This window comes from Petromyzon marinus, chromosome 54 (assembly GCF_048934315.1).
Source record: "Petromyzon marinus isolate PM22_M1 ecotype Great Lakes invasive population chromosome 54, UKy_Petmar_22M1.pri1.0, whole genome shotgun sequence".
Lineage (NCBI taxonomy): Eukaryota > Metazoa > Chordata > Hyperoartia > Petromyzontiformes > Petromyzontidae > Petromyzon > Petromyzon marinus.
In genome coordinates this window covers 7,425,865-7,555,309 of record NC_133720.1, presented here as the reverse complement: position 1 = coordinate 7,555,309, position 129,445 = coordinate 7,425,865, and the positions used below count along the sequence as shown (strand labels likewise).

At 52.8% G+C, this 129,445-nt stretch overlaps 1 protein-coding gene and 1 long non-coding RNA gene across 3 annotated transcripts; one reads left to right on the top strand and one right to left on the bottom strand.

Moving 5' to 3' along the window:
- Window positions 1-39,923: 39,923 nt before the first annotated feature.
- On the bottom strand, window positions 39,924-46,134 carry LOC142905438 (uncharacterized). The gene is made up of 2 exons (XR_012929616.1): window positions 45,945-46,134; window positions 39,924-40,451 (listed from the first exon to the last, which is right to left on the bottom strand). It is a non-coding gene; the product is annotated as an uncharacterized LOC142905438 (long non-coding RNA).
- Window positions 40,968-125,304, top strand: LOC116954074 (protein CBFA2T1-like). Of its 2 annotated transcripts, XM_076052149.1 has the most exons (12): window positions 40,968-41,256; window positions 65,273-65,356; window positions 92,346-92,549; window positions 98,969-99,384; window positions 103,176-103,265; window positions 110,670-110,887; window positions 112,940-113,454; window positions 113,847-113,932; window positions 115,261-115,396; window positions 118,679-118,750; window positions 123,681-123,871; window positions 124,611-125,304. In XM_076052149.1, the coding sequence occupies exons 2-12, from the start codon at window positions 65,347-65,349 to the stop codon at window positions 124,956-124,958; spliced, it is 2,286 nt and encodes a 761-aa protein (XP_075908264.1). In that variant the 5' UTR covers window positions 40,968-41,256; window positions 65,273-65,346; the 3' UTR covers window positions 124,959-125,304. The 2 variants fall into 2 exon arrangements, with proteins under 2 accessions (XP_075908264.1, XP_075908265.1); XM_076052150.1 differs by lacking the exon at window positions 118,679-118,750.
- The last annotated feature ends 4,141 nt before the right edge of the window (window positions 125,305-129,445 follow it).

Below are 129,445 nucleotides of genomic sequence, written 5' to 3'. Positions count from 1 at the left end.
TGCAGGCGCTGTACGCATATTTTTAGCGTTTTCTTTTGTAAAATAAAGTCGTTACCATTTATAATAGACGATCCATCGCCGCCGAAATTCCGTGGCGCACGAAACATTAAAATGTGTTCTCATTTAATCGCATTTTTATAACTATTAACCGTTATTTAATTTCACATCGTTTCTTTTATCTCTTCAATGCCATGAAGCGCGGCAGGCTCTGTCGCGACGAGTTGCCAGGATTTTGCGCGTCGGCTAAGCCCTCCCCGCTGTCTTTGGCACCGCTCCCGCGACTGCTTTGGAACGCGCGACCGCTGCCGGCGTCGCCACCGTCGCCCTTCGATCAACGTGACCCCTGCCACCATAACCGCTACCACCGTCCACTCTTACCACGGTCACCCCTATCAACGTCACCGCTACCACCGTCGCCGCTATCAACGTCACCGCTACCACCGTCCACTCTTACCACCATCACCGCTACCACCGTCGCCCATATTAACGCCGCCGCCGCCTACCGCCATCGCCCCGATCACCGTCACCGCTACCACCGTCGCCCCTATCAACGTCACCACCTACTACCACCGTCGCCCCTATCAACGTCACCACCTACTACCACAGTCGCCGCTATCAACGTCACCGCTACCACCGTCGCCCCTATCAACGTCGCCACCTACTACCACCGTCGCCGCTATCAACGTCACCGCTACTACCGCTGTCGCCGTCACAACCATCTTTTGCCGCTGTCACCACCAGCACAATCTGCCACCACTCCCATCACTGCTATGATCACCACCAGATCGTGCACTCCGAAGTAGCACTATCATGCGGCAAAGATGACAAAAGGCTTGCACCACCAATCACCCCACCAATCATCGCAGGCGCATCGCACGTTCAATAAAAGCCCGCCACTTGCTATTCACAACCGTGTGCCGAAACAAACGGAAAATCGCCCGCGCGAACCGGCGCTTTAATTGACCAATTAAGCCAAGCCAAGACGTGGAATCGCAGAACAAACGTTTGCAAAACTTTTCAAAACAAATCGGGGAAATTTAATGGGGGGGGGGGGTGGGGGGGGGTGGGATAGAGGTGGGAGGGGGGGGGGATGCGATTGGGACAAGGTCGGAAAAAAGCTTCGTTGTGACGCCGTTGTGACTCTGCTCACGTGCCCGCTTTGCACCGGCACCGTGGCAGCACAGCCTCCCTGTGCCTCCTCCGTGCTTCGTCGAGTCCTCTTGTCACCAACTTGCCCTCGTTTTTTTGTACAAATATAGCCGAGTACTACGAGACAGTAATCAACCAAAGCTGAACGTTTTAGGCGCTCGCCCTCTCCGGACGACAAGTTTCTAGGGTTGAATGTTGCCCGTTACGGCGCCCCCACAACCCCCCCTTCGCCCGTCACTTTGTTCCCACCGGCCTTGCGCTCTGTCCTCCGCACCATTGTACCACGTCGCTCGAGCGGTTTACTGGTCGGCGCATCGATTACCTCCACCCGTCATCGTCCCATCGCCATGTGCTGCTTCAGAGCCGACCGCAACTCAATCTCACCACTCCACCTGCCACTCATCACACCACTACCACCGTCTGGACGTCTGTGAAGAAGAGCTTTATGGGTTACCAACTCGCCTTCGTTTTAAAAAGTCAAGATTTTGAGCTTCATAGCTCGTCGGATTTCTCCAGGATAAATAAAGATTCCGATTCTCATCTCCAACCCCAACACACTTGTCCATCTCACCACCTATCAACTCACCAGCCAGCCCTTGCACCACACCCGCTGCTCAGCACATCACCCCCGCTCTTGCACTCCCCACCCATCACACCACATCACACCACCACCCTACAACCGCAACCTTTCCATCTACCACCTCGCCAGCCCCCCCTCCACCACACCCACCGCTCACCACATCACCTCCACACCCACCACACACCGCTACCTACAACCCTCCCATCTATCATATTTACCACCTACCAAATCACCTGCCCCCCCCCACCCACCCTCCTTGCAGGACACTCCATCCACCACGTCGCCACACCCATCAAGGCCACCCCTTCCATCTCATCATCTCGCCACCGAGGGCCCCACTGATCGCCATTCTTGCCGAAGGTGGAGAGGGGGGGTGGTGGAGGTGATAGGGGTGTTGTACGGAATGATAAACTTGTTTTATTGTTGTCGCTGCTGCTGCTGTTGTTGCTTTTCAATCGCGGCAGCCACCAAGCGCCACAACCGCACAACTTTGGATGTCGCCACCACCAGCTTCCCCCTTGGGGAAAAAAAAATCCGAAAACCTTGCGAGCGGTGACCTCCGTTCCTGCATAACACACACACACTTACCTTTCTGTCACGTGGTTTGTTTAGTTTGTATTATTAACATCTTACTGTATCTCCGTTCATTATTATTATATTATTATATATAATTCGTTAGGAATTATTTGAACGAATTCCACTGGAAGTTATGTTATTATAAATACTGTCTTGCTTCACAGTTTTTGTACATGTTACAAAAGTGAATACATTTGTCATTGTTAAATCTTGCACGTCTTTAGGCTGTTGTCTGCCCGGTGGTGATGGTGATGGTGGATCTGGTGGTCGTGATAACTGGCGGTGGTGATGAGGTTTTTGATGATAGTGGTGGAGGTTTGCCGGGTGAATATTGGTGATGATGGATGTGATAGTAATAAGTACGGTGGGGGTGAGGTTTTTGATGATGATGATGGAGGTAGTGATGATATTAGTGGCTGGTTATGATGATGAGATGGTGTGATAGTGGAGGTGGTGGTAAAATTGTTGGTTTCGATAGAGGTGACGTGTGGTGGTGGATGATGGTGACGATAAAGGTGATGGTTGCGGTAATTGTGGTGGTGGAGGTACTCATCATGATGGTGATAATTGTGCTGTGTGTTGTGCGTGTGGTAATGATGATGGTGGTGTAATGCTGATGTCTGTGCAGACGGTGGGGTTATCTGTGAAGGTGTTGGCGATGGTGACCGTGATGGTGGTGGATGCGACAGTGAAGGAGGTGACGATGTCGACGGCGGTGGTTGATGATGATCGTGATGGCGGTGTGTGACGAAGAGCTCCAAGCACGCGTGGAACTCGCTCCTTGCAAGGGATGGATCAGTCTGACCGTCCAGACTTGCGTGACGCCACCAATTAACGTATTGGGCCACCAAACGCCAGTAAAATCAGAGATCACATTGCGCTGGGCATGCCGCTGCGGGTGTAATGGTCACACGACCGGACGGCAGAGGTCGCCCGTTCGACTCAATCTTTTGGCGCGGCAGCTGCAACAATGGGCAACTTTATTCAATCACCGCCGTCTCTGTCCACTCGGCCGTATCAGCATTATAAATGGGTTTCGTCGACAGTTTATGATTGACGGTGGGTCGCGTGTGCTTGGTTAAAGTGTGGGTACACCCTACACATTCTTTCGAGACGTCTTGGCCAACGTGGCAGAGGTAGGCTAGGCTCGAGTTTAGTTGGGGTCCTCTAGAGAGAGCCCCATCTACAGAGGGACTCCCATAGAGGGAGGCTAGGCTAGAGTTTAGTTGGGACCCTCTATCTCGAGAGAGCCCCGTCTACAGAGGGACTCCCACAGAGGGAGGCTAGGCTAGAGTTTAGTTGGGGCCCTATCTAGAGAGAGCCCCGTCTACAGAGGGACTCCCACAGAGAGAGGCTAGGCTACAGTTTAGTTGGGGCCCTCTATCTAGAGAGAGCCCCGTCTACAGAGGGACTCCCACAGAGGGAGGCTAGGCTAGAGTTTAGATGGGGGGCTTTCTATCTAGAGAGCTCCAGCTACAGAGGGGCTCCCACAGAGGGAGGCTCTCTCAGCGGTGGGGTGAACCGGCAATTCCGAATCAGAATACTTACACTGGAGGAATCCGATGAGCTATAAAGCTTTTTCACGCATGTCCAGTATCTCACAGATGTCCGGTAAATTGCAGAGGGCTGCCCCCTTTACCCACCTCTCGCACAACAGTGCGGGCAGGGAGGAGAAATGCACGGGATGAAAAATACAAAAAACTTATAGAAAATCCCGTCAACACCGTGGTCTTAAAAGAAAACAAACTATCGGCGACGTTTTGGGTAATGGCCCTTCATCATTGCACGTACGCTACGAAGAAGGGCCATCACCCAAAACGTCGCCGATATATGTATCGATATGCTTTGAAGGCAACAGTGTTGAGTTTTTTTGTTGATTGTGCACCACTGCCAACGCAAAAGCAGCCGCAGTAGCACCAAATAATTTGTTTTAAAAACACATTCCTGCGGAGGGAGCTGGTAGGAACGTTGGGTTGCTCGGTCAATGGCCAGGGTCAACAGCGGCGTGGTGTTTTCCGCAAATATGCCCCACTGAGGGCGGTCACAAGCTGGCGTGAGTAGGTTAAACGTTGAGTTTTATAAGGGCACCACGGGGTAACCAGCCCCTCCACACCCAGCCCCACCCCTCCCGCCCCCACCCAGCCCCTCCCCACCCTCCCCTCTCCATCCAGCCCCATCCCTCCCATTTTTGGATGCACGACAGACGGACGGACAATAATCCCCTGTGGGCTGGTGTAACCAGGAGGTTCCTACCAGTATAAACCAGACTGCCTAAGACAGACTCCACGCAATGTGGGGGCGGGGGGGGACGACTCTTAAGAAAATCTTGTCACGACACGATGTCATGTGTCACCAGTGCCGGATTAAGTTAGTGCGGGAGGCCTGTAGCATATGTTATAAGGGGGCCCTCATTTTTTTTTAAACATTAATACACAACTTTTTTACTTGCATAGCAAAGTAATTGTATTTTTTCATTTGCTATACAGTCAGATAATACGACAAATCGCTAACCCTAAACACCCAGTCGTTCGTAAATGTTGAAGGCGGTATAGTACTATAGTAATAGAGCAAGTGCAGAATCACTGAACCGGAATTGATCGCTTGAAAGCGTTTAGCGCGGGGCCCTTGAAAGTGCGGGGCCCGTAGCTACTACTACATATGTAGTAGTAGCTACTACATATGTAGTACTACTACATATGTAGTAGCTACTACACGTGTGGTAGTAGCTACTACAACACGGTAGGAGCTACTACAACACGTAGCTACTACAGCACGTGTAGTAGCTATGAGGATAATCGAGTGTCACGATTCTACGATTGTCGCGATATCGGTGTCACAATTCTGACTGCAACGTCGCACCGCTTCTCGGTTCTCAAGAAAGCCAATGACCGAGAAGTCTTCGTCAACTGCAGTTCACTCAAGAATAAACGAAAAAAAATTCCCCCACGCGTAGCGACCCACGGAATCGAACAGGCCTCATCAGGCAATGGCCCCACGCACTCTGCTGCCCTATGGGCCAGTCCGGGGCTTTGATGAGAAGGGTGGTGATGATGATGATCAGAATATCAGAATATTCATATTGGAGGGATACGATGAGCTGTGTGGCTCTGTTTATTCACAGGTGTCCGCTCAACATTGTGCCCGCCGTAGGAATGTAAACGCTTGCAAGCGATCGCGATTCTACAACGCGCGCGTTCTGTCTGCCGCGAAAGAAACAGCGCAACTGCCCAGTGGACTCCCGCGAGAGGGACGAGGCCATAGACGTAACCGTAACGCGAACCCAATTCGGGTAACTCCAAACACGCATTTCGCAATTGGTCTCGCTCAGTAAGCATGGGAGCGTCGGGGACCATCCCACGTTGCGCCAACCGAGAGGTTCAAACCACGCGTCAAATGTGAAGTTCCCACGTTTCCATCCACACGAGCGACAATGTTGGCCGGTTTTTTTTGTTGTTGTTTGTCGGCAAGGAATACAATGACATTCCGTGAGCAACGGTGATCGCGATGTGGCGATATTTTCCCTAGCGGTACGATTATCGCCGACTTCATGGGCGCGCGATTCATCATCGTTCTAAGCAAGTCTACTTGCCGCCACGTAGCAGCGATACAGAGTCCACAATAGAGGTTTTGTTTGTGGGTTCGATCGCGTAAATATGTAAACGTGTCGCTAAGCCCGCCACGCAGCCAATTAGTAAGGTTTGTCACGTGAACAAAACGTGCTGAACAGTTTGGTTCTTTCGGTAAAGTCACGTGGGTAGAAAAATAAAAGATCACGTGACGTTTCGATCGCAACACACAAGCAATCGTCATCAGGTGGGACAACCACAGCAAGAAAAAAACCAGAGTATGGATTCCTGCAGTCACGAAAGCTTCAAATCTCGATTAAAACGTGCCAATTAGTTACTAATTAGTTACCGTCCATAATGACGTCACGCACCTGGGGGGGGGGGGTCAGGCATTTGTGACGAGGGGGGGGGTTGAGAAATGTGACGTCACATCAAAATGAGCAACTTTAAATAAATATAGACAACACGTTCTAACTTAATTAAATAGACGTTTTAATAAATGTTTTCTCCTAGAACATCAGAGTGCAGTGGCACATTAAATACGCACTACAATGATAATAGTTTAAAGCGATTTGAAGCATGTTTTATTTTTTTTGGGGGGGGGCAAAGCTTTGTAACGTCATATTTGAGGGGGGGGGGGGTCTGACTTTTTGTGACGCCGTGTGACGAGGAGGAGGGGGGGGGTAAAAAATCGTCCTAATTCGCGTGACGTCATTTATGGACGGTCCCCGGGTTCAGCACACACCGATTGTGTGATGGAGACTAAAACCCACCACAACATTTACAACTCGAGTACCGGTGACGTTTCGCCAGTGATTACAACAACAACAACAACCGGCATCACGAGGCGATAGCCACAGAGTTACGGAGAGATCCTCCCCCTGTTTCGGTCTTAAATCACAGTTCCGCTTACAATGACGGCCATAGAAATACAGCTGTAGCCGCCGTGACCGCCCAGTACCGACTATCATTATTATTGGGATTTATAGTACGCCCATAAATAACTGATGGCGATGTGAGTTATCATCATAATATGGTAATCTAACCCCATAACCGCTATTATGGACAATATTGGTCGCGAAAGCCAACGTGTTAAACCAGCGATACAGAACTCTATAAAGAGCTAAAGGAGCAGCCCTGCAATTTCTCGCTCACGCCACTGCTGTCGGAAGAGACCCCACGACGGACGTAGCTCGAGAAAAGTCAGACCCCCCCTCAAATATGACGTCACAAAGCTCTGCCCCCCCCCCCCCAAAATATAAAACATGCTTCAAATCGCTTTAAACTATTTACATTGTAGTGCGTATTTAATGTGGCGCTGCACTCTGATGTTGTAGGAGAAAACATTTATGAAAAAGTAGAACGTGTTGTCTATATTTATTTAAAGTTGCCCATTTTGATGTGACGTCACATTTCTCAACCCCCCCCCTCCCGTCACAAATCGTCACAAATGTCTGACCCTCCCCCCTAGGTGCGTGACGTCATTTATGAACAGCCCCGAAGGAGGGGGGGGTACCGACACTTTACCCCACCAACTTGCCGTGCCACACGGACCCATTTCAACAGCTTGGGGAGTTAAATAAATCTAAACTCGCCCGCCATTACAAATGCCGCGGCGTACTCGGGGGCCGTCCATAAATGACGTCACGCACCTAGGGAGGGGGGCGGGGGTTGATAAATGTGACGTCACTTCAAGATGCACAACAATTAATAAATATAGACAACACGTTCTAACTTAATTAAATAGACTTTTTAATAAATGTTTTCGCCTACAACATCAGAGTGCAGCGCCACATTAAATACGCACTACTACAATGACAATAGTTTAAAGCGATTTGAAGAATGTTTTATTTTTTTGGGGGGGGGGTGTGAGCAGAGCTTTGTGACGTCATATTTGAGGGGGGGTCTGACTTTTTGTAACGCCGTGTGACGAGAGGGGGGGGGGGGGTCAAAAATCATCCAAAATCGCGTGACGTCATTTATGGACGGCCCCTAGGCGCACGATTTAAGATGTTGAAGACAGTACAAAAAAACCCGCTGAGGTTCATCAATGGAGGGGGAGGGGGAGCTTAAGCGATGGTAATGGGGGTAGGGGGGGGGTGGGGGTATCTCGTAACGCATACGGTGACCCCTTAAACACGACGGGCTCATTAATGAGGGGGTCTAATGAGGCGCGCGATCGGGTCACGTGCGTGAGCTGCTTAATTAAGCAGGGGTAGGGGCGGGGTTACCCGTGCCTCTGCCGCTTAATTGGTTTCGACTCTTAAGATGTAAATTGGCAAGAGCAGGTGACCGGGTGTTCGCATTAATAATAATATAATAATAATATTATTAATGCGAACACCATCATGGCTTGTTACCGCATGAACGATCGTCATCTCCAGCAACATCATCACCACCACCATCATCATAATTCAATAACATCGTGCGGTCACGTAACGTTTATGTTACGTTCTGCACCACCTCTTATCAACATCATCACCACCACCATCATCATAATTCAATAACATCGTGCGGTCACGTGACATGTCACTTTACGCACCACTATCACGACCATCTCGAACATCTTCTCTAGAACTTATCACCAAAGACAAAGGTTCCCCGCCATATAGCCTCAACAGACTGTTGGAGCAAGTGCTGTCAGCGAGGTTGGGTGGACAGCAACCACGCGTGGTCAACCTTGATGCTGACACACCGCGCCAGTTACTCATTTGAGGCCGGGTCGACCTAGGGGAGGCCCACGACCGGTTCAGACATAATCGTCGGGTTCGGAGCTAACCACGACGCCACCGCTGCCCGCACCACCCACACCAAAGCTCCCCCGTGTAGCCTTCGCAGATTCTCGGAGCAAGTGCTGTTAGCGAGCACCCATGAAGGTCGGCACGGCACACGAGATGGGAGGTGGGTGGCGGGCAACCACGCCCGGCCGCCTTTGTCTCTCCCTGGTGGCGATGTTTACTGCACACCGCACCAGGTACTCGTTTGAGGCCGAGTCGATCTAGGGGAGGCCCAGGACCGGTTCAGATAATCGTCGTTGATGTTGGTGGCTGCGGAGCGAGGAATCGAACTGGAGTTTGCGAGTTCGCGGCTTCGCGGCGTGCTAGCCACTAGCGCCACCGCTCCCCACACCATACCACCACCACTTCCTATGAGCAATCACAACCACGGCTGCCCTCCCCCACCACCCATCCACCCACCATGCGTTCCGCCACCCCCCCACTCATCCTTTGGCTTCCTGGCGAGGTTGGTGGGGGGGGGTGACAGATGGACGTGGGGGGAAGACGGAGCTGCCAATCACGGGGGGGGGATCGAGGCGCAGCTGCTGCTCTGAATCACAGCCGACGCCCCCGCCCCACTCAAGGAACGCGTTTCGGGTTTTTTTTAAATCAAATCGGTTGGTGATGAGATTCGCCCGCACCTCCTTTTCGTCGCAGGCTCCTGGCGCTGCGTTCCCCGGCCACAGGGCGGCGCTATAACCACCAAAAAAGCCCCCACACATTGCCTGGAAACTGACTTTATACTTTTTGATTTAAAGCTTTCGTGACTGCAGTAATTCATATTCTTAGTTTTTTCGGTAAAGTCACGTTGAAGAGAAACAACAAAATAATAAAATATATAAAAACATATAAAACAATAAAAAACAATTATTTTTATTGTTTTATATATATTTTATTATTTTGTTGTTTCTCTTCAACGTGACTTTACCGAAAAAACTAAGAATATGACTTTATACTCTTGCGTTCTTTCGGTAAAGTCACGTAGGTATAAAAAAATAAAAAAAATAACGACGTTTCGGGCGCAGCACAAGCGTCCGTCATCAGGTGGGACAACCACAGCAAGAAACAATCGCTGAACTTCAAATCTAGATGGAAACAGATTTGTTGGGGCATGTGCTGTTAGCGAGCGCCTGTTAAGACCGGCACGGCAACACGAGGGGGTGGGTGGACAGCACCACGCCCGACCGCCTTTGTCTCCCCAAGTGAAACATTTTTACACACCGCACCAGGTCCACATTTGAGGCTGAGTCGACCTAGCGGAGGCCCAGCAATGGTTCAGATAATCGTCACCGGTGTTGGCCGTGAGCGGCAATCGAAGTCGGGTCGCCGGGTTCGTAGCGCGGCGCGCTCACCGCTCCCCACAAACGCTCCCCACCACCGCTCCCCACCACCGCTCCCCACCACCGCTCCCCACCACCGCTACCACCACCGCTGCACCACCGCTGCACCACCGCTCCCCACCACCGCTACCACCACCGCTACCACCACCGCTGCACCACTGCTACCACCACTGCTACCACCACCGCTGTCCACCACCGCCCCCCACCACCGCTACCACCACCACTCCAGCAGCACCGCCACTGTGGTCACTCAAAGCCCCCTTTGTGGTCACGCATGCCCTTTTGGACCCTTGCGCTTAACTTTAAACAATGCGAATTGAACCCCGGTGGAGCTTGGAGGGCTGAGCGCGAGTTCAAAAGAACTCACAAACACCTTGCCGTGAATGACCCAACGCAGAAGATCCCTGGGGTTTGACCTTCCACAGAGCTCACGGTCCACCCTCAACCACACCCCCCCGCACAAACCATGGCGAATTCGGTTGACCTGATGCACAAATGGAAAATTAAAAACTCTCCAGGAGCGTGCGACCTTTGACATCCAGAACAGACCGCACAACGTATCACGATCCGATAGCCGACCCACAAATGCGAAGGAGACACCGCGGCTGTGACACGCTGCGCCGTTCATGACGCGGTTGTCTGGCTTGATCCACCTGAACGTGAAATTGTAGTTGATGCTCTGCGTCTACATCAGACCACACATCATCACTCATACTCAGACGTACGACACAAGAAGACTCAGAACACACCGCTGGACGTACAACGAACAACTCAATTCCCCCCCCCATTGACAAATACGGAGGAGGAGGAATGATCTTGGCGATTCACCGCTCCACTTATCCGGACGCAATCAGCTCGCTCTTCCAGCTCCATGTAGTATTACAGTTGTTACTATCCAACAACGTCTGCCATACGAAGATAGATACCTATCGCTTCACACTGAGATCGACTGAGAACCAGACTCACATGGAGATCTATATGGAGGAGGCATCATAACAGTGAATCGCCACACCACACATATATATAAAAAATCACCACCAATGCCACCACTATAATCAGGTCCTTGCAGGGTGGGCTGGTAGGAACATTGGCATTTTTTTTACACCCAACAGCACGAGATTTCACTTCGTTAAAGTATTGAAAGGGGACGGACGGACGGACGCATTAATCTATTGCAGGCTGGTACACTCAGTTTACAACTTCGTTCCTACCAGTATGACCAATACTATCATTACCAGCACCACCAATACTACAACACTACAACCACCATCAGTATTCTATTACTACCGCCGCGATCATCACTGCTACTACAGCGGCAGGGTGGCCTCACAACAAGAACACTGCCTGGGTTGGATTCCCAACTCGGGCGCCTTTCTGTATTGGTTCTCCCCCTGTTCTGCACGAGTTTCTCTCGGATTCTCTGGTTTTTCCCCCATAGCTAAACACACACACACGCCTACAATGTCATCGGTGCTGGTCAAACATCCCAATGTAGCAGGACCCTCCTGAAAATCAGTCTGCAGTCTCAGTGTGGCCTTATAATTCTCTAACACCACAACCAGTAACACACTACCACAAACACCACCACCAAGTTACATACAACTACCACGGCATAACCATCATCACTACCAATACATACCACACCATATACCATTACGAATACCATCACTATCAATACACCATATGCCATCACTGCTTCTACCAATACCAGAGTGTACACCACTATCAATACCACACCATTCGGCCACCACTACCAATATCAAAGCGTATACCATCACCACCACCACCACTGCCAATGCAGCAGCATATACCATCACTGCTACTACCAATAACCACACATCATCACTCATACTACCACCACCACTACAAATACCACACCATATATACCATCACGACCAAAACAGCCCCTCACTTAATTTGTCAACGCAAACATTCCCAACGTGCTGTATTAGACCGCCCTCTGCTGTCCAATAGAGTTATACAAATACTGTTATTGTAAAACAACAAACCCCACCACACCACCACAACAACATTCACACATTAGTGTGTTTCTTGTTGTTGTTGTAACGCTTTTCAAAAAGGCGCTGTTTATTTCTCGACAATAACGTTTAAAACAACACTCGGCTGTAAGGTGATGGTGTAAGGGCCTAGGCCGCGGGGAGACGACGGGCCTCGGATAGTTGGCCCTGCGGGAGACGACGCGCCTCGGCCCGGTATGGCAGAGAGTGGTGGGGGGGGGGGTTACACGGGGCTCCTACTCGGTTTCCTAGAAATGTTTGGGAAAAACATTTTTGTTTTGCAATCGATGTTGTTGCCGTTTTATTTTTTAAATCTAAATCTAAATGATAGCCGCCGGAATAGCAACGCAAACGTCGTTGCGACGTTTCCATGGTATCGGGACACATTCACCCACCCGGACCTTTCCCCCGCCACCTCTGTTACAGACGGACAGAGCTGATGCCTAAGAAAACACAACTTTAAACCTTGTTATGGCCTTAAATAATGACGATCATGATGAACAAACATATAAGAATAGGCCTTTCTGGCAATAAAACAGGTGTCAAGATATTCAAACACCAAACAGAGACACCTTTTATTGGCCAGGCATCCGGTCTGCATTAACCACATAGTATTTTTTGGCAAAATATTTTTTTAAAAACCATGCTCTGTTTAACAAGTAGGAGGCTTTCGCGACCACTATCATCCATAAATACGAGTTTTTTTGTGTGTGTGTTGGGTTCACAAGCGATGCCGTCACATCTACGCCTCGACTTAAGGAACGAAACTGGAGGACTTCTCCACAAATATCTGGCCGTCGCCTGATGAAGCCGGTTGTAATTACCGGCGAAACGTCGTACTCGGATTGTAAATGTTGTGGCTTGGCTCTCATTAACACACCGGTGTGCTGAATGAGTACACTACATTATACACTACACTATACACTACACTACTATACACTACACTACTATACACTACACACTAGTGCTGTACTAGTGACGAATTGGCCACGTTCTGTTTACGTGACAAACCCTTACTAATTGGCTGTGTCGGGTGGTGGCGGGTTTAACGACACAACATTTATATGTTTACTCGATCTAACCCAAAAACCCGTATTATGGATGATGTTGGTCGCAAAAGCCTACGTGTTAAACTAAGAGCACGTGTTTTATATGCTCCAGTTTAAAGTTTATTTTTTTGCTCAGCCAGGTGGGAAGCCGAGAGAGACTAGTCTCATTTGCAAGAGTAAGGGGCCGTCCATAAATGACGTCACGCGATTTTGGATGATTTTTGACCCCCCCCCCTTCGTCACACGGCGTCACAAAAAAGTCAGACCCCCCTCAAATATGACGTCACAACGCTCTGCCCCCCCCCCAAAAAAAAACCACATGCTTCAAATCGCTTTAAACGATTGTCATTGTAGTGCGTATTTAATGTGGCGCTGCACTCTGATGTTGTAGGAGAAAACATGTATTAAAAAGTCTATTTAATTTAGTAGAACGTGTTGTCTATATTTATTTAAAGTTGCGCATTTTGATGTGACGTCACATTTCCCAACCCCCCCCCCCCCATCGTCACACATCGTCACAAATGTCTGACCAACCCCCCCCCCCAACCTAGTTGCGTGACGTCATTTATGGACGGGCCCTTACCTAATACAGGTAGTGAATCATTTTAAAAAATCCTACCGGGCTATCTCAAGACAAAATCAACAGTCTCCTTCGCACGCATCTATCCAACCACGTACAACCATTAAAGTATGTTTGTTTGTTTTTTACACATCCCATCAGCTACACGCGGCCTTCTGGGAGTAATGCCGTGGTTTCCTCAGCAGCATTTGGTTTCGACCTACAATGTCTCATCAGCAGTCATGCTCGCTCGAACCAACTCTGGTGAACTTGCCAGATGTTTATGGACAAGGACCCCCAGCCTCTGTTAGATATGGGTCCGAGTCATAGTTCGACACAATATCCATCTCCATATATATAAAAGGCAAAGTTGTGCATATGTGTGTCTTATTCTTTGTTTTTTTCGGTAAAGTCACGTAAAAATAATTAAATAACATAATAGTGTACGACGTTTCGATTGCGACACAAGCAATCATCATCAGGTACAGAAGAGCTAAATTTACGAGAGAGAGGAGACACATAACCGCAGATATATATACAGACACAGATACAACAGGGGACACAGAGAGAGAGACACGTGGGAGCACACTAAATCATACAGGTTTTCGCAAGATTTGGAAACTATATAACGCAACACAGACGGTCGGTCAAAACACAATTAACGCAAGGTCAGGTTGATTACGTTATTTCAAAGATTGATAAATTGTAAGTTAGCAACTTACAATTTAAGTAAGTGAACATCGCCACTGGGGAGACAAAGGCGGCCAGGCGTGGTGAATTCAAGTCCCGGGCCAAGCCGGGTAGTAACGTTGGTATGATATATAGTATACAGTACAACATTACATTAGTTGGGGATTGCTGCTGCTGGGTTGGTAGCAACAAGCACAATGAACACAGCACTGCGGCCTTTACTTTCATGCAACACATTCGTCAAATGATAACACCGCTCTGTGGCCTAATGGGCGACGTTTCGGGCAATGGCCCTTATTCATAGCGCCACTGAGGAAGGGCACATGAAGGGTCATGGCGCGAAACGTCGACTGATTTGTGCTTTATACAAAGACGGTTGCTGCCATTGTGTGTCTTGGTCGGGGTCTGCAATGTTCACCACAGACAAAAGATGCCCCGTGTAGCCTCGACGGGCTTTTGGGGCAAGTGCTGTTCTTGTTTAAGCGAGTGGCGCCTACGAACAGCGCGGGTGGGCAGCCTGCAGCCTGCAGCAGCAGCAGTTCCAGTTTCATTTATTTGGTATAGCCCTGTGAGCCATTCGGCTCTTGAATCGGGTGCAACCGCAACAAACAAAAAAACAAAAACATGAACAAGAAAACATCTTAAAGTGACTATGTCACTGTGCAAACAGAAAATCCAGGAAAAAAACAGCAAAATATTCCTGAAAAAGCACCGTACACCAACGCTGTGTGCAAAAATCCCAGTGGGATGCAAGTCAAACAACAACAGCCTGCAGCCTACAGCAGCCTGCAACAGCAGCAGCAGAAGTCAGCAGCAGCAGCAACCTGCAGCAGCAGCAGCAGTCGCCACCTCCTCCGGCCGTCTTTAGTGTTCTCCCGAGTGGCGATGTTTGCACGTCGCACCGGGCAATTGAGTCGTGGCCGAATCCACCTCGGGGATTGTCCGCGTTGGGTTTTGTCGCTGGGTCTCGGAGCCACCAAACAGCAGGGGGCGAACCGGCACTGCGTTTCAGAGGCCCTGCGTGGAATTCAAAATCGGTCAAACGGTGCAGGTGCGACAGCACAAACAGCAGCAGCAGCCGGCCTCAAAACGTTCGTCAATAGCTGTGGCTTTTAAGAGGTAGGGGAGGGGGGGGAAGTATGTAATATGCGACGTTTCGGGCAATGGCCCTTCTCCGTTGCACGTGCGAGCATCGCTCAATCTCGCCGGGTTCGTCGCGCGATGCGCGGGCTACCCACGGCGTTCAGCCGTGCAGCCCTGCACGGCTGAACGGACTCGTCGGTCGTGAAGCAACGTCGGGTTCCAAGGCGAACCAGCGAACGCCAACAGATTCCGTCACGCGGAGCAGAGCCTCCGTTGCGTTTTAGTTTTTACTCGTGGGGGGCCGTCCATAAATGACGTCACGCGATTTTGGACGATTTTTGACCCCCCCCCCCCATCGTCACACGACGTCACAAATAGTCAGACCCCCCTCAAATGTGACGTCACAAAGCTCTCCCCCCCCCCATAAAAAACATGCTTCAAATCGCTTTAAACTATTGTCATTGTAGTGCGTATTTAATGTGGCGTTGCACTCTGATGTTGTAGGAGAAAACATTTATTAAAAAGTCTATTTAATTAAGTTAGAACGTGTTGTCTATATTTATTTAAAGTTGCGCATTTTGATGTGACGTCACATTTCTCAAACCACCCCCCACCCCCCCTTCGTCACACATCGTCACAGATGTCTGACCCCCCCCCCCTAGGTGCGTGACGTCATTTATGGACGGCCCCTTACGACACATTTATACCTCGGCGATCTCACCCAAAACGCCTTGGCCATGAATAAAATGTTGATGTTCATTATTCGTACATTTATTTCTCACATCCATGTTGGGTCAGCCAAGCGGGGGGAGGGTAGGGGGTACAATCGATTTAAACAAAATTCAACAATAGAGGTGGGAACAGAAGTCAACAAAGTCAACGAAAGAGTGAGAACCACTTGTCTTAGTGGGTCCCGCGCCAGTACAGCTTTAATAGGTGCTCGCTAACAATGCTTGCCCCATGTCGTCGTTCAGGCGACGGTGGTGACCCGTCGGCTCCGTCCTTGTTGTGTATCACGGGGAGCGGTAACGTCGTGGTCAGCACACTGCGCCACGATCACAACCACGAGTTCGATTCCCGCCACACGATCAATGTCGGTGGTGAATATCTGAACCGGTTATGGGCTTCGCGTAGGTCGACTCGGCCTTGAAATGATCCCCCGGTAGCGGTGTGTTAAAAAAATAAACCACATCAACACCTGGGGAAACAGGTGGCAGCCGGACGTGGAACTTGCCGCACGATACTCTTGTGCGCCGTGCCTTGCCTTCTTCATTGGTGCTGCTCGCGAACAGCGATCGCCCCACCAGGTCTATTAAGGGCTATGTGGAGGATATTTTATCTCCTGTTGTCCTAAGCAAGTTCCATGCCCCCTCCTAAATATAACGCTCACCGAGGATCACTGGTTCCGGATAGAGGGGATTTTTTTTCGTGCCCAATACACAGAGGGGAACTTGATTTAAAGCTTTCGTGGCTGCAGGAATTCATATTCTTTGGGTCTTTCGGTAAAGTCACGTTGAGAGGTTCAAAGAAAATAGCAAAAAAAAAACAAAAATCCATCTACGTGACTTTACCGAAAGACCCAAAGAATAGAGCGGAGCTTATTTGCAATCTCCGCTATCGCTGGCGCACACGTGGAGGATGCGGGGTGGGTGAGGAGCTTGATGGTTGGTGGCCGCCTGCCACGGGTGAGTGGGGGATAAATTGTGGGGGGGGGGGGGGCAGGGTGGAGCTGGTGGTGGGGGGGGCTAGTGAATGGATGAGGGTCATATTGGAGGAGACGAAGAGGTTGATGACTTGGAAGGGCTGCGGTTGTGAGAAGTGCTGGCGAATGGGGGAATGCAACAGAGGCGAAGCAAATGGTGGCGAAACGACACAGTCGACTGAGAATGTAACCGCTGGAATCGGTAACCGTTTTCGGGACCGATTTACCGGTTTTTGGAAAGGCAGGCACGGGTCGTCGATGTTTGTGGACTTTTTTGAAGCGTTATCCACCGATTGTGCACATCCGCGAATGATGAAACGGCACAGAGTACATCACAGATAGGCGCCACTGTAGCGAAATGTTAACTGCCTCGCCTGGTGGTTGTGAGAAGTGCGAAATGTTAACTGCCTCGCCTGGTGTACAGGAGGTCGTGCGTTCCATCGCGACCCTGACGATGCCTGCTGCTGTATATTTGGAGTTTGCGTGTCTCTCTCTCTCATCATCATCACGGTGGCTAGGAGATGTTAGCTACCTCGTCTGGCGTACAGGAGGTCGTGGGTTCCATCGCGACCCTGACGATGCCTGCTGCTGTATATTTGGAGTTTGCGTGTCTCTCTCTCTCATCATCATCACGGTGGCTAGGAGACGTTAGCTACCTCGTCTGGTGTACAGGAGGTCGTGGGTTCCATCGCGACCCTGACGATGCCTGCTGCTGTATATTTGGAGTTTGCGTGTCTCTCTCTCTCATCATCATCACGGTGGCTAGGAGTTGGTTAACTACCTCGCCTGGTATACAGGAGGTCGTGGGTTCGATACCGACCCTGACGCCTGCTGCTGTATATATTGAGTTTGCGGTGTTATCTTTCCCCGTGCGTTTAGACTTTGTGGCAGGCTACTGTCACTTGTTGGCCAGGTCGCTTCAGAAAACAAAGCTACATAGCTCAGTGGGCCTTACCTGGTGAAATAAAAAAATATTGTTTAGTTTAGAGTGGTTACAATTTGCCCTCGTTTCTCAGTCACAAGGTAAAGCTGAAGCCCTGAAATTGCTTGCTCGCTCGCTTGCTCTCTCACGCCACTGCTAGCAGAAGAGCCTTCACTAGACGGCGCTCTTGAGCGGTATATGGTCCGCGCTGATCAAGATGGTCTTGAACGCTGCAAACCGGTAACCGGTTTGTATGCGGTTACGGGAAATGCAAAAATAAACCTGTTTAACAACCCTATTCTACAGTAGGAGAATCAGCTGTTAGCACAAACCCCAAGTCTATCAGTGTTGTAATATTTGTGTGTATATATAAACGTATGCGCGTATGCCCATGCATGCGTGTTTCTGAACCGGTGTATTTTTTTTCCGGTCAGTTCGCGTAAGTAAGATATGTGTCGTGAACCCTCCTCCACCCGACACAGCCAATAAATTAATAACGACATCTAATAACTGACAACTGCCTGATAACGCCGGCTGTAACTACCAGCGAAACGTCCGTGCTGCGCAAACTGTGTTGCCAATTTCTGTCCAACATTCGCGGTGGTTACGCCAAAGCAGTAAGGGGCCGTCCATAAATGACGTCACGCACCTGGGGGGGGGGGGTCAGACATTTGTGACGATGTGTGACGAGGGGGGGGGGGTGGTTTGAGAAATGTGACGTCACACGAAAATGCGCAAAAATAAATAAATAAAAACAACACGTTCTACTTAATTAAATATACTTTTTTTTATAAATGTTTTCTCCATACACCCTAATGACTATACTATTTACTCTGTTTTTGCTACCAGGTAAGGCTCAGCGACCTGGCCATCACAAATGATAGCTCAACGAAGTCGCTTATCACGTGGAAATGCATAGCAGCCAAAGACTCTGAACGCGCGGTGTTGATTCTAAATGTAGAGGGGAAAGCTCAAAGGACCCGGAGAAAAATCCACGCGACTACGGTGAGAGAGAGAGAGAGAATACGCAAACTCCAAATGGACAACAGGCGTCTGTGTCGAACCCACGACCTCCTCCATACCAGGCGAGGGAGTTAACATCTAGCCACAGCGGCACCCCCCCCCCCCCCAACAAACACATAGTGTCCCCGAATTAAACCACACTTTGACCCCCTGTGTGTATATATCTGAATGCGAGGCTGTGTGTGCTGTGCGTGTTGTGTGTAATTCCGAGTGCATTAAAACGTCGAGTATTTCACCACGCACAGTTTTTGCCTTCGGGCGTTTCTCCAGTGCCTCTGGGGGCTGGGATGGAGAGGCGGGGGTGGGGTGGAATCCGTGCGGGCAATTAGGGGAATTAGCTCGCGTCTAAATGAGGATCACGTGGCCAGGTGATACTTCGCCACTCGCTGGGTTAACTCATTAACCCACTGTTTGTCTCGCGTGCTGCTCAAATTAATTAGCGGGCGCATTAATGTTGCATGCAGTGTCTGTAAGCACTGCGGGGCGAGGGTGGGGGGTGGTGACTTTCGGATGTAAACAAAAACTATTTTGGGTTCCGGATTTTCAAGGATAGTGGTCGGATTTGTTTTTAAAAAAGATGTAGGATGAATTGTTAACATTTCGCACCGATTCTGAATGAACGGAGATCTTGATTTGAAGCTTTCGTGACTGCAGTAATCCATACTCTTTTTTGTTCTTTCGGTAAAGTCACGTGGTAGGTAGAAAATTTAAAAAAATCACGACGTTTCGGGCGCAACACAAGCGTCCGTCAGCACCTGATGATTAATTAAAAAAATAAAAAATCACGACGTTTCGGGCGCAACATAAGCGTCCGAAAGAATCAAAGAGAACGGAGATGAGTTGATTTGCTGACGACGGTGTAAAACGTCGCACCAATGCCACGTGGCAAAACCCTAAATATTCAGTGCGGCCGAAAGTATATGGGTGTCTAGGCCTGACTTATCCGATTTCTTCGTATGAATTTGAACATTCGAAAACATTCCTCGTAACTGGTGCATCACTATCGATGCTGCAGAAATGTTACCATATTCTCCGGATTATAAGACGCACTCCCCTCCCCCACCCCTCTCAATTTTTAATCAAAATTTGCTTGCGTGCGTCTTATAATCCGGGAGTTGTGCGCGCGCGTGTGTGTGTGACCAAATCTGTGAAACTTTATTGACACCGGGCAAAAAGTTTGTGGGTGCGTCGTACTTTCGGGAGCGTCTTATAATCCGGACAACAGGGGGTGAGTGAGTGGTGGCACAGTGGTGAGCGGACTGCGCTATGCGTACATCTAGCGCGGGTGGGTGACCACAGTTCGACTCATCGCCGTGGCTAACATGAGCGGTGAGCGATATCCTGAGCCAAGTCGGTGCGTCTCGGCATGTAGGTCGGTGAGTAGGTGGGTGAGGTAGCTAATTAGGTGGGTGGGCAGCTTGGTAGATGGGTAAGTAGGCAAGTGGGTGGGCTGGGAAATCACGAATTCAGACATGCGTGTGAGAAGGTTGATATGGAGGTAGGTACATTGGCAGGTGGAGAGGTATGTGGATAGTTACATTGGCTGGTAGGTAGTTGAGTAAGTAGGTAAGTAACTTGGTAGGCAGGTATAGAAGTAGGTAGTGTATGTAGCTAAACAGGTAGAAAGGTTGAGAGGCAAGTAGCCAGGTACATTGGGGTGCCACGGTGGTGAGATGTTAACTACCTTGCCTTGTGTGCAGGAGGTCGTGGGTTCGATCTTTACCCTGACGCCTGCTGCTGCATATTTGGAGTTTGCATTTCGTTCTCTCTTTTTGTGTGGTCGTGTCGATTTCCCCCCTGGGTCCTCCGGTTTTCCCCTCCACATTTAGAATCAACATCACGCGTTTAGAGTATTTGGCTTCTACACATTTCCACGTGACAAGCCACTTCATTGAGCAATCGATTGTGGCCAAGTGGCTTCTGAAAAAAAGAGCAACACAGTTTAGTGGGCCTTACCTGGTAAAATAACTAAAAAGTGTATCGCTTTAGTTTAGGTTGGTGGATAGGTGAGTTCGTGGATAGTTAGGTGGGTGGGTAGCGTGGTAGATGGGAAAGTCGGTAGGTAGGTGGGTGGGTTAGCAAATCACTCAGCAGACATGCGTGTGAGAAGGTCGGTATGGAGGTAGGTACATCGGCAGGTCGACGCAGGAAACACAGAGAACTAACACACAGAACTAACACACAACACACAGAACTAACACACAGAACTAACACACAGAACTAACACACAACACACAGAACTAACACACAACACACAGAACTAACACACAACACACAGAACTAACACACAACACACAGAACTAACACACAGAACTAACACACAGAACTAACACACAGAACTAACACACAACACACAGAACTAACACACAGAACTAACACACAACACACACAATTAACACAACACACAGAACTAACACACAGAACTAACACACAGAACTAACACAGAACTAACACACAACACACAGAACTAACACACAACACACATAACTAACACACAACACATAGAACTAACACACAACACACAGAACTAACACACAACACAGAACTAACACACAACACAGAACTAACACACAGAACTAACACACAACACACATAACTAACATACAACACACAGAACTAACACACAGAACTAACACACAACACACAGAACTAACACACAACACACAGAACTAACATACAACACACAACTAACACACAACACAGAACTAACACACAACACACCGAACTAACATACAACACAGGGAACTAACACACAGAACTAACACACAACACACGGAACTAACACACAACACTGAGAACTAACACACATAACTAACACACAACACACAGAACTAACACACAACACAGAGAACTAACACACAGAACTAACACACAACACACAGAACTAACACAACACACAGAACTAACACACAACACACAGAACTAAAACACAGAACTAACACACAACACACAGAACTAACACACAACACAGAACTAACACACAACACAGAACTAACACACAGAACTAACACACAACACACATAACTAACATACAACACACAGAACTAACACACAGAACTAACACAGAACACACAGAACTAACACACAACACACAGAACTAACATACAACACACATAACTAACACACAGAACTAACACACAGAACTAACACACAACACACAGAACTAACACACAACACACAACTAACACACAACACAGAACTAACACACAACACACCGAACTAACATACAACACAGAGAACTAACACACAGAACTAACACACAACACACGGAACTAACACACAACACTGAGAACTAACACACAGAACTAACACACAACACACAGAACTAACACACAACACAGAGAACTAACACACAGAACTAACACACAACACACAGAACTAACACACAACACAGAACTAACACACAACACACAGAACTAACACACAACACACAGAACTAAAACACAGAACTAACACACAACACACAGAACTAACACACAACACAGAACTAACACACAACACAGAACTAACACACAGAACTAACACACAACACACATAACTAACATACAACACACAGAACTAACACACAGAACTAACACAGAACACACAGAACTAACACACAACACACAGAACTAACATACAACACACATAACTAACACACAGAACTAACACACAGAACTAACACACAACACAGAACTAACACACAACACACAACTAACACACAACACAGAACTAACACACAACACACCGAACTAACATTCAACACAGAGAACTAACACACAGAACTAACACACAACACACGGAACTAACACACAACACTGAGAACTAACACACAGAACTAACACACAACACACAGAACTAACACACAACACAGAGAACTAACACACAGAACTAACACACAACACACAGAACTAACACACAACACAGAACTAACACACAACACACAGAACTAACACACAACACACAGAACTAAAACACAGAACTAACACACAACACACAGAACTAACACACAACACACAGAACTCACACACAACACACAGAACTAACACACAACACACAGAACTAAAACACAGAACTAACACAACACACAGAACTAACACACAACACAGAACTAACACACAGAACTAACATACAACACACAGAACTAACACACAACACACAGAACTAACACACAACACACATAACTAACACAACACACAGAACTAAAACACAGAACTAACAAACAGAACTAACACACAACACACAGAACTAACACGCAACACACAGAACTAACACACAACACACAGAACTAACACACAACACACAGAACTAACACACAACACACAGAACTAACACACAGAACTAACACACAACACACAGAACTAACACACAGAACTAACACACAACACGCAGAACTAACACACAACACACAGAACTAACACACAGAACTAACACACAGAACTAACACACAACACACAGAACTAACACACAGAACTAACACACAACACGCAGAACTAACACACAACACACAGAACTAACACACAACACACAGAACTAACACACAGAACTAACACACAACACACAGAACTAACACACAGAACTAACACACAACACAGAACTAACACACACAACTAACACACAACACACAGAACTAACACACAACACAGAACTAACACACAACACACAGAACTAACACACAACACAGAACTAACACACAACACACAGAACTAACACACAGAACTAACACACAACACACAGAACTAACACACAGAACTAACACACAGAACTAACACACAACACACAGAACTAACACACAGAACTAACACACAGAACTAACACACAACACACAGAACTAACACACAGAACTAACACACAACACACAGAACTAACACACAGAACTAACACACAGAACTAACACACAACACACAGAACTAACACACAACACACAGAACTAACACACAGAACTAACACACAACGCGCACACACGGTGGTCATGTCGCTCCGCAGCACTGCAGATGGCGTGGACGCGGCAGATGGCCTCGGTCTGTGTGAGGCTGTCGAGGTGTCTGTCCTGCCTCGCACGGTCACCGCCACCACCACCGTCTTCACCACCACCACCACCCATCCACCATCATCATCAACACCACCCACCCACCATCATCATCAACACCACCCACCCACCATCGTCATCACCACCACCCACCCACCATCGTCATCATCACCACCACCACCACCGTCTTCACCACCACCACCCACCCACTATCGTCGTCATCACCACCCACCCACCATCGTCATCATCACCACCCACCATCGTCATCACCACCACCCACCATCGTCATCATCACCACCCACCCACCATCGTCATCATCACCACCCACCATCGTCATCATCACCACCCACCCACCATCGTCACCACCACCCACCATCGTCACCACCCACCCACCATCGTCACCACCACCCACCATCGTCATCACCACCACCGCCACCCACCCACTATCGTCGTCATCACCACCACCACCCATCCACCATCATCATCAACACCCACCCACCATCGTCATCACCACCACCCACCCACCATCGTAACCACCACCCATCCACCATCGTCATCATCACCACCCACCATCGTCATCATCACCACCCACCCACCATCGTCACCACCACCCACCATCGTCACCACCCACCCACCATCGTCACCACCACCCACCATCGTCATCACCACCACCACCACCACCCACCCACTATCGTCGTCATCACCACCACCACCCATCCACCATCATCATCAACACCCACCCACCATCGTCATCACCACCACCCACCATCGTCATCACCACCCACCCACCATCGTCACCACCCACCCACCATCGTCATCACCACCCACCCACCATCGTCACCACCACCCATCCACCATCGTCATCACCACCACCCACCATTAATACCTCACCGCTGCGCCACCGCTCCCCACTCCCCATTCACTCACCCAAAGACAAAGATCCCCCCGTATAGCCTGTAACAGACTGTTGGGGCAAGTGCTGTTAGCGAGTAGCACCTATGAAGGCCGGCACGGCACACGTGGGGGTGGGTGGCCAGCACCACGCCCGGCCGCCTTTGTCTCCCTAGTGAAGAATGTTTACACGCCTCGCCAGGAAGTCGGTTGAAGCCTAGTCGACCTAGTGGAGGCTCAGGACAGGTTCAGATAATCATCGCTGGGTGTTGGCCGTGAGCGGGAGTCGAACTCGGGTAATTCAGCTACGCAGCGTAGCGCTAACCGCTACACCACCGCTAACCGCTACACCACCGCTCTCCACTCACCCACAGACACGCTCGTGTACACACAAACACATATAAGCAGGTTTGGTTAATTGAGCCGTGCACAGCTTAATTGACTTTTGTTAATTCATTAGGCTCTGCAATACATCGCAACAACAACAACAACAGAAGAAGAAGAAGCAGCCGCTGCCGTTCGTCACCAAGTGGCGGTGTCGTCACCACAGCGCTTGTGCCAAGCTGGGTGCACCTTGAGGCTTATCGCTGAGGCCAGGTGTTGTTGGGTTGCCTGCCTAAGATGACTTGGCAGATGCGCCACCAACCAAAGGCAAAGACTTTTCCCCCCCGTATAGCCTTTAACAGACTGTAGGGGCACGTGCTGTGAGCGAGCAGCACCTACGAAGGCCGGCACGGCACACGAGGGGGTGGGTGGCGTACACCACGCCCGGCCGCCTTTGTCTCCCCAGTGGTGACGGTTACACGCCGCATCAGGTACTCATTTGAGGCTGAATCGACCTAGGGGAGGCACGGGACCGGTTCAGGTAACAGTCACCGGTGTTGGCCGTGAGCGTGATATTGAACTCGGGTCACCAGGTTCGTAGCGCAGCGTAGTGCTAACCGCTACACCACCGCTCCCCACACACTCACTCACACGTGCGCGTTTGCGTGTGTCAATGACAATGCCGCATAGCAATTGACGCTGTCTCCTGACAGACCTACGATGCTCTTTTGCAGGCCAGTTGCTGCCTCACCTTCTTCTCTCCCACAGGGACAGCTGCCACTGGGGGGGTCCCTTATTGAAATATGTTGAGATGCGAGGTGTAAGTCACTTTGAGACGATTAGGTCGCTCAATGGGGAAACAACTCACGGCCGTCATTGACACCGTGGCATTCAAGGGAAAAACGTAAAAGCGACAGTTTCAGGCAATTTACCCTACCTCATATCACGTAGAAGCCACAGAGAGAGAGAGGATTGTTCAGGTAGAAGACTTCACACCATGGGGCCCGATGATTATTACAGTTAAAAACATTTCATGATGATTTTTTTTAATCGGCATATGGATCATTAGTGGTGATTTGAGTAACACGCAAACTCTTTAGTAATAAAGTTTAAGCAACTATTACGAAACAAACTCTTATATTAAAAGTAAGAAGTTGCCGGTACATGGTATAAGAATAGTCTGTGTGAGGTCAATACTTAATCCATTTAGCAATGCATTATTTCATCTCTTAATCAGCTGAAGCCTCCTGTAAACCACGTGATCTATGTGTGACTACCCCCACTCTGAACCCCTCCCCTCTCCCAGCCACCGCCCCCTATGAAAACAGACTCCGCTCCGTGCAGCTCACTTCTGCTCGCTCCTTCATTCTCTCTTCTTACTCTTCCCTCCCCTTTCTTCGCCATCATCATCATCATCACCACCCTCTCTCATCCAGGCACGGGATTGGCCATAGGGCAGCAGTCCATGGAGCAAATTCCCAGTGGGCCGGTCCATTCCGAGGGCCGGTGGGCCGGTCTGCGTGGGGAAATTGAAAATGTGATCAGGGTAAAAATAAATAGAGGTTAGTCAGTTTAACACATTGGTTTTCGCGACCAATATCATCCATAATAGAGGTTTTTTGATCTCCAACACACCGGGTGTGGCTGTACTAGTGACGAATTGGCCACGTTCTGTTTACGTGACAACCCTTACTAGTTGGCTGTGTCGGGTGGTGGCGGGTTTAACAACACATTTATATATTTACGCGATCTAACCCCAAAAAAACCCTCTATTATGAAGATAAATAATGATTTAACTATTTTATTAGCTCCAATGTTTACGCTCTCGGTTGCCATTGAGTCCCCACACATTCGGCAGCCCCAAAGATTAATTCCTCACCTGGCCCCTTTTGTTATTTTTGGACCCAGCCTCTCTCCCCTCCCCCCCCCAAAATGGGAGCAGTGAAGATCGCACGGCAATTTGGGCCCCTCTGTTGTGTTTAAAAAATGCCCGGGCCTCACCTATACTCCCAATCCGTCACTTGCTCTCATCCCTAACGACCTGGTCACAGATTATAACCCAACGAAGTGGCTTGTCACGTGGACATTTACCGCAGCCAAATACTCTGAGCGCACTTTGATTCTAAACGTGAAGGGAATAACCGGAAGCTCCGTAGAAAAAATCCACGCGACCACGCTGAGAGAGACACCGCAAACGCCAAACGTACACCAGGCGTCAGGGTCGGGATCGAACCCACGACCTCCTGTATACCAGGCGAGGTCGTTAACATCTCGACACCCGTGGCGCCCACGGTGGCGAGGCTTTAATCCCGGCATCCCTTTCTCTCTCCTTTCCCCATTCATTCTACCCTTGACTCTTACGTGGCCACGTGTACCAACATTTCATTGTCACGAGATTCCACACCAGCTCAACGTTCGTTTGAGCAACGAATCACTTAAGACTTTTTTTGTGTAAGCGGGCGGAGGGGGAAGTGGGGGAGGTGGGGGGAGGTGGGGGGAGGTGGGGGGAGGTGGGGGGAGGTGGGGGTGCGCGCATGTTCCAAACCTTTGAACGCACAAAGTGGCTACACAACAACAACAACAAAAAACGAAACGCGCACTCCTCAAGCCTCGAGCCAAACACTCCGGTGGTGGCTGGGCGGGTGGCAGGGTGAGCACTGCCTTTGTCCTCCTGGTAGGATTTAAGAGCAGCTTTGGAACAAGTGACCTCTCGATTTGTTTTGCAAATGAGCGGAGAGAACAGTCGGGTCCCTCTCCCCAGGAGTAAACATTCCCGCATTGTTGTTTGAAAAGTCTCTCTCCCTTCCCGTCAGGACCGCGTTTTTTTTGCGCAGGCAGGCCGCTGGGTCCACCAAATTCCGGCCGAGGTTCCTCAGCTCTTGGGCAGGACACACACGTCGTGGCTAGAGGGGGACGATGCCGCACGGGCGAGCACAATGATTCGTTCTGTCATTGATTCAAATATGCTCAAAATATCCCCCCCCCCCCCAATATATTGCTATAAAATAGATTTATGTTTATATGATTGTGGTTATGGTTGTACTTTATAAATCCTTAATCTCTGCCATTACATACAATGAAAATGGCAAAAAAGTAAAAACAGAGCAATGTAATACAATACACTTAGACATTATTGTAAAAAAATAATTAAAAAGTCCATCCTATGTGTTAGTGAATTTTTTTTATATTTTAGGCAGGAAATTCGTTTTCAAATTTAGATGTTTTTCTAGGGGGGGGGCCCAGACCCCCTGGAAGATTTGGTCCCCCCCAATGTTGATTCCATGGCTACGGCCTTGGGCTGGGCTACGCCACGTAGTGATCGTGCCAAGTTGAAAGCTGGTTGACTGGCCGAGTGGCTAGGTGGGTGGCTCACTGACTGGCCACATGGCTGGATGGCTGCTGGACCAGTGGCTGGCTGGCTGGGTGCCTCGGTGGGTGGTTGGGAGGCTGACTGGATGGGGTGGTAGGCTGGGTGTTTTTTTGGAAAGGCTGGAATTTGCTTTGTTGGCTAACGCACCTTTGTCATTGTAATGATCTCGAGGTGGTGTGGCCTTTTTCATATGGAACATGCAAATTGCAGCAGATACGTTTTGGTTGCGGTTGAATGCACACGGAGTGCGTACTCGACGCTGAGACCTACAGCCCCGAAGCGCAGTGACAAATTCCGACGAAGATCAAACTAAAACCGAAACGGTGTGCGAAGGAGCATTGGACGAGACGCATGATAGACTGATACGGAGAGAGGGACAGACACAGTCTGTTGAGGCTTTACGGGGGACCTTTGTCTTTATGTCTGTGTTAGGTTCTGGGCCAACACCAGTGACGATTATCTGAACTGGTGCTGGGCCTCCCCTAGGTCGACTCAGCCTCAACCGAGTACCTGGTGAGGCGTGTAAACATTCGCCACTAGGGAGACAAAGGCGGCCGGGCGTGGTGCTGGCCACCCACCCCCTCGTGTGCCGTGCCGGCCTGATGGTGGGTAGGTGGACTTCACAGGGCGCTCGCTAACAGCACTTGCCCCAACAGTCTGTTCAGGCAATACGGGGGGGATCCTTGTCTTTGGGTGAGTGAATGGGGAGTGGGGAGCGGTGGCGCAGCGGTGAGGTATTAATGGTGGGTGGGTGGTGGAGTGGAACTGGGTGGTCGGGTTACAGACGTCGTTCCGAGCGGGGGCATGGGCAGGGACGCGTCCACGACCCGAGGGGACCACGAACGCCTCAGGGTCGACACTGAACAAAAACAATCGACGAGCGGCAGCCAAAGCGGTGGGACGCGAAGCGCAGCGAGAATCGCGGTTCCCGTCGTCGTTGATGGAGGGGTTCAATCGTCTAGTGTAGCAGCTCCTAGGCGTGGATTGTTATCGCATCGCAGGATCGCGAGAGGCGGCGACGGCTTGCGAAGGCCTTCATCCAGCGGTGGATTGACCATGCCTGCTGCTGATGATGATAATGGCGATCAAAATTTCCCGCACCTCCGATTACCACGGTTGGCTGTGTACGGTGCGAGAGAAGTTCAGCAGAGATTTCTGCAGGCTTGATGGGCAATGCGCAACAAAATAGAACAAAACTTTGAATATAGACAGCGATTTAATGAAATGTGTGCTCTGAAATCAACTTGTTCCAGTCCAGGATGTTATCATCATCATCATCATCACCAGCTGTGACCTATACACTTCTGGATGAGAGTCTTTACAGAGCAGCAAAACACTGTGTGTTAGAGAATGACCCACAGAAGCGGATATCACAGAGCTACCCTTGAGATGCCTTCAAACGACCTCTGGTCCACACGACTGGAGGGCGGCACTTGTATGCGAGCCGCGTTCGACACGTGGTTTAAATCCGACATCTAAATTTAGCGCGGCACCAGCTCGCTGCACTTGAGAGCCTGGTTTAATCGCAGGCGGCCGAATCCTGGATTCGAACCCAGGTCATACCAAACGGTACCAGCTCAGCGCTCCGACCTCTGAGCCACCCGGCCTGGCTTCCTCACCGCCGTCTTGGGCCACCACACACATCCCATGTGGTGCTTTCTCTCAACGCCGACTGAACCCGCGACACCGTTACCTCCCAGTCGCGTCTCAACCACAAATCAACGAAGCTGCGTGTTTCGCCATCGCGGTGTCTTTGTTGGCCTTGGGAATAGCGGCCGTGCCCGCGCCGTTCCCGTGCCGTTCCCACGCCGTTCCCGTGCCATTCTCGTGCCGTATCCGTGCCGTGCCCACGCCGTTCTCGTGCCGTGTCCGTGCCCGTGCCGTGCCCACGCCGTTCCCGTGCCGTTCTCGTGCCGTGCCCGTGCCGTGCCCGTGCCGTGGCCACGCCGTTCCCGTGCCGTTCCCGTGCTGTGTCCGTGCCGTGCCCACGCCGTTCCCGTGCCATGTCCGTGCCATTCCCGTGCCGTGTCCGTGCCGTGCCCACGCCGTTCCCGTGCCATGTCCGTGCCGTGCCTACGCCGTGGCCCCGCCGTTCCCGTGCCATTCCCGTACCGTCTCCGCGCGTTGCGAACAGAAGCGCCGCTCTCGCGGAGGGGGGGGGGAGATGGGATGGAGGCTCCGCGGGGTGGCGAGGGGAGCTGCTGCTGCTGCTGGCGGCGTTTCTGACGTGGGACCTCCCTGCAGCAGGCAGGGCTGACACCGCTAATTCATTGATTTATGAACCCGCCACTGAGATTATTTACGCTGCAATTGGCAGCTGACTGCAGAGGATTTTTGTAATTGTATTATAAACATGTTTCCCTCGCTCTACGCGGGCTAGGTTTGTGCGATCCCTGTCACGCTGTATATGGGCCTTACCTATTTCAACCCAAAATTCGCTCTATTACGAAGTTTGAATTCACTATACATGCGGCTATGCGGTCTGGCGTGGGACAACGTCGTGAGTGTACTGTGTGTGTCTACCGTGTGTGTCCTGTGTGTCTACTGTGTGTGTCCTGTGTGTACTCTGTGTGCACTGTGTGTACTCTGTGTGTACTCTGTGTACTCTGTGTACTGAGTGCGCTACTCGACAGGCAGCTGTCTCGCGCACGGAGATACACACAAAGATACAACGGCACAGGCACACGGAGATACGTGCACACAGATTATTATGGAGGTACAGACGCATAGAGATGCACACAGGGATGCACGCAGAGATTCACACGTAGATACGTAGAGATGCAGACACATACGTACGGAGATACAACATTGTGTACTTTGAGTACTGTGCGCGCTACTTGGCAGGCAGCTCTCTCCTCTCGCGGCTTCGCTTTGTGCGCCTCATTTTTTTTGGTAACGCATCTACTACTGCTGCTGCATACTACCGCACACAGCGAGTGTGAGCGTGTCATATAAACGAATAAGCGAGAGACGGAGAGACGGCGACATGTGCTCGTGCGCACATGTCGCTGCGTGAATTGTCCCATCGCAGGGGTTGCGAGAGCTGGGGACATCCTAGAGGCGGGCACGGGGGTGGGAGGGAGCGGTGCAGGCCTTCATCCTGCAGTGGATAGATCATGGCTGTTGATGATGATGATGACCATGGTTAGCTTTCAAGATCCGATTTTAAATAAACGCACCACACATTCGTCCAACAACACCGCCTTAAAAGGAAATAAATCATAACTGATGAACAATTTACACCCCGATGTCAATTCCACTGCCAGATGAAAGACACACCGCACACATCGAGTTCGGCCATGGAGATTGCTTGACCATACTTCACCGCGCGGGTCAGTGCGGGCACGGTCGTGCCGCGTCTGTGTCGAGGCACCATGTCCGCCGCGAGAAAATCCGTTTCTTCCAAGAGGCTCCCGAGCGCGTGGGCGCGAAACGTCGGACGTCATTCCAAACAATGACGTAGCGGCGCGGCCTAACGGATCGCACCGCGGGCTTCTGCGGCGCCGTGCGCCGCTAACCACCGCTCCACCGCTCCGTCCCGTGACTCTTGCACGCACTTTTGTTGCATTTATTTACAAGGAAGAGCCACTCGTGAGCATTCGCGATCGCCTCGCTCCGTGAGATTTTTCACCGCGGGGTTTGTCTGGTCGCAAACAAAAAATATAACGGTGAAAAATTGGGGCGTTTATTTTTTTTTGCAGACGGTTTGCGATCTTGGTCACCACGACCACCACCATCATCACCATCATCAACATCATCATCACCATCACCGGCCGTGGTCAATCCACTGCTGGATGAAGACCCTCCTCAAGCCACCGCCGCCACCTCCCACGATCACGATCCTGCGGTGTAACAATCCACCACCCCCCCCCCCCCCACCGCGCGTGCACACGAACCGATTTCATCGCTGCATCTCTGCGTGGTGGACGTCCTCTCGGACGCGTTAAGTTCACGATTGGCTGTGTCCATCGTTATTCCTGACCGTCATCGTCTTTCGTCCTTCGGGCGACGCGTCCTGCCCAAGCCCAAGGCCGCCCGCGACGTTACAAAACAGGAAGCCTGCGGCCGTCCGGAACGCCCTTCCCTCCGATATTAGGAAGCCAATGGAGCTGTGCACTTTAAAATCTCGATTGAAAACTCATTTGTTTAAAACAGTTTTTCGTGTTATTTTGTTGGCCTTCTCCCGCCCCCCCCCCCGCACCACCCTGCACCTCCGATTAGCACGGTTGTCTACGTGCGGTGCAGAAGAAGTTCAAAATACACACATCACAGCCTCGAAAGTTTGCCAATCATTACATTATTTGAACACTTTATTTCTATATGTTGAATCAAGAGACATCTTGAAAGGCCCCAGGTGTACAATCAGAGATATTGGAGCAGGGAAATCAATCCCCTATGACAAGACCATCCCAGAATGTATCCCATCGCGTAAGCTAAGCAGGTGTGGGAGCCTGGACATTGTTTTTTTGATGGGCGGCCACCGTGCATAAGGGGCCGTCCATAAATGACGTCACGCGATTTTTGACCCCCCCTCAAATATGACGTCACAAAGCTCTGCCTACCCCCCCCCCCCCCCCCAGAAACCAATATTCCCATTTTGAAAATAAAATACGCTTCAAATCGCTTTCAATTATTGTCATTGTAGTGCGTATTTAATGTGGCGCTGCACTCTGATATTGTAGGAGAAAACATTTATGAAAAGTATATTTAATTAAGTAGAACGTGTTGTCTATATTTATTTAAAGTTGCGCATTTTAATGTGACGTCACATTTCTCAACCTCCCCCCCCCCCTTGTCACACATCGTCACACATATCTGACCCCCCCCCCCAGTTGCGTGACGTCATTTATGGACGGCCCCTAACGGATGATATAGGCTGCAGGGCCGTGCCGTGAGCATCGGGAGGCAGTGCAGCAAAGTGAATTGTTGTACTGTGCTTCCTGTGCACCCACCGTGTCCGTGCCAGCCCGCTATCACCAGACCGCACTGATCGGCACGGCGAAGTTCGGTCAAATAAACATCCATGACCGGCATGGGGGAGGGGCTGGGGGAGGCCTTCATCCAGCAGTGGATTTAAGTCAATGTTCCAATATCGTTTTTATGAGAAGAGACGCGCACACCTTGCCGATTCTGGGATTCTGGTGAAAAATGTTGATTCTTTTTTTTTTCAGAGTCCGTGCCTTGCCGATGGCCTAAAAGACGTTTTTTTTTCTTCTTTTTTTACGCTGAGAGCGAGCGAGACTCTTGCGCGTTTTATCGATTCCATTAAAATTGTTGACCGCTGCAAATTCGTCGGGAAATTGTATTCTATTTTTCTTCAAATCCAAAAACGAGCGGAAAAAAAATCCTGCAAATATTTGCCACAAATTAACGACGACGACGACGAGAAATAAAATAATAATAAAATAACCGGATTAAATTATGGATTCCCAGTCAGAGGCATTAAATTTGCCGCATTTTAATTGCTAATTTAATTCGCGGCTCGCCGAGGAGAGGAATTAATATTCAGGCTGTGAGACCAGGGGGCATCATTCCTCCGCTCGGCAGAATCGCAAAACACGGAGAGGCGGAAAACGCGGCACACTCCCCTGAATTGGTTCGTCGCACGGGATGCGGATTTTAAATTCATGTTTTTATTTTGTATTTAAAAAATTTTGTCATCTCCCACCAACTGCGGCCACCCCCCCCCCCCCACCCACTTCCCGCATCCTGTATATTCTTTTAAAAAGGAAAATTAAAGCCTCCTTTTACAATTAATATATTTCATCTAGTTAGGCCTACGCACACATTGTTTTTGTGATAATCTTTCATGGGTAAAGTCACTATTCCCCACTGCTTACAGACGTACGATAATTGTTTTGCTAAATTGTGCCAAATCTCATCAGGTCTCTGAATCTAAGGAGGATATTTGCCTGGCAAGTGCTAGGATGGGCGACCACCACCACCATCACCATGCGCGCAAATAGGGCTACGTTGAGGATATATTGTTACATTAATCCATAATGATCTAGATGGGAAATTTCGGATCATCCGATTTCAATTTGTGTCTGATCTACCGTACGTGACGTCGCCATTATGACGTTTACGTGACATCGGGTGACGTCACTTTTGTTAGCACGGAGATATTTCACGTCGGCACGTGATGGACGACGATCTGACCAATAATCCGACGAGATGAGCAAACACGAAGTCTCCTTCACAGGGTCCGTCTCTTCACGTACAAAAATGAAAGTGCTTCTTACGCAACCCATAGTACCGCCACGGCCTTCTGCGAGCGCGTAATTTCAGCAGCGTTGATTCGGCACAGGCAAAAACCTAGCGCTCGTTTCCGACATAAAGTAGCGGATCATCTCAAATCCGACACAAGATCCGAGATGTGTTTTGTTTATTGTTATCCGAGATTCATCGCTAGCATCTTGAGAGACGGTCGCGTTTAGACGCTATTTAAATCCACCTACGGTATTGGACACTATTGCATACGCTAGACACACAACGACAACAACCGCCATTCGCTACTAAGTAGCGGTGACGCTATCACGTCGCTTGTGCCAAGCTAGGTGCACTTCCAGGCCATTGCGTGAATTGTCGAAGGCTCGCTGCTGGCAGTGGGTCACGGGACAGACACCCCCAGGGTGTTACGGGTTGATTAAGATGACTGGGCGAGGCACCACCTGTGCTTCTGACTGCGCCAACTCGCCACGTTTTATCCGCCCGGCGCCCCGCTCGTTGTTGTGAGCGTCGCCCGTCTGCCCAGCGCGGTTCCTGGAGGGCAACTCCTCAACGCGCACGCAGAGACAAAGATCCCCCCTATAGCCTGAAACAGACTGTTGGGGCAAGTGCTGTTAGCGAGCAGCAGCACCTATGAAGGCCGGCACGGCACACGAGGGCGTGGGTGGCCAACACCACACCCGGCCGCCTTTGTCTCCCCTGGTGGCGATGTTTTACACACCGCACCAGGTGCTAATTTGAGGCTGAGTCGACCTAGGGGAGGTCCAGCACCAGTTCAGATGATCGTCACTGGTGTTGGCCCAGAACCTAACACAGAGATAAAGACAAAGGTCCCCCGTAAAGACTCAACAGACTGTCGGGGCAAGTGCTGTTAGCGAGCACCTACGAAGGCCGGCCCTGCACACGAGGGGGTGGGTGTCCAGCACCACGCCCGGCCGCCTTCGTCTCCCCGGCGGCGACGTTGACACACCGCACACCAGCTACTCATTTGGGGCCGAGTCGACCTAGGGGAGGCCCAGGCCCGATTCTGACAACCACACGATTATCCACGACACACACGCGCGCGCATGCCAGCCATCGCGCGGTGTACGCCCGTGGTCGTCCGTGCGAGATGTCTCTGCTGCTGTTGTTGTTGTGCTGCTGCTGTTGTTGTTGTCGCTGCTGCTGTTGTTGTTGTGCTGCTGCTGCTGCTGTTGTTGTTGTTGTTGTCGTGTCGGAGGCAGCTTGACAGACTGCGCTTTGCCCGGACGGCGCGAGCGGCAGAGAAGAGAGAGAGGGGGGAGAGGGGGGTGATGCGATGTGGCCGCGCCATCTGAGCCCCGTTCGTTGGGGCTCGCTCCGCCGTTGTCCCCCCACCCGTGCCCCCCTCACCCGTGCCCCCCCCCCGTGCCCCCCCCCCCACTAAATCTGTCGCCGCATCGCTCACGCACGCCGCTCGCTCGGCCCTCCTCTGGCGTCACGGCCCCGTTACGTTACGTACGTTCAACTTCTTTCGCACCGTACGGAACCAACCCTGCTAATCGGAGGTGCGGGGAAGGACAACAATGTGTGTCTCTGTGTGAGTCTGTGGGTCTCTGTGTGAACCTGTGGGTCTCTGTGTGAGTCTATGGGTCTCTGTGTGGGACTGTGGGTCTCTGTGTGAGTCTATGGGTCTCCGTGTGAGTCTGTGGGTCTCCGTGTGAGTCGGTGTGTCTCCGTGTGAGTCTGTAGGTCTCTGTGTGGGACTGTGGGTCTCTGTGTGGGACTGTGGGTCTCTGTGTGAGTCTGTGGGTCTCTGTGTGAGTCTATGGGTCTCTGTGTGAGTCTATGGATCTCTGTGTGAGCCTATGGGTCTCTGTGTGGGACTGTGGGTCTCTGTGTGAGTCTACGGGTATCTGTGTGAGTCTGTGGGTCTCTGTGTGAGTCTATGGGTCTCTGTGTGAGTCTATGTATGTACGTATGTCTGTTGAACTTTTTTTTTATTATACGTAGCGAACCGTGCTACATCAGAGGTTACGTTACGGGGGCGCGTGTTGCGCTGACTTTTTGGCAATCCACTGCAGGATGACGGCCTTCCCCACGACATTGCGGGTTGGTGAAGGTTGGTGGGGAGCCCTGCATTGGCTCAGATAACTCGTGCCACTGATGTTAGCCGTGCAGGTACACCGCCCGCACGCTTCAAAGCTGTGCCGCTCACTTGCACCCCAGGGTAGCTTTAGTCCGGCTCTACGAGCCTCTTGATTTAACTCGAGACCCTTTGGTAGCCTGGGTCCAGCTCTGTGAGCTCTCTTGAATTAGCACTGAACCCTAAAAGGAGGGCTTTGTCTGGCCCTGTGAGCCAAAGTGATTAACACTGAATCCTTTCGTAATCTCAGTCTGGCTCTATGAGCCACAGTAATTATCCTTAGTCTGGCTCTGTGAGCCACGGTGATTAACACTGAACTCGGGGGCGTGGTGTGGCTGGCAATTGGCCCTGGTGCAAGAAATGAAATGGGGCCCCCCTCCCTGTCCACAATTCTACCCCCCCCCCTCCCGTCCCGCCCCCCACCGTCTCCCTGCGGCCCCTCCTGGCTCGTGTGCCCAGGTTGCAGTTGCACCGCCTGCACACCCGACTGCCACGCAGCCGTGCGTTTTATTTTTAAGACCGCGCGGAGCTCGTGGTGGGGGGGGGGGGGTTTGTTTCATCCGAATTGCTGGCTCGCTTGCTTGGCACGCTCTGCCTCTCACAATGCCCGCGTCTCACGCTTTGTCTCCTCCGCATGAAAGTTTAATAACTCATAAATGTTTCACGTCGAAGGAGGCTCCTGGCTCTCTCCCTCGCTCGATCGCGCCCCGCGCAACTCCACGGCCGCCGCCTCCCCCGTCGCTCTTTACTTTTATCGAAATTTCTCGTCGTTTCCCTCCGGTTTCTATACTTTTTTCGTCTCGGTTTGCACGCGCGCGCGTGTTGAACTTCTTTCGCGCCGCACGCAGGCCAACCATCGTGCTAACACGGCTACTCGTCGCGCGCCGTCGTCACCTTCGTCGCCGTCGTCGACGCCGTCCAGAGAGAGACCAAGGAAACCGTTCGGGAAGCCTGGCCGAGCATGGCGACCGTCTTCCGCGACGGAGAAATGGCCCCGCGGGAGCGGCTGTCACAGAACTGCCTCCGAGAGTTCTCTTCCCAAGTCGCCTCCGGTCCACGCGGTAACGGGGGCAGGACTCTGCCCGCCCGCCCGCCCTGCCGCTGAGAGTCGAGTGGCCACGCGGGACCGTCAACTGGGCGCGTGGACCAGAGGGTGGGCGCCACGGTGCACAGGAGGTCGTGGGTTCGATGCCGACCCTGACGCCTGCTGCTGTATATTTGGAGTTTCTGGGTTTCTCTCTCCCCGTGGTCACGTGGATTTTTTTCCCGGGTCCTCCGTCTTTTCCCTCCACATTTAGAATCAATATTCTTTGGGTATTTCGATAAAGTGACGTAGATTGGTTCAAAGAAAATAACAAAAAATAACAAAAAGCGTTCGTCATCCTGATGACGAACGCTTGTGTTGCGATCGAAACGTCATAGTTTTTTGTTATTTACTTTGATCGATCTACGTGACTTTGCCGAAAGACCCAATGAATATGGATTCCTGCAGTCACGAAAGCTTTAAGTCAAGATTTAGAATCAACGTCCACGCGTTTAGTGTATTTGGCTGCTATACATTTCCACGTGATGATGATAAGCCACTTTGTTGAGCTATCATTTGTGGCCAGGTCGCTTCTGAAAAAGCAGCTGTACATAGCTCAGTGGGCGTTACCTGGTAAAATATATAAAAAAAACTAAATATGAATTGTAGTTAGTTAAATAGTAACTCGGCACGCTTAGGAACCTGCTTTAATCACCTTTGGCGGCTGACACCAGGATTCGAACCCAGGGTCTCATCGGTGCTGGATTAGCGCTCTGACCTCTGACCTCTGAGCCATCCGCCCGCCTATCACCGTAACCGGTTCATCGCTCGCTTGTTTGGCCACAGATCTCCCGTGAAAACACGGCTTTCATCAAAGGGCTCGTAAGGACGAATAAATAATAATATGTACAGCCCCCCCCCCCCTTGTTATAAGACACTATTCTGTAAAGGCCTTCCCCGCACGTGGTTGACCATACTTCACCACACACACACACCGGTCTAAGACACTATTCTGTAAAGGCCTTCCCCGCACGTGGTTGACCATACTTCACCACACACACACCGGTCGGTCCAAGTTTGACGAATACCGAGGCGCCGAGGACCATTTCAGACATCACCATTCGCCGCTTTATGCCAGGACCCTTGGCCCGGGAATCCAACTCAGGTGGCTGAGTTCCTTGCGCAGTGTGCACTATTGCACCCCTACCGGCCCTTCACCCGGGTCACTACCTGGTCCCTTACCTGGCCATACAGGGTGCCGATCCGTATGTACGGTGAACTTCTTTCGCACCGTACGTAGCCAGCCGTGCACTTCGGAGGTAGCGTTAAACGTATGGGGGGAGGGGGTGGGGTGGTGGTTTCTGTTTCTCGCACCGCGCACGTGTGCGGCAGCCCGTTTGTCACTCCACTGCTGGATGAGCGCCTCCCCACGCTGAATGGGGCTGTTTGACCATACTTCACCGCGGTTGTCAGTGCGGTCTGACGACGAGGGCGGGTCGCGTAGGGGATGGAGCGCAGAAGTACAGTACAACACCGGACTGCCCTCGCTCTGCTTTCCGCATCATAGTTCCTGCAGCAGCAGCAGCCCATAGCAACCCATAGCAGCCCATAGCAACCCATAGCAACCCATAGCAGGCCATAGCAACCCATAGCAACCCATAGCAACCCATAGCAACCCATAGCAACCCATAGCAGCCCATAGCAACCCATAGCAACCCATAGCAGCCCATAGCAGCCCATAGCAGCCCTGTTTGTGTGCGTGGTGGTGGTTGCCCATCCAAGAACTGGCCAGGCTCCAACCTGCTTAGCTTCCGAGATCCGACGTGATCTGCAACCTTACTCGTGGTCTCGTGTCTGACCGGTTCTTGCCATGGGCACGTGGAATTCCCACCGCTGGTATCAGTGCCGTACGAGCCATGGGACTCGAGTCGTGTCAGAAGCAGCATCGTAACGTTTTATTTCAACTGCAGGAGGAATGCGATGAGCTATAAAGCTCTTTCTTTCACAGATTGTCGGATAAGGGCCTACGGGGTAAGAGCGTTACACGAACAAACAGTGCAAAAACACGATAGGAGTGCAGTGTATAGGAAAGGTAGACAAATCACTTACAAATATACTCAACTATATATATTTTTGTAATCTTACCAGGTAAAGCCCACTGAGCTATTAGCTTATTTTTTTATTTTCAAAAGCCACCTGGCCACAAATGATAGCTCGATGAAGCGACTTACCGCGTGGACATGTGTAGCAGCATGACACTGTTGTGATCGGTGCGAGGTGGATTATGATTGCAGCAGTGCGGAGAAGGCCTTCATCCAGCAGTGGATAGAGACCGGCCGATGAGAGGCTGCGGCAACAATCGTAGCAGTAGCGGCTTGGCGGGTGTGGAGCTCGTGGCGTCGTGGTTATAGCGCGGCGTTCCAGCTCAGAAGCAGTCCCAGTAGGTCGACTCAGCCTTAAACGGGTGCCTGGGTGCAATGGGGAAACAAAGGCGGTCGGGCGTGGTGTTGGCCACCTTACCCCTTCGTGTGCCGTGGCGGCCTTCATTGGCACCCGCAGGAACTTGCCCCAACAGTCTGTTAGAAGGCCATATATTGGGGGGAGGAGGAGGGGGGGTGATCTTTGGCTTTGTCATTGTATGTGTGTCTAGGTGTGTGCGTGCGTAAAGAGAAACGGTGTGGGAGGGCAGGAGAGCGAGACTGGAGGAGGGAAGGGTGGTAGGGGCGGGGATGTGCGGGTGACGTGGTGGGGGTGGTGAGTGGGGGGGGTAGAGAGAGAGGCAGGGGAGGGAGAGTGAGAGGCAGGGAGGGAGAGAGGGAGGGAGAGAGAGAGGGAGGGAGAGAGAGGGGAGGGAGAGAGAGAGGGAGGGGAGGGAGAGAGAGAGAGGCAGGGGAGGGAGAGAGAGAGGCAGGGGAGGGAGAGAGAGCGGCAGGGGAGGGAGAGAGAGAGGCAGGGGAGGGAGGGAGAGAGAGGCAGGGGAGGGAGGGAGAGAGGGAGGGAGGAGAGGAATTGGCTGTGTGTGGAGAGAGAGAGGCGAGACGACACACAGAGGAGGAGGCAGAGGCATATGGTAGTGCCTACGGAGCCGGGAAACCTCTTCCCGTCACCCTCACCGCACCAGCAGACGCACACACACACAGACACACACACAGACACACACACACAACAGGCAGCCGTAGTTAGGGGGGCAGTGGTAGGGATTTCGACGCGCTCCGGATGGAATAACTCTCGACTCTTCCTCCCACGGCGGCAGCAGGCGAGCGCAGGGCTCAGGTAACCCCGTCCTCAAGCGGCATCGCATTGGCCAACTTCATTCGTCGCTTGACGGTGGCTCGCTCGTTCGTTCGTCGTTCATCAAAGCGTTCGGTTCGTTCATCGTTCATCAATGCGTTCATTCGCGCGCTGTATCATTCTCCGTTCGATTCGAGCGACGCGCGCACGCACGCACGCACACACAGAGCCCGGCCGGTCCATCCTGAGTTCGAGCCCACCACTCGCACGGCTAACATCAGTGGCGAGAGGTATTCCACCCCTCCTCCTCCCCCCCCTCCCTCACACAATCCTCACTGACCCGGCGTGGTGAAGTATGCCCCACGGTCAGCCGCCGTGACTTGGGGACAATACGGGGCAGGCATTATCATCCAGCAGTGGATCGATAAAGGGCTGGTACATTGTTGGTGTTGTGTTGCTGTGCGTTGGGTTCGTTGTACGTCGCAAATGGCTTAATGTGCGCAATTGAATTAACGCTGACGGCGCCTTTGCGTTCGTATCGCCTTAGTCTGGCTCTGTGAGTCTCGCTGAATTAACAGGGAACCACCCGCGGGCTAGCCTTGGGCTGCTACGCTGTGTTTACTGTATGCCCGTTGAACTTCTTTCGCACCGTACGTAGCCACGCGTGCTTATAATCGGAGGTTGCTGGATTTTTTTTTTTCTAAATCAAGGAGAGTCTCAAAACAACGGCGTCTCGGGGGGGGGGGGGGGGTGGTCGACTTAGATTGTGGGACGGGGTGGGGGGACGACGACAACGTTTGGAGACGTTTCCATTTCAAACCGCGAGAGAGAGAGAGGAGTTTGGGCTTGTTGCGCGAACGATGCCCGAGAGAATGAGCCCGCCGAAAAACACTCTCCACGGATGGATTCAATAATCCATCGCCGGGTAACCGATTCGGTTCGTCACCTCCCGCTGGCGGCCCATCTCGCTGGCTGCAACGAAACACATTGGGGGGGGAGGGGGTGGGGGGTGTACTCCAGTTCAGATCTCGGGGACCCCCGGGCACGGCACAAATCAGTCACCGCGCACACAGAAATCCTGCTGAGCTGCATCAGAGATTCGATGCGTCCGGGCTGCTGTGGTCTTGCGTAGATGTCGTTGATAAATCAATCACGTTACGTGATACATAGAAATGTTATACATAGAATACATAGAAATGTCTTGTAGTCCGTCGACTTAGCAGACTTCCAGACTATTGCTAACCCGGCCGCGTCTATGTACATTATGTTTGAACTTCTTCCGCACCGTATGTATCAGACCCTGCTCAATCAGGCTTCGAGCGCTTATGGGAATCATCAGCATAGCCCACGCGTGCTAAGCCGACACGTGCAGCTGGTTGAACGTTCGTGATTGGGAGGGGAGGAGGGGTTAGTGCTTACACTGGCTGCCTTACCTGTGCATACCTGTAACGTTGTGCCTCTGCTCTGTTTCAACAAATAACGTCGCTGCTGCTGCTGCTGCGTTGGCAGTGACGCACAGGCACAGCCAAACAACTCGAGCACGTTTACAAATGTATAACGAGGCGACGTTTCGGGCAACGGACCTCCTTCATAAGCACGCGAATAGAGAGCGGGCGAGAGAGAGAGATGTGGAGCGGATGGCAAGAGTCACGGATAGTTTTTTTTTGGACACCCCTTAATTAAACACGCGTCTCTCTGCAACGATTAAGATCGACTCGTACCGAAGGTACAAACAACAACAACAGGTTCGATCCGCGTGGTGGTCGTTCCTACGATGTCCACCGTTTGTTGCGTTTGTCGCTGCCACCTGCCTGATGCAGATTTAATCGGGGCCAGGTGAATCTGCGGTTTTGCAGCGAGCGGTTTGCGATCTGCGGAATGCCCTCTCGAGTTCGAAACCCGGGCGATTGCTTGTCTCAGCTCATCATCATCCCTCCCGGTGGGGGGGAGGGGCGATAAAATTACTATCGCAACAGTGCTTGCTTTATGGCAAATGGTTCTTCTTCTTTCTAACTTGGGGTGCACGCGGCACCCCTTGGGGGTGCGAGATGCCCTTTCTGGGGGGAGGGGGGGCGGGTTGCGAGACGTGGCAAGATTGTGTTTAAGAAGTTAAATAATCGCAAACACAAATGAAGCACCGGCACTTCAGTAGTAACTATACTTTGTCTCATCAAAACCCGACGTGTATTTATTTTTATTCTACATTTTGTAACAATTGAGAACCAAAGGGGGGCAAAGCTCTATGGGATAAACTCCGCCACCGCCATAGGAATGTGGAATTTCCACCTCTGAAATGCGCTCATCATCATCACGTGGACATTGTATAGCAACCAAATACTCTAAAACGCGTGATGTTGATTCTAAACGTGGAGAGAAAAACCCGAGGACCTGGAGAAAAATCCACGCGACCACGTGGAGAGAGCGAGAGAGACACCCAAACGCCACATATATAGCAGCAGCCGTCAGGGTCGGGATCGAACCCACGACCTCCTGTATACCAGGCGAGGTAGTTAGCATCTCACCACCGTGGCGGCTCCTGACACCAACATGAAAGGTTGCTTTTCTGTGACAGAGTTGCCTGTAACACCGTGACAGAATGCTGGGGCAAGTGCTGAGCACGAGCGCCTTTGCTGATCAGCCCCGACGACGTCTGTGAAAAAGAGCTTCATAGCTCATCGGATTGCTCCTCCGGTCCGAAATAAAGATTTCGAATTCCCTCCACGGCGCGGGAGGTGTGGGGGCGGTGTTGTCAGCACCACTCCCTTGCCAACTTTGTCTTTCCCAGTGCTGATGCTTAACATGCACCGTGCCGAGTGCTTATACTTGAGGCTAAGTTAACCTACAGGAGGCTCAGGGCCGATGCAGGTGATCGTGTGACCCGATGTTAGCCACGCTAACCACTGTGCCACCGCTCCCCACGCACACACAACAAGACAAAGACCCCCCGTGTAGCCTGGACAGACTGTTGGGACAAGTGCTGCTAACGAGCACCTTTGAAGGCTGGAACGGCGCACGAGGGGGTATGTGGCCAGCACCACGCCCGGCCGCCTTTGTCTCCCTAACGAGTACCTAGTACAATTGAGGCTGAGTCGACCAAAGGGAGGCCCAGGACCGGTTCAGATAATCTTCAGTGATCGGGAATCGAACTCGAGTCGCCTGGTTCCTGGCGTAGAACGCTAACCGCTACTACACTACCGCTCCCAATAACACAAACGCGCACACACACGCACCCAAAACACGAAGCGGATTCCATCTTTCCACGACTGTGAATTTGTATTATTCATGACAGCTCTGCCCTTCACGTTGGTGTCAGGATGGCGCAGGGGTACAGCTCGTGCCTCGCAGCAAGAAGGGCCCAAGTTCGATTCGCGACTCCCGGGCGCCTTTGCGCGTGAGCGTTCGAGCGTCCGTGCGTTCTTCCCCAGTTCTGCGATGGGCTTCCTATGAGTTCTCTGATTTCCTCCTAGAGCTAAAGACAAAGACAACCCCCCCATCCCCGTAAAGGCGAAACAGACTGTTGGGGCAAGTGCAGTTAGCGAGCTAAACGCACGTTTCGCAATGTAACCGGGATTGGTCAAATCCATCCCAAGTCTTATAAATCGCCTGCAAAATTGCTCGTTTGAGATCGCACATCAGCGGCAGCGGCAGCAGCAGCAGCATCGCCTCCTCCTACTGCAGAAGTCTGGCAGGACTCTCCTGAATACGAGTCTTGAGACTCGGTGAGGCTTTCCTCGGTGACCGATTAGAACAACAACAATTATTATTATTATTATAATAAGTGTGTCCAGGAGGGTGCTGAGACATTAGAGACGATTTGGCCAATTCCAGTGAAGTGTTTGTGCTTTGATGTCGGAGGGTAAACGGATGGCTCAGAGAAAACCCACCGAGCGTATGGGGGGGGGGGGGGGGCGAGGGGGGGGAGACAGCATTCCTATTTGGGATTAGATGGATCTTGGGGGATGGATCCTATTTGGGATGAGAGGGATCTTGGGGGATGGATCCTCTTTGGGATGAGATGGATCTTGGGGGATGGATCCTATTTGGGATGAGAGGGATCTTGGGGGATGGATCCTATTTGGGATGAGAGGGATCTTTGGGGATGGATCCTATTTGGGATGAGAGGGATATTTGGGGATGGATCCTATTTGGGATGAGATGAATCTTGGGGGATGGATCCTATTTGGGATGAGATGGATCTTGGGGGATGGATCCTATTTGGGATGAGATGGATCTTGGGGGATGGATCCTATTTGGGATGAGAGGGATCTTGGGGGATGGATCCTATTCGGGATGAGATGGATCTTGGGGGATGGATCCTATTTGGGATGAGAGGGATCTTGGGGGATGGATCCTATTTGGGATGAGAGGGATCTTTGGGGATGGATCCTATTTGGGATGAGAGGGATCTTGGGGGATGGATCCTATTTGGGATGAGATGGATCTTGGGGGATGGATCCTATTTGGGATGAGATGGATCTTGGGGGATGGATCTTAGTTGGGATGAGATGGATCTTGGGGGATGGATCCTATTCGAGATGAGAGGGATCTTGGGGGATGGATCCTATTCGGGATCAGATGAATCTTTGGGGGCAGAGTGAGACTCTATAAACCGACCCGATGTTTTTCCATTTTACCGTTCACGTTTTGCGAAGGACAGCGAGCGAGCGGGCAGGCTTTGTGGGCCGGACGCGTTGCTAGAACGGACGACGGACTTTTGGTCGGGCACCTACCGAGAGGAACTTCCTCCGCGGAGATGGAGCGGTGAAACTCCATCCAGAAGGCTTGGGGAGGGAGGGGAGGCTCCACCTAGCAGTGGGTAGACCCTGGCTGATGTTGCTTGCTTGCTGCTGCTCCTGCTGATGATGCAAGTTTGACCGAGTGCCTTTATAATTCGTACAAGGTGGCGATGAGAGCGGTCGTGTAGATTTCTGCAAAAAAAAATTAATAACAAAACGCGCCCAGCAATTAGATCGGAGCCAGAGGCGCGCGCTAACTGCCTCCAGTCACCCGAAATTGTTTTCACGTTTTGTAAACACAGCATCACGCAACGCGCGACCTGCCTAACACAAACACGGGCATCTTACATCAGCAGCACGCAGACTCGCCAACACACACACGGACTCGCCAACACACACACACAGACTCACCAACACACACACAGACTCACCAACACACACACATACTCACCAACACACCCACACACACACAGACTCGCCAACACACACACACAGACTCACCAACACACACACAGACTCACCAACACACAGACTCACCAACACACACACTGACTCACCAACACACCCACACACACCGACTCGCTAACACACACACAGACTCACCAACACACTCACAGACTCGCCAATACACGCACACGGATTCGCCAACACACACACGGACTCGCCAACACACACACAGACTCACCAACACACACACACACAGACTCACCAACACACACAGACTCACCAACACACACACGGACTCGCCAACACACCCACACACACATAGACTCACCAACACACACATACAGACTCGCCAACACACCCACACACACACAGACTCACCAACACACACACACAGACTCGCCAACACACACACACACACAGACTCACCAACACACACACACACGGACTCACCAACACACACACACACGGACTCGCCAACACACACACGGACTCGCCAATACACGCACACGGACTCACCAATACACACACACACAGACTCACCAACACACCCACACACACACAGACTCACCAACACACACACAGACTCACCAACACACCCACACACACACAGACTCACCAACACACACACGGACTCACCAACACACCCACATACTCACCAACACATACAGACTCACCAACACACGCACATAGACTCACCAACACACACGCACGGACTCACCAACACACACACACATAGACTCACCAACACACACAGACATAGACTCACCAACACACACACACATAGACTCACCAACACACACACACATAGACTCACCAACACACACACATAGACTCACCAACACACACACAAACACGCCAACACACACACACAGACTCACCAACAGACACGCCAACACACGCACAGACACGCCAACTCATACACACATGCACAGACACGCCAGCACACACACAAGTACAGACGCGCACACACACATGCACAGACACGCCAGCACACACACACGTACAGACGCACACACACGTACAGACGCGCACACACACACGCACAGACTCACCAACACACACACACACGTGCGCAAATTACAGTTCTGAGAATCCTTGAGACCGTGAATTTGCGATTCCACGCAACCCTGAATCGATGAATGTGTCAACAATTCATGGACCTGTGAATGCACGAATCTGTGAACAATCCTTGAATCTGTGGATCCGGTCTCCTCCGGGCTCTCTCCCGAGAGGAGGAGGAGGAGGAGGAGGAGGTGGGAGAGGAGAAGGTGGGAGAGGAGAAGGAGGTGGGAGAAGAGGGGGAGAGAAGGTGGGAGAGGAGGAGGTGGGAGAGGAGGAGGTGGGAGAGGAGGAGGTGGGAGAGGAGGAGGTGGGAGAGGAGGAGGTGGGAGAGGAGGAGGTGGGAGAAGAGGAGGTGGGAGAAGAGGGGGAGAGGAGGAGGTGGTAGAGGAGGGGGAGAGGAGGAGGAGGTGGGAGAGGAGGAGGAGGTTGGAGAGGAGGTTGGAGAGGAGAAGGAGGTGGGAGAAGAGGGGGAGAGGAGGAGGTGGGAGAGGAGGAGGAGGTGGGAGAAGAGGGGGAGAGGAGGAGGTGGGAGAGGAGGGGGAGAGGAGGAGGTGGGAGAGAAGGGGGAGAGGAGGAGGTGGGAGAGAAGGAGGAGGTGGGAGAGGAGGAGGGGGTAGGAGACGAGGGGGAGGGGACGGGGGTGCAGGGCTGTTGCTTTAGGGAAGAGGAGGAAGCGGAGAGTTTCCGAGTCGTGGCGGCGGAGAATGACAAAGCTGAGAAACTGCAGCGTCCGTCCGTGTCATGCGGCCAGCCTTGCTGTGCGACCCAGAGGATTCACCCGGCGGGGGTGGTGGCGGGGGGAGCTGGTGGTGGGGTGGTGGGGGTGAGGAAGGTGCCCCCCTCCCCCCGTACCCCCCCCCCCCACCGCGACCCTCCTCCCCAGAAGTAAAAAAAAAATGTCACGCTGTATGTGATAACAAAATCAAGAGCTCCAACAATTTGATAACGCTGCTGCTGCTGCTGCTCCTTCTCATTCGTGCGCGGGCTCTGGGAGTATTGTTACAGTGCGGGATCGCCAGAGCTGGCAGCGGCGGCTTTGAGGGAGAGAGATGCTTTCACCCTGCAGTGGATTGATCCTGACGGATGGAGGTGGTGATGGTGGTGGTGTTGGAGCGGTGGCGCAGCGGTTAGCGCTACGCCACGCTACGAACCCGGCAAGCCGAGTTCGATTCCAGCTCACGGCCAACACCGGTGGCGATTATCTGAACCGGTTCTGGGCCTCCCCTAGGTAGACTTGGCCTCAAATGAGTACCTGGTGCGGTGTGTAGTAAACATCGCTACTGGGGAGACAAAGGCGGTCGGGCGTGGTGTTGGCCATCCACCCCCTCGTGTGCCACAGTGCCGGCCTTCATAGGTGCTGCTGCTCGCTACTCACAGCACTTGCCCGACAGTCTGTTAAGGGCGATCTTTGCCCCGTGCATGTGTGGGCAGTGGTGACGCAGTGGTTGGCAGTGGTTGGCAGCGGTTAGCAGCGGTTAGCAGCGGTTAGCAGTGGTGGAGCAGTGGTTAGCAGTGGTGGAGCGGTGGTTAGCAGCAGTGGTTAGCAGCGGTGGAGCAGTGGTGGTTAGCAGTGGTTAGCAGCAGTGGTTAGCAGTGGTTGCGCAGTGGTTAGCAGTGGTTAGCAGCAGCGGTTAGCAGCGGTTAGCGTGCCGCGCTACAAAGCCCCCCGCTCACGGTCAACATCGCCTCCGAACATCCGAATCGGTCGCATGCCTCCCCTAGGCCGACTCAGACTGAAATGGTCGTAACGGCGTGCAAGCGTCAGCACTCGGGGGAGACAAAGGCGGTCGGGCGTGGTGTTGGCCACCCGACCACGTTCATGTGTCCCCGCCCCCTCCCCCCCCCCCCCACGGCCATCACAGGTTGCCCGGCTCGCGTAGCAGCACTTGCCCCCGACAGCCCGTGTAGGCTACACGGGTTGGGTGTGGGTGAGGAGGGGGTGGGGGACCTTCATCTCCAGGTGCGCGGGCTGCCCATTCGTTTGTTTGCGTGCCGCACGGCAGCTGTCGGGGCAGCTCACGTGCGGCTGGGCCCAGGTGTCACCGCCACCACGTGTGTCGTTGCCGGCCTCGCGGACAGCGCACCTGCGCGGGGGTTGGGGGGGGGGGGTATTTGCAGGTGAGCAAAAAAAGGGGGGCGCACACCTCGCTTGGGGGGCGGAGTAGATGGGGGGGGGGGGGGGCAGAGCCGGAATCCCTTACACGGAGTCGCGGATGTCCAATGGTACCACCCCCGGGTGGGTGAGTGGGTGGGTGAGAGGGTGGGTGAGTGGGTGGGTGACAGGGTGGGTGAGAGGGTGGGTGAGAGGGTGAGTTGGTGGGTGAGAGGGTGGGTGAGAGGGTGGGTGAGAGGGTGAGTGGGTGCGTGAGAGGGTGGTTGAGTGGGTGGGTGAGAGGGTGGGTGGGTGGGTGGGTGAGAGGGTGGGTGGGTGGGTGAGAGGGTGGGTGGGTGGGTGAGAGGGTGGGTGAGAGGGTGGGTGGGTGGGTGAGAGGGTGGGTGGGTGGGTGAGAGGGTGGGTGAGAGGGTGGGTGAGAGGGTGGGTGAGAGGGTGGGTGAGAGGGTGGGTGAGAGGGTGGGTGAGAGGGTGGGTGAGAGGGTGGGTGAGAGGGTGGGTGGGTGAGTGGACGGGTGAGAGGGTGGGTGGGTGAGTGGGTGGGTGGGTGAGTGGGTGGGTGAGTGAGTGGGTGGGTGAGTGGGTGGGTGAGAGGGTGGGTGTGTGGGTGGGTGAGATGGTGGGTGAGTGGGTGGGTGAGTGGGTGGGTGAGAGGGTGGGTGAGAGGGTGGGTGAGAGGGTGGGTGAGAGGGTGAGTGAGAGGGTGAGTGGATGGGTGAGCGGGTGGGTGAGTGGGTGGGTGAGTGGGTGGGTGAGTAGGTGGGTGAGAGGGTGGGTGAGAGGGTGATTGGGTGGGTGGGTGAGAGGGTGAGTGAGTGGGTGGGTGAGAGGGTGGGTGAGAGGGTGGGTGAGTGGGTGGGTGAGTGGGTGGGTGAGTGGGAGGGTGGGTGAGAGGGTGGGTGAGTGGGTGGGTGAGTGGGTGGGTGAGTGGGTGGGTGAGTGGGTGGGTGAGTGGGTGGGGTGGATGAGTGTTGTTGTGACCTGCCGTATGGTGAGTGGGTGAGTGAGTGGCTAACACGCTGCGCTACGAACCCGGCGACCCGAGTTTGTTTTCACAATCCTCTTGCTGTCAGCTGCACAAGAAATAGTCAATTAGGTAAATGAACTGCAAAACGGCGGGTGTCGTATAAACACCCTACCTTCAACTACTCTGAAAAAAAAAACAATTTTTCAAGGCACTAGGCTAATGGATTATATATACATGGACACTTCTACTTACGAACATTCGACTTACGAACTTTCAGAGATACGAACAAACCTGTCCGTGTGTTCAGTTGCCCGTTCAGACCGAGAGTCGTAAGTTCAACCTCCATGCAATAGATTGCGGCGGTGGCATCTGCATATGTGGAACGTGAAGAACCAGCGGCATCTACATCTGTAGAACGTGAAGAATCAGTGGCATCTACATCTGTAGAACGTGAAGAACCAGTGGCATCTACATCTGTAGAACGTGAAGAACCAGTGGCATCTACATCTGTAGAACGTCAAGAACCAGTGGCATCTACATCTACAAGAGATTATACAACTTTTAAAGCCATTCCCCGTGTTTAGTGTTTCCCCGTGTTTAGTGTTTCCCCGTATTTAGTGTTTCCCCATGTTTAGTGAACACCTGTACAACGTGTTTGGAATCGACAGGAGTAAAGTTGGACTTCCAAACAAATCGACTTACGAACACACCTCGGAAGCTAATTCGTTCGTAAGTACAGAAGTCCCTGGGTATAAAAATGCATCTCTATTCATTGGCCAGTAACACCGTGTGTGACCTTAAAAGGAAACAAAATATGTGCGGGCGACGTTTCGGGCAATGGCCCTACTTCCATAGCACATAGATATAGAGGTGAGTGTGTAGAGAGATCGAGTGGATGGTAGGAGTTGGAGGCTGCAAATGTTTTCCACCGTGGGTGCCTGATCAGAATCGCATTCTAATGCACAGATTGTTAAGTTGGCGTCTGGACGAGAGTTGCTTATTTGTGACTGTGTTGTTTCACTCATGCCTCGTACGGAAACACAACACGAAATCTAAATACATTCTTTCCGTGCGCCAAGGTAATCACCACCATTCCAGAGTTAAACACCTCATTACAGACCCTCCACCTCCTCCTCCTCCTCGAACAAACTGGTGGTGGTGGCGGTGGCGGTGGAAGCATCAACCACATCATGTGAACATCATCACCAGGGCCCACGCGCCCCAACATCTCATTCGTGCGGGGAAAAATGGAAGACACGAGCCACAGCCAGTGCGATTGTGGCCATGCAGCCCAAGCTATTGACCTCATAGTAAACCCGTAGAGATGCATAGAGATAATAATGCTGCTGGCATCGTTCGCGACGGAAGTGAATTGTAGATCACGACGGTGATTTTTTTTTGTCGCGAAACGGGCAAAAAAATGTTTTGTTTTTTTTAATCGCGGACGTCATTTCGTACGCGTCGTCGCCGGATCGTAGATTGCGATGTGTCGATGTTTTATTTATTGTAGCGGGCAGGGCCCATTGAGCGTTCGGGCTCTTATGTCGGAGGCTTTATCGCGCCGGGACTGATCGTCGCGCAGCAAACCCGAAAAGTCGCGCGGGCGGTCTCGCCGAGACCATTCCGGTACCCGAATATTCCTCGATCCATCGTTTCCCCCCGAGCCGCTTTTTTTGTTATCCGAAGGTTGCTTTCGAGACCGGTCGGCCAGTTTGCCTTCGTTCTCCCGTTACCGCCAGCTGCCTTTTCGTGATGCGGACAACTCGGCGTGGGATCGGCTGCGAGGTGTCTGGATTCTGGCGCAACAAACAGAAAAAACAAACCTCATCGCTGTATTCCTTCCGGGTTTTTTTCGCGGTTGTCATCAGTGAGTTTTGTTGAACCTATCTGTGTGGATATCGTGAGTTGTTAATTCCCCAAGCTTCCCCCCCCCCCCAATGCATTGTGGGGGTTTTCCCTGGGAACTGCGGGTTCCTCTCAAGATGAAAACAAAAAAACACTCCCGGGGTGATTATATTATAATACATTTTACGTTAATAGAACCAGGGGGGATATCGCAGACACGCACACGCACACCTCTGCACGACGTTAGATGTGGCCAGGGGGAATCAAACCACATTGGTTAGCCAGGCAATGATAAATATAGTCGTCCGTGCGTCGGAATCAAGTCGAGGCTCGCGTGCTAGCAAGAGGGGGAGAGACAGACCCACGTTTAAACTGTGAGCGCGGCAGGCGTATAATCACGCGACGTTGCCCTGCGGGCAGAGGGGTGGGGGGGGAGAGAGGGCCTTACGGTGGGTGGGCTCGTCTTGCCCAAGCACGCCACGGCCGTTCTACGCCGCCGTCAAAGCCGTCGTCCGCTATTTTTCGACCGCGTCCACACGGAATGCGCCCGGTCTCGTCCCCGTCTCGGAAGCCAAAAATCGCGCCCAGGGGCTGTTGAGCCCGGAGCGGGAAAGCATTTTTTTTTGCTACTTTTTATTTTATTTAGGATTTTATGAAACAACAACGTAGGCACCCCCCCCCCCGCCCCCTCCCTCCCCCCGTAACAACGGACGGGAACAAACTTGGGGGGCCCCCAGACTCGACGCGACCGGTCTACATAGGACGGGGGAAGTTAACTGTGGGTTTTAGGGAGGCGTTTGGGGGGGGGGAATGTTACATTTACATTTGAAAATATCACAGTGTGCCCGGACACACCACATCCAGTTTACACCTCTCTGTCTCTCTCTGTCTCTCACTCTTTCGCTGTCTCTGTCTCTCTCTCGCTCTCTCTGTCTCTCCCTGTCTCTCTCTCTCTCTGTCTGTCTCTGTGTCTCGCTGTCTCTCTCTCTGTCTGTCTCTCGCTCTCTGTCTCTCCCTGTCTCTCTCTGTCTCTCTCGCTTTCTCTCTCTGTCTCTCTCTCTGTCTCTGTCTCTCTCTGTCTCTCGCTTTCTCTCTCTGTCTCTCTCTCTATGTCTGTCTCTGTCTCTCTCTGTCTCTCCCTGTCTCTCTCGCTTTCTCTCTCTGTCTCTCTCTCTGTCTCTCCCTGTCTCTCTCTCTCTGTCTCTCCCTGTCTCTCTCTCTGTCTCTCCCTGTCTCTCTGTCTCTCCCTGTCTCTCCTTGTCTGTCTCTGTTGATCTCTGTCTTTCTCTGTCTCTCGCTGTGGCTACTGAAGAGCCGTGTGCGTGTCACGTGCGTGTCACCTGCGTGTCACGTGCGTGTCACCTGCTCCAGTTGCCTCCCACGGGCCCGGGAAATACTGAGCTAGAAACTAGGCCTTGACCTGGAAATATGTAAATAAATATATATCTCAGTTTAACACGCGAACAATGTCACCCGTAATAGAGGTTTTTTTTGGGGGGTTAGATCGCGTAAATATATAAATACGTCGTTAAACCCGCCACAGTCAACTAGTAAGGTTTGTCACGTAAACAGAACGTGCCAATTCGTTACTAGTGCAGCACACCGGTGTGTTGGAGCAAAGTCACAACAGTGGCGGGTATCACAACACATTTATATAAAAACTTGTGTTATGGACATATATATCACTGGGGTTGCAAAATACAAGTGTGGGCAGCATATATCAATTGTTGTACTGAACTATGCTCAAACACTCCGATGTCTTAAGTTCCCCACCCGCACCGACCGGCGTGGTGAAGTATGGTCAAAGCGAACCTGCCGCGGCCCGCACGGCATGGGTGTGCGGGGAGGACCTCATCCAGCAGTGGATTTTTGACGTGGGGGGGGGGGGGGGGTCGGCGAGGGGGCGCACCGTGCACGTGACCTCTCGTAGCAGCAGAGGTGAGCGCTGGCGGCGGTTTGAGGGCAAATGCGCAGCCCCTGCAATTTTTTTCCGCGGTCGCCTCCGTCAGGATTTGTTTGGCTCTTACCCAACGCTGATCGCTCGCCGGGTGCGAATTAAAGCGTCGATTCTCCCTGCATGACGGCCGGCCGGGCGGGTCACGCTGGTGGTGAGGCTGGTGGTGGAGGAGGAGGCTCGTGAAGGATGCGACTGGTCAGTTGGAGGCAGTCGCCCTCCAACAACAACAACAACAGCAATAACGGAGGGAAGAGGAGCGACGCTCACAACAACGAGCGGAGGCGTCGGGGGGCGGGGGGGGGGGGGTAAAATGCAGCAAGTTGGCATAGTAGGGGGGCACACGTGGTGCATCTGCCAGTTATATCTCGAGTCCGTCAACCCATGGCACCTGGGTCTGTCCCATGACCTCCTGCCAGCAGCGAGCCTTTGACACTTTCACGTGACAGCCTCAAATTGCACCTGGCCTGGTGGTGACGTCCCCGTCACTTCGAGGTGAATGGCGGGCATTGGTTACGGGTGAGCAGAGTGAGTGCCTTGGGGGTGAGAGAGGGCTTGCCAAACCCGCCGCCGGTTCGATTCCCGCTTGCAAAGCGGCGCAGCAGTTTGGAGCCGCACATAGATGGGACCAACGCTCAGGGCTACTGTGGAGATCCTGTGACATCGTTCGCAGGAGGAGGTGGTTGGGTGTGCTCAAATGTCTCAAAGTAGCAGGATCCTCCTTTCAAAACGAGTCTTGGTGAGGATCTCCTTTGCTGGATAAAGGCGGTAACAAATACATTTTTTTAAACATTAAAAGCTAAAGGCGCAGCCCTGCAATTGTTCGCTCACGCCACTGCTGGCGGAAATGGGGGAGGGTGGGGGCTCCGCCACTGGCGGGAGGAGAGAGCCGCCAAAGTTGGGGGGGGGGGGTGTTTTTGGCCTACTCTTCCACGCTGGACAAACAAACCCTGGAAGAGGTGGGAGTACAGTGAGGGAAAAAAGTATTTGATCCCCTGCTGATTTTGTACGTTTGCCCACTGACAAAGAAATGATCAGTCTATAATTTTAATGGTAGATTTATTTGAACAGTGAGAGACAGAATAACAACAACAAAATCCAGAAAAACGCATGTCAAAAATTTTATAAATTTATTTGCATTTTAATAAGGGAAATAAGTATTTGACCCCTCTGCAAAACATGACTTAGTACTTGGTGGCAAAACCCTTGTTGGCAATCACAGAGGTCAGACGTTTCTTGTAGTTGGCCACCAGGTTTGTACACATCTCAGGAGGGATTTTGCCCCACTCCTCTTTGCAGATGTTCTCCAAGTCATTAAGGTTTCGAGGCTGATGTTTGGCAACTCGAACCTTCAACTCCCTCCACAGATTTTCTATGGGATTAAGGTCTGGAGACTGGCTAGGCCACTCTAGGACCTTAATGTGCTTCTTCTTGAGCCACTCCTTTGTTGCCTTGGCCGTGTGTTTTGGGTCATTGTCATGCTGGAATACCCATCCACGACCCATTTTCAATGCCCTGGCTGAGGGAAGGAGGTTCTCAACCCAGATTTGACGGTACATGCCCATCGTCCCTTTGATGCGGTGAAGTTGTCCTGTCCCCTTAGCAGAAAAACACCCCCAAAGCATAATGTTTCCACCTCCATGTTTGACGGTGGGGATGGTGTTCTTGGGGTCATATGCAGCATTCCTCCTCCAAACACGGCGAGTTGAGTTGATGCCAAAGAGCTCCATTTTGGTCTCATCTGACCACAACACTTTCACCCAGTTGTCCTCTGAATCATTCAGATGTTAATTGACAAACTTCAGACGGGCATGTATATGTTCTTTTTTGAGCAGGGGGACCTTGCGGGCGCTGCAGGATTTCAGTCCTTCACGGCGTAGTGTGTTACCAATTGTTTTCTTGGTGACTATGGTCCCAGCTGCCTTGAGATCATTGACAAGATCCTCCCGTGTAGGTCTGGGCTGATTCCTCACCGTTCTCATGATCATTGCAACTCCACGAGGTGAGATCTTGCATGGAGCCCCAGATCGAGGGAGATTGACAGTTCTTGTGTGTTCCTTTCATTTGCGAATAATCGCACCAACTGTTGTCACCTTCTCACCAAGCTGCTCGGCAATGGTCTTATAGCCCATTCCAGCCTTGTGTAGGTCTACAATCTTGTCCCTGACATCCCTGGAGAGCTCTTTGGTCTTGGCCATGGTGGAGAGTTTGGAATCTGATTGATTGATTGCTTCTGTGGACAGGTGTCTTTTATACAGGTAACAAGCTGAGATTAGGAGCACTCCCTTTAAGAGTGCTCCTAATCTCAGCTCATTACCTGCATAAAATACATCTGGGAGCCAGAAATCTTTCTGATTGAGAGGGTGTCAAATACTTATTTTCCTCATTAAAATGCAAATCAATATATAACATTTTTGACATGCGTTTTTCTGAATTTTGTTGTTGTTATTCTGTCTCTCACTGTTCAAATAAACCTACCATTAAAATTATAGACTGATCATTTCTTTGTTAGTGGGCAAACGTACAAAATCAGCAGGGGATCAAATACTTTTTGTCCCTCACTGTATGCACACTTTAACCCCGGCGAACGCCACGACCTGCCGATTGACGAAACTGCGACGTTCCAAGCTCATGCCGCTGGGTGCACGGAGGCGTGGGGCCAGAGGGCGGTAGGGTGCGGAATTTAAGAAAGTGACCCATCGCAAGGAATGATTATTACGTGAATATTGTGTGTGTGTGTGTCTTTACGATAGAGGAAACTGGAGTCCCCAGAGAAACCCCACTCACGGAGCGGTGTGTGTGGCGGAGAGGGTAGGGAGGTGGGAGGGGGGGGGGAGATTACACGCACAGACGGGTGTATGTGTGTGTATGTTGAACTTCTTTCGCCCCGTACGTAGCCAACCGCGCTAAATCGGTTGGTGCGGGGGGAATAAACAACAAGCTAAACACAAAAACCAGCTCTGAATAAATTAGTCTTCTATCTAGATGATGATTTAAAAGTGCACAGCTCCAGTTGCTCCCTAATATCGGAAGGGAAGAGCGTTCCAGACGGCCGCAGAGGCACATCTGAAAGCGTCGCGCGATGATCCATTGACCACTGCCGCCTTTGTTCGATGGCCAGCAGCCAAAAAGCCGAGGCTGCTACTGCTGCAAGGATGACCACCGGAGTTTGCGTGATGATGGTTTTCATGCTTGGCGAGGTTTGTGTGATGAGTGCGACCCTGTAACATATTCGGACACTCTCCGCACAGAGAGGCCAACGGCAACCAAGCTGCTGTACTGCCCCCACCACCGCAGGCAACTTGGCAGTCCATTGCAGGCAAGATCAATAAGACAAGAGAGTAGGGGGCTGCTGCTGTGATGGGGAACGGTGGTGGCTGCTCGTTCGCCACTCGCCCATAAATCCTGGAGAGAAGATGAACTCACCGGGCCGGTCACTCGCCAAACAAGAAGAGGCCGTCATTAAACAAACCCACATTTGAATAGCGAAGTGTGACCCGGTCACGAGCAGTCATCGTAATTATAACAACGGGCGATCCAGTCTGGTGTGGGTGGCGGTGGGGGAGAAGTGGCATCGCAATGGTGGCACGATGCATGCGTAGCCCTCCTCCTCCTCCTCGCCGACCCGTAGTGACCAGCACGGTCAAGTACGGCCGGACGACAACCCCGCGTGACCCCGTGACCGGCACGCCGTGGGCGAGCCTTCATCCAGCGGTGGATTGACGAGAGGCCCGCACGCTGTCGCGACGGCGATCACAGTCCAGCCGCACACGCCGACGCGAGCAGGAGACCGGAGCGCGTCCGAGAGGGAACCCGCGGAGACGGAGCGGCGAATCCGGCTCGCGCGCAAGCGCTGGTGGGGGAGGGGCGGGGGGTTGTCATTCATTGACATCGCGAGAGATGGTGGCAGCTTGCGTGGGAGACTTTCATCCAGCGGTGGATTGACCGCGGCTGCTGACTGTCGAGCAAGCGCGCGCTCTCTCTCTCTCTCTGTCTCCCTCCCCCAGTCTAACCCAGCGCTTCCTCCATCTCGGCACTCACCCTCCCATCCGCCCCCCAACCCCCCATCAGTTTGTTTTGTGCTGCTGGTCCATGTGCGTGGCGTTGATAGTGCAATCTCTTCTGTACACGCGGCGAGCATCACAATGGCACATTGTGATGCTCGCAGCTCCGTTATTCTGTCGGCTCTCGGGCTCCCCACTCTCCCCCCCCCCCCAATATCCCCCCCCCTCCGGCCCCAACACCCACACGCCCCGCCCTCACCACCCCCACGGCAAGTCCCATCCCGTCCTCGCCATCGCGGATTTCACCACCGCGGTGGCCTCCCGCCCACAGCGATGTCAGCGGCATCAACCTGACCGCAGCATCACCAACGTCGCCGCGGCTGCCGCCACCACTACCACCACTCCTACCACGGCCACCACTACCACTACCAATTACGACCGCCACCACTACCACTACTACCACCGCCACCACTACCACTACTACCACCGCCACCACTACCACTACTACCACCGCCACCACTACCACTACTACCACCGCCACCACTACCACTACTACCACCGCCACCACTACCACTACTACCACCGTCACCACTACCACTACTACCACCGCCACCACTCCTACCACGGCCACCACTACCTCTGCCACTACCAAATACCACCACCACCACTCCTACCACCACCACTACATCTGCCACTACCAATTACCACCGTCACCACCACCACTTCTACCACCACCACCACCACCACTACCTCTGCCACTACCAATTACCACCGTCACCACCACCACTTCTACCACCACCACCACTACCTCTGCCACTACCAATTACCACCGTCACAACCACCACCACTCCTGCCACCACTACCTCTGCCACTACCAATTACCACCGTCACAACCACCACCACTCCTGCCACTACCACCACTACCTCTCAGCAGTGTTCAAGGCCATTACCTAAATCCTCACGGAATATTTTTTTCAGGATCGCTGGGAGGCTGGAGGGGTGGTGTGGCACCTGACTTAGCAGCAGCAACAGCGGCGGCGGACACACCCCGTTGCGAGTGATATACTGGACGTTGTGTGCCGGGCACGGATATATTTTTTTTCCGGCTGAAATAAAAAAAATCAATCCGTCTGATCCAGCCTCAACCTCTGCTGGGGCTTCCGAGATGAGACTAAAAACACTTTTATTTCACCAGGTAAAACCCCACTGGGCAATAAAGCTCCTTTCTTATAAGCGACGTGGCTTATCAACACGTGGACACCTTATAGCAAGCCAAATAATCAAAACGCACGTTGTTTCTGAAAAGCGGAGGGAAAAACCGGAGGGCAACCGGAGAAAAATTCCACGCTACCACGGGGGAGAGAGAGCGAGCGAGAGACGGAGACACATGCAAACTCCAAATATACGAGATTTGGGGGGGGGGTGGGGGGTGGTGGGGGGGGTGGTGGTGGTGGCGGCGGGGGGGGGGGCGGGGGCTTACTCTGGCCGATCTGTTTAGAGGCGCGAGAGATAACGCGTCTCCGTATCGACGCGCCGTCCGTCCTTACGGAATCCGCCGCCGCGTTATCGTCCCGCCAGTCCGGGTCCCTGCGAAGGAGATAGCGAGATGCGGCCCAGCGATAGGCGGCGGCCGGAGGAGAGTTGAGGTTTTTTTGTTTTATTTTCTATGCCCGCCACGCCACGCTCGTGGCGAGATAGCGGGCGGCAGAGATTGCAGAACCGCGATTCACCGACGGCGGAGGAGAGAAAACAACAAAACGAGAATCCTGACCGCTTATTTATTTACTCATTTATTTATTTACTTCCACCCCCCCGCGCGCCCCCCGCCCGTCTCCACCACGTCCACCCCCCCCCCCCCCCCCCCCACCGTCGCTGCTTGCCTAACAGCAGCGGGGCTCCCTGACCGCTCTCCCTCGTACGCCGGCCACACAGCATCGTTCACCCCCCTCTCCCCTCCCGCCCACCGAACCACCGCCCACCAAAGGCTGCCAGTCAACGCCACTGAATGTCCTCCGCAGTTGCACGTGGGCTGAAGAAAGTGGCGCGAAGCCACAGCCATCGCGAGAGGTTACATTGGATGTGGTGTGCCGGGTGGCGGGGGGAGTCGGGGGGGAAATAGTTTTCCCCGGGGTTCGCCGCACCTCCGATGAGCACCGGATCGGCTACGTACGGCGCGGAAGAAGTTCAGCGCCCAGAGCTTCTCCTTCGGTGTTGATGGAGCGCGATGTGCCGGACGTGTTTCTGTCGTTCTCACGCCCTCTCGTTGGAGCCTCTTTCGAGACGTTTCAAGCAACGCTTCGTTTAGACGGGGAGGGGAAACTGGGCACCGGCGGTCTCACCGACCACCACTGACCACCACCACCACCAACAAAGACATAGATCCCCCGTATAGCCTTAGCAAAGTGTTGGGGTAAGTGCTGTTAGCGAGCACACGAGAGGGTAGGTGTCTCCCCAGTGGCGATGTTTACTACTACACACCGCACCAGGTACTCATTTGAGGCTGAGTCGATCTAGGGGGAGGCCCGGTACCGGTTCATATAATCGTCACCGGCGTTGGTGGTCGTCAGCGGGGAATCGAACTCGGGTCGCCGGATTCGTATCGCGGGGCGCGCGGTAATCGCCGCACCACTGCACCCCAACCATTAAACCCACCACCACCACCACTATTTTTGTTGCAATATTCCTGAAGGAACCAGCTGTACTTATCTCTGCGATACGGCGGCATGGATCTCCGGCGTGACAATAGCCCCGGGCAAGCGGGCGACACGGGAGAGCAAGTTGTCCGTCGTGCGTCCGTGTGACGAATCAAAAAAGAAAAATAAGACTCGACACTCAAAAATTGAAAGCTCGCCGCCACCGCTAACCGCCACCGATGTCCACACGCAAGGCCACTCGTGAACATTCAGATGGGTTTAATCCGCAGGGGCAAGGTTTACACGTGTGTTTACGCGAGACAAGAGCGGGCGTAGGAATTCGGTGGCCGTGGCAAAAAGCCGGGATCGGTGGTGGCCCTGTACCTGATGAAATGAAATAAATACTTTCGTATTTATTTGTATATAATTTTTTTTAAAAGTGATTTCCTTACCTTTGCAACGCTTTGCAATCTTGTGTTTTTTTGCGCTGTTGTTGTAACATTCTGACCCCGTGCCCCTACCGGGACATCTGTGGAAAAAGAGCTTCATAGCTCATCGGATTCCCTCCAGTATAAATAAATAATTCTGATTCTTGGGGGGGGGGAATGTGGCTGGGGGGGGGGCGTCAAGTAAGCGACCTCCCCCACCCACCGAATGACAATAGCGGGCGTGTGCGCAGCGCTGCCGGAGGTTGTTGATGCCTGTTGTTCTAAATGTGAGATATCTTTGTTGTATCTAACTTCTGGTCACCGCTGTACTTGCGTCCTCGGCAACGAACGAGCAGCGGCGAGAAGCGGACAGAGAGCGCGGGATCACGGCGAGGCCCCCGGCTACGGCGTGCGGTGCTCGCTACGAGCAGCCAGGGATGAAGGGAAATGGAAAAGCGAGAGAGGGAAGGGAGAGGGAAAGGGAAGAGAGGGGGAAGAGCGATACGGGGAAAGGGAATGAAAACATTTTGTAACTCCAGAATATTCACAAAACGTTGTGAACATTCTCTTTTGAGAATGGGCTACGCGCGTGGCGCCACGGTGGCTATGAGATGTTAACTACCTCGCCTGGTATACAGGAGGTCGTGGGTAAGATTCCGACCATGACGCCTGCTGCTGTATATTTGGAGTTTGCGTGTCTCTCTTCCCGTGGTCGCGTGGATTTTTGTCCGGGTCCTCCGGTTTTTCCCTCCACATTTAGAATCAACGTCCACGCGTTCAGAGCATTTGATTGCTGCACATTTCCACGTGATAAGCCACTTCGTTGAGCTATCATTTGCGTGGCCACGTGGCTTCTGAAAAAGAGCTATACAGCTCAGTGGGCCTTGCCTGGCAAAATAAAAATAAATAGTTTGAATAGGAACCTGCTAGGCGGCTGCAGCTTATGTACTATCTGGGTGCGCGGGACTTGTGGACTTATCGTCCGAGTGCAGTCAATGGTTTGTGGTCCTGTCATTGAAGGCTGAGTGGACCTTCGGAGAGGCACTGACCAGCACTTGCTGACTTGCTTGCTTCGTGAAGGTCTGGAGCTCGGAGCTTGCGTACACGCGGGGAGCACAGAACTCCCGCTGCTGCAGTAAGCAGGGAGGCACGCGGCAGCCTGTAACAAACCGGGCCGTCGCCCATCCAGGCACCCTATCCAGGCTCAAAGCCTGCTTAGCTTCCGAGGTCTGACCCGATCAGGTGCATCCTGAGTGATTTGGCCATCGGCGTGTCATACGTCTAATGATAATATAATTTGTTATTATTTTAATTGCACGTACGCGCGTGCGTGCGTGCGTGCGTTTGTAATATCGTTTTTTATTTTATTTAGCCGCGTGTTTTTTTTTTGCCGGCGGGAAGGAATTGGGTGGTGGCGACTACGTCCGTTAAGGTTTTATCAGCGGCTCTGCAAACTCCGGAGAGCTCTTCCTTTCCCAACCTCGCAAAAAAACACCACGGGGAGAGGGGGGGGGTGGTGGGCGGTGATGGGGGACGCTGTCAGTGGTGGGAGGAGGTGGGGGGGGTGAGAAGGTCCTTACAACCGCGCTGGTTTTCGCGGTTGTACGCCTGTACGGACTCTCCAACGCACCGTGCTACGCATTGCAGGGCGTACATACGTACGCGCATAAAAACAATGCGATGTTTGAATCGCGCTTGCGCTCTGAACTCGGCCTGCGATGAATTCCGCGCGCTGTGCCACACCGCCGCTCAGCCGCGCGGCTCAAGAAAGTAGTCCGTCGTCGACCCGCTCAGTATCCGCGTTGTAGCAACAGTGCGCCCACCACGTTATAACGGTGCACGTTCTGCATTATAGCGGTGCGCGTTCCGCGTCGAGCGGAAAGTGTTCCCCGTTAGAAGAAGAACCGCGTTGGAGCGTGAACACCGCACGTGAAGCGACACCGTATTTTTGGGTTGCGCCGCTCGCTACGGCCTGTCCCGGCTCGATGTCCAACGTTTTGCCCCCACGGGCTGGGAGCTTAATCAGCAACCCAGTTACGTGCAACAGGGTATGGGATCTGGCAGGGGGAAGGGACAGAAAGCCGAGATCCGGTGGAATCAATGGCATTGGTCAGAGTAACCCCTTGACCTTGATTGAGGTCAAATATTTTACGTTGAGAGATCGGCAGAGCGAGCGAGCGAGAGAGGGGGGCTCGTGTCGTATTTTTTGTTTGGACGTGAACTGCAACGCTCGGTCTCTGAACCTGCCACGAGCCTCCACTAGGTCGACTCAGCCTGAAATTGGTATCAACTGGGAGCTTCTTGCCGGCCGTTTGTCCATCCGTCAAAATTAGCATGACCCTCCCTCCCTGCCTCCCTCCCTCCCCCTCCTCTCCCTCCCTGCCTCCCTCTTCCCTCCCTCCCTCCCTCCTCCCCCTCCCCTCCCTGCCTCCCTCCTCCCGCTGCTCTCAGCCACAAGGGATGAGAACGTTCGATGAGCGCTGGTGTCGTGGATCGTAGCTGCTTGCGAGCGGAGAGAATGCCTACGATAAGTCGAAAGCAAAACGCCGCGAATAATTTGGAGGAGCTTTAAACGAGGGGGGGGATGCAACGGTGCCGGTTTCAACAACACCAGCAGCTGCGCAACGTCTACCCGGAGGTCGGAGGTCAAGCGCCGGCAGTGCCGGGTTAGAATCCTGGTCTCGGCCAGTGACTGTGATCAAACCGAGGTTTGCCCACGTGGAGCGATTGTTAGATGATGGCCTCAGGCCAGGCACCAACGAACGGCTGGGCCGAGCGTGCACGCGCACGCACACGTGCACACATACGTGAAAGGAACAAACAAAAAAACCCCATCGCGGTCATTAAAATTCAGAATTCCGCTCGGAGAATTGAAATTGATTTAACATCGATTTACGTTTGCAATGTTTTGATGCTTTTGATTTCCTCGTGGAAGCGAACTCTTCGACGTGTGCCGCCCATGTGCTGTGCGGTGCGTGTGTGGGATCTTAGTGGTAGCTCTGGGATATCCGCTTTTTTTTTTCTGCGAGCTTGAACTCGGGGAAGATTTGCATTCCGTGGTCAGCAGGAAGAGAGAGAGAGAGAGAGGGTGAGCAAATTATCTGGCTGTTGCCTGATGATGTTGGTTGTAATTACAGGTGAAACGTCGTGCTCGAATTGTAAATGATGTGAGTTTGCGCTCCAACACACCGGTGCGATGTACTAGTAACGAATTGGCACGTTTTGTCTTCGTGACGAAGCTTGCTCATTGGCTGCGTTAACCACAATGCTTATCCCGAGCTCTCATTACTCTGATAGTGGCATTGTCTTTGTGCTGCACGCCTTTTGGCATCCTCTGGTCTAACACCGTTTGAGACGAGGCTCAAAAGAAAGCTGTCTCTGGTGTGGACCAATCAGTTTCAAGGACAATGCATATATTATCAGAGTATGATTTTTGTTTGCATTCTGACCGCAAGCATTGTGGTTAATGCAGACATGATTCCTTGTAAAAGGTTTCAGTTTAGTGTTTTAACATCTTAACACAACTGTTTTGTTGCCAGATAAAAGGGGAAAAACCTATCATCATATTTTGTTACTGGCAAAGGAGGTCCCATGATGTAGATATCGGTCCATCTGCCCAGTGAGGAACATTTCTCCGCAGCAGAGGTGCGCGTGCGCGTGGGAGTGTCACGAAGGCCCCCTTGTGTGGATAAGCTGTCACCCGAAGAAGGCTGGGGTGGGGGGGGGGCGGCGTCTCAGAAGTAGTTCTCTGATAGCTGCTTCCTCCACGGGGGGGGAGAAAAGGGCACAAAATAAAGCCGGAGGATTACTGTTTATTTTTGTTTATCAATCGTGTTTTTCGTCATCTACCATCTGTGCTCCGTTGCCAGGTGTGTCCAAGGCGAGGAGGTGACGAGGAGGTCACGAGGAGGTGACGAGAGATCATTGCGGACGACCGCTAAACATGTTCTCAGGTAAGCTTCACGGCACCCGGACTGTGCTGCGCGGGCGTTGTCACGGGGGACAAAGGCGCAGCCCTGCAATTACTCGCTAGTGCCACTGCTGGCAGAAGGAGCCTGCAGCAGAGAATGAGCCCCAGAGAGCTGCCTGCGGCTGGACATTTTGGCCGACTTGCTCCTCGCTGGCCAGACGTCTCGGAAGGCGTGGGAGTTACCCACACTTTACCCCACCGCCAAAGATATTGAAACCCCCGTATAGCCTTTAACAGACTGCTGGGGCAAGTGCTGTTAGCGAGTAGCACCTATGAAGGCCCGGGTCGCCAAGTTAGTAGCGCAGCGTAGCGCTAACCGCTACACCACCACCACCACGACACGTGGCCTGCCAATGGATTCACCCATTTACACAGCGGGGTGGACAGAGGTGGTTAGCACGGTATCACGCGGAGGGGGTGGTGGATTCCACCCTGAAGACGCCTGCTGCTGCTGCTGTATATTTGGAGTTTGCGGTGTCTCTCTCTCTCTCCCCGTGGTCGCGTGGATTTTTCTCCCTGTCCTCCGGTTTTTCCCTCAACGTTTGTAATGAACATCACGCGTTAAGAGTATTTGGCTGTTATAAATAGCCACGTGATAATAAGCCACTTCTTTGGGCTGTCATTTGATGTGGCCAGGTCGCTTCTGAAAAAAAGCTATGCTGCTCAGTGGGCCTTGCCTGGTAAAATAAAAAATATAAATTTTGATTTAAAGCTTTCGTGACTGCAGGGATTCATATTCTTGGTTCTTTCGGCAAAGTCACGTAATAAAAATAATACAAACATATTTTTATTATTTTATTGTTTCCCTTCTACGTGACTTTACCGAAAGAACCAAGAATATAAAAAAATATAGTTTAGTTTAAGAAACCTGCTCCCATTGTTTCAACTGCCGTGCACCGGGAGATGGGATCGGTCCGGTGACCTCTGGCTCGCAAGTCCATTGCCGCGTGAGTGCCCACACACACACCGGTGACAACCTGCGATAAGCACGTGTGTGCAGCGTCCAAAAAAAAAGACAAAGATCCCCCGTATAGCCTTATAAGACTGTAGGGGCAAGTGCTGTTAGGGAGCGCCTATAAAGGCCGGCACGGCGCACGAGCGGGTGGGTGGCAAACAGCACGCCCGACCGCCTTTGTCTCCCTAGTGGCAATGTTTACACTCCGCACCAGGTACTCATTTGAGGCTGAGTCGACCTAGGGGAGGCCCTGGACCGGTTCAGATAATCGTCACTGGTGGTGGCCCGTGAGCGGGAATCGAACCCGTGTTGCCAGGTTCGTAGCGCAGCGTAGCGCTAACCGCTACACCACCGCTCCTACACACACACACGCGCGTGTTTACGTGAAAAACCTTCCTAATTGGCTGTGTCGGGTGGTGGCGGGTTTAACGACACATTTCTATTCACGCGATATAACACGAAAAAAAACCCCTGTATTATGGATCTCTTATTGCGGATAACATTGGTCAGGAAAGTCTACGTGTTAAACACACACACACACACACGCGCGTGTGTGCCGAGGCCTGTCCTTAAGGGCCTGGGGACAACCAACATGGTCGTCGGAGTTGAGGGTTAAATCTACGTCACCATCAGGCGTGGTTAATCTACTGCTGGATGAAAGTCCCCCCCCCTCCCAACGCCCCCGCCGAAGCCGCCCCGAGCTCTCGCCACCCCAGCCGCGTAGAGATCCGCCCAGCATGCGCTGGGATCTGCCCGTGAGCGGATTTCTGATTTCCTCGCTCCGTCTCCGCGGCGGGCGGTTCCACCTCAGAGGGGGCGCCGTTTCCGTTTCGTCGGCTGCCGCCGTGACGCGTTGCTGCCCGGGGACCACGCTGGATGGCGCGATGACGAAATGTTTGAGCGCTTCTTTAAAAAGGGCTCAGCACCCGTCCGGCGTGAACAGGGGCGGGGGGTGAGGGGAGAAGCGGAGATGCTCAAAACACCACGTGGGCAGCTCTGACGAGGCATTCCGTCTGCGTTCACCATGCGAGCAAGCGCGCTCTGATGATGTGCGCACTGTCCTTGGGAACTGATGGACCTGCACCGGCGGCAACCTGCGGCGAGCACAAAAAGGCGGACGGTACAAGGGCAATGACAGGGTGAACAGTCAAGCAGTTGTATGCACGCGGTGCCGTAGGTGCGCGTGGCGATGGCTCTCGATTCGCTTTTGTCCCCCGATCCGCGCCGTTCCCCTTTCTGTCCGCGACGACGCGATCCGCTCCGTCGTAAAAAAAAACCGCCGTCGTCGCTCCTCGTGACGCGTGGCGCTGATGAAGTTTTAAACGAAATAAAAAATAAAAAATAAAAACCTCTCGTTTCCCAGGGAGGCGCCCGCTTCGTGGCGACGGCGAGAGGGTCACCTTTTGGACCCCTTTTGTCCACACGGGGAGAAACTCCGGCTGGCGACTTAACCTGCGATAGTTGAACAAAGGCCTCATTTGAAATGTAAGAGACCCGGGCGATTCCAGGAATGTCTTTTGTGCCTCGGCTGGGAGCCCCCCCCCCCCCCCCCCCTGCAACATCTGTGGCGCAGGGGTTGCAGTCATGCTGAGCACGAATTTCAAAGGGCCCTTAATTGATTGGGGTTTAGGGAAAGCGTTTTTTTGTCCATTCATTTATTCATTCGCTAATTCGCAACGAAGCATTCGGACTCCCCCCAACGCTTTCTCTCACCCCCCCCCCCCTCCACCCCTTGCAGCGGTTCCGTTTCAGGTTTTGCAAGCGGTTGCTCGGTACGGCACCGCTGTGTCCGTGCAGTGAGCCGAACTTTCCAGGTCGTGGTGCTGTGAAGGTGGAAGGGGCTTTCTTTCTTTCTTCCGTACGGCCGACGTAGACGCAGGGCAACAACCGTGGTACTGCGTCGATGTGGTGGAGCCGGCTTATTGCGTCGGGAGAAGTGGAGCGGTGCATCGCTGCGATGACGCCTCCTTTCGCATAGATCTCCGTGTGAGTCTGTGGGTCTCAGTAGGTCTCAGTGTGAAGCTGAAGATGTATATCTTCGTATGCCAGACGTTGTTGGATAGTAACAACTGTAATACTACATGGAGCTGGAAGAGCGAGCTGATTGCGTCCGGATAAGTAGAGCGGTGAATCACCAGGATCATTCTTCCTCCTCCGTATTTGTCAATGGGGGGGTGGGCATTGAGTCGTTCGTTGTACGTCCAGCGGTGTGATCTGTGTCTTCTTGTGTCGTACGTCTGAGTATGAGTGATGATGTGTGGTCTAATGTAGACGCAGGGCATCAACTACAATTTTACGTTCAGGCTGGATCAAGCCAGACAACCGCGTCATGAACGGCGCAGCGTGTCACAGCCGCGGTGTCTCCTTCACATTTGTGGGTCGGCTATCGGATCGTTATACGTTGTGCGGTCTGTTCTGGATGTTAAGGGTCGCACGCTCCTGGAGAGTTTTTAATTTTACGTTTGTGCATCAGGTAAACCGCATCTGCCATGGTTTGTGAAGGGGGTGTGGTTGAGGGTGGACCGTGAGTTCTGTGGAAGGTCAAACCCCAGGTATCTGCTGCGTTGGGTCATTCACGGCAATGTGTTTGTTTGAGAGTTCCTTCGAACTCGCGTTCAGCTCTCCCAAGTTTCAGCGTTACCTGAAACGTTGCCGATTCTCTCTGTCTCTCTCTCTCTCAAGGCAACGCCCAGTGTTATTGTTGACGGATGTGTTAAGTTGTTGTCGTCGTCGTCGGTTGTGCTTGTGCACCGCCGGCAGTGCGAGAACAGCAGCGGCGTCGCCAGGGGATTTTCTCGGTGATGCGGCGCGACCCGAGGGTTGGGCCCCTGTGGCTCACGGAGGTCGGGCACGGGGTGAGGCAGGCACCGCTCGGAGTCTGGGTTCGAAATCAGGGCTCGGCCACCAAACGGCGGCGACTGAACCGGGGTCCTCGGGCGCGGTCGGTCGATCGTCTGGGCCCGGTCACCGATGGCTGTAAGAAAACGGTTCCAATTCTACGATTTACTACAGCCCACAATTTTTGCCCTTTGTGTTGATTTACACACACATAGCAAAAGACAAAGATCCCCCGTATTGCCCGAGCAGACCGTTGGGGCAAGTGCTGTTAGCGATCCCCTCCGAAGGCCGGCACGGCACACGAGGGGGTGGGTGGCCAGCGCCACGCCCGGCCGCCTTTGTCTCCCGAACGGCGACGTTCACACGTCGCACCGGGTACTCATTTGAGGCTGAGTCGACCTAGGAGAGGCCCGCGACCGGTTCCGACAATCGTCACCAACGTTGGCCGTGGGTTGTACTCGGGCCGCCGGGTTTGTGGTGCTGTGCGCTAACCACCGCGCCGAGCGCCCCCCCACTCACACAGAGAGACACGTAGCAAACAAGTAACGACGTTCGTACGAGTGGTTTAATTCCATCAAATTGTCCAGTGAATCTCGCAGCCGGTCAACACGTATCGTCTTGTGAGACGTGGTGGTGGCTTTCGGGGGTGGCCTTCGTCCAACAGTGGATTGATCACGGCTGATGAAGGCTGGAGCCGTCCGACCACTGCACCATACGGGCGGATGTATGTACGGCGAATATGAAATAACTGTTTTCATTTAGAAAATCTACAGTTATTTATTATTTAAGGTAAAAACAAACGTTTGCCTTTCTGGTGGAGTGGGGGTAGGTTTTGACTTGTTTGCAATTCAGCCAGACTAAGTGTGGTTGGTGTGCGTGGGTGTCCTTGTGCGCCTGTGTGTGCGCACAGTGAGTGTGTGTGTGCGCACAATGAGTGTGTGTGTGTGAGCGGTAGTGTAGCGGGTACCGCGTCGCGCTAGAAACCCAGCATCCCGAGTTCGATCCCCGCTCACGGTCACCACCAGTGACGATTAATTGAACCGGTACTGGGCCTCCCCTAGGTCAACTCAGCCTGAAATGAGTACCTGGTGCGGTGTGTAAACATCGCCGCTAGGGAGACAAAGGTGGCCGGGCGTGGTGCTGGCCACCCAGCCCCTCGTGTGCCGTGCCGGCCTTCGTAGGTGCTCGCTAACAGCACTTGCCCCAACAGTCTGTTAAGGCTACACGGTGGTGTGTGTGTCTGTAGGGAGTGGTTGTGTAGTGGTTAGCGCACTCACTGGAATTGGTTAGCGCACACCCACTGCGCTCACCATTTCCCCCCCTCACGATTAATATCGGTGGCGAATATCTTAACCGGTCCCGGGCCTCCCCTAGGTCGACTCGGCCGCAAATGAGTACCTGATGCCAGTGTGTAACACATCGCCACTGGGGAGATAACGGGAGCCGGGCAGGCGTGGTGGGGCTGGGCCACCCACGTCCTCTCGTGTGGCAGGCCAGCCTTGATTGGTGCTTGCTGACAGAACTTGCGCCAGACAGCCTGTTGAAGTATATATTCCTGGTCCTTTCGGTAAAGTTACGTAGGTAGGAATTTTTACCTGAAAGAACCAAGAGTATGAATGACTGCAGTCACGAAAGTTTCAAGTCAAAAGCCTGTTGAAGGCTATGGGGGGGGGGGGGGGTGAGAAATCTTTGTCTGCGTGTGCACGTGCACAATTGCGGACGATCCGAATGTCGTTTCAGATTATTCCGAATACAGGACGGTGACGTCACCTTCCTCGCTTGCTTTCGTCAAGCGTGGAGTCACTTTAGGTCGGCTGACGTCGTTATTGTCAGCATGAGAACATGGCCAATGGGTGGGCTCACCCCCTGCCATAGGAATGAGGAATTCCCACCGCAGACTCAAGGCTGTAGATGGGAGAGAAGCACCCGCCGCTCATTTGAGCATAAAATCGCGTGGGCTTTTTTGACCCGGCGGCAGTCGTACGAGAAACATCCGAAATCGCCCTTCAAACAATGTTTCAAATAAAAAAAAACTCCATCGCGAGCACACGGCCATCGCTCCTCAATCCCCACTCAGTCTTCATTCCGCTTGAACGTCCGACCAGAGAACGCTTCCGCGCGCTTTCCCCGCGCGGTGTCGACGTGGTTTGTGGGTGGTGGTTCTCTTTTTTTTTTTTTGGGCCCTCCTGTTGCGTCTCTCGGCATGACGCGACGCTGGGGCTTTGACCGCCGCGCACGGAACTCGGGGCGCCCCATCGGCCCGTCGCCGCTTGGCGCGGGGTTTTTATTTCTTCTTCTTCTTCGTGTTTTTGACGGAGAATTTATCGGGCCGCGTGCGTTGTGCGCGGCGGCGACGCGCCGAGCTGCCACGGGAAATAAAAAACCCCATCGTTCACGGGACGCCGCGCCACCGCGGACGGTGCCGCTTGCTGGCCCACTAGGGGTGGGGGGTGGGGGGGGCCTTATTATTTTCGTGCCCCCCCCCCCTCACCACCACCACCACCGCGGAGACAAGGAGATGTGGGTTTGCGGTGAGCTCAGGGATTTGCCGACAAAAGCCCGCTCGGATTCAAAGGTGTGCTTCCCGTACGCGATTGGTTTTACAGGCAGTGGTGGATTCGAGAACGAACGATGTCGCTTGTAGGGAGTTGACCCAGCCCATCCATCACTTCGTTCGGGAGCCACTAAAATCGGTGCCGATTTGAGTGTTTTCACCTTTCCACCAAGCCAAAAATGCTCAAGCTACAAACGTCTCCCGGCGTTTGTTTTGATTTGCGAGCAAAAGCGACGTTCCACCCCGGAGTCCCCTTCTGTGTGCGCGCGGCCGCTCTTTCCGCTCTCGGCCAGGTGGCTTGGCGATTTTGCTGGCGTTTAAATTTTGGCGTCGGTGTAAACGTGCCGCTCGGTGCCGTCCCGCGTTCGCGTTTGCGCGGGGCGCTGGCGTCGGTAACGAGAGGCATCGTCATCTTCATCATCATCATCACGACGACGGGGGGAGTTGAGAGCAAATTCGCTATTAATTTTAAAGGGCAGTGTCCACAGTGGGCAGTGTCCACAGCGGGCAGTGTCGATGTTTCATATCGCAGTCGTCTCTCTGACACGGCCGTGGCGGTTACACGGCCCGGCGGTAGCGCGTTCACCACGCTCGTCGCAGCGGTTCGCGGTTCGTATCCACCGGCCGACCCTGGTTAATGCTGTGGGTGTAACAACCAATCAAATGCCACGCGCCGTCTGCTTCCCCAGTGGACGTTAAAATACCCTGTGACGTCATTCACAAGGAGCAGGCCATAGCCCCCACCCCGTCCGTCCGTCCGTCAGGGTCCAAATTTTGCAATCATAGATATTCGTGATTTAGAGATTCTGCCCTTTTGTAAAATGCTTGGTTAGCATTTGCCACTCTGGCTGGCACCCCGCTGCCTACTCTGAAGTTTCGAAGCCTTCGCCCTCAAGCGCGTCGCCTGCACTCCGTCCTTCGCTTTCAAGGCACTGTTATTGTGCCCGACGGCGCTGACCAGAGTGGTGGTGAAGCACGGCCACGTATCGCCGGCCCGACGGTAATTAGCGCGCAGACTGTACGGCCAGGCCGTCGGCCGCCCGTTAACTCTCGCTCTCTTCCAACGTGCTGTCGCGGTGAAATCAGCCGCGCGGGACCCAGCTGGACGGATCGTCGACGGCTGATGGGATGGAGGGCCTTCATCCAGCAGTGGATAGATCGCGGCTGGACGATCCTTTTCATGAGTAATTTGGTGGTGGGGTGCGGGGGGGGGGGGCCTCGCGCACCGCGGTTAATTTCGCCATCTGGACGGCCAAAACCGCCGGCGATATCTCCCCGAAACGCACGAGCCAGAAAACACCGCCACCACCACCGTCGCCACATTTGGCCAATGGCGCAAACATAAAAAAAAAGCACACGCACGACACACGTACTTACGCACGCACGGACTTAAACATACACTGCACACGTTCGTATGCACGTACCCACGCAGGCATGGTTCTGGAGGGATCAGCTGCAGCTGCTGCCCGTGGTAAAACCGGCTTCCCGAGTGCGGCGAGTAGAAGGCCGTGTAACAGTGCAGGTCACGGCTTCTTTATTTTGAGAAGCAGAGGAAAGGAATTCAGTTTTTGTTGGAGGACAGGCAGGAGGAGGAGGCCACTCGGGTTCGAAACCAGAAACACATGAATCATCGCAAGTATGCGTGTATGTTCGTTGAACTTCTTTTCGCATCGTACGTAGCCAACCGTGCTCATCGGAGGTGCGGACAACAAACTCAGTTCTAAAGAAACTAGCCTTCTTCAGTCTGGATGATTTTAAAAGTGGCTTCCTAATATCGGAAGGAAGAGCGTTCCAGACGGCCGCAGCAGCGCACCTGAAAACGCCGCGATGCAGCGACCGTCTTTGTTCGATGGCTGAGCCAAAATGCCGCTGGTGGGGAAAAACAACCTCCCCCCCCCCCCCAATCTCGCACTGGACTCCCTAACGCAGTGGGGGGCCCGGCTCGCCCCTCCTGGCCCTGGGAGGGGAGAGGCAGGGGGGAATGCTGGCGACACCTGGAGGGGTACAGTCGAAACGGCCACCTTGACGGCATTGATAGCGAGTGCCACTGCTCACTACTACGACTAAGCACTGGTCGCCGTGGACATTGGCCACGAGCGGGCCGAGTTCAAGGTCAGCACGGTGAGAGGGCGCGGGTTCACCGATCGCGTGCCCTGCCAGTGACGGCCTCTGCACCTTCCCCCCCACCTCGCCTGCCCACACCCTCGTTTTTGGAGATTCGTCTAAGACTCTTAAGTGAACGAAACTGAACGAATCTGCCGATGGCCACGGCCTTCCCCCGAGCCCTGCTTTGCCGCAAGCGACCTTGGCGTTTTCCCATTTTTGGAGATGAATCTTCTCATCGTCATCGCCATCGGCCACGCTCAATCCACTGCTGTGCGAAGAAAGCCCTCCCAAACTGCCGCCACTTCTCGCGATCCTTTTTTATTTGTTTTTATTATTATTATTTGAAAATAAAAAAAAATTCCCCAAGAGCCCGGTAGAAAGCACGAACCGTAACAAAGGAAGGGGGCACAGAAATTCCGCGGAAGCCCGAACTCGGTGCTTCCTGGCTTCAGGGAAGGGGAAAAGGTTGGGCTCGCCGGCTGCCCCACTCCTGCGTGATTTGTATTAATCGAATGTAGCGGCTTCAGCGAGAGTCCGAACTTGGAGAGAGGTGTTTTTGTTTTGCTGGTGAGGTAGCGCTTGAATTATAAAGCAAGCATGTCAAAAATAGCTTTTGGGGGAGCGGCTTAGGGGGTGGAAAGGGGGGCTTGGACCTTGGCTAGGCCTAGGCTGGCGGGCCCCCTTTATCGTTCCGATCGGATTCCATCTCCGCGTCTCCGTCCGACTTGTCGCCGAGTTGTGGATACTTGCAGTTCTGAAGAGTTCGTGGTGAGCGCGTGAACTCCTGACTCGTGCGTGCGTGCGCGCAGTCTTGGCAAGGGACGCTCGCGGAGATTTCATGTCGTCGCTTTAATTGAACGCTCCGCTCAGACAGGATGCCCCTAACACAATTCATATGCGGATTCGAACCAGCGACCAGCTCGCACGCCCACCCACCGATCCGCTGCCGCAGCCGCCGACGCGCCCACCACCCGTGCCAACGAATTTTTGTCGTTGTTGTTGTCCCTGTAAGTTTAAAAACAGAAAACGCAAACGTTTGACAGTTATTTTTGGGGAGGTTTTTGTTTCGTAAGCCGCAGCGCTGTGACCGTCGGCACGGTGAACTTGCGACCTCCCGGCAGAGCGGCCTCGGTCCACCACGCAGCATAAATGGGTCCACTCGGCAGTCAGTCAATCGCCAGGTCGCCGTGTGGTGGTGGCGGCGGCGGTGGGGTAAATTGTGGGGGCTCTGCGCTGTCCTCCGAGACGTCTTGGCCAACGTGGAAGAGTAGGCCAGAATCTTGTGGGTGCTGCACTTTTACATTTCTTTGTCGTATCTTGATTAAGGTGATACGGGGACGAGATGTTAACGACCTCGCCTCGTGTACAGGAGGTCGTGGGTTCAGTCCTGATCCTGACGCCTGCTGCTGTACATTTGGAGTTTGCGTGTTTCTCTCTCCCCGTGGTCGCGTGCTATTTTCTCCCGGTTCCTCCGGCTTTTCCCTCCACATGTAGAAATCAACATCACGCATTAGGAGTATTTGGCCTCTATACATTTCCAAGCGAAAAGCCACTTCGTTGAGCTATAATTTGTGGCCAGGTCGCTTCTAAAAAAAAAAGAGCTATTTAAAACAAAGATGGTTTATGAAACGTAAGAATAGATTGTACCCTTTCTGCCAATAAAACAGGTGTTATGATGTTCAAACACCAATTAGATACTTTTTTCAGGGAATGAAGTGTGCATTAACCACACCTGATAATACATGAATCATCGTCTTTTAAACTAATTGACAGGCGTATTTATGGCCTAGTCTCACCAGTGTCAGACCAGAGAACGCCCAAAAGCGAACAGTACAAAGACAATGCCACATGTATCAGATAATTTATTGCTCGGGCTGAGCAGCTATATGATTGGATACCGTTTTTGGCAGTATCAAAGCATGAAAAACAAGAATAGCTTTTTAACATTTCTGGTCCCATGATTACAAAAATAGTTTAGTAAAAAAAAATACTTTTAAACATCGCAGAGTTCTGGCGTCGCTCGCAAACGCCGACTGCCGGACACGACGAATCAATTTCCACCGGACAGAGAGGAGGCGGAGGGAGAGAGGGGGGGGTGCAGAGGTCGTCCTGCGGGCGCGCACAACGGGAAATTGAAGATCGTGGAAAATTTCAGACGTCTGGTGGCGGGAATCGAACCTAAGTCTTGCCCGGACGTCTTGGGCTCGCCAGGGCTTTGGATATAAAGAAAAAAAACATCCTGCTGCCGCTGGCGTTCACAGGTGGCGCCCAGGTGTCCGCTAGCGCTAGGGCTCGCTCGTGCGGGGATGCCGCTTCGCGCGCTGGCTCTTGCACGTCGAGAGCGACTTCACGCGGTGCCGCAACGCCTCTGGCTCGCGAGCGACGGCCTCGCGGGAGACTTCTCACGTGGCTGTGTCAACAAAGCGCGAACGTCGAGGGAGAGGGCCCCGGTGGCTCGGAGGTCAAGAGGAGCGGTTCGAGTCTGGGTTCCGGCCAGCGATTAAGACCGGCTTCTCAATTGCGGCGAGTTGGTGGTCTCAGCCGCTTCACCAATGACAGGACACACACACACACAGAAACAACCGACCATACAGAATTAGATTTTGTACTTAATTTGGATACACGTCTCCTCTGAGAATTCAGTTACACTCGGTTCGTTGTCACGTGATGAACGTTACTCGGAGCGGCACGGTGGGTGGTAAGGCGCTGCCCCCGCGGTGTTGATGAAAGGGTCAGCCAGCAGTGGATAGATCGTGGCTCACGCTGGTGATGATTCCGAAGGTTTGTGATGCATGGTAGCGGGCGGGGGGCCAACGACGGCCGCCGTGGTGGCCGTGCGAATTCCTGGGTACACTTTGAGAATCTGCAAAGAGCCTGGTGCCGATTGGGTACCCACCGTGAATGGGGAAAATGTGGAGGAGTTGGGGGGGATGGGGGGGGGGGCTGTGTGATTTCTTTCGGCAGAGTGGAGCTCAGAGAAGCCTGGACATCTCGTGGAATCGCAGCCAATGGCTTCCAGATGCTGGCACGGCAGGAAATAGCACACAACCGGGTCTGTGTGTGTGTGTGTGCGCATGTGTGTGTTTGCGCGTGGGTGTGCGTGTGTGTTTGAGTTTCTGGTGCGGTGTGTAAAACATCGTCACGAGAGAGACACAGGCGGCCGGGCATGTGGTGCTGGCTACCCGTGCCGGCCTTCGTAGGTGCCACTCGCAAATCAGCACTTGCCCCAACAGTCTGTTCAGGCTACACGGGGGATCTTTGTCTCTGTGTGCGTGCGTAGGGTTTGTTTTTAATTCGTCGCTCTCTCCACACCCGGCGTGGCTGGTGGGGGCTGAGCACCCCCCACCCCGCGCCCCCCCCCGCCCCTCCCAGCCCCCACCCCCCCCGCTGCTAAATTATTGTAGTCAAGTAAAAGATGCTGATAGCGATGATGATGTTATGGTGATGATGTGATGATGAGGGGCGGGTATCTTGATGGTGACGGTCGTGATGTCCACACGGACCGATGTCACCGCCGGCAGCCCTCGGGAGCCAGAATCTTTATTCATCCTGGGGGAATCCGATGAGCCACGAAGCTCTTTCTCGACAGAGACGTTCCTGCGACGCGATAACCCACCTAGGCGCCGGCACACAAGCCGGTTTCACCGCTCCGTCTCCGCGGTGGCGGCTCCGTCCCTCTCTCTGTCGCGGACGCGTTCCACGCCCCCCCCGGCTGCCGCCCCCTCGTTCGTCTTGACCGCCGTCCACCGTCCCTCCTGGCCGTGGACGCGGCCAGCCAGAGCCCCGCTCGATTTCCTTCATCGTCGGAGCGACGGCCGTTGGCCTGCGTGTGCCCTCTCTCGTCCACGTCCTTGCGTTCCCCCTCTGTCTCGCAGTGCAATTCCGAGCGCGCGTCGCGCTGTGCTTTTTCGAGCGATCTCCGATTGTTTGTTCCGGTTTTTTGTTCGTCGTCGTCGTCGTCGTCGTCATCCTCGTCGTCATCGTCGCGGTCGTCCGTGTTTTTCAGGTCACGTCGTAGCGGGTCGCGCGTGCGTGCCGGTTGAACACCTTGGTCTTCAACGCAGGTTGCTGCTGCTGCTGCTACTGCTGCTGCTGCTGCGTGGCTTCGCCCGTGCACTCCACAGCGCACCCCGATCAGCGTCTTAATTCCATCGCTTTGATCCCGGCCCTCGACGTACACGTCCTGGTTCTTCATGAGCACCCCAGTACGTTAGGCCGCCGGTTCTAACCACGCGCCAACGTTGGGCCAACGTTGGGTCGCCGGCTCCAACCACACGCCAACGCTGGGCCAATGTTGGCGTGCTCACTGCAACGATGATAATGCTGCCCTTGATTTACCCCGGAAGAGCTGCTCATCCCCAAGTCTCTTTCCAGGGGGGTGCTGCCACGCTCGGATATTCGGCGAATTCCATTAATCTGGTCGTTTGGCTTTCCTTGTGGGAAGAAACTGGAGTGTAGCGGCGCGCTGTTTTAAACGTTCCATAAATTCGGGAAATGATCCCCGAGTCTCAACGGCCGTTTCCACGAGGACCTCCGCTCGCATTGTTCGACCCAAATTCCTCTTCGCAGTTCCGTTAACGTTTTTTTGCCTTTTTTTTTTTTTCGCCGAAAGCTTTGACGCGGGAATTGCGCCCACGGTCTCGTCAGGCGGACGTGGTCGCCCACTTTATCTCTTCTGTTTGTTTTACATTCCCCCCGCAGCAATGCCGGTGATTATGTTGCGATAATAACAGTAATGTCACGCTCGTCACACCACCGCCACCGCCGCACAGTGTTCCCTCCCCACTGTCGTAGAGAGAGAGAGACGATGATTCGGAGGCGCCAGCAGCAGCATCAGCGGGAGGAGGAGCCGTGGACAAGGCGGTGAGCCGGCACCAACAATTGCCCAGGCTCTCAAGTCTCTCCGCGAGGTGTTCCCGGTCAATTTGTTTCACGCGAGAGAGGACAGCGGAGCGGCCGGAGACAACGCACGCACGCGTGCGATGGGGAAACGCGCTATCCCACACAGATGGAACAGGTGGAGTCGACAGTGTTGCCGTGCTGCCTTTATTCTGGCGGGCCAGGGCATTTATCGGCAAAGGCGCAGCCCTTGAATGTCTATTGTTCGTGCCACTGCCGGTCCTCCGCTGGAGGGAGCTCTGGAGAACTCCACCAGTGAAGGATTTGTCTTTTTTGTCGCCTAAACTTCCACGCCGGCCCAGACGTCTTGGGACAGGTGGGAGCCACCCGCACTTTGCCCCGCCGCACTTAGAACGCGAGAGGGAATCGAACCGGCGATCTTTCAGAGCGCCACCAACCATTACACAAAGACGCGCGCACGGAGGAAAGCGGGACACACACGCGCACGCGAGGCGTTGCGCGTTCGTGTTCATCGTTGGACGTTCCTGTCAAGTCGGCCGGTTTACCTGGTGTAACGTCGGCTGGCGACACGGCCAAGACGATTCGCACGTGCGGCGAACCGGCCTCCGGTATTTTAGTGACCGTTCTTTGTTTTTTTTTACCAACGTGCGTAGCGGCAACGTTAATGGCGACCCTGCAGCCCCGTCCACGTCCCATCAGCGACGGCAGCAGCTGTCGCCTGACGCGCGACAAATCAAACCGTACATGTGACTCGTCGTTTGGTTATTCGTTTGTTTGCTCCCGAATTTCGCCGTTGGTTCGATGGCTGTGCAGGATCGCCGCGCCCCCCCCACCCCCACGCTCCCCCCCCCCCCCATTACCGCCCGCATCTGCGAGCGATTTAGACGCAAACATCTCAATTGCCGGGCGCTACAGCGGACGATCTGTGTGACCCAGGGGAGCCTCGTGGTGTTTCCAGTTTAGGTTTCCTGGTAGTCGGGGAAAGAAACAAAAAAATCTTACTGTTTTTTTTCTCCCTCTCGAAATCATCCTCCTCCTCCTCCTCTCGCATTTATCGTTTTTTTTTAGGGGTCTCGTTGCACCCGAAACATGTTGCCGTGAGACTTCGTCGCAAGTTTCAGTTTTTTTCGGTTTCATTGATTCGGTATAGCCCTGTGAGCCATGCGGCTCTTGTCACGGGTGCAACCGCAACAAACAAAAACATGAACAAAGAACAGCTTAAAGTGACTACGCGCGACAGAAAAATCCAGGAAAAAAAACAGCAAAAGCCTCCAGAACAAAAACACCGTATATCAAACGCTGTGTGAAAAAATCCCAGTGGGATGCAAATCCGCGCAGGCTACGACGGGTGAGTCCGTCGAAGCGCCGATGACGTAGCTTGGTCGTTTGCTCCGACTTAAGACAAGTATCCGCGGCAAGCCGGAGACCGACGCCGTTTTCTTAGGACGTCGCTCCCGCCGCGGGAACCCTAGGGAATGTCCGTGCAACCCCTCCCTCTCAGTCTCTCAGTTCCATCGTTCAGGGGAGCCGCTCAGCTGGATTGTCGCCGGTCCTGGGATACGTCGTTGCATCTTACGGCGTCGTGATATTCGCACTCCGCTGCTTAGCCTCATCGATCGATTCATTTAACATTGGAAATCTCTGGGCGTATTCGACACGACTTGGAGCACGTGACGCAGGTTCGCCCTTGCAATGGAGGCCGTCGCATAGCAACGTGGCGCACGTGGCCAGCCGCCCCATCCAAGCGCCGTCCACAGTCGACCCCTGCTTAGCTTAACCGCTCGAGATCCGGCTGACGCCCGGCCGCATTGCGGGCGAGCGACTCGTTGGCACGCCCGACCTTGACGGGCGCTCGCGAACAGCGCTTGCCCCGTGCGGTCTGCGTGGGCTAAAAGGGGACTCTTTGTGAGCGCGCGTGCCCGCGCGCGTGTGTACGTGCTCGTGTGCGCGTGCTCAGTGGCGACGCTGTGTCACGAGAGAGCGCGACGGTGGGAGAGGGAGCGAAGTGGCCGGCCCCGCGTTAATTACGCGGCGCTAATGAAGGCGCCGCGCGTACACACAACCGTGGGTTTATACGCGGCGAGCGATTACGAGCGAGAGGAGCGTGTCGCGAGCTCACGCGTGCGTCCGTATGTGGGCATGTGTGTGTGTGTGTGTGGGTTCGTGAGTGCGTGTGTCTCTGCGCGTGCGAGTCCCTTGTGTGGTGGGGGGAGCGGTGGTGTGCCGGTTAGCGCGCCGCGCTACGAACCTGGCGACCGATTCCCGCTCACGGCCAACACCGGTGACGATGATGTGAACCGGTCCCGGGCCTCTCCTTGGTCGACTCAGCCTGAAATGAGTACCTAGTGCGGTGTGTAAACTTCGCCGCTGGGGAGACAAAGGCGGCCGGGCGTAGTGTTGGCCACCCACCCCCTTGTGTGCCGTGCCAGCCTTCATAGGTGCTGCTCGCTGTTTGCCCCAGCAGTGGCGTTACTCCGTCTGTTCTGGAATGTAACTGCTCGCTCCGTTTCAGCTGAAGCGTCAGGAGATCTAATTTAACCGGTGAACAGCGTCAGTGGTGGAAGTTCCACGGTGGCGAGATGTTAACCGCCTCGCCTGGTGTACAGGAGGTTGTGGGTTCGATCCCGACCCCGATGCCTGCTGCTGTATATTTGGAGTTTGCGTGTCTCTCTCTCTCTCCCCGTGGTCGCGTGCTGTTTTTCTCCGGGTCCTCTGGTTTTTCCCTCCACATTTGCACGTAATAAGCCACTTCGTTGAGCTATCACTTGTGTGGCCAGGTAGCTTCTGAGAAAGAGCCACACAGCTCAGTGGACCTTACCGGGTAAAATAAAAATTATTTTTAAAAATAGTCTCAATAGGAATCCGCTGGACGACGAGAGTCGATGCCACCTTGGTCGGTGTCGACGATTGATGTACAATCTGGTGTGGGGGCTAGTGGACTCATCAGCCAAGGAGCAGTCATTGTTTTCTATTCATCCCAGTATTTCATCGAAGGTCGAGTGGACCTAGGAGAGGCAGTGACCAGGACCGGCGGCGCTCCCCACGGCGTGAGGGTTACTCGACCCGCGCCTGCTGGCGGGGTCAAGTAAGCCACTTTGCCGAGCGATCGTTTGTGACCGGGTCGCTTCCGATAAAAAGGGCCGTGCGGCAGCTTCAGTGGGGGTCGTTACCTGGTGGAATAAAAATAAGTCGTTTAGGTCGAATTAGCTCGGTGGCGTCGTTGGCCAGTCTCGCCGCGACGTCGCGACCGCTCGCAACTCACGGTCCCGGAATGAAGCCCGCGACCTCGCGAGGGGCCGACGGGAGATTGCGACGTCGGGCGACTTCTCCGGGAAACCGCTCCTCGCTCGCAAACCAAACGTCGGGTCGGGGTCCGTGCACGCGGAGGCACGCGAGCTCGACGAGCAATTGTCAACGCAACGTGTGGACCCGATATGCGCAGAGGGGGCGTGCCCTCGCGGTGCCACGATGGATCCGAGTGCGTGAAAATTTCAAACGTGAAGTGCCGTTTCCGGGTCAAGAATGTTGCCCTCTGGTGCTCAATTGGTGCTCGCCAAGGTGCTGGGCTGTGATGGATGAATATTGATTACGGGATATTTCGAAGAGATGTTAACCACCTCGCCTGGTATGCAGGAGGTCGTGAGTTTGATCCCGACCCTGACGTGGTCGCGTGGGTAGCTCTCCGGTGCTCCGGTTTTCCCCCTCCACATTTAAAATCAACGTGAGGTTTAGAGAATTGGGCCGCTATACATTTTCCACGCGGTAATCCACTTCGTTGAGCTATCGTTTGTGATGGCCAGGTGGCTTCTGGGAAAAAAAGACCTGGCTAGCTCAGTGGGGCCTTACCTTGTAAAAAATAATATTAATAGTGTATTTTTTTAAATGAAGTGGAGAGCAACTTGATATTAAATCGCAGGCCGCAGTTTCTTCACCTCTCTGCTTGAAACCAAACAAGAAAGAGTCGAATCGAGTGGCTTGCCGAAGGATTTTTATTTTATTTTATTCAAGCAAGAAGCGTTAAGCAACAAAAAAATCCCCCGTCGGCGAGTTGAACGATGGGGGAAATAAGTTTGACAGGAAATATTTTGGCTTTTGCGAGGGAGCTTGCACACCCGGGGCATTCCCCAAACCCCAGGCCGCAGCAGAATTCCAGCTCCGCTTGGCATTCCTCTCCACCGTGGCGGCGGTGGCGGCGATGTTGTTGTTATCACACTCTCTATCGCTCTCTCTCTATCGCTCGCTCTCTCTCGCTCGCTCTCTCATTCTCTCTCTCATTCTCTCTCTCTCGTTCGCTCTCTATCGCTCTCTCGCTCTCTATCTCTCTATCACTCTCTCGCTCGTTCTCTATCGCTCGCTCTCTATCGCTCTCCCTCTCTCGTTCGCTCACTCTCTCGCTTGCTCTCTCTCGTTCTCTCTCTCGTTCTCTCTCTCCCGTTCGCTCGCTCTCGCTCGCTCTCTATCGTTCTCTATCGCTCGCTCGCTCTCTATCGCTCTCTCTCGTTCGCTCGCTCTCTATCGCTCGCTCTCTCTCGTTCTCTCTCTCCCGTTCGCTCGCTCTCTATCGCTCGCTCTCGCTCGCTCTCTCGCTCGCTCTCTCTCTCGCTCTCTATCTCTCTATCTCTATCGCTCACTTTCTCATTCTCTCTCTCTCGTTCGCTCGCTCTCTATCGCTCGCTCTCTCTCTATCGCTCGCTCTCTCGCTCACTCTATCGCTCTCTCTCGTTCGCTCGCTCTCTATCGCTCGCTCTCTCTTTCTCGCTCTCTATCGCTCTCTCGCTCTCTATCACTCTCTCACTCTCTGGAGCTGTCGAGAGAAAGAAATTTTGTGGATTAAAACGTCAACCAGACGGAAACGGGTCGACGTGGATCAGCGAGTAAACCGAGCGCGCCGAACGTAGCAGATGGCGCCACTCACCCAATACAGATCACTCGTCTCATCCCATACAGAACCCACGTCTCATCCCATACAGAACCCTCGTCTCATCCCATACAGAACCCTCGTCTCATCCCATACAGAACCCACGTCTCATCCCATACAGAACCCACGTCTCATCCCATACAGAACCCTCATCTCGTCCCATACAGAACCCACGTCTCATCCCATACAGAACCCTCGTCTCATCCCATACAGATCACTCGTCTCATCCCATACAGAACCCACGTCTCATCCCATACAGAACCCTCGTCTCATCCCATACAGAACCCACGTCTCATCCCATACAGAACCCTCGTCTCATCCCATACAGATCACTCGTCTCATCCCATACAGAACCCACGTCTCATCCCATACAGAACCCTCGTCTCATCCCATACAGAACCCTCGTCTCATCCCATACAGAACCCTCGTCTCATCCCATACAGAACCCTCGTCTCATCCCATAGAGAACCCTCGTCTCATCCCATACAGAACCCTCGTCTCATCCCATAGAGAACCCTCGTCTCATCCCATACAGCACCCTCGTCTCATCCCATACAGAAGCCTCGTCTCATCCCATACAGAACCCTCGTCTCATCCCATACAGAACCCTCGTCTCATCCCATACAGAACCCTCGTCTCATCCCATACAGAACCCTCGTCTCATCCCATAGAGAACCCTCGTCTCATCCCATACAGAACCCTCGTCTCATCCCATACAGAACCCTCGTCTCATCCCATACAGAACCCTCGTCTCATCCCATAGAGAACCCTCGTTTCATCCCATACAGAACCCTCGTCTCATCCCATACAGAACCCTCGTCTCATCCCATAGAGAACCCTCGTCTCATCCCATACAGAACCCTCGTCTCATCCCATAGAGAACCCTCGTCTCATCCCATACAGAACCCTCGTCTCATCCCATACAGAACCCTCGTCTCATCCCATACAGAAGCCTCGTCTCATCCCATACAGAACCCTCATCTCGTCCCATACAGAAGCCACGTCTCATCCCATAAAGAACCCTCGTCTCATCCCATAGAGAACCCTCGTCTCATCCCATACAGAACACTCGTCTCATCCCATAGAGAACCCTCGTCTCATCCCATACAGAACCCTCATCTCATCCCAAACGGATCCCTCGTCTCATCCCATACAGAACCCTCATATCATCCCATACAGAACCCACGTCCCATCCCATACAGAACCCTCATCTCGTCCCATACAGAACCCACGTCTCATCCCATACAGAACCCTCGTCTCATCCCATACAGATCCCTCGTCTCATCCCATACAGATCACTCGTCTCATCCCATACAGATCCCTCGTCTCATCCCATACAGAATCCTCGTCTCATCCCATACAGAACCCTCATCCATCTCATCCCATACAGAACCCTCGTCTCATCCCATACAGAACCCTCGTCTCATCCCATAGAGAACCCTCGTCTCATCCCATACAGAACCCTCGTCTCATCCCATAGAGAGCTCTCGTCTCATCCCATACAGAACCCTCGTCTCATCCCATACATAGCCCTCGTCTCATCCCATACAGAACCCTCGTCTCATCCCATACAGAACCCTCGTCTCATCCCATAAAGAACCCACGTCTCATCCCATACAGAACCCTCATCCATCTCATCCCATACAGATCCCTCGTCTCATCGCATACAGAACCCTCATCTCGTCCCATACAGAACCCCCGTCTCATCCCATACAGAACCCTCGTCTCATCCCATACAGATCCCTCGTCTCATCCCATACATAACCCTCGTCTCATCCCATACAGAACCCACGTCTCATCCCATACAGAACCCTCATCCATCTCATCCCATACAGAACCCTCGTCTCATCCCAAACAGAACCCTCATCTCGTCCCATACAGAACCCTCGTCTCATCCCATAGAGAACCCTCATCTCGTCCCATACAGAACCCCCGTCTCATCCCATACAGAACCCTCGTCTCATCCCATACAGAACCCTCGTCTCATCCCATACAGATCACTCGTCTCATCCCATACAGATCCCTCGTCTCATCCCATGCAGAACCCTCGTCTCATTCCATACAGAACGCTCGTCTCATCCCATACAGAACCCTCGTCGCATCCCATACAGAACCCTCGTCTCATCCCATACAGAACCCCTCGTCTCATCCCATACAGAACCCCCGTCTCATCCCATACAGAACCCTCGTCTCATCCCATACAGATCCCTCGTCTCATCCCATACATAACCCTCGTCTCATCCCATACAGAACCCACGTCTCATCCCATACAGAACCCTCATCCATCTCATCCCATACAGAACCCTCGTCTCATCCCAAACAGAACCCTCATCTCGTCCCATACAGAACCCTCGTCTCATCCCATAGAGAACCCTCATCTCGTCCCATACAGAACCCCCGTCTCATCCCATACAGAACCCTCGTCTCATCCCATACAGAACCCTCGTCTCATCCCATACAGATCACTCGTCTCATCCCATACAGATCCCTCGTCTCATCCCATGCAGAACCCTCGTCTCATCCCATACAGAACGCTCGTCTCATCCCATACAGAACCCTCGTCGCATCCCATACAGAACCCTCGTCTCATCCCATACAGAACCCCTCGTCTCATCCCATACAGAACCCCCGTCTCATCCCATACAGAACCCTCGTCTCATCCCATACAGAACCCTCGTCTCATCCCATAGAGAACCCTCGTCTCATCCCATACAGAACCCTCGTCTCATCCCATACAGAACCCTCGTCTCATCCCATACAGAACCCTCGTCTCATCCCATAGAGAACCCTCGTTTCATCCCATACAGAACCCTCGTCTCATCCCATACAGAACCCTCGTCTCATCCCATAGAGAACCCTCGTCTCATCCCATACAGAACCCTCGTCTCATCCCATAGAGAACCCTCGTCTCATCCCATACAGAACCCTCGTCTCATCCCATACAGAACCCTCGTCTCATCCCATACAGAAGCCTCGTCTCATCCCATACAGAACCCTCATCTCGTCCCATACAGAAGCCACGTCTCATCCCATAAAGAACCCTCGTCTCATCCCATAGAGAACCCTCGTCTCATCCCATACAGAACACTCGTCTCATCCCATAGAGAACCCTCGTCTCATCCCATACAGAACCCTCATCTCATCCCAAACGGATCCCTCGTCTCATCCCATACAGAACCCTCATATCATCCCATACAGAACCCACGTCCCATCCCATACAGAACCCTCATCTCGTCCCATACAGAACCCACGTCTCATCCCATACAGAACCCTCGTCTCATCCCATACAGATCCCTCGTCTCATCCCATACAGATCACTCGTCTCATCCCATACAGATCCCTCGTCTCATCCCATACAGAATCCTCGTCTCATCCCATACAGAACCCTCATCCATCTCATCCCATACAGAACCCTCGTCTCATCCCATACAGAACCCTCGTCTCATCCCATAGAGAACCCTCGTCTCATCCCATACAGAACCCTCGTCTCATCCCATAGAGAGCTCTCGTCTCATCCCATACAGAACCCTCGTCTCATCCCATACATAGCCCTCGTCTCATCCCATACAGAACCCTCGTCTCATCCCATACAGAACCCTCGTCTCATCCCATAAAGAACCCACGTCTCATCCCATACAGAACCCTCATCCATCTCATCCCATACAGATCCCTCGTCTCATCGCATACAGAACCCTCATCTCGTCCCATACAGAACCCCCGTCTCATCCCATACAGAACCCTCGTCTCATCCCATACAGATCCCTCGTCTCATCCCATACATAACCCTCGTCTCATCCCATACAGAACCCACGTCTCATCCCATACAGAACCCTCATCCATCTCATCCCATACAGAACCCTCGTCTCATCCCAAACAGAACCCTCATCTCGTCCCATACAGAACCCTCGTCTCATCCCATAGAGAACCCTCATCTCGTCCCATACAGAACCCCCGTCTCATCCCATACAGAACCCTCGTCTCATCCCATACAGAACCCTCGTCTCATCCCATACAGATCACTCGTCTCATCCCATACAGATCCCTCGTCTCATCCCATGCAGAACCCTCGTCTCATTCCATACAGAACGCTCGTCTCATCCCATACAGAACCCTCGTCGCATCCCATACAGAACCCTCGTCTCATCCCATACAGAACCCCTCGTCTCATCCCATACAGAACCCCCGTCTCATCCCATACAGAACCCTCGTCTCATCCCATACAGATCCCTCGTCTCATCCCATACATAACCCTCGTCTCATCCCATACAGAACCCACGTCTCATCCCATACAGAACCCTCATCCATCTCATCCCATACAGAACCCTCGTCTCATCCCAAACAGAACCCTCATCTCGTCCCATACAGAACCCTCGTCTCATCCCATAGAGAACCCTCATCTCGTCCCATACAGAACCCCCGTCTCATCCCATACAGAACCCTCGTCTCATCCCATACAGAACCCTCGTCTCATCCCATACAGATCACTCGTCTCATCCCATACAGATCCCTCGTCTCATCCCATGCAGAACCCTCGTCTCATCCCATACAGAACGCTCGTCTCATCCCATACAGAACCCTCGTCGCATCCCATACAGAACCCTCGTCTCATCCCATACAGAACCCCTCGTCTCATCCCATACAGAACCCCCGTCTCATCCCATACAGAACCCTCGTCTCATCCCATACAGAGCCCTCGTCTCATCCCATACAGAACCCTCGTGGTGATTACGGTGGTGGTGGTCCTGGTGGTGGTCGTGGTGGTGGTGGTCGTCGTGGCAGTGGTCGTGCTGATAGTGGTGGTGGTCGTAGTTTTATGCCAAAAATCTTGATAATTGTTTTTTTACCCTTTTATCTGGCAACAAAACTGACACCTTTTTTTTACAAGAAGTCATGTTTACATTGACCACAATACCTGCGGTCGGAACGCAAACAAAAAACAACAACTCTGATAATGTATTGGCACTGTCCTTAAAATTGATTGGTCCACACCCGAGACAGCTTTATTTAGAGCCTCGTCTCACATGGTGTTGGACCAGAAGACGCCAAAAGGCGCACAACTCAAAGACAATGCACCATCAGAGTATGAGAGCTCGGGGTAAGCATTTACACCATTGGAAACCTCATTTGCCAGTAACAAAATATGATAATTGTTTTTTACCCTTTTATCTGGCAACGAAACTGACACATCAGAGTTGTTTTTTTGTTTGCGTTCCGACCGCTGGTATTGTGGTCAATGTAAACATGACTCCTTGTAAAAAAAGGTGTCAGTTTTGTTGCCAGATAAAAGGGTAAAAAAACAATTATCATATTTTGTTACTGGCAAATGAGGTTTCCAATGGTGCCAAAAATCTTGTCACTGACTCTCTAGCAGCCCACAAGATTGTCACACGTTTACAAACACACAAATCACACGCATGTGCCGATGGACCGATCAAGTTAAGAGTTGCTCCCGCGGCGACGTTTCGTTACGGCCACTCGGAGGAGATGGAGTGAGTTCTGCTGCGTCAGCAGATGAGCCTCCCTGACCAGGGACGTACAGCGCCACAGCCTCCCTGACCAGGGACGTACAGCACCACAGCCACCCTGACCAGGGACGTACAGCACCACAGCCTCCCTGACCAGGGACGTACAACACCACAGCCTCCCTGACCAGGGACGTACAGCACCACAGCCTCCCTGACCAGGGACGTACCGCACCACAGCCTCCCTGCTTGTGTCGACGCAGCACGCTGGGTGACCTGTCAGGCTTAATGCACGGGTGTGTACGTGCGTGTACGTATGTATATGTACGTGTGTATGCATGTACGTATGTGTGTGCGTAGGTGCGCATGTGCGTGCGTTTAAAAGCCGTGTTTACTCGGCTGTCAGCGGCGTCAGCGGCGGCAGCAGCTGTAGCAGCAGCAGTAGCGGCAGCAGTAGCGGCAGTAGCGGCAGCTGTGTTTGGCGACGCGTCCGTGCGTGAGTGCCGACCTGCGAGGCGCCGTCTCCAGGATGGGAGCGAGCGGCCGCCGGTTGTCGGCAAACACGGGCGGACAGAGCAATTAGCACGCGTGTGTATGTGTGTGCACCTGTGCGTGTGTGTACGTGTGTGTGTGTGTACCTGTGCGTGTGTGTGTGTAGCTGTGTGTGTGTGTAGCTGTGCGTGTGTGTGTAGCTGTGCGTGTGTGTGTGCACCTGTGCGTGTGTGTACGTGTGTGTGTAGCTGTGTGTGCGTGTGTGTACGTGTGTGTGTAGCTGTGTGTGCGTGTGTGTAGCTGTGCGTGTGTGTGTGCACCTGTGCGTGTGTGTACGTGTGTGTGTGTGTACCTGTGCGTGTGTGTGTGTAGCTGTGTGTGTGTAGCTGTGTGTGTGTGTAGCTGTGCGTGTGTGTGTAGCTGTGCGTGTGTGTGTGCACCTGTGCGTGTGTGTACGTGTGTGTGTAGCTGTGTGTGCGTGTGTGTACGTGTGTGTGTAGCTGTGTGTGCGTGTGTGTAGCTGTGCGTGTGTGTGTGCACCTGTGCGTGTGTGTACGTGTGTGTGTGTGTACCTGTGCGTGTGTGTGTGTAGCTGTGTGTGTGTAGCTGTGTGTGTGTGTGTAGCTGTGCGTGTGTGTGTAGCTGTGCGTGTGTGTGTGCACCTGTGCGTGTGTGTACGTGTGTGTGTAGCTGTGTGTGCGTGTGTGTACGTGTGTGTGTAGCTGTGTGTGCGTGTGTGTAGCTGTGCGTGTGTGTGTGCACCTGTGCGTGTGTGCACCTGTGCGTGTGTGCACCTGTGCGTGTGTGCACCTGTGCGTGTGTGCACCTGTGCGTGTGTGCACCTGTGCGTGTGTGCACCTGTGCGTGTGTGCACCTGTGCGTGTGTGTGTGTAGCTGTGCGTGTGTGTGTGCACCTGTGCGTGTGTGTACGTGTGTGTGTGTACCTGTGTGTGTGTGTAGCTGTGTGTGTGTAGCTGTGCGTGCGTGTGTGTAGCTGTGCGTGTGTGCGTGTAGCTGTGTGTGTGTATACACACACATACTGGGGGGGGGGGGGGGGGGGTAGAAACGGTTCGCGCTACGCTGCGCCACGAACGCGGCGGGCCGAGTTCGATTCCCGCTCACGATCACCGACGCCGGGGACGATTGCCTGAATCGGTTCTGACTGCTCCGATGTGTGAGACAAAGGCGGCCGGGCGTGGTGCTGGCCACCCACCCCCCTCGTGGTGCCGTGCCGGCCTTCATAGGTGCTGCTCGCTAACAGCACTTGTCCCGACAGTCTAAGGGTAAACGGGAGATCTTTGTCTTTGTTTGTACCTGTGTTTGTACGTGTGTGTGTGTGTACGTGTGTACATGTGTGCGTTTGCGGAGTGGTGGTGTAGTGGTTAGAGCGCTGCGCTACGAACCCGGCGGCTCGAGTTCGATTCCCGCCATCTGAACCGGTCCTGGCCCTCCCCTAGGTTGGCTGAACCTTAAATAAACATGGCCACTGGGGAGACAAAGGTGGCACGGCGGGCGTGGTGTTGACTACACCACCGCATCGTGTGCCACGGTGCCGGCCTTCATAGGTGCTGCTACTCGCTAACAGCACTTGCCCCAGCAGTCTGTTCACATGTGATACGGGGGCATCTTCGTCTTGTGCGAGTGGCTGGGTGTGTTGAGTCAACGAATTTGTGAGTGAATAAGTGGGTGAGTGAATGGGTGAGTGAGTCGGTGAGTGAATGAGTGAGTGAATGAATGAGTGACTGTGTGTGACACCTGGCCTTCATAGGTACTTTGGCAACAGCACTTGCCCCCAACAGCCAGCTAAGGCTACACGGGGGATCTTTGTCTGGGTTGTGTTTGGTGACACGGCAGGAGTGGCAGTGCCAACGCCGCCGAGAGCGGCCCAGAGACACAACTTGGTGGGGGGGGGGGGGTGGAGAGCCGGTGCCCCCCCCCCCAACACTTTTGGGCCATATTGCCGCGATCAATGTGATGTAACACATGACATGTTACATGACATTCCCATGTTGCGTGACATTCCCAGAAGCTTCTCAAATGCCGCTTCACCTCTGTTGCCCCCCGCCGCCGCCGCCGCCCCCCCAGCAGTGTGTGGTGGGTGGGGTGAAGTTGGCGCTCCGCTCGCACCCCGACCCAGAAACTCTGGCCACGAGCGTGGCAGAGCAGACAGAGCCCCCTTAAGGACCCATCCATCTCGTACGTACGCATGGAGAGGGGACGGGGGGGGTTAACCCAAATGCGCACGCGTTGCGTATGGGGGGGGGGGGGTCTACTGACAATGTACGAATAGGAAACGGGGGGGGGGAGGGGGGGGGGTGAAGCCTCGATAATAATTTGTCTACATTGGCCTTCAAATGAGTTAGAGAGTCCGGCGGTGTGGACTGTCTGTTTGCTTAAACGCGTCAATATTATTAATCCTTGATCGTTTCAAGCGTGGATTAAATGTCGGCCGTTCTATAGGATTGGGGGGGGGGGTGGTGTAAAAAGTTCGCGTGCCTACAGGGAGGGGTCAAGGTTTGACAGATCTTTGCATACCTACTCAATGGGTGGCCCCTAAAGGTGCTTTGCCGACTGCGTTTGGCCTACTCTTCCACAGCGGCCACACGGAGACGAATGTGCCCGGGGCACGCGCCGTCAACCCCGGCCACACCACCACCCTCCCCCCACCCCCCCCCCCGTACGCCGTGCCGGCGGCCTCCGTGCAGGCCACACCACGGTTGCCTTTGTATCTTCGTCTCCACGCCTCTCATTGTCCCCCCCCACACACCCCCCTCCTCTCTCCCGCAGCCGCGAGCGTCGCTCCGGACGGGCGTCGTGGAGGCCGCTCCACCCCGGCCTCGCCCGTCGACGTGAAGCCCTCCGCCCGGCTCGCCTCGCCCCCCCCCGCCCTGCACGCGCCGCCCCCCCCGGCCGCGGCCCCCCAAACGGCGCTCGCCGCTCCCCCGCCTTCGGCCGCCGCCCGCGCCTCCGCGGCCTTCCTGCCTCCCCCAGGTGCTGATGATGATATTGTGATGCTGATGATGATATTGTGATGCTGATGATGATGATATGGTGATGCTGATGATGATGATATTGTGATGCTGATGATGATATGGTGATGCTGATGATATTGTGATGCTGATGATGATATTGTGATGCTGATGATGATATTGTGATGCTGATGATGATGATATGGTGATGCTGATGATGATGATATTGTGATGCTGATGATGATATGGTGATGCTGATGATGATATTGTGATGCTGATGATGATATTGTGATGCTGATGATGATATGGTGATGCTGATGATGATATTGTGATGCTGATGATGATATTGTGATGCTGATGATGATGATATGGTGATGCTGATGATGATGATATTGTGATGCTGATGATGATATGGTGATGCTGATGATGATGATATTGTGATGCTGATGATGATATTGTGATGCTGATGATGATGATATTGTGATGCTGATGATGATGATATTGTGATGCTGATGATATTGTGATGCTGATGATGATGATATTGTGATGCTGATGATGATGATATTGTGATGCTGATGATGATATTGTGATGCTGATGATGATGATATTGTGATGCTGATGATGATGATATTGTGATGATGATGATGATGATATTGTGATGATGATGATGATATTGTGATGCTGATGATGATATGGTGATGCTGATGATGATATTGTGATGCTGATGATGATGATATTGTGATGCTGATGATGATGATATTGTGATGATGATGATATTGTGATGCTGATGATGATGATGATATTGTGATGCTGATGATGATGATATTGTGATGCTGATGATGATGATATTGTGATGCTGATGATGATATTGTGATGCTGATGATGATGATATTGTGATGCTGATGATGATGATATTGTGATGCTGATGATGATGATATTGTGATGCTGATGATGATGATATTGTGATGATGATGATGATATTGTGATGCTGATGATGATGATATTGTGATGCTGATGATGATGATATTGTGATGCTGATGATGATGATATTGTGATGCTGATGATGATATTGTGATGCTGATGATGATGATATTGTGATGCTGATGATGATGATATTGTGATGCTGATGATGATGATATTGTGATGATGATGATGATATTGTGATGCTGATGATGATGATATTGTGATGCTGATGATGATGATGATATTGTGATGCTGATGATGATGATATTGTGATGCTGATGATGATGATATTGTGATGCTGATGATGATATGGTGATGCTGATGATATGGTGATGCTGATGATGATGATATTGTGATGCTGATGATGATATGGTGATGCTGATGATGATGATATGGTGATGCTGATGATGATGATATTGTGATGCTGATGATGATGATATTGTGATGCTGATGATGATGATGATATTGTGATGCTGATGATGATATGGTGATGCTGATGATGATATGGTGATGCTGATGATGATGATATTGTGATGCTGATGATGATATTGTGATGCTGATGATGATGATATTGTGATGCTGATGATGATGATGATATTGTGATGCTGATGATGATGATGATATTGTGATGATGATGATGATATTGTGATGCTGATGATGATATGGTGATGCTGATGATGATATTGTGATGCTGATGATGATGATATTGTGATGCTGATGATGATGATGATATTGTGATGCTGATGATGATGATATTGTGATGCTGATGATGATGATATTGTGATGCTGATGATGATGATATGGTGATGCTGATGATGATGATATTGTGATGCTGATGATGATATGGTGATGCTGATGATGATGATATGGTGATGCTGATGATGATGATATTGTGATGCTGATGATGATATGGTGATGCTGATGATGATATTGTGATGCTGATGATGATATTGTGATGCTGATGATGATGATATGGTGATGCTGATGATGATGATATTGTGATGCTGATGATGATATGGTGATGCTGATGATGATGATATTGTGATGCTGATGATGATATTGTGATGCTGATGATGATGATATTGTGATGCTGATGATGATGATATTGTGATGCTGATGATGATATTGTGATGCTGATGATGATGATATTGTGATGCTGATGATGATGATATTGTGATGCTGATGATGATATTGTGATGCTGATGATGATGATATTGTGATGCTGATGATGATGATATTGTGATGATGATGATGATATTGTGATGATGATGATGATATTGTGATGCTGATGATGATATGGTGATGCTGATGATGATATTGTGATGCTGATGATGATGATATTGTGATGCTGATGATGATGATATTGTGATGATGATGATATTGTGATGCTGATGATGATGATGATGATATTGTGATGCTGATGATGATGATATTGTGATGCTGATGATGATGATATTGTGATGCTGATGATGATATTGTGATGCTGATGATGATGATATTGTGATGCTGATGATGATGATATTGTGATGCTGATGATGATGATATTGTGATGCTGATGATGATGATATTGTGATGATGATGATGATATTGTGATGCTGATGATGATGATATTGTGATGCTGATGATGATGATATTGTGATGCTGATGATGATGATATTGTGATGCTGATGATGATATTGTGATGCTGATGATGATGATATTGTGATGCTGATGATGATGATATTGTGATGCTGATGATGATGATATTGTGATGATGATGATGATATTGTGATGCTGATGATGATGATATTGTGATGCTGATGATGATGATATTGTGATGCTGATGATGATGATATTGTGATGCTGATGATGATGATATTGTGATGCTGATGATGATATGGTGATGCTGATGATATGGTGATGCTGATGATGATGATATTGTGATGCTGATGATGATATGGTGATGCTGATGATGATGATATGGTGATGCTGATGATGATGATATTGTGATGCTGATGATGATGATATTGTGATGCTGATGATGATGATATTGTGATGCTGATGATGATATGGTGATGCTGATGATGATATGGTGATGCTGATGATGATGATATTGTGATGCTGATGATGATATTGTGATGCTGATGATGATGATATTGTGATGCTGATGATGATGATATTGTGATGCTGATGATGATGATGATATTGTGATGATGATGATGATATTGTGATGCTGATGATGATATGGTGATGCTGATGATGATATTGTGATGCTGATGATGATGATATTGTGATGCTGCTGATGATGATGATATTGTGATGCTGATGATGATGATATTGTGATGCTGATGATGATGATATTGTGATGCTGATGATGATATTGTGATGCTGATGATGATGATATTGTGATGCTGATGATGATGATATTGTGATGCTGATGATGATGATGATATTGTGATGATGATGATGATATTGTGATGCTGATGATGATATGGTGATGCTGATGATGATATTGTGATGCTGATGATGATGATATTGTGATGCTGATGATGATGATATTGTGATGATGATGATATTGTGATGCTGATGATGATGATGATATTGTGATGCTGATGATGATGATATTGTGATGCTGATGATGATGATATTGTGATGCTGATGATGATATTGTGATGCTGATGATGATGATATTGTGATGCTAATGATGATGATATTGTGATGCTGATGATGATGATATTGTGATGCTGATGATGATGATATTGTGATGATGATGATGATATTGTGATGCTGATGATGATGATATTGTGATGCTGATGATGATGATATTGTGATGCTGATGATGATGATATTGTGATGCTGATGATGATATTGTGATGCTGATGATGATGATATTGTGATGCTGATGATGATGATATTGTGATGCTGATGATGATGATATTGTGATGATGATGATGATATTGTGATGCTGATGATGATGATATTGTGATGCTGATGATGATGATATTGTGATGCTGATGATGATGATATTGTGATGCTGATGATGATGATATTGTGATGCTGATGATGATATGGTGATGCTGATGATGATGATATGGTGATGCTGATGATGATGATATTGTGATGCTGATGATGATATGGTGATGCTGATGATGATGATATGGTGATGCTGATGATGATGATATTGTGATGCTGATGATGATGATATTGTGATGCTGATGATGATGATATTGTGATGCTGATGATGATATGGTGATGCTGATGATGATATGGTGATGCTGATGATGATGATATTGTGATGCTGATGATGATATGGTGATGCTGATGATGATATGGTGATGCTGATGATGATGATATTGTGATGCTGATGATGATGATGATATTGTGATGATGATGATGATGATGATATTGTGATGATGATGATGATGATATTGTGATGCTGATGATGATATGGTGATGCTGATGATGATATTGTGATGCTGATGATGATGATATTGTGATGCTGATGATGATGATATTGTGATGATGATGATGATATTGTGATGCTGATGATGATGATGATATTGTGATGCTGATGATGATGATATTGTGATGCTGATGATGATGATATTGTGATGCTGATGATGATATTGTGATGCTGATGATGATATTGTGATGCTGATGATGATGATATTGTGATGCTGATGATGATGATATTGTGATGCTGATGATATTGTGATGATGATGATGATGATATTGTGATGCTGATGATGATGATATTGTGATGCTGATGATGATGATATTGTGATGCTGATGATGATGATATTGTGATGCTGATGATGATATTGTGATGCTGATGATGATGATATTGTGATGCTGATGATGATGATATTGTGATGCTGATGATGATGATATTGTGATGATGATGATGATGATATTGTGATGCTGATGATGATGATATTGTGATGCTGATGATGATGATATTGTGATGCTGATGATGATGATATTGTGATGCTGATGATGATGATATTGTGATGCTGATGATGATATGGTGATGCTGATGATGATGATATGGTGATGCTGATGATGATGATATTGTGATGCTGATGATGATATGGTGATGCTGATGATGATGATATGGTGATGCTGATGATGATGATATTGTGATGCTGATGATGATGATATTGTGATGCTGATGATGATGATATTGTGATGCTGATGATGATATGGTGATGCTGATGATGATATGGTGATGCTGATGATGATGATATTGTGATGCTGATGATGATATGGTGATGCTGATGATGATATGGTGATGCTGATATGGTGATGCTGATGATGATATGGTGATGCTGATGATGATATGGTGATGCTGATGATGATATGGTGATGCTGATGATGATGATATTGTGATGTTGATGATGATATGGTGATGCTGATGATGATATGGTGATGCTGATGATGATATTGCGATGCTGATGATGATGATATTGTGATGCTGATGATGATATTGTGATGCTGATGATGATATGGTGATGCTGATGATATTGTGATGCTGATGATGATATTGTGATGCTGGTGACGATATGGTGATGCTGATGATGATATGGTGATGCTGATGATGATATTGTGATGCTGATGATGATATGGTGATGCTGATGATATGGTCATGCCGATGATGATATGGTCATGCTGATGATATGGTCATGCTGATGATATGGTGACGCTGATGATGGTATGGTGATGCTGATGATGTGGTCATGCTGATGATGATATGGTGATATAGTGTTGCTGATGATGGTGATAACAGGGCAATGCTAATGATGATGCTAATGATGTGGTGATGCTGTTGATGCTGATTATATAGTGATGCTGATGATGATGTGGTGATGCCGATGCTAATTGTGATGATATGGTGATGATGATGCTGATGGTGATGATCGTGCTGATGACATTGGTGGTGTTAAGGGGATGGCTGCTGTAGTGTAACGGTCAGCACCGCAATCCGGGGGTCACCGGTTCAATCCGATCCCCCCCGGCGCTGCCGTTGAAACGACGCTGCAAGTTTCTGAAATGGCTCCCCGGCCTCTGTCTACCCAGCGGGCATAAATGGGCGAATCGATTGGCAGGTCGAGTGCGGTGGGGTACAATGTTGGGTCCTCCCAACTCTCACGAGGTGTGTGGCCATCGTGGGGGGAGGAGTAGACCGGACAGCCTTTATTGAGACGTAGCAATGATAAAATCATAAAATCATCTTGATCAAGTCACGACAACAATGATGACCACAATGATGACGCCGATGAGAATTATGAAGAACGTCAATGATGATGATGGCAATGATGATGATGGCGATGACCATCATAATCATCATCATCATCATCAAAATGACGACGACGATGATGAATGACGATGATGATCATCACAATGACGGCGATGACGACGCGGATGATGACGATGATCATCACAATGACGATGACGACGACGCGGATGATGACGACGATGACGACTGCCATCGTTCAACAGGCCTGCTCTTGAACGGATCACGACACTCCCCGTCCGGCCCTAACGGAGCTTCGCCTTCAGCGGCGGCCACCAGCAGCGCCTCCTCGCTCGTCCCCACGTCCCCGCTGGCGCCCGCCTTCATCACGGCAGGCCTCTCCTCCGCGTCGTCGCTCTCCTCCTCCTCCTCGTCCTCCTCCTCCTCCTCCTCCTCGTTGTCCACCTCTTCCTTCCCGTCGTCGCCGCCGCTCCACCCGCCGCCGGCGCCGGCGCCGCCGCCGGCGCCGCTGCTGCTGCCGGCGCCTCCGCAGCTGCCGGCGGCGTGCGGCGCGCGTCAGCTGAGCAAGCTGAAGCGCTTCCTGACGACGCTGCAGCAGTTCGGCTCGGACATCTCGGCCGAGATCGGGGAGCGCGTGCGAGCGCTCGTCCTGGCGCTCGTGGTAACGGCTTCCCTCGCCACCCCCAACCACCGCTCACCGTGGCGCCGCAACCGCCGCAACCGCTTGCAACCGCTTGCAACCGCTTGCAACCCCAACGCTGCTGGCCACCGTCTCACTGCCTGCCACGTCACCAGCCACGCAGCCACTGCTCACCACGTCGCCTGCACACTATCCCACCCATCACTCACACTACATCACACTACATCACACCACAGCTCACCACCCACCAAACCACGTGCCACTACCCGTCCCCCCCCCCCCCCACTATAATACCACCCCCCCGTGGCGATAGACAGCGTTGTGGGCCCTTGCGCGCGAGCACGTTGGAAGGGCCGCGTGCCGCTAATTGGGAGGAGGAGCGCGAGGAGGATGAGCGGGGGTCGGTTGAAGGTCGTTGCTGCAGCTGCTGCTGATGCTGCAGCTCCTGCTCCTGCTGCAGCTGCTGCAGCTGCTGCTGCTGCTGCAGCAGCTGCTGCTGCTGCAGCAGCTGCTGCTGCTGCAGCTACTGCTGCAGCTGCTACTGCAGCTGCTGCTGCAGCTACTGCTGCAGCTGCTGCTGCTGCTGCTGCAGCGCGCCATGACGATGCCGCAGCGCCGTGACGATGCTGCGCAAAACGCGGCGGCGATAAGAAAGTTATCGGTTGTCGTCGTCATCGTCGTCTTATTTTGTTATTGCTGCTATTTCCCCACCCCACCCCCCACCCCACCGTGGCATTATCCCGGTCGCGTCGCCACGAGCCGACGATTCCATCGGCGCAGCTCACCGGGGAGCACGACCCCCCCCCCCCAGTCCCTTCCCTTAGCGGAGGAGCACGGCCCGCAGAAGTGCATATCGCAGAGCTACCGCGGAGATGAACAGAGCTCCCTCGGACATCCTTTCTTCTTTCTTCCTTCTTTTTCTTCTTCCTCCTCCCTCCTTCCCCCTTCTCCTCCTTCTTCTCTCGTCTCCACACACCGGAGATGACGGCACTTTCTCAGCCACCCTGTCGCACGACACGAATGTTCGTCCCGTGCGACAGCGACACCGATATTTTTGCAATTCTCAGAGAGCTGGAATTTAGCCCAAATTTAAATGCGGGAATGCATTCAAGGCGATGGTTATTTTTGTGCAGGCAGGTTCGTTCGGAATCAGAATCTCCATTAATTTCACAGAATCGTCGACTTTGAGAACCCGGTTGAACCACAGCCAGCCACCTTGATTAAAATCCATGTGTCAATCAAGTTGCAAAAATCTTGTTACACACACACACTAACTCTCCTACTGGATTGCAAATCACACGAATGAACTTTTGCTTTAACCCACAGGGGGAAAAGCAGCGCCATAGTCCGGACAATACGGTATGAAGCTTATAAAGTTCAGTGAGACACAGACACAAAGAGACAGACAAACGCATAGAGACACAGAGACTCACAGACATACAGCGAGACATAGAGACGGACAAACAGATATATACAGAGACTTTTGACGTTTTAAACAACTTTTATTGCCGCCAGCAGCAACAACACTGGAGACGATTCCGATATGAAAAACACAAAGTCACCAGCAACACAAATACACAAAGTCACCAGCAACACAAATAGCTACAGAGAGACGGACAGACCCAGATCCACAATGAGAAACACAAAGTCGCAGGGAGATTATACTTTTTGGTTCTATTCGGTAAAGTCACCTACGTGACTTTACCGAATAGAACCAAAGAGTATGGATCCTTGCAGTCACAAAAGCTTCACATCTAGAATTCACAGGGAGATTGACAAATAGATACAAGTACACAGACACACAGCGATACGTATAGAGACATGCACAGACAAAGATCCCCCGTGTAGCCTTAACAGACTGTTGGGGCAAGTGCTGTCAGCGCGCAGCTTTGCAGGCCGGCACGGCACACGAGGGGGTGGGTGGCCAGCAACTTGCGCCTGGCCGCCTTTGTCTCCCCAGTGCCGCTGTTACACATCGTACCAGGTACTAATTTGAGGCTGAGTCGACCCAGGGGAACCCCAGGACCGGTTCAGATAAATCGTCACCGGTGTTGGCCGTGAGCGGGAATGGAACTACGGACGCCGTGTTCGTAGCGCTCGACGCTGCACCACCGCACTGCACACAGAGACAGACAGACACCGACAGAGACACGCAGACACACATAGAGAGGGAGACACGGACGCGGAATGAAAGCGTTGCCGTGGCTTTTTGTTTCCCTGATGCCGGAACGCGGCGTATAACGGGCCCAGGCGCATGCGAGATGCGTGTCGGCGCACCCGTGCCGGTTTGGCGCTTGCCGCGGCCGCCGGCCTCCCCGAGGGACCGCTGTCCCACTCCTCCGGGGGGGGGCCCGTCGCGGCTGCTGAGCGGGCGATTAACTCGCCGTTTGCTTCCTCGTAGCGGCCCGCGCGGCTTTCCAGACCTTCACCCGGTGGGGGGGTGGGGGGGTGGGGGGGGGGTGGTCCGCTCGGCGCATGGCGAGAGACGCGCACCGCCTCGCTCGATCCCTGCGCGCGACGGCGGTGGCGGCGGTGGCGGCGGTGGCGGCGGTGGCGGCGGTGGCGGCGGTGGCATTGTTGGTTCAGGAACCAGATGCCAATGCGGAGGTCTGCCGCCTCGGCATGACGGGAGGGCTTCGGAGGCGAGCGAGAGAGTGAAAGAGTGGGATAGAGTGAAAGAGAGTGAGAAAGAGAGTGAGTGAGAGTGAGTGAGTGAGAGAGAGAGAGAGAGTGGGAGACTGAGAGAGAGTGAGAGAGAGTGGGATAGAGTGAGAGAGTGAGAGAGTGAGAGAGTGAGAGAGTGAGAGAGTGAGAGAGTGAGAGCTCGTGCGGAACGATCCTCCGTGCTCCGCTCGGTGTCAGAATCAAAATATATACCGGAGGAATCCGATGAGATGTAAAGCTCTTTTTCTCCAGTAGAGGCACGGGGTCACAAAATAAACAAAACAAAATTCACGATAGGCGTGCAAAGTACAGGGAAGGTAAACAAATAACTTTTAAAACATATTTACAAATTTAAAAAACGTATTATTTTTATCTGACCACAAATTATAGCTCAGCAAAGTGGCTTATCATGTGGACATTTCTAGCAGCCAAATAATCTAAACCAGGGGTCAAAATAACAAGCGGTGCCTTTAAAAAAAATTAAATTTGAGGTGTCGGTCCAGCCACCGCCGGTCCACATCTCTCCAACGCCGTGATGAAGAGCTTCGTACCTCATCGGATTCCTCCGGTCTAAGTCTTAAGTCACTCTGATTCTGGGTAACTCCGATCACCGCCTCTTGCGGCCCAGGAGCCGATTTCGTCACTCCATTTGCTCCCCGTGAGCGTCCCCCCTCGGACGCTCTCCATCCCCGTGGCGGCTGCCACTCCCCGCCGGGCCTAGCGGAGCTTCGCCCCGTCAGCGGCAGCGTCGCCAGCGGCCGCCGCTGCCGTCAGCGGCGCCTCTTGGCTCGTCCCCACGTCCCCCGCTGGCGCCCGCCTTCATCACGGCTGGCCTCTCATTCTGATGACGCTGGTCATCATCGCCCATCATCATCATTGACCCTTTTGATCTGTTTCCACCGTTGTCATCGTTGTAGTCGTCATTGTTTTATCGCAAACCTGACCGTCGTCTCGTCCGGCCGCAGCGCGTCCCCTGGTCCAACCCCACCGCCCACCCCCCCACCACTTCTTACTTTTCCTAACTCTTTCAACGTCGGCACCGTCAGCCCCCACGTGCGCGCTCGCTCATCATCGTCCTGTCTCGCAATTGTTCGTTTAACTTCTTCTTCTTCATTTGAACTTGGCTCTCGTTTCTGTGCGTTTGGCAGAACTCCACGATATCCATCGAAGACTTCCACTCGAAGCTGCAGGAGGCGACGAACTTTCCGCTCAGACCGTTCGTGATTCCGTTCCTCAAAGTGAGTAGTCCCCCATTTTTCCGCATTTTTTTGCTATTTTGCCGTTTAGTTGTTTTCTTTTCTGCGCCAAAACTTTCAACTCTCTCCGGTTTTTTTCTTCCGTTTTTTTGTTCGTTCGTCGCGGCGGCGTTCGCCGCTCGTCGCAGAGCCTCGTGGTTTACGACACCGGCGGCCGCACCGTGTCCACCGTTTAACAAACAAAGAAATACGGTGGACAAATCATCGGCGACGTGGCGATCCACGTGCGCGCGACCGTCGTTAGAGGCGGCGACGGCTTGGGGTGGGGGGGGGGGGGTGGGAGGCCTTCATCCAGCAATGGATAGATCGTGGCCGATGATGACGACGATGACGACGTCACGATGTGCTGCCCCATTCGTGATGGACCGACGCTCGCACGGAAAATCGTTGAAAAGGTCCCCGTCTCCTCGTGGCCGCTCGTTTGGCGAAATAATTTGACATCTGGTTTTTGTTTTTTTTCGCCGAGGCCGCCGCCACCGCTGCCGCCACCGCACTGCCCGGCTTGTAACTTCATTACGCAGGATTTAGGGAGGGGGGGGCTGCTGGCTGGGGGGAAGGGGTGGGGAAGAGGTAGAGATGGGGGCGACTCGCTGCCGCTGATATTCCCAGCTCGCCACCCCTAACGTCTTTGCGTACCCTCTCCTGTCTGCCACGACCTTACCGTGTTGACAGTGGGATAGTTTTTTAGTCTGCTCTCTCCATACTTCGCCATGCCGGTCGGCGTGCGTTGGGTTGAAGGCAGTACCGATGTGGAGAAGGCTGAGTGATCTGCCTAAATCAGGGCACGACCTCACCGGGAGAGTGGGCAACAGCTATGTCGGTATCCAGGTTCGCGCGTTTCTCATCTCCTCCATGACGCCGATGACCGCCTTTGTGTTGTGTTTCACAGAGTTTCGCGCTGAACTAGAACCCGTGTCTAACGGACACAATAACATGAGGTGATGCTCACTACGCACAAGGAGTATATCGGCCAACACGCGAACTCTGCTCATCCTCGCAGCAGCGGCTTTTGGCTACTGAACAAAGGCGGTGGTCACCGCATCATCGCGCGGCGCTTTCAGATGCGCTTCTGCGGCCGTCTGGAACGCTCTTCCTTCCGATATCGGCAAGCCACTGGAGCTAGGCACTTTTAAATCAAATAGATTGAAAACGAATTTCTTTAGGAACTACTTTTTGCGTGTTCATTTGTTGTCCTTCCCCCGCACCTCCGATTAGCACGGTTGACTACGTACGGTGCAAAAGAAGTTCAACGTACATACTAACCAAGCGGGTCCTGGCCAGTACACCAGCAATGATTGAGTTCCCTGCTGACCAGACTTTGGCTTGTGCTCAACCTCATGCTACTGAAATCACGCACTCCCCCATGACAGGCATGCAACTGATGTGATGTTTGTTAAAAAAAAAGTCCCGACAACAACAACCTCGAATTACTCACGTGGAGGCATGGACTTGTGGAGGAAAACATATCGCCTACCGATTACATTTTGATCCACGTGTTTTTATTATTTACTTTAGGCCAATCGAATCGCTTTTAGGACGGTGCTCGCACAGCGACGCATTCCATCGCAAAAGCCAGACGTTGGGGGGAGTGGGTGAGGGGGGTGAGGGGGGGTGGGGGGGCAGGTAGGAGTAATATGAGAGTGGTGAGCCACACAAGACCGGTTATTTGAGTTCAGTTATTTAAGGAAACCTTTTTACTCGAGAGGAGGCTGGGTGGCTCACAGAGACGCTGCGGCGGCACCGCTGAGGACCCTGGGCGAGAATTCTTTGTTTCAGCCGTCGCGTGGAAATTTAGAGCAGCCGAGTACTCCCAAAAGGGTGGCGTCGATTCTAAATGCGCGATGGGAAAAACCAAAGAACCCGGAGAAAAATCCACGCCACCACCAGAAGAGTGACATACAAACTCAAAATACACAGCAACAGGCGTCAGGGTCGGGGTCGAACCCACGACCACCTGTATACCAGGCGAGGTAGTCAACATCTCTCCACTGCGGTGCCCAAATGCCACGCGCGAGAGACGGAGGGAGGGAGAAACGGCGCAGCCCATCCTCGGGTTCTCAAGAGTAGCGGGTTGATGGTCCTTGACCGGTCACCAATGACTTACACAGAGACCCACAGACATACACAGAGACTCATAGAATCTCATAGGGATCCACAAACTCCCCACAGAGATCCACAGACTCGCCTCCAATGAGATGTGGTTAAGCCGAGTTCTCAGCGAGTCTATGGCCTCAGCCCGGTCACCAATGAGTACACAGAATGACACGCGCGGCGCATTACTTGGGAAACTCTTCAAGATTAAAACAAAAAAAGTCCTGAAGTTATTTCCTGGCTCAAACGAGCATCGAGTGGGGGGGAGGGGGGTGGTAAAAGGTGCAATCTCCCCCTTAGGGCTTCACACAGAAAGAGAAACCCTCACAAACAGAGGCTGTGTTTTTTGTTGCTATCGAATAACGGGGGAGGGGGGGGGCGTGGGGGTGAGCCCTCGGGGTATTGTCCTCCACACCTCCCTCCAGGAACCTCTGGGTGGCTCCGCTCCCAGAATTCGAGGTTGATGATGGACAACGGAGGTCTTTCCCGCGAAACCGTATCTTCGTCTGCTCGGGCCAAGAGTTCTGACGTGGAATTCCGGGCCGCAGCCCGACGAAGCGAAATCGTCTGGGATAAATTTGGGACATGTGCCGGAATAACTTTCACCTTTCAATTTACGGTTTGCTGAGCCACGCCAGGCGGCCAGTGGCAAACGGCGCCATTAAAGAGTTATGGTCGGAAATTGGCCGCCGACTTTGGGATGGCCAAGTACGCCGCGGAAACGATGGGGTGGGTGGAGGGGGGGCGGGGAGGACGACTCCGGGTCGCGACGGTGGGTAGCGTCGGGGCAACGCCACGCGCCAGCGGGAGTTTGACAGATCGAGAAGATTTTTGACGTCGCGTGGCCTGATTTGAGATTTGCGTCTCTCTGGAATCGATCGGTCTGGGGGGGGGCGGGGGGGGGGGTGGCTGGGGGGGGGGAGTGGCACTTGTCCCAATCCTCCATCAAGAAGAGACGGCGGGGGTAGGGGTAGAGGAGAAACGGCGATGTCTGTCGTCCGCTGCGGATGGCCGTCATCTGGTTTGAATGACGACGACGAAAAACGGCGGCGGAGCGAGGGCCCGGGCGGCCACCGCCGCCGCCGCCGCCATCTGCTTCCCATTCCGCCGCACGGCTCTCTCCGCCGGTGCCCCGCTCCCGACCGGCGTTGAGCGGCGGCCGCATCGGAGGGGACACGCGGGAGAGCGAACGCGGGGAGATGGGATTTGGGGTTGTGGGCGGGGGGGGGGGGTGAGTGGGGGTGTCGGGTGGAATGGAGTGGGGGGGGGGGGGGTGCGCACGAAGGATTGTGGAGGATTGGGGCAAAGGGGATGAGGGTTACGCGGGGGTACGCGGCGGTACGTGGGGGTACGTGGGGGTACGTGGGGGTTCGCGGGGGTACGCGGGGGTACGTGGGGGTACGTGGGGGTACGTGAGGGTACGCGGGGGTACGCGGCGGTATGCGGGGGTACGCGGAGGTACGTGGGGGTACGTGGGGGTACGCGGCAGTACGCGGGGGTACGCAGGGGTACGTGGGGGTACGCGGGGGTACGTGGGGGTATGTGGGGGTACACGGGGGTAGGTGGGGGTTCGCGAGGGTTCACTAAACAGGAAAGGTGGTGTCGGCTCGGATGTCCCCTGTACCGTCCGAATGTTTCTGCTCCTGAAATTGATCGTTGTGTGTTTTTTTAAAGAATGGCTGCAGGGTAAAGGCGCAGCCCTGCAATTGCTCGCCTGGCTCACTGCCGGCGGAAGGGCCGACCACCGCAGGGAGCTCTAGAGAACCCATCAGTGGCGGGGGAGGGGGGGGTTCGGGGGGGAGGGTATTTTGGTCTACTCTTCCACGCTGGCCGCACATCTTTTGTAAGAGGTGGGAGCTACGCACACTGTACCCCACGGCGGGCCCGGTTGATGGTCCCGGATTAGACACAGCGGGCTCACCGTTTGAACTGCCGCTCCGGGAGATAGCGGCGGCCACCTCTCACCCTGTTACTCCGCGGCGACGGCAGCGGCGTCCCATTCTTCAGGAGGGCTGGACAACGTTACGCGCGCCGACTTTACGAATGAAATTGGTTTTAATGTTTCATATTTTGATTTAAAGAGGAGTGGGCATGCTGATGACGGTGCAAAGACGAAGGTGCCCCCCCCCTCCCCCGCCGCGTAGCCTGAACAGACTGTTGGGGCAAGTGCCGTTAGCGAGTGGCAGCACCTACACAGGCCGGAACGGCACACGAGATGGGGTGGGTGACCTGCAACATGCCCGGGGCCGCCTTTGTCTCCCCAGTGGCGATGCTTACTACACACCGGACCACGTGCTCATTTGAGGCTGAGACGACCGAGGGGATGACCGAGGACCTGTTCGGATATTTCTTAATGCACTCGTTAGAGGCGTCGTGGAGAATATAACGTATTACCTATAAACGTCATTCTTTTATATGCTTGGTTCTTTCGGTAAAGTCACGTAGAAGGGAAACAATAAAATAATAAAAATATAAAAACAATAAAATTATCACGACGTTTCGACTGCAACACAAGCAATCATCATCAGGTGTGAAAACCACAACAAGAAAATTTGAAAAAAGTGGCAGTTATTTTTAACGTTAGCACCACGGAGAGCGATTTGACAGTTTGTTCAGATGGACGAGTCCATCTATGTTAAAAAGCAATTACATTCATAATAACCAAACAAATGTTTACATTTTTCATTCGTATTCACTTGAGCCTGCAAACTCTTATCCGTTTTCAGCTTTCCGAGTACAGTATTAAACTCAGATTGTAAATGTTGTGGCTTGGCTCTCCAACACACCTTCTACGTGACTTTACCGAAAGAACCAAGAATATGAATCCCTGCAGTCACGAAAGCTTTAAATCAAAACGTCATTCTTTGTCTGTCTGTGTGTGTGCGGCCGAAACTTGTGAAGGATATGGCTCGTGAACTGTGGGGTTTACGTTTTAAAAAAGTAGCCAGGCACCACGCCATAAGCCCGCCAAGGTACCACCTCGACCGGCTGGGCAATCTAGGCGAGGCCAGTTAGATGTTCAGTTTATTAACATTTTTCACCTTCGCTCGCCACTATCTTTTTAAGCAACAGGTTTGATTACAGCAGATACAGTGAGGGGAAAAAAAGCATTTGATCCCCTGCTGATTTTGTACGTTTGCCCACTGACGAAGAAATGATCAGTCTTTCATTTTAATGGTAGGTTTATTTGAACAGTGAGAGACAGAATAACAACAAGAAAATCCAAAAAAACGCACGTCAATAATGTTATAAATTGATTTGCATTTTAATGAGGGAAATAAGTATTTGACCCCCTCTCAATCAGAAAGATTTCTGGCTCCCACGTGTCTTTTATACAGATAACGAGCTGAGATTAGGAGCACACTTTTAAAGGGAGTGCTCCTAATCTCAGCTTGTTACCTGTATAAAAGACACCTGTCCACAGAAGCAATCAATCAATCAATCAGATTCCAAACTCTCCATCATGGCCAAGACCAAAGAGCTCTCCAAGGATGTCAGGGACAAGATTGTAGACCTACACAAGGCTGGAAATGGGCTACAAGACCATTGCCAAGCAGCTTGGTGAGAAGGTGACAATTGGTGCGATTATTCGCAAATGGAAGAAACACAAAAGAACTGTCAATCTCCCTCGGCCTGGGGCTCCATGCAAGATCTCACCTCGTGGAGTTGCAATGATCATGAGAACGGTGAGGAATCAGCCCAGAACTACACGGGAGGATCTTGTCAATGATCTCAAGGCAGCTGGGACCATCGTCACCAAGAAAACAATTGGTAACACACTACGCCGTGAAGGGCTGAAATCCTGCAGCGCCCGCAAGGTCCCCCTGCTCAAGAAAGCACATATACATGCCCGTCTGAAGTTTGCCAATGAACATCTGAATGATTCAGAGGACAACTGGGTGAAAGTGTTGTGGTCAGATGAGACCAAAATGGAGCTCTTTGGCATCAACTCAACTCCCCGTGTTTGGAGGAGGAATGCTGCCTATGACCCCAAGAACACCATCCCCACCGTCAAACATGGAGGTGGAAACATTATGCTTTGGGGGTGTTTTTCTGCTAAGGGGACAGGACAACTTCACCGCATCAAAGGGACGATGGACGGGGCCATGTAGCCTCAAATCTTGGGTGAGAACCTCCTTCCCTCAGCCAGGGCATTGAAAATGGGTCGTGGATGGGTATTCCAGCATGACAATGACCCAAAACACACTGCCAAGGCAACAAAGGAGTGGCTCAAGAAGAAGTACATTAAGGTCCTGGAGTGGCCTAGCCAGTCTCCAGACCTTAATCCCATAAAAAATCTGTGGAGGGAGCTGAAGGTTCGATTTGCCAAACGTCAGCCTCGAAACCTTAATTACTTGGAGAAGATCTGCAAAGAGGAGTGGGACAAAATCCCTCCTGAGATGTGTGCAAACCTGGTGGCCAACTACAAGAAACGTCTGACCTCTGTGATTGCCAACAAGGGTTTTGCCACCAAGTACTAAGTCATGTTTTGCAGAGGGGTCAAATACTTATTTCCCTCATTAAAATGCAAATCAATTTATAACATTGTTGACATGCGTTTTTCTGGATTTTTGTTGTTGTTATTCTGTCTCTCACTGTTCAAATAAACCTACCATTAAAATTATAGACTGATCATTTCTTTGTCAGTGGGCAAAGTACAAAATCAGCAGGGGATCAAATACTTTTTTCCCTCACCGTATGTGTGTGAGTCGATGTGTTTGTGTGTGTGGGTCGATGTGTGTGTCTGTCTTTTTTTGCCCGGGCAACGCCGGGTACTTCCCACTAGTAACAAATAATATTGGCGGACAATACATCTCCTTCGCGTAGCCGTCTCTCCGGATAAAAACAACACAAAAGGCCCTCTCCAGCGAAGTGCATAATTTTAGCAGCGTTGATTCAGAACGGAGAACACTCTGGACCGGTTTGAACACGCGGCGTCTCGTGAGCAGCGTCAGGCTTGCTTGCAGCATCGATGCAGGTGAACTGCCTGGGGTTACGGGCAGAGAGATACAGGCACAGAAATAGTCGTGGAAAGCGAGAGGTGTAGACAAGGAGGGAGGTGTGGTGAGACGAGAGACGCAGATGACCTACTCCGGCATTGGTATTCGCTATCTCGGCCACGAACCCCCACCACCCTCTCCCTGCCACGGACCATCTCCGGCACACGGTGTCCCGTCAGCAGCGGCGGCGGCGGCGGATTCTCGGCAAGCGATGCATCACCAACTGCGCCTTCTCCCGGCATGGCGTCCGTGACGCTTGCTCGGTTGTGTGTGTGTGTGTGTGCCGCCCGCGCAGGCCAACCTGCCGCTGCTGCAGCGGGAGCTGATGCTCTGCGCTCGCCTGGCCAAGCAAAGCCCCTCGCAGTACCTGGCGCAGCACGAGCGGCTGCTGCTGGAGGGGGTCCCGCACGGCGGCGGCGGCGGCGGGGAGAGCCACTCGCCGGTCGGCGCCGAGGCCACCGACGTCGCGGTCGGGGAGGTCAACCAGAACGGGAAGCGGCGCGCGATGGACAAGTAGGAGCGGCGTGTCCGTGCGTCTGTCTGCGCGTCGTCCAGCGTGTGTGTTCTGTGCGCTGCGGTGGTGTCGCGGTTAGCGCGCGGCGCTACCAACCCGCCGACCCGAGTTCGATTCCCCGTAACGGCCAACGCCAGTGACGATTATTCGAGCCGGTCCTGGGCCTCCCCTAGGTCAACTGAGCCTCAAATGAGTACCTGGTGCAGTGTGTAGTAAACATCGCCACTGGGGAGACAAAGGCTGCTGGACTTGGTGCTGGCCCACCCACCCCCTCGTGTGCCGTGCCGGCCTTCATAGGTGCTTGCTAACAGCACTTGCCCCAACAGTCTTTTACAGACTATACGGGGAATCTTTTTTTTGCTGCACCAGGAAACTGGCGACCCGAGTTCAATTCCCGCTCATGGTCACCAACACCGGCAGTGACGATTATCTGAACCGGTTCTGGGCCTCCCCTAAGTCAGCGCAGCCTCAAATGAGTACCTGATGCAGTGTGTAATCATCGACACTGGGGAGACAAAGGCGGCCGGGCGTTGTGCTGGTCACCCACCCCCTCGTGTGCCGGTGCCGGCCTTCAGACGTGCTACTCGCTGACAGCACTTGCTCCGAAAGTCTGCTAAGGCTCTACGCGGGATCTTTGTCTCGTGATGAAACATGTCTTGTGTGGATGCGTTGTCTGTGATCAACTGTGTGTGAGTGTGTGAGTGATCGAACGTGTGAGTGTCTGTGCGGCTGCGGGTGAGCGGGTATTGGAATTGTAATGAGAAATGCAGGGGCGTAAAATATGCGACACTTCGTGGAGATGCGTGTGACACTCGCTCGCTTCCACACGCTAACAGCAGCTATTGTCGCGATGAGTGTGCGTGTGTGTGTGCCGTGTGTATGTGGGGAGCGGTGGTGCAGCGGTTAGCGCGCTGCGCTACGAACCTGGCGACCCGAGTTCGATTTCAGCTCACGGCCAACACCCAGTGGCGATTATCTGAACCGGTCCCGGGTTTCCCCTAGGTTGGCTCAGCTTCAAATGAGTACCTGGTGCGGTGTGTAAACATCGCCACTAGGGAGACAAAGGCGGTCGGGCGTGGTGTTGGCCACCCACCCCCTCGTGTGCCGTGCCGGCCTTCGTAGGTGCTGCTCGCTAACAGCACTTGCCCCTACCGTCTGTTACAGGCTACACGGGGGGATCTTTGTCTTTGTTTACACGCTCGCACGTGCGTGTGCTCCAAGCAAAGATTTGTTGTCTTTATCATCGACATGCACACACAGACACACACATACACCTGCGCAGTATGGGTACAATCATGCATAGACGCGCTCGCATGCATGCGTACACATTGCGACCGCACACTGACGCACACACACAAATGTGGACTTACACGCATGCACACGCACGCACACCGCACGCACACATCCAGCAGTGGATTTGACGAAGGGCTGTACATTTACACTATTCTCGTTACGATATCACCCTGTTATCCGCGTATTCTTGCGGATAAGAGGAGCGACAGCAAATTCACCCTTTTCTACTGCATTCATCTTCAGATGGCAGATAACAGGGCCCACCAATTGCGCAATCGATTATCCGCAATAAATCATCATATACTGCGCCTCCCTTGCAGTAGCCCCCCCCTCTCCCCCCTGGTGGCAGCTGCCCCTGTGCGGCACAAGGTGACTGCAGCACAGGTCAGCATGTCGGCGTTCGGGCTGCCGGTAGTGGGGGGTGGGGCCGATGTTGCCCATGCGGTGATCCAGTTCCCCAAAACGGTAATTTGCGAGCGTTCCCCAAAAAATGTAACCGAGCGACGCGCGGGAGACGCGCGCGCGCGCAATCCCGTACGTGCCGCCCGCCCTTTATCGAAATGACGTCACGTGACCATCCGACGCCCGTCGTGAAGCCGACGGCGCAGAGCGTACCCGGCACAGTTACGCGCGGCGGTAACAACCGGGGCCGGCCGCGGGGTTCAGACCGCGAAAAACCTCCGCGACGAGACGGCGAACGCCCGACCGCCGGGGCCGTCGCCGCCGCCCTCACCGCCGCCCTCCCCATCGCCCTGCAGGATGAAGGGGGCGGCTCTGGAGGGGATCGTCGCTTCTCCTCCCGACGCGGCGGTGGCGGCGGTGGCGGCGAAGCGTGCCCGCGTGCTCAGCCCCATACTTCACCGATTCAGCCCCGGAGCCAACGGCCTCCCCGCCGGCGGCCGTACGCCGACCGGTGGGTTAGAGACGCCGGGCGGCGGTGGCATCGGCGGCGGTAATCTCCTTCACCCGGGACACATCTCAACGACCACCAATGGGGTTGCAGCTCCGAGCCACCACCACCACCAGCAGCAACAGCATCATCATCATCATCATCCGCAGCAGCATCTGCAACAACAACAACTTCATCATCATCAGCAGCAGCAGCATCAGCAGCAGCAGCATCACGTGACCTCGCCGGGCGTGCCGGGGTCGCCGGCGACGGTGGGCCTGCGGTACGCGGCGGACGATGCGACAAGGGAGGGCTACGGCGCGCGGCATCACCACGGCGCCGACGGGAGGGAGAGCGGCTCGGAGAGACGGAGAGCGCTGATGGGTAAGGAGGAGGAGACACCGGTAGCACCAGCGGCGTGGAAGCAGCAGCAGCAGCAGCAACGTCAACGTTCATGGTCGTGGCAGTTGCAGTAACGGGAGTAGCGGCAGGAGTAGTAGCAGTAACAGCAGCATCGGCACAATGTTATCATTTCCATCATCATCATCGTGATTGTCTGCCAGCCAAGTCGCCCTTGAAAAAGAGGTTCTTAAATAAACTTCTGATTCTGATTACCATCATGACCAACATCATCATCACTACCAATAGCATCATCATCACCAATATGACCACCATCTCTTCCCTCCTGTGAAGGGCAGCACCGTGAACCCCGTGTGACCCCCGTGTGACCCCCGTATGACCCCGTGTGACCCCCGCGTGAACCCCGTGTGACCCAGGTCTCCACGGAGCTAGGCCCCAGGACGTGGTCGACCACCGGCTGACGGATCGCGAGTGGTCCGAGGAGTGGAAACACCTGGACAATGTGAGAGCCTCTCTTCACCGCGGTCACCACCACCACAATTACAACCTTCGTCACCAGCACCACAGTTACAACCTTCGTCACCAGCACCACCAGCACAATTACAACCCTTGTCACGAGCACCACCACGTCTACCATCAGCACCAGCACCACCACCACGGTGGCGAGATGTTGACTACCTCGCCTGGTATACAGGAAGTCATGGGTTCAATCCCGACCCTGACGCCTGCTGCTGTATATTTAAAGTTTGCATGTCTCTCTCTCTCTCCCGTGGTCGCGTGAATTTTTCTCCGGGTCCTCCAGTTTAGCCCCACCGCATTTAGAATCAACATCACGCGTTTAGAGTATTTGTCTGCTATAAATTTCCACGTGATAAGCCACTTCATTGGGCTATCACTTTTGGCCAGGTCGCTCCCAAAAAAGAGATATATAGCTCGATGGGACTTACCAGTAAAATAAAATAGTTTATAGTTTAATTACAACCCTTATCACCAGCACCACTGCTATCCACTGCCACAATCACCACCATAATCACAATCACAACCACCACGCTCTTAACCACCACCAGTACCACAATTACAACCACCGTCGCCACCGTCACCACACCCACAATCTCAACCTCCGCTTCCACCACTGGTACCACCGCTGCAATCGCTACAGGCTGTGGTTTTATGGATGGGCCTTCTCACGGCAATCGTTCAGTTGTCACAGGTGCTCGCTAACGACACTTGCCCCAACAGCCTGATAGAGGCTACACTGGGTTATTTATCTCTGTTTGTGCACGTGTGTGTGTGTGTCCTGGTGCGGTGTGTAAACATCGCCACTCAGGAGACAAAGTCGGCCGGGCGTGGTGCTGGCCACCCACCCCCTCGTGTGCCGTGTCTGCCTTCATAGGTGCTCGCTAACAGCACTTGCGCAAACAGTCTGTTAAGGCTATACGGGGGATCTTTGTATTTGTGTGTGTGTGTCCACCTACGCCCGCAGTGTGTGTAAGCATCTCTTTGGGAAGCGGTAGCATCGTGGTCATCGCACCGGGTTACGAACCCGGCACGACCCGAGCCCGATTCCCGATCGTCGTCAACATCGGCGACGATTATCTGAACCAGTCCTGACCCTGCCCTAGGTCGACTCGGCCTTAAATGAGTACCTGAGGCGGTGTGCAAAGAGAGACAAAGGCGGCCGGGCGTGGTGATGGCCAACCACCGCCCCCCCCCCCCCAGAGCGCGAAGTGTCGGGCCTTCGTAGGTGCTGCTCTCGCTGACAGCACTTGCCCCGACAGTCTGTTGAGGCCACACGGGGGATCTCCGTCTCTGTCTGCGCGTGTGCCGCAGCTGCTGAACTGCCTGCTGGACATGGTGGAGAAGACGCGGCGAGCGCTTACCGTCATGCGCCGCTGCCAGGAGTCGGACCGCGAGGAGCTGGCGCACTGGGCCCGGCGGTACGGGGACAGCGAGGAACTCCGCAAGGGTGAGCCGCCCGCCCGCCCGCTCGCCCGCCCGCTCGCTCGCTCGCTCGCTCGCTCGCCGGATTGCTTTATCGCTCGCCCATTCACTCACCGTCTCGCTCATCCATTCGCTCACCTCAACGCGCTCGTCCATTCCCTGACTCGCGCATACCATTGCTCGCTCGCTCACTCACTCATTCACTCATCGTCTTGGTCATCCATTCGCTCCCTCAACGTGCTCGTCCATTCCCTTACTCATATCAGTGCTCGCTCGCTCGCTCGCCCATTCACTCGGTCACTCAGTGCCCATTCACTCACTCGCTCACTCGCCTGCTCACCGTTCTATTCACTCACTCACCTTCTCACCGTTCTATTCACTCACTCACTCACCTGCTCACCGTTCTATTCACTCACTCACTCGCCTGCTCACCGTTCTATTCACTCACTCACTCACCTTCTCACCGTTCTATTCACTCACTCACTCGCCTGCTCACGGTTCTATTCACTCACTCACTCGCTCGCCTGCTCATCGTTCTATTCACTCGCTCACTCGCTGTGGTTAGCCATGGCTGAGAATCGAACCCAAGTGGTTGGGCTTACAGCGCAGTGCGCTAACCACTGCGCCTCCGCTCCACGGAACAAACAACACCGATCGAACGCGACCAAAAACCACACACTGCAAGCGAGTTTGCCGCAAACGTCGCCATGGAGAATCGAGCCTTGGGTTCCATAACAGAGGGCGGCGGTCGGTGTCGGTTCCCCGGGGATCCTGGGAAACTGTCGCGCTGCGAGGTTTCGCTGTTCCTGCCCCCGCGGCCATCCCGGTTACGACCGCGCGGTGCGTCAAACCGCAACGCCGCGCGGTGCCGCCGTCTCATTGCAAACGTAAGAGGGCGGCCAACGTGTCGGCCGGAGTCACGGCACCCAAGTCCACCGGATGTGCAAATCTTAACACCGCGAGATGCGCTCGGTTGGGAACAACCCCAGATGGAAAATTCGAGCCCCTCCCGTGAAAGCCACAGCGGACCGTCGTGTGCGGTGCGTGCGTGTGGTGCGTGTGTGTGTGGTGTGTGTGTGTGTGGTGTGTGTGGTGTGTGTGTGTGGTGCGTGTGTGTGTGTGGTGCGTGTGTGTGTGGTGCGTGTGTGTGTGTGGTGCGTGTGTGTGTGGTGCGTGTGTGTGTGGTGCGTGTGTGTGTGGTGTGTGGTGTGTGTGGTGTGTGTGTGTGTGTGGTGCGTGTGTGTGTGTGGTGCGTGTGTGTGTGGTGCGTGTGTGTGTGGTGTGTGTGTGGGGTGCGTGCGTGTGGTGCGTGTGGTGCGTGTGTGTGTGGTGTGTGGTGTGTGTGGTGCGTGTGTGTGTGTGGTGCGTGTGTGTGTGGTGCGTGTGTGTGGTGTGTGTGTGTGGTGTGTGTGTGTGGTGTGTGTGTGTGGTGTGTGTGTGTGTGGTGTGTGTGGTGCGTGTGTGTGTGTGGTGTGTGTGTGGCCTCAGGGTGCACATGGCCTGGCACAAGCGTCGTGGTGACGTCACCGCCACTTAGTGGCGAATGGCGGTTGTTGTTGTTGTTGTTGTGTGTGTGGTGTGTGTGTGGTGTGTGTGTGTGTGGTGTGTGTGTGTGGTGCGTGTGTGTGTGTGGTGAAACACAGCGGCTCCCTTCGCGATGACCACCTTTGAGTGTCGCGAATAATAATTGTCATGATGATGGTGATGAAGAACAAATAATATATGTAATTATTATTTGTTTTTCGAACGAACTTTGTACCCGGGGCTCCACGCCGTGGGAAAGGGGAGTAGAGAGCGTTGATGCAAGAGGGCAGCAGACAGCGGGGGGGGGGGGGGGGGCAAGGGGAGCGGGGGGGGAGGCCAGGATGGAGGTTCCCTAAGACACGGCTCGTGGTGAGTAGCGGTGAGAGAGAGAAAGGAGCAGGAAGGGGAGATGGAGGAGGAATGACTGGGCCAAGATGTCGGGAATGATGACAGAGTGGTGGTGACGATGGTGATAGGGTGGTGGTGGTGACGATGGTGATAGGGTGGTGGTGACGATGGTGAGAGGGTGGTGGTGATGATGATGATGAGAGGGTGGTGATGGTGATGATGAGAGGGTGGTGATGATGATGATAATGAGAGGGTGGTGGTGGTGGTGATGATGATGAGAGGGTGGTGATGATGATGATGATGAGAGGGTGGTGATGGTGATGATGAGAGGGTGGTGATGGTGATGATGAGAGGGTGGTGATGATGATGATGAGAGGGTGGTGATGGTGATGATGATGAGAGGGTGGTGATGATGATGATGAGAGGGTGGTGATGGTGATGATGAGAGCGTGGTGATGATGGTGATGATGAGAGCGTGGTGATGATGATGAGAGGGTGGTGGTGATGATGATGATGATGAGAGCGTGGTGATGATGATGATGATGAGAGGGTGGTGGTGATGATGATGATGAGAGCGTGGTGATGATGATGATCGACGATGAGAGGGGAAAGAGGAGAGGGAGAAGAGAGAAGGAAGGAGCGAGCAGCGAGTGAGCTGCACGGAGGAGCTCACTCGCTGTTTTCACAGGGGGCGGCGGTGGGGAGAAGGGGAGGGGGGTTCAGAGTGGGAGTGGCCACACAGAAACCACGTGGTTTACGGGAGGCTTGAGCCAATTTGGGGATAGAGCACCTGTCACAAGAAGAGCAAATGTGATGCTAACGATGCGACCACTCGATTTGACCCCGACCTTATCCCGTATTATTCAGTCTTCAGTTTGCATCGGCATCGTTTTACACTTTTCAACAAAAATCCACTCGCTGATTCGATAACACCGCGGGCCCGTTCGTTCGCGTGTTCGTTCATTCACTGAAGCAATTCGCCCGCGCGTTCATTTGCTCGCTCGTTCACCAATAAGTTTGACACTTCCGTTTAACTCCGTCACGTCGTTTTATCGGCCCAACAACGAACTCACGCCGTGAATTCGTTCGTTGGTCGACTCTGCCCCCCCCCTCCCACCTCCACCCCTCCCCACCCCCTCCCACCTCCACCCCTCCCCACCCCCTCCCACCTCCACCCCTCCCCACCCCCTCCCACCTCCACCCCTCCCCACCCGCTTCCACCTCCACCCCCCCCCACCCGCTTCCACCTCCACCCCACCCCCTCCCACCTCCACCCCTTTCCACCCCCTCCCACCTCCACCCCTCCCCACCCCCTCCCACCTCCACCCCTCCCCACCCCCTCCCACCTCCACCCCTCCCCACCCCCTCCCACCTCCACCCCTCCCCACCCCCTCCCACCTCCACCCCTCCCCACCCCCGCGCATCGCCATCGCAGACGCGGGCCGCGACCTCGGGACCCCCCGGTCGTCTCCCGCGTTCGTTCCGGACGAGATCTGGAGGAAAGCCGGTGAGCGAGACCCCCCCTCATCCCCCCCCATCCCCCCCATCCCCCCCCTTGTGATTTCTATGAGGGGGAGCATGCCCCCACCCCCTTAGAATGAATGATAGAGCCCCCCGCGATAGAGCTCCCCACGACAGGGCCCCCCACGATAGAGCTCCCCACGACAGAGCCCCCCACGACAGGGCCCCCCACGATAGAGCTCCCCACGACAGAGCCCCCCGCGACAGGGCCCCCCACGACAGAGCCCCCACGACAGGGCCCCCCACGATAGAGCTCCCCGCGATAGAGCCCCCCCACAATAGAGCTCCCCACGATAGGGACCCCCGCGATAGAGCCCTCCGCGACAGAGCCCCCCGCGACAGAGCCCCCGCGACAGAGCCCCCCGCAGTCCCCTGCCATCCTCTTGTTTGTCCCCCATTCGGTGGCAGCTCCTGTGAGTGGCTGCAGAGAATCTGAACCCCTTGACCCCTTGACCTCTTCCCGCTCCGAGACGTCTGCAAGTCGCCGGGTGTGGGCGTCCCGGTCACTGCGGAATCTCGGAGCGTGCGAGCGCTTCGGCGTTAACTTTGTTCACGGAGGCGTAGTCGTGCCGCTGTTTTTAATGACGTTGTACTGCACTCGCCGCAGAGAAGCGTAGCGACGCGACCGCACTCCACGATAGCTGGCGGCAAACTGTGCCACACGCTCTCCCCCCGCATGGCCTTGTGGGAGCCTCGGTACCGGTAACGTTATTTTATTTTTTCTTAAGATTACGTTCCGGTGACGTACACGGACGTCATCGGAATGGGAAAGGGTTAAGTTCGGAGTTGAAGAGGAGATCACGGATGATGGTGGTGATGTTCACACCATGACATACCGCCATTGCTTCCTTCCATCTGCCAGACCCACCCCCCCCCCCAGTAGTTGGATATGGATGCCCCTCCCTCCCTCCCCTAAATATGCCCCCCCCCCTTCCCCCATACAAATTAATTTAGTAGATTCGCCACCATCTGGCCAAGGAGCTTTCCCTGGTTTCATAAAGTTGCACGAACGCTTGGGCTCACGCTGAGAGAGGCAGGGAGAGGAGCGTACGCACAGCGTGGTACGCGCGTTGGACTTCTTTCGCACCGTACGTAGCCAACCGTGCTCATCGGAGGTGCGGGAAACGCGCGGAGCGGAGAGCGAGAGAGCGCGCCCACGCTCTCTCGCTCACGACGTCGTGTGGACGTCGTGTGGACGTCGGGTGGACGCCCAACGAGGAAGATGCGGGCGACTAAATCGACCGCCGTGCAGGCGCTGGAGATGGATGGTTGCATCACACAAGACCGCGAGGGATGGTGCGACAGCTTGGATATCCGTTAATTGGGGCAACGTTAAGCTAACGTTGGGCCAACGTTGCACGCTTACTGGGGTAGGTCAAGGTGAACGACGATGATGATGATGATGATGTCTACTCAGTACAGTGAGCAAATGATTTCAACGTTAGAATCATTTCGGTCGGCATGTGTTCTACATTTCCAGAATTTTAGACAATGAATAAAAAAATTGTCTGTTATTTTCTTTTCACAAACGTCTCCTCCGTTGAAGGGCGACGGCGACGGTGGAAATCTCTGCCATCTTTTAACTGCGGACGTGTAAAAAAAAAAGAAATGGCAAACGAAACTCAGAACGAATTTTTTTTTTCAATCTCTCCGACCGCCCAGAAAAGAGAAAAAAAAACCGAAAGCAAACCTCCCCCCACCGCCCCAGATGTCCGCGCCATCTGATGCGGGCGCTGTAATTTCAGCGCAATTGATTTAAAGTCGTTTGCGCCCACGTGTCTTTAATTGAGTCTGCGCGCGCGTAATGGGATTGCATTTGGGTTGGATTGTTAGTGGAGAGGGGGGGGGATAGTGGGGTGGTGGCGGGGGGGGGGGGGGAAGTGTCTGGGGGGAAGGGGGGGGAGGCACGGGCGGGGGCACGCATCTGTCAACAACAACAGCTTACGCTTATAATTCGCCCGTAACGTAAACACACGCGAGAGAGGGCAGACAATGCGGAGGAGGAAACGGGCCCGGGTGGGAGCGACGGACCGAGCAATCGTCCACTTCGCGCCAGAGCGGAGAGTGGACGACTGACCCCACCCCACCCCCCGCCCCTGCTGGGCATCTGTGAAAAAAGGAGCTTCATAGCTCATCGGATTTCTCCTGCGGTCCAAATAAATAAAAACGAGACGATTCTGATTCTGCCCTGTGGGAAACGTGTTAAACTCGGCCACCATTGTCGTGAAGACGCCACCGAAGTACGGCAAAATACCGCGGCTCACGTGTACGGTAAAATACCCCGGCTCACGTCGTGTGCGGTAGGGCTGGGCGGTGCGTTCCTGAAAGGTGCGACGGCGAACATCGAAACGACGTCAATGGATCGAAGCGATTTTACAGGGGTAGTAGTAGCAGTAGTGGGTGGGTGGTGGTGGTAGTAGTGGTGGGTGGTGGTGGTGGTAGTAGTGGTGGGTGGTGGTGGTGGTGGTAGTAGTAGTGGGTGGGTGGTGGTGGTAGTAGTGGTGGTGGTAGTGGTGGTGGTGGTAGTAGTGGTGGTGGTGGTAGTGGGTGGGTGGTGGTGGTAGTAGTGGTGGGTGGGTGGTGGTAGTAATGGTGGGTGGTGGTAGTAGTGGTGGTGGTAGTGGGTGGTGGTGGGTGGTGGGTGGGTGGTGGTAGTAGTGGTGGGTGGTGGTAGTAGTGGTGGGTGGTGGTGGTAGTAGTGGTGGGTGGTGGTGGTGGTAGTAGTGGTGGGTGGTGGTGGTAGTAGTGGTGGTAGTAGTGGTGGTGGTGGTAGTGGTGGTGGTGGTAGTAGTGGTGGTAGTGGTGGTGGTGGTAGTAGTGGTGGTAGTAGTAGTGGGTGGGTGGTGGTGGTGGTGGTAGTAGTAGTGGGTGGGTGGTGGTAGTGGTGGTGGTGGTGGTAGTAGTAGTGGTGGTAGTGGCGGTGGTGGTGGTAGTATATGGTAGTAGTGGTAGTAGTGGTGGTGGTGGTAGTAGTGGTAGTGGTGGTAGTAGTGGTAGTAGTGGTGGTAGTGGTCGTGGCGGTGGTGGTGGTGGCGGCGGCGAAGGCTGAGAGGTGACGGAGAGCGAGGGAGGAACAGACGACAATGCTGCCATCAGCGTCGTGAGCGTGTGGGGTTTGAGGCGATCCAGGTCAAGGCAGCGGCGGCGTTGTTAATAAAACGACGACGAACTTGCGAAACGACGTCAAAGGGGGAGACGTAAAATCGGGGTTATTAGTGTACGACTGACAATGGCAGCCAATCATTAGCATGTATGCGTGCGGCCAATGAGAGCGAGTCGCTTGATTAACCCCACTCATTTCAAACGGTTATCACGTAACCCGCTGTGTTAAACTGACTAACATGGCAGAGTAGGATCTTTGTCAATGTTTGTCTTTGTGCAGGGGAGTGTGTATGCGACGGGTCTCCATGGCGGAGTAGGTCATCTGCATCTTTCGGCTCACCACACCTCCCGCTCTTGTCGACACGTCTCGCTTTCCACGACCATTCCTGCGCCGTCTGTGTCTCTCTGTATCTCAAGGACCCACGTCTGAGAGAGAGGGGTGGGGGGAGGGGGCCTCTTGCCCGTAACCCCTGGCAATTCACCTGCATCGATGCTGCAAGCAAGCCGGACGCTGCTCACGAGACGCGTTCAAGCCGGTCCAGAGTGTTGCTCGTACCGAATCGGTGGCCCTGAAATGACGCGGTCACCTGAAGGCCGCGGGGCCGATGGGTTGTTGTTCGGAACTGGACATCTGTGAAACACTGGACACGCGTGAAAAAGAGCTTCAATGGCTCATCGGATTCCTCCAGTATAAATATTCTGATTCTGCAATGAACGCTTTTTTTTAAATATGTTTTAACGCGGTGTGACGGATTTGTGAAAGGGACATTGCCTGCTCTCATCTGTTTAGTACCCCCGCTTCTCCCATCACGTCTTCACACGGCTCGCTCTTCCTTTCTCTCTGTGTCTCTTCTGTGGTCGTACACCACTCCTCTCGGTCATCTCACTCAGGAGTTTATCAATTGGCCGAGGGATTACTCAGCTACAGGGCAACCGCCCCCCCCCCTCCCCCCCCCCCACAATGGGTCAGCAGGGGATTCGGTGAGGTTGTGGGGAGGGAGGGGGAGTAGTGGGGGGGTAGTGGGGGGATGTGGTGGAGTGTATCTTATTATGTAGATGTTTCTGTGTGTGTGTGTATGTACTGTACAATGCAGTTGTGGGGAGCGGTGGTGCGCTACGAACCCGGCGACCCGGGTTCGATTCCCGCTCACGGCCAAACACCAGTGACGATTATCTGAACCGGTCCTGGCCTCGACTCAGCCTCAACATGAGTACCTGGTGCGGTGTGTAAACATCGCCACTGGGGAGACAAAGGCGGCCGGGCGTGGTGTTGGCCACCCACCCCCCTCGTGTGCACCATGTCGGCCTTCATAGGTGCTGCACTCTAACAGCACTTGCCCCAACATACTGTTAAGGCTACACGGGGGATCTTTGGACACTGCAGTTCAGTCGAAGGCGGTGGGGCGGGGGATCTATTGACACCCCCCCCCCCCCCCCCCCCCCAGCTTGGCAGACCGGCGCAGCGGGACAGCCGGCGGCTCGCGAGCAAATTTCATGATCCAGGTTGAGGGATGACTCGGCCCATCGTTCCTTCGGGGTCGATAAAGTGAGTAGTGTACCAAATTGGTGGGGAAGTCCACAGGGGGGTGGTCTTACGGATAAGCTCACGCCCCGCCATGGAGATGTGGAATTTTCACCACTGGCTTTTGCCTCAATGCTCATTTGAGCCAGGAAATCACTTTGATGGTTTTTAGCTGCCTGGAGGCAAACAGAACTCAAACCTTGACTGCTCTTTCTGTTTGTTCCTCGCCCGTCTGTCCGCCTCTCATCGTCGTCAACATTATCACCATCGTCGTCGTCGTCATCGCGTGAAGAGGAGGCTGTGAATGAGGTGAAGCGCCAGGCGGTGACGGAGCTGCAGAGAGCCATGGCGGACTCGGAGCGCAAGGCGCACGAGCTGATCGTGACGGAGCGAGCCAAGATGGAACGGGTGCTCGCCGACGCCAAGAGGCAGGCGCTTGAGGACGCCGCCATGATCGTCCTGCAACAGGACGACTCGACGGAGGTGCGGCGCTCGCTCGCTCGCCCGCTAGCCGGCTTGCCCGCTCGCTCGCTCGTCCGTTCGCTCGCCCGGATGATCGCTCGTCCACCAGGCCGCTTGCTCACCCGTTCGCTCGCCCACCCGCTCACCCACTGGCCCGCTCCCTCTCGTGCTCACCCGCTTGCCCGCTTCCTCGTGTGCTGAACTAAGCCACCTTGTTCCTTATCCCCTGGGCTACAGCTCCCTGCGAGTATCCCCTCTGCCCCTCTTAATTCATTCATTCACTTGCCGAGTCGTTCATTCTCGTTATTTCACGTTTCAATTCGCTCATTCACCAAGTCGATATTTCGTTGGCTTGTTTGTTCACGCGTTCATTCATTCACGAATGAAATCCCTTGTTGATCCGTTCACGAATGCATTCATTTGCTCGTTCACTTATTCATCCATTCACTCATCTCTTCGTGAGAATGTCTTGCTCCGATTTCCTCCCGCATGTCAACACTCGTGAATTGGCCGAAAACGTCTCTGTATGTATGGTACCGTAGAGCTTGGGCAATTGGTGGCACCAGCTCACGCGCCGGTCTGCCTTCTCGCTTGTCTGTGGCTCCTTGCCTCTCCGTGTCGTTCTCTCTCTCCGAGAGTGAGCGAATGCTGTTGTGCGCATTACAAGTTTCAATAATTATTATTACAGAACCCATGCGTGTACGTGATTATTATTTTTTTCTTCCCCCGTTTCTTCGCCCGCCGTTTGTTTTTGCTGCAGAGCTGCTGGAACTGCGGGCGCAAGGCGAGCGAGACCTGCAGCGGCTGCAACTCGGCGCGCTACTGCGGCGCGTTCTGCCAGCACAAGGACTGGGAGCGCCACCACCACGTGTGTGGCATGGCGCAGCACAAGAAGCTGTCCCAACAGCAGCAGCAGCATCACCACCAGCAGCAACAGCAGCAACAGCAGCAGCATATTCCCGAGGCTATGTCTGCGGAACCGCCGTCCCCAAGTATCTCGCCAGGCCCTGGAGGAGGGTCGCCTGCGAGCGTGGTCAAAATTCAGTCGGGCACCCCGAGACCGGCCACTCCGGACGACTCGGTCGTGGTCGAGCCAGCGTCCTGCTAAGTTGCCCATGGAAACTGTTGCCTACTTTTAAGGCCTTGCATTTTTTTTTTTGTCAATTTTATTCTTGTTTGGAGTTTTCCGATGGTGGATCGAATGTTACAGAAGCTTTGCAGTTTTACCGCTCGCCCTCCCGTCCCTTTGGCGGTCGCGATTACTTTACAATCTGATCATTTTATAATCTGATTATTTTATACATTTGATGAGGCTCACACCGCTAAACGCTACGCAGCAAAACAACAGTGACACGTGCGTGATTCGAGCCGCCGCCCGCCGCTTATAAAGTATGCGCGACACTCGATTGAAATCGATGAAAAGCATTTTTTTTATTAAAGCAAGTTTTTTTTTTTACATTTATTGTGGCGTCCAACAGATTCATGAAAAAGAAAGGTTGGGGGGGGGGGGAAGGGAAGTATTATTTTGACAAAAAAAAATATTCGTGCAGAAATCCACCAACCGGGTGGGGAGAAAGGGGCGGAGTGGGGGAGGGGTTCGGAAAAAAAACCAGAGATTTCTGCTGTTGCCGTTTGGACGTCTTCACACAAAACGGTGGTGAAATGGTGACAACAGCAACAACAACAACAACAAAACCCCAACGTCGAAAGCAACGAAGGTGTTAATGGTGTTTTTTTTTTACTTAAAAATATACGAACGAACGAAATGGCTTCACCGCAGGGACGCGCGTTTTGCGTTCAATGGAAGCGGTCGCTTGATGGCTTATTTCAACCTTTTTACCCGTGGGAATTGCAGCAAAGCGATGGAGACGGGGGGGCGGGGGGGAGAGGGGGGGATGAAGCATTGAACTGGACCGACGATCGATGGTTGCTTCAGATTGTGGAACTGGCGGAAACAATTTGGATTTTGGTCAAGAGCACAAAAGATCAGACGTGGGGCGGAGGTGGCGGGCGGGCGGGCGGGCGGGTGGGCGGGTGGGCGGGTGGGCGGGTGGCATTGACCGCTCGGATGACTCTCCGGCCATTCTCTTCGTACAAAAGCCGACGGGAAATCGTTTCCTCGCGTTATTACTTTTTAAACGGCATCTTAATTTCGCGAGTTATTTGTAGGAAGCGCGATGTTCTGCTGGTTGAGGTGGAATTTAAGAGTGACGGAGGTGCTCGTGTTTATTTAAAGGGCCGGCGATGAGCGTTTTTTTTTTGCCGAAGTATTCTTTCCCTAAATGTATATTCGGTGATGTTTTAAAACAAGTTTCGGCACAACCGCACGTTCGCGCGAATGGTATTGATGGCGCGTGATTTCACGCGTTGTTATTTTAAGCTCCGTTCACCTGAAGCGCGTGGCTTTTGACTTTTTTGGTTTTGCCGTTGTCACGCGGCAAAAGCAACAATGGACTTTGTCGGATGTCGTTTAAATGTCCTGAATGCACGCGCACGCGAAAATCATACGGGTTTTTCCTCCCGAACAGCTCGATGGGGACAGCTATTACAATTTGCTACCTGCTCGATTGTTGCAAGACTCCTCTCGAACTTTCCTCAATCTGCTTGTTGGAAGGGCGCGAACCCTCTGGCTCGGACATGTGCTGCTGGATGCCTCAGAAGGAAGGCAACTGATGTTCGGCGTTCTCTCCGGTGCGTTTTCGGGTTGTACTGTGAGCGATGTTTGGCGCGGTGTTCGAATCGAGTTTGCCGAACAGGTTTCCCTGGCACGCGCCGCGAAATGTCGAGACAGCGGTGCCGAACAGCGCGTAGCGGTGCAACCCGAAGTCACGTCGCGAGAGCTCTGCAGCACAAGGCGCGAAAACCTACGGACCTACACCTAATAAGGCCATCCTCTCAACATACAAAACTTACGAATGCTCTCTGACATCTAAACTGAACGTTTTTATTTAACCCGGTAAGGCCCAATGATAGCTCTTTTTCAGAAGTGACCTGGCAAAAAATGATAGCTCCAGGAAGTGGCTTATCAGGTGCAAATTGAAAGCAGCCAAATACTCTAAACACACGATTCTAAATGTGAAGGGAAAAACCGGAGGACGAGGAGAAAAAATCCACGCGACCACAGTGAGAGAGAGAGAGACATACAAACTCCGAAGATACAGGCGTCACGGTCGGGATCGAACCCACGACCTCCTGTACACCAAGCGATGTAATCAACATCTCGCCACCGTGGCGCCCTATCATATGAAATCTGTTGTGGTCACATGAGAGAAGATCAACTGAGTCCAGTCACCGACATGCAAGGAAGACGCTTCTTGCCTGAGTGAAATAACCTGGAAGAAGTGATGTCTCTGTTACTGCACTGCTGTGAACTTGCTACATTGTGAAGGGAAAAAAAAAAAATTTCAGTGGAACCTGTTACATCTAGATATTTTTGCTTTAATTTTACCCTCGTAATCGGGATGACGACGGCGGTGGTGGACGTGCATGATCGTTGGACCACGATGTTTTATTCCAAGCGATAAAAATACATCAATCACGTGGTCAAGCGGTGGTCATCACAGATTTCACGGGTTCAATCTCGACCTCAAAATCCATTCCGACCTCACCGTGGGGCTGTTACTCTCGCGCGGTAATAATCACGCTCTTCGTTTAGGCTCGAGACCCCAAACGTCCCGGCTGTTGGGAAAGTGCGTGGCCAATTCCGTGTTTTTTTTTTGTCGCGAGCGCTCGGCACACGCGCGCGCGTGTTCAGCTCGAGCCCCTGTGGCTGTAGAAATGCGCCGTGCAGCTCCGTCCCTCGCGCGCGGAAACAGAGGGGCCCCCCGCCGCGGCGTTCCCGCGCGTGGCCCCCCGTTTGCGGGTGGAGGTTGTGACGATGAATTACGTCGGCCACATGTTTCGGCTTCCGCATTTAGCCCGAGTGCTCTTCGACGATCGCGGACCTCAGTATACGAGCAGGGTTGGTCCGTGTGCCAAACATGGCAAATCGACGACGATGAATTAAGAATCTTGGTCTATGAGGAGCAGCTGTTTATTTTTTTTGTTTAACTGGTGATGTTACCTATTCGGTGTTCTGTCATTTTCTCTGTGTGCGTGCGTGCGTGACTGCTTGTAAATTGGAGAGAAAAAAAATCTGGAAAGCTGGCCACGACTTGGTAAAGGTGTTTGCTGTCAACTAAACGCAGGTAAAGGCCGTGAATATGGGCAGATGGTGAGAAACAATGTCAAAGAAGATTGAATTACAGTAAAATTCACGGGTGAGCTTTTGCTATTGTTGACAGTTACAGAGGTGAAATGCACAACCAATAATTTTGAAGAACTCTCTGAAAGATACAGTACCTCTTCTTCAACTGCCGTGCAGATTTTCGCGAAACGCTCTTTGCTCGGGTTTTATATATGGTGACCGTTCAGTGCTGTGTTACGTGATTGTGTGTGCGTGTGTGCCGTGTGTAAGTCCAATGCTATTTTACGTGTGAGATAACATCAAGTACCTCCTGTAAGAGACGGCATTTTAAAAACAAACTGGCATTTTCGGTAGGCCGCCAGTGTTTCGATCTGGTCATATTCGTCCGCAGATTTTTTTTGACCCAGGTCTTTTCTTTTTACCTTTCCGAATCGGGAAGTAGTCTTCAGTTTTTAAAAAGTGGCGGACATTCCTTTACGCCTCAACTACACGCGCGTGGCCCGATTGACTTGTTGGGGGAAATGTTAGTTTCCCGTCTGATTTTAGGTGGGAAAGTGTCCCAATGTGTCCGCGATTATCACCTACGATGAGGCAGTTGCCAAAGCGAGCCGATGTATTTTTTATTGCTAATTTCGGCAAATATTTGAAAATGGCTCCTGGGGTTCAAAGTCAATATGTAAAAAAAAAGAAACGAAACATTCTAACTCGACTTAGCCGTGTAAATGTAAGGGGTTTTTTTAAAATGTCAACTGAAGATACGGACAAGAAGAATAATTTGTAAAAGTCTATAAATCCTCATTAGGTATACTGTTTACCATTAATTGGCCATGATTGAATATCTGCCCAGTTTCTAATTAAGATATTGGCATTAATGTTGTCGGTTAGATTGCGCTCAAGATTGTTTTACGAAGGAAATTGATTATTGCTCCGTACAAACGTGCGCTCGTAGTTTATTTGAGTTTTTCAATTGTGGGCCACTGATTTACCTCAATATGACGTACATCAACACCTGTCCACACAGGTAGGTAGAGAGAGAGAGAGAGGGCGGGGGGACCTTTAATTCCAACCGGTTCTGCCCGAGGTCGGTAACCCTTTCCACGCTCGGCACACAACGTGGCCACTAATTCCTCTTGCTATGGCCGTGGCCAGCAGATATGGGGCCGTCCATAAATTACGTCACGCACCTAGAGGGGTGGGGGGGGGGGGTCAGATATTTGTGACGATGTGTGATGAGGGTGGGGGGTCATATTCTTGGTTCTTTCGGTAAAATCACGTAGAAGGGAAATAATAAAATAATAAAACATAATTTTTATGCAGGGGTTCATATTCTTTTCATATTCTTAATGTCACGAAAGCTTTAAATCGGAAAAAGAGGGTGGTCGGGGGGGGGGTGAGAAATGTGACGTCAC

Bases quoted from the DNA above. Each gene is read 5' to 3' on its own strand.
- LOC116954074 (XM_076052149.1), top strand. The intron at 92,550-98,968 runs GTGCTGATGATG...ATCGTTCAACAG, and splicing joins GGCCTTCCTGCCTCCCCCAG to GCCTGCTCTTGAACGGATCA. The intron at 123,872-124,610 runs GTGCGGCGCTCG...TTTTTGCTGCAG, and splicing joins AACAGGACGACTCGACGGAG to AGCTGCTGGAACTGCGGGCG.